Source organism: Dermochelys coriacea, chromosome 9 (assembly GCF_009764565.3).
Source record: "Dermochelys coriacea isolate rDerCor1 chromosome 9, rDerCor1.pri.v4, whole genome shotgun sequence".
NCBI lineage: Eukaryota > Metazoa > Chordata > Testudines > Dermochelyidae > Dermochelys > Dermochelys coriacea.
In genome coordinates, this window is record NC_050076.1 from 69,559,576 (window position 1) to 69,703,754 (window position 144,179).

At 40.8% G+C, this 144,179-nt stretch overlaps 2 long non-coding RNA genes across 4 annotated transcripts; one reads left to right on the plus strand and one right to left on the minus strand.

Annotated features, from left to right (window-relative positions):
• Nucleotides 1-3,001: 3,001 nt before the first annotated feature.
• LOC122455864 lies at nucleotides 3,002-91,631 on the plus strand. 3 transcript variants are annotated; one of them, XR_006274365.1, is made up of 5 exons: nucleotides 3,002-3,120; nucleotides 13,464-13,554; nucleotides 64,636-64,796; nucleotides 70,016-70,141; nucleotides 91,174-91,631. It is a non-coding gene; the product is annotated as an uncharacterized LOC122455864 (long non-coding RNA). The 3 variants fall into 3 exon arrangements; XR_006274366.1 differs by lacking the exon at nucleotides 91,174-91,631 and adding an exon at nucleotides 77,763-78,139 and having other exon boundaries at nucleotides 70,016-70,114; XR_006274364.1 differs by lacking the exon at nucleotides 91,174-91,631 and having other exon boundaries at nucleotides 70,016-71,866.
• LOC122455865 lies at nucleotides 7,504-12,143 on the minus strand. The gene is made up of 2 exons (XR_006274367.1): nucleotides 12,045-12,143; nucleotides 7,504-8,091 (listed from the first exon to the last, which is right to left on the minus strand). It is a non-coding gene; the product is annotated as an uncharacterized LOC122455865 (long non-coding RNA).
• Nucleotides 91,632-144,179: the final 52,548 nt, after the last annotated feature.

Sequence of the window (144,179 nt, forward strand, 5' to 3'; positions counted from 1 at the left end):
AATGGATGAGTCATTACACAAAGTAAAACTATTTCCCCATGGTATTTCTGCCCCCCCCCACCCAACCCCCCATTGTTCCTCTGATATTCTTGTTAACTGCTGGAATTAGCCTACCTGGTTGTCACCATGAAAGGTTTTCCTCCTTCCCCCCCCCCCCCCCCGTTGGTGATGGCTTATCTTAAGTGATCACTCTCCTTACAGTGTGTATGATAAACCCATTGTTTCATGTTCTCTGTGTGTGTGTATATACATCTCTCCTCTGTTTTTTCCACCAAATGCATCCGATGAAGTGAGCTGTAGCTCACGAAAGCTTATGCTCTAATAAATTTGTTACTCTCTAAGGTGCCACAAGTACTTCTTTTCTTTTTGCGAATACAGACTAACACAGCTGCTACTCTGAAACCTAAGATTTATAATAGTCAGTGTCACTTTCTGTGTAACCTATTTAAGAGAAGGTACTGTGAGGCAATTTGAGTTTGTGATTCCATTTCATCCCACATACATGATCCTAGTGATGTATCTTTACTACAAGATTCTGGGGCAACAGGGAAAGTGAGGCACACCCACTTTTGAGGAGTCCATGCAGTACAACCTCTAGTGTCCAATAGGTTCCCTCCCTCCCCAGCCCACTGGCTTGAGGTCCAGGTTAGTCAGAAGGATCCCATGTGTAATATGGGGAGTGGGCTAATCTTCCATACCTTTGCCTCCAGAGACTGTTGGTGTGCAATTTTGACAACAATTTCCCCAATTAACAGGTCTGGTTTTACAATGCTAGAAACATACTGCATCCATTTGTACTGATAAGTATCAAACAGTGATTTTTTTTGTTAGTTTTTTTATTAGGTTGGCCTGTAGTTGGGACAGAGAGCTTAATTTATTCTTAATTGCCTGCAGGTCTGCAGTATTTTTTTTAAACACACAACAGTGCTAGGAACAAGACAAAACACAAGATAAAACATAGAATACAAAACACAATTTCTATTGTGACAGTAGATTCTTGGTATTGGGTTGCTCTTCAGCTAGCATCAGCTTTTCCTGATTTTCTGAAAGACAAAAATAACATGTTTCTACCCCTTTTGGGGTGACAGATTATTGTTTAAAATATTTCTTTTACAAATACCCTTGCTGATTGCAGGCAAAACAGAGGAATTACCCTCATATTTTCCTGTGTGTGTTCTATTGGCAGGTCAGGTTTCAATGGCTTCTATCTTTTAAGGGTTATGAGCAAATTATCCCACTGTTTAGTCATTAAATCCATGAGGTGGGGGTACCTCAGTTTCCCTTCTTATAAGTTTATAATGTTTTTTCTGCTGTGTTAAGCTTTAAGTTTATTTACAGGTAATAGCTGAGAAGCATTATTACCATATGACCCTTGAAGGATTTTTCCAAAAATCATACACACTATACATTGTTACGGGGTGCTTATTATCATTAAATTTATTAAAGGTATCTTGTTATACCATGCCTTTTATTTAGACAATTTTTTGCTGACCAGGTATGTCCTTTATCTGCAGCTCCTTTGTGCTGCTTTCTTTATCAGTGAGGTAATTTGCATTTTCACAGATGCTTTCTGGCTTGTTTTTGGATTTAAAGCCATCAGCAGCTCAGAGACTCTTGTCTTAAACCGGACACAATCAACTTTTACCAGAGTTTTGATTACTTTTCACTTTTAACTCCTGCTCCCAAAACACACAGCGATCTGAAAAAGAAAACACAAACTATTGTGGCTCCCTTTGGAGCCCTAATAGGATTTTAATTAAGTAGCATGGTATATTTGCATTTCTTTTACTCCTTCTACAATATACATGGCACATGTTCTGGGGCAAATGCACATTCCTTCCATAGTTTAACTTCTATAACATTATATTCATATACATTTTTCATAAGGTGTAACTATTTCTTTTGTGCTTACAGAGATTTCATGTACCTTTATCCAAGTGGCAGTATGATTATACAGAGCCATTTTAAGGCTCAGTGTTTCTAACATTGCTCTTTTTTTTGTTTTGTGCACCTCACACCTGCTTTTGCTTCAGAGGGGCACTGTCTTTTTTTAATTTCTTATTTTTTTAGTACAGCTCTCATCTGCTATTTTGTTACCAAAAAAAACATAAAAAGAATCCAGAATCTTTTCCAATTCTCCTGATTTTGACTGCCCTGCTCAGCCACAACTTAACATTTTAAATTTTGTAAAGCATTGAGTTACCTCTTAAGGGTTAAATGCCAAATCCCAAAGCCAAACAACACTAATCACCTGTGTCTAGCAAAAAGGTCTGTCAGTTTTGCAACTTTGAATTAAAGAGTCAAATGGATTTTTAGTGGCATTATTTAAAACAAAAACAAAACCACTTGGTCTTTAGAACTTTACATATTTACACACAGAGATAGATACGTACACATTTTCTTTTCCTTAACATCCCTTCCATACTGCTCTGTTTTTACATTCCCTTTATACATTTGAGGCAGTTAAGTTCCAATAGAACCCCCTTATGTTCTTTTAGCAAATTTGACTAAATTGTCCAATATAATGATTTGAATCAGATCGTTTATTTTTGCCTGGCTAATTTACAGACATTCCTTTGGAAAAGGGCCCATTTTTCCTTCAGAATGGCTGCAAAGAAACCAAGAATTCTTTTCCTCTAACATTTTTTCTTTTTAACATTTTCACAAAGTTTAACTGCTTAATTCCCCCCAGCCTCTGCAGAATTAACTTTTCACTCTCTTTTCTCTTCGTATTTATGCCTGGGGATGCTGTACATATGACCTTCTCCCCCTTCACCCGCTGTAATGTCTACTACCTGTTTAGTGGCAAAGCCCAATTTTTCTCTCAGACTCTTAATTAGTGACTCACAACGATTACGATTTGCAGGTGCTCTGCTTCAAGGTTAATTTCTTTACCATACCTTGGAGCACATGATTTTCTCTCTTAATTTTCTCAGAGGCTCTAGCTTGGTCTGCCAGGAATCTTTCTCTCTTTCTGCGTTCCTGGAGTGCCTCTTTCACTATTTCCAGCTGACTCTGGGTATTTGTAGCCAGCACCTTCCAATTGTCTGCTCCCTTTTCCATTTGGTTTAGCTTTTCCTGTAAAGATGCCTTTTCCTCTTTACATGAAGACAAGCGGAGGTAAAAATCCTTACATGCCTCCCACAACAACCAAATTGCTGCAGCACCTCTTTTGGCAGCACTAGAAGGTTTGTATATGAGGATATACTGAGCCAATCTATCCTCTAGGTCTGATATAGTGCAGACATCAGCTAGGGCTTGTTTAGTTCAAGGACTGTGCCCAAATTTTTGAAGGATTTGTTAAAAAGGTGTAATTTCTTTAACAAAAGGTGAGGTTGGAGTTCCTTCTGACACCATTCCTCCCTCTGGTACTGGCTTACCCTGTTTTCTTTTAAACATCTTAACATGGGTCTTTCAATCTCTTTGTCACTCCTGTTATTACTCAGTGAGTAGATTCTCTGATCCTGCTACTCCTTGTTCCAGTGAGCAGCACTGCCTGGCCCTTAGGCTTCTTGTTGCCCCTGATACTTCAGTGAACAATAAGACTTGGATTCTGTAATCGTAGCTTAGAATTATATTATAAGTTTCTTATTTTCCTGCTACCTATCCGGAGGCCAGCAGATTTGGTTAACCAGATCATATTATGCCAAGTTTACTTGGTGGTGTGCACCCCAATATTTACAATAACTGAGTTTTTTACCAATATTCCCCTTTCTGCAATTCTCCACCAAAATGTTATACCAATAAAATAAAAACCAGCAGGATCTTATTAAAAGGGATAAGGCAAAATACCACATTTACTGTGAATACAGAAAGAATCATAGGTTTCAGAGTAGCAGCTGTGTTAGTCTGTTCTCAAAAATAAAAGGAGTACTTGTGGTACCTTAGAGACTAACAAATTTATTTGAGAATAAGCTTTCATGAGCTACAGCTCACTTAGTAAGTAGATAGTTATAGCTATGACATTCCATTCAATTTCATATTTATTCACACATTCATTCCTACACATACACACAGGTTCTGAAAGGTTGTTAACATAGTTACCAGCCATAAAGTTGCTCATGCCAAGCCACTGGCCAGGTGGCCTGGACACGAGGAGGGAGCTGGGCCTTGTCAGATGCACATCTGATGCTCCTGGAAGTTGGTTTGCAGAATCAGACCCCAAAGTAACTCAGTTTCTAGAGTTCATTTTTATAGGAATTTATTCCTGTGCCAGTCTATGGGAATTGCTTCATCATGCTGTTACTGAATCAGTTAGCAGATGCACATTCCTGATGGCTCCGTGCTGCCCGATGTTATCTTGTTCTTCGGTTCTCCCATCCTTGAGGCTGTTGGGTGGATTCCAGTCTGCCCTCCGGGGGTCCTCTGGTTGTTTCCACTTGACGCCTTCTTCTGCTGATGGACACTAGATTCTTAGGCTGGCACCTCCCTGATCATTCATTTATTATCCACACCAAACATCCATCCACATACATCCAGTGGTGAGCTGGAGCCAGTTCGCAGCGGTTCGCTGGAACTGGTTGTTAAATTTAGAAGCCCTTTTTGAACCGGTTGGCTTCTGAATTTAACAACCGGCCAAAAGTGGCGCCTTAGGTGCCAACTCCATGCGTGCTCCGGGGCTGGAGCACCAACGGGGAAAATTTGGTGGGTGCAGAGCACCCACCAGCAGCTCCCCGCCTGGCCCCAGCTCACCTCACCTCACCTCCACTCTGCCTCCGCCTCTTCCCCTGAACGCACCGCCCTGCTCTGCTTCTCTGCCCCTCCCCACCCCAGTTTCCCGCGAATCAGCTGTTCGCACGGGAAGCGTGGGAGGGCTGAGAAGTAAGCAGCAGCTTCGTGCTCAGGCCCAGGGAATCGGAGGCAAGTTGGGGCAGGGAGCGGTTCCCCTGCGCACCCCCCTCCCGGGTTACCTGCTGCCCTCCTCGCGCCCCCCCCAGCTCACTTCCATTCCACCTCTGCCTCCCTAGGCCTGAGTGTGAAGCCGCTGCTTCTCAGCCCCGCCCCCCCAGCTTTCTGCACAAACAGCTGATTCGCAGGAAGCTGGGAGTGGGGGAGGGCAGAGAAGCAGAGCAGGGCGGTGCATTCAGGGGAGGAGGTGGAGATGAGCTGCGGCCGCTCCCCCTGCTCCCCTCTAGCTACACTTCCCCACCCCTAGGAGCCAGAGGGACCTGCCGGATGCTTCCCTGGAGCCTCCCCATATAAGGATGCCTTCCCCACTGGGAAGGCCGGGACTCTGCATCTCACCCACTGGCAGGTCCCTCTGGCTCTTAGAGGCAGGGCGTTGTGGTCACCTACTACAGTGGCCCACGAGACCCTCCTTCCCGGTTCTGGGGGTAGTCAGGGGACACGGGAGGGGAGTGGATGGGGCGGGGTCCCAGGGGGGCATCAAGGAATGCGGGGGGTTGCTTGGGGCAGGAGTCCCGAGGGGTGGGGGCGGGCCACAACCCCTCATGGGGTGAGGAGGGAACTGGTTGTTAAGATTTTGGCAGCTCATCACTGCATACATCCTCTATCTCTATTTTAATCACAATTGTTAACAAAGCGAGATAAATACAATAAAAGGGCGGGGAGTCTCTGTGTGCTGTTTCTGTTACATAAAGAAAAGGAGTACTTGTGGCACCTTAGAGACTAACAAATTTATTAGAGCATAAGCTTTCGTGAGCTACAGCTCACTTCATCGGATGCATTTGGTGGAAAAAAAAAAAAAGGTTTTGTTTTTTTTTCCACCAAATGCATCCGATGAAGTGAGCTGTAGCTCACGAAAGCTTATGCTCTAATAAATTTGTTAGTCTCTAAGGTGCCACAAGTACTCCTTTTCTTTTTTGCGAATACAGACTAACACGGCTGCTACTCTGAAATCTGTTACATAGTATCGCTTTGAGTGTGTTTGAGAGTCTCTCTCTCTCTCTCTCTCTCTCTCTGTGAGTTGTTGTTACAAAGTATTGCTTTGAGAACAGACTCTGTGTGTTTTAGGATGTACTAACACAATTAGCAGCTTGCAAGTTTCACACAAAAAGGGAGAGAAACAGTAAAAACAAGAGACCAAAAACCAAGAGACCTGTTAATTAGTAATACCCTTGAATTTAAACTATGGGGAATCAAACTCATTTGTGATTTTGATACAGAACTTCTTTAATATGATCCAACAGAATCTCTATCCTTAAAGATTTTTAAGGCCCAGCTTGACAAAGCCCTGGCTGGGATGATTTAGTTGGGGTTCGTCCTGCTTTGAGCAGGGGGTTGGAGTAGATAACCTGTTGAGGTCTCTTCCAACCCTAATCTTCTATAATACTATGGTTTACTCAGAGAACCAATAAGGGACTTGCTATACCAAAAGAAATTCTCCTTTATAAAGGCCTCTGTTTTTGAGATGAAGGTTGAGATTTCTTGCCTCATTTTCCTGTATAGCATGGTGTGATTTGTCTGCTTTCAACACACTCATTATTCACTTTATATTTATTTCTCAATAAGCATTTTGCTGCTGTTACCTAGCAGCAGCCCCTCTACCGTGTTCATAATATTGGAAGACTGGGATAAGTGCTTAGCAAACGTGTTATAGAGATGATAATGCCTTAGCTTATTGTCCCCCATTCTTCTGCCTTGTGTCATCTGGGATTAACAGTTTACATAGTTTCAACCATTGATGCTGGTGCAAGAGTATGGATGCAATCCAACTCTCTCTCTTAGCTGTATTCTCTGCAGTTTTAACATTTTTCATTTGGCAGTAAAGTGAACATGATAAAGACTGAATAGACTCGGGGAGCAGACCTACTGAATAAGCAGGTGTTAGTTTTTAAGGTGCCACAAGTACTCCCATTCTCTCACTGTTTTTCCAAACCTAAACTATAAGGAATTATTTAGGAGCTTTTGTAAGCATCTTAGTCTGGCCCAGAAATGTATGAAGACATTCTGGAGCACTGGTTGGCAACCAGTGGCCCGCAGGCCGCACGTGGCCTGTCATGGTAATCCGCTGTTGGGCCGCAAAACAGTTTGTTTACATTGACTGTCCACAGCTCCCAGTGACCATGGTTCACTGTTCCCGGCTAATGGGAGCTGCGGGAAGCAGCAGCCAGCACGTCCCTGCGGCTTGTGCCACTTCCCACAGCTCCCATTGCCCGGGAATGGCAAACCATGGCCACTGGGAGCCTCAGATGGCCATGCCTACAGATAGTCAATGTAAACAAACTATCTTGTGCCCTCCAGTGGATTACCCTGGCAAGGCTGCAGGTTGCCCACCACTGTTTTAGAGAGTGCACAGTAACTTATTCTACGTACAATACATACGTCCAGGCATAGGTGTCGCCCTATTCATGCATCCAGACTGAAACATTCAGGTCTCAGCTTTCCTGAAATGTGTGCCCTGCATTCAAGGTTCTGCATGAATCCATCTCTGATTTTAATACAACAAAGTTGCCTATCTTTAGGGTGACCATATATCCTGGTTTTGGCTGGGACAGTCCCTTTTTTTTAAGCCCTGTCCTGGCCATCCTGACTTTTTTTTGGCAAAAATGAGTATTTGTCCCGTTTGCTCTTGCAAACTTGATCCGAGCAACAGGACAAATGCTCACTGTTTTTTGTCAAATATGGTCACCCTACCTATCTTGTTTGATCTGTGGTAGCTGTATGTAACCTTATCCTGAATATGCTGCCTTCTATGTCTTTGAAAATGCGATTATCTGGTTGGCTTTCAATTCTATTCTGCTGGCGGTAAACCTGGATTCAAAGAAAGAGGTGGGGATGTCTTGGCATTTGTTTCATACTTTGCAATACCATCTGGTGTCCAGAGTGGGAATAACAGCAGCCTTTTTTTTATTTTCTGTTGTGGCAAATAGATACTTGCAGTCTTTTTCCATCAAGGAGAACCAAAAAAACAAAACAAACCTCCATATGAGAAAACAGTCTACATTTTTTAAAGATTTTCTCTTCAAAGCAATGCATCCTAGCAGATAGGTGGACTACTTTAGTTCTAAACTTGAAGAGCACGTATGAGAATCATAGCTTCATACTGTACATGCACTCTTGTTCTTCAATGAATGCTGAAAGAGGGTTGCTGGTCCCATTTGGTTAGTCAGTGTGGAGTGGAACAATACTCTGGTGGGTTGGAAGAAATTGAGTTATAAATATCGCTCTGCCAATGACATACTATGCGGTGCTAAGCACCTTGCTGCTTTTTTCTTGCCAGCCTCAAAATAAGATAGCTTCTGACCATAATGGAACATTATGAAGATTATTGTTGGAAAAGGATTAATTAAAGTTTTTATTATGTTCATAAAATCTCAATATAAGCAGCATCTTCTTGGCTGATCAAACTGTACATGCTACCAGTTACTGTTTTGTTGGGCAAGGGTTTGAGTGCTGTAGCGTAAGTTAAAAGTTTCAGAGTAGCAGCTGTGTTAGTCTGTATTAGCAAAAAGAAAAGGAGTACTTGTGGCACCTTAGAGACTAACCAATTTATTTGAGCATAAGCTTTTGTGAGCTACAGCTCACTTCATCTGCTGCAAGTATCTAAATAGGCAGTTGGCTCATTATCAATTCAATTTGTAGTGCAGATTATTATTATTAACAAAAGTCTTTATAGATGCATATCTTCTGTTACTAAACTTTTCCCTTGGATATGTACACAGGTCTCCCTTAATATTGATGAGAGTCCGATGTGCACATTACAGGGTGATGCAGGCTGGTTGTCACAAATTGGTTGATTATCCTCTCCCCTTTGTGAGGAACTTAGTTTCATAGGTAAATATTTTTATTAAGAGCCAGATTGGATTACTATTGCTCCCTTGGGTAGTACTTTAAATCCTATTCCTGGAAACATAGATGCCTACATTTAAGCATGTGGCAAATGTAGTTAATTGGATAGTCATGTGCTTACACATTTTTGAATTGAGACCTTAATTTGCCAATACTTTTTCTCTCCCCCCATACACACTACTACCAGTGGGGTTATTTATGCAGAAAGTTACTATTCAATATGAGTAATGGTTGCAGAACCTGGCACTAATTCCTTTAGCCCCACGTGATAGTAAATTTATCGCAAGCATGAGCTTCCATGAGAGGGAATTACTTTGGTTTCTTAGAAATTTTTTCTTAGCTGCTGACTTGGGACTAAATTAAAAAGGAGGGTGAAGATATATTTGTCTGGTGAAATTATTTTCTAATATTGGGTGAAATTGGGTCCATAAAAGATTAAATTTTGATACAAACAAAGCAGACATAAATGTATTCCTTTCTAGCCACATCTCCTGTTTTGTGTGGTTGGAGTATGGGAAACAATTGACTGATTATTTTGTATTGAAATTCATGCCAACTTGGACCAGCTATGTATTTATGAACCTCAATACAAATCTCATCTGTGATTTCCACCTGGAGCTCCTTTTCCTGCTTTCTGGTTGTCTCAGAGGAATTTGTCCTCTTGAATTTAATAAAAACTAAACCAAAATATGCAGTGTCTTAACTTCCCCCCCCCCTTCAAGTCTAGTAGATTGTTTTCTAGGGGACAAAGGGGGATTACTACCCATGCAAAGGGTTGATCTCCGTATTAACAGTGTATTTTCAGCTTCTTGTCTTGATAGTTAGTCTAATTGACCTGCCTTGGTAAAATAAGCTCCTTTCCCCACTCCCATTCCTCTCTCCACTTACCCTTAACGTAGCCATCAAAGAACTGGACTGCAGGGGGAGAACCAATGCTTTCCCTGCCCCTTCCCTGCCATTTATTCCTTCATCCAAACTCACCTTCGCTAATTGTTCCGGATCTTTAGGAAGCTTTCATTTCCCTCTAAGTGAATCAGTGACCTCATTAAAATAAGTCAGCCTTCCTTACCCCTGGGAGCCAGTCAGCAAACCTGCTCCCAACACAGCACTTCCCCTCTGCACACACAGCAATCCCATGGTAATCCAGGCAGCAGTGTGATCTGGAAAAGCTCTAGTGGGTCCTGCAGCAGCTGCAGTGTGAGCCTCAGATGCCAGGCTTGTTCAGTGAAGGAATTACATGGTTCCTCACAATTTTAGGATATTGATGTTGATCACCGAAAATACTATCAAACTACAGAAAATGCCGCAAGAACTCAACAAAAAAAGCAGCCACGTTGGACTGAAAATTTACCGCTCCAAAATGAAATTTATGCAGTCTGATACCTTGCCAAAGGCCCAAATAACAATCAAGGGTGAACAAACAGAAGAAGTTGAGCAATATGTCTATTTGGACCAAGAAATTAACATGCATCATGATCAGGAAGGTGAACTCTCACAAAGAAAGAAAGCATCTTGGTGTGCATTCAGTTCTATCAAGGATGTCCTCCAAGGAAAAATCAATAAGGCAATATGTGCCAACCTCTTCATCTCAACAGTACTAGTTGTACATTGCTGTACAATGTTGTACGGCAGCGCAACATGAGGGCTGATGAAGACAGAGGAGCAATAATTGTCTGTCATGGAGAGGGCGATGGACAGAAGAATTCTGGGAATTTTAGTCTGTGACTGAGTCCCCAGTGAAGTGACCAGACAGCAGAGTGGAGTGAAGGACATCAGTGCTGAGAGCAGGCATAGTAAAATGTAATGGGCTGGGCATATAGCGAGGCTCACTGACAATCGATGGACTCCAGCTGTCACTCAGTGGTACCCACAGGGACTGAAACAACCACTCAGCTGACCTTTAAAGAGCGGGTTAAATTTTATTATGAAAAGACATGGAGAAGGAAGGCCAGGGTACGAGAAAAATGGAAGGCATTTTTGTTGTGATCAGTGCAACCTATACGAGTGCTGAAAGACCTATCGATCAAGGTGATCAAGGTTTATTTGAATGTTGTCACTCCCTTTGATGGAGAAGGAAGTGTCTTAATATTTGGTAGAATGAAAAATGGGAGTAAGGGGAAAGTCAGTTTTCCAGCTGAGAAGCACTGAGTTACTGCATTAGCTGTTTCAGCAAGCTCTTTGTTGCTGCTCTGGGTTTGTCTCCAGATTTCATGATTCCTGAATGACTAATGGGAGCACTGTCAACTTCAAGAAATCGGAAATCAAAAGAACAAACTGAAACAAAGCCATCAGCTTATTTCCAGCCTCACGTATCCACAAAACTTGTTCCCAGTTCATGCCTCTTATGTGTTTTACCCCATTGCTAGTTATTTCATGTGCTGGAAGAACTAGGAAATAATTGGCGCTAGGATGCCTTACATAATGAAACTGGCTTTCTGTTCAGTATGAGCTACTTTAGATTCACTTGCATTACTCCCTCTGTTAGCAACTGACCTCTTTAGAGGCATCTTAGAATTTTTTTTTCTTATAGGCAAGGTCTGCAACTGTGTAGTCCAATCTGGTTTAAGCTTTGGTTCTAGGGCCCGTACATCTAGGGCTGGCACGGAGCTCAGGAATCATGATTGTTAGTATATTCAGTCCCTTGCAAGTGAGGTATGGGATATTGAAATCACCTTTGTGTTCCCCTCAAGCCTAGCACACAAAAAAAGACCCTCCATTACCCTCTATTTACCAACAGATGGCAGCAAAAGATTATGAACTAAATTTGGCTTACTCTGAACAAATAATTATCCACAGAGCAGCAATTAAATATCACTGAAGGCATGTTCTTTTCATCTTGGCAGTATGAGATGAATTTTTAAAGACACTTTTTTAGTGATCAGACAAAAATAAGATATTGTTTTCCAAGGCTTTTAAGCTCATCTTTCTGTTAACGCTTACACTTAAGTTAGTGTTTATGATAGCATGATCAGACTGAGATTCTGCCATGCAGTACATTAAGGAACACTAAAATTGTATCACCAGTGTGTATGAGTGAATCATGTTCATGTATTTTCACTGAATTAAGTATGTCAAGTAACTGTACAGCAGTATGAGTTACTGTGGCATTTCCTAAAACTAAGACATAATAGCTACAAAGAAGAAGAATATACAAAGCAGAATATTAAAATATGCCAATACATCTGTAAGCCCATAGCTAGAAGCCACTATCCCACGGGTGAAGTTCAGACCTGGAATGCAGGAACTCCTGACCCAAATTACTGCAATAGAAAAACCAACAAACTATACAGTACCTGTATCTGAAGCCAATTCTGTAGCCCTTTTTCTGTTCAAGGCCTCCCATAACAATCTTAAAGAATTTTTTTCTTTTCAGCTGTGCTGCAGTGAGCAGAGTCTGTCTGGACCTGATCTGTCTCTAATCTAATTAACAGGTACTAACGTACCGTCCTCCCGTTAGTATCAGAGTGCCTGGTAAGTATTAAACAAGTAACATGGCCTATTCAAATAAATCTTGAACACAGTAGACTAAATAACCTTTTTGATGTGTGGTAGTGGTGTATATAAAGGGGTTTTTGTGGAAATGCAAAGTCCAATTTGCTTTTGCATTTAGATTTGAAGGTGCTGTTGTTAGTGGCCAGGCTTCTCATTCTTGTCTCCCTAACTTTGCTGGATTGGAAGAGGCATGTAAAGGCATGCTCTTTTGAAATTACACATCTGGCATCGGTCTGTAGGACATTAGGCTGTCTAGAGAGAGAGAGAGATATTTAAAATGAAAGCATTTATTCCATCACTCTGCTGCTTTACCACAATAGTTGCGATTTACTAGTTTGGAAACTAACAGTGCTATGATAATTTTCTAATGAGAGAGAACAATTATCGTAGGCAGTGACTTCCATATCCAAAGTGCTGTACGAAACACTAACTAATCACACAGCCATACTGTGAGGCAGGCAGGATTAAAGTAAATGGAAAGAGGAGGGTGAGCTCTTTCAGCAGAAGCGGGGTGCGTTATACTTCCCAACAATTTCCCTTCCCCTAACCTTTGACGCATGTAAGTATTATCCCCATTTTACAGGTAAGGAAACAGAGCCAAGATAGTTATGTGACTTGTCTGAGGCCATAATGCAAATCTAAGATGAAAACTAAAATGTTTAGCTGCTGATCCCATGCTCAGTCAATCAGACAAAGCTGTCTCTCAAATTATTTTCTTTTCAATTGCTATTTGTTTAGTTCTCTGAATGCAATAAGGAATGGAGATGCCTCTTTGGTTAAAATAATTAACTTGAAACATCAGCCAAACCCCAAAGTCATTAGGCCTTTTTTGATGTATAAGAACTTTGCTGAACACTCTCTCCTTTGTTCAGATCCCCTCCTGTTTACTTCATATAGAGCATGATTTAGAAGTATCGAAAAACTGCCTGAGGTCTGTTCTGGCTTTTGTGTAGCTGAGACCAAGATACACATTGTTACATGAAATGTCCACTATTTTTGTGAGTTTCAGATACAGAGGTTTGGCTAGAATGAGTTTCTTTGCCTATAACTCGTGAAAGCTCCTTTGTCATTTTCTTGAGAATTCATTTTGCTTTGTATTGTCCAATTGTTTGCTACAACAAACAGTAACCTAGTGGTGGCTTAACACTTGGGGAAAGGCAGGTCTGAGATGTTACTTGCCTGGATGTAGCAATGATGATGATATTATAATCCTTGAACAGATGGCAGATAAGCTGGAAGGAGCTTCACATTTTAAGGACAAACCAGAAGGATGCTACAGACAAAGATGAGGCATATGGATGCTATGAGAAGGTAAGTTGAAATGCCTTGGAGAACTGCTTGTTCCAAGGTCCCTCTCAAATGAACTTTGAAAAAATCTCAATTTATTTGAAATGCCACAAGTTTGGAAAAGCCTGTGCTTATTTGAACACCCATATAGGCAACAGACGAACCAAAGGTTTCAGAGTAGCAGCCGTGTTAGTCTGTATTCGCAAAAAGAAAAGGAGTACTTGTGGCACCTTAGAGACTAACAAATTTATTAGAGCATAAGCTTTCGTGAGCTACAGCTCACTTCATCGGATGCATTCCGATGAAGTGAGCTGTAGCTCACGAAAGCTTATGCTCTAATAAATTTGTTAGTCTCTAAGGTGCCACAAGTACTCCTTTTCTTTAAGCGAACCAAAGGCGGGAAATAATCAGCAATATTGGCACAAACTAGAGGACTAAGGCTTCTTGTTGTTGTTTCAAGGTAATCAAGATCTTCCATCCATGAGTGCAGATTAAATACAATATAAATGTTTTGCGATCAGTCTGCTGAAGTCTGATGTTCATTGTATATATACGTTGTGTAAGTGATATTACAGAATACGCACAAGCATTTTTTAACAAAAACTCTTTCTAAAATAAAATAACTTTAGATTGGGAATAACAAGCTGGCTGCTTACATTTGTCAGTCATCCTGGAAAAGTAGAATTGTGTTATCCTTAGCAAGAGAGTTTATATTATTGTCATTAAGGTCCCAATCAAGAGTCCACTGAAGTCAAAGAGTCTTTCCAATGACTTTAGTGGTTCTAATATTGTATCATAATATTAAAACCAACAATAAAATAACAATTCTGTGACTAATAAATCTCTCTATTAGAATACTACAACAAATAAAGTGCCTGAACAGCTTTGATCCTTACCTGTGGCCAGGCAGAGTGACCATACCTGAATTATGCCATTCCTGTGCACTTAAAATCCTGACACACAAAGCTTGAAAATTCACTACCATTTACTTGCTAGGATTCTAATGGAAAAACAAGCCTGAGAGCTGCAAATATTTCTATATTTCCCTATGCAGATTATGATTGTGTGTGTGTGTGTGTGTGTGTGTGTGTGTGTGTGTGTGTGTGTGCGTGTGTGAACGAACCAGTCAGTAAGACTTTTCTGAACCCAGACCAAAAATAGCACATTTAAAATCTCTTTTCTTCCTGGTAGATTACTTAAGGGTTAAATTAATCTCTCCCTTGCCCTTGGCTTAAGTCACAAGCTTGGAGAAATTTGTAAAGAAAGAGGTTGTTTGTCAGGGGATTTTTTTTTCTTCCAAGATTTCAAATATAATTTTACTTAGGACAAAATGTCAGATGATTTGTTACAAGTGCATTAGTAAAAATGAAGCAAGTAAAGATTTGTACGGGCAAGCTTTTGTTATACACAAAGTAGTTGCACTTCTATTTTCAAAGTACCTTCCTTTTGCGGACAGTCAAAATAAAAATGACAAAGAATGCATAAGATTAAAAATAGAGACTGAAGACAAGGTAGTGGCATCTGGGCAAATGCAATTGAAAGATCAGGGCCTAAATATAAGATAACAATTCTAACCACCTAGAAGACTTTTTACCGGGTTCTAGGCTTTGTTAATTTTTTCATTTAAATCACATTGTGTGTTAAGCTCACTGAGGCCAATGGCAGTCTATTTCAGTGGGATTTGGATCTGGCCTTCAGTGACTGAGAGATGTATTCTTTTTCAAACTGAAGAAGTAATAAGAAGATTCTCTAAACAAGTGCGCCCTAATAGACCCCACTAGCTTTAAATCCTAGTTCCATATGTTAGATGTTCTTTTTCAGCCTTCATGGCTTTATCAAAAGAGTACATGCTTTTAAAATTAAATAAAAGACTTTCTCTTTAATACTGCTTTTATTCATTGTTTCATTATTTTTGTTCATGAATCATACAACTTCCTTTTTCGAGTACAAAGGATCTTGGTTATGATTAAGGTATTATATAAATTTATTACCCCTTTTTGATCCAAGCGGTTGCCAAAGTTGGGGGCCTGTGGAGGAGTCAGGTGTCTTTGATGCATTCCTGCTTATTTACAGTGAATGTACAAAGTCCCATTTCCTTGAGTTCAGAAGGAATCAAACAGGAGACATTTTCTTTGCTCATACCTCCTAAGCTCCTTTCAGCCAGCATTGTGTCCCCAAAATGTTATCTCCTCACTTCTCTCACAGCCACATTCAAAGAGCTTGTTCGGGTTGTATCTGGTGCTTCATTGCTGCCTTCTTTCTCATCTCCGCTAATCTTTCTGCCTCTTCCATAGTCACAGAAACCTTTACAAAATAATAGCCAGTGTATCCCCTCCACCCACATGTGCCTTGCATGTGCGTTCAGGTATGTCTACACAGCAGCTAGGACGTGTGATTCCCAACACAGGCCGACATATATGCAGTATTTCTGCTTAAGCTAGCATGCTAAAAATATCAGTGTGGTTGTTGCAGTCTGGCTCCTCTCCAGGATGTTGGGAGGCACTGTACTCAGGCAGCTAGCCCAAGCTGCCACCTCTACCACCAGGGCCACACTGCCATTTTTAGGCACTAGGTCAAGCAGAGCTACCACATGCTGGTATACCCACACCGGGAATCACACCATCCCACTGCAGTGCAGACATACTCCTTGCCTTCGACGGTGACATATGCCAGTGTTTGGGGTGGAGGCCACTATTGTTTCAGCTACCTGGTTACATAAAGGAGCTTAATGGCTTCTTATGGCTCTCTTAAATGAGGGGCAGCCTCAGAGATGTGTAACCTAACACAGTGTTGTTCCAATATAGCCATCAGAAAGTTAGTTAAGAACTGTTCACTAAGCTCCTGAATTTGGTATTATCTGAGGACAGGTGTACAGTTTGGAATTACCTGATTCGCACACATGGTATTTTAGTTATGTTGCTTACTTTGGTTTTTTTGTTCCTGTTTTGGATCAGCTGTCTGACCTGAAAATGATCCGTGTTTAAAATGAAGGAAACTAGGAAAACTGTTTTCTGGTGCATCTTAAATTTGAGGTTGGAGTTAATTTTCCAGTAAGCCAGTTAGGAACTTCCCATTGAACATAGCACCAGAATGAAGTACGGATGGTTTATATAATCTGTTACAAGGCAATCATTAAAATATTCAGTCCAATATGCAGGGATTTTTATGGCTCTCTTGTTTTTGAAAGACAAATACGCAGTAATTTACTGTTATGGCAATGAACTGCCTGAGCTAAGGAAAATGCTCTGCTCCACCACTGAGATCCTGATGTTACTAGCCAATTGAAAATAAGTTAAACTGACTTAATTGTCATTGTAAATCATATGCAGAGCTGGTTAGTATGCTCACAAAAGCAGGACTACCATATTTTCTCCACTTAATGCATTTATCCTATCAATAAAACATAGTTTTCCACATGAGATTGTATAACATCTCTGCATTTTCATGGAGAGGGTGGCACACACCTATGGAAGAAGTAGGTTGTGACTGTGCTACACTAATGCTAATAAATGTTGCTGTACAGTTTAAAAGACACCAGTAAGTATTTTTCCAAAATGGATAATGTAGCTTCACTACACAGGTGACTCCACAAAGTCAGAGATTTCCTGTCTTCTCTACTTATATTATAACATATGAAAAAGCTTTCGGGGTGACATCTTGAAATGAATTGTCATTATCTTTTTGGATCTGTCAGACTTTTAAGTCACAGATTTTGGTTTTTTTAATTTGTGCCTGAAATTAAAAGCCTTCACTGAAGTTAAAATTAGATGAAGTGACTAGGCAGAAAATCTTTTATACAAGACTCCACAGGTTAATCGTGTGCTACCTTAAATGAACACTTGAGCCTCAATCATTTTCAGTTGAGAACAGTATTTCAAGCTAGAATGTGAGCAGAGATCAGCTCTGATGGAACATCAGTTTCTTGCAGCTATGGGCATGTAGGACTAGATAGTGCAGATAACAGTGAGGTATCTATTGTTTTGTGTGTGGTTTTTTGTTTTTGTTTGTCTTAAGATTGTAATATGTTGAAAAGCTAAACCAAATGTACAGGAAGACATAACCATGCAAGGTTGGGGGGGGTGGGAGGTGGCAAGAAGAACTTTAGTCGACTTACATAATTTTACATGGATGCATGATGCAGGGTGTCAAGGTTCCTTCCCCACTCTGAACTCTAGGGTACAGATGTGGGGACCTGCATGAAAAAACCCCTAAGCTTATTTTTTCCAGCTTAGGTTAAAACTTCTCCAAGGTACAAACTATTTTACCTTTTGTCCTTGGACTTTTTTGCTGCCACCACCAAGCATCTAACAGATATATAACAAGAAAAGAGCCTACTTTCCCCCCAGAATCCTCCCCAAACCCTACACCCCCTTTCCTGGGGAAGTCTTGATAAAAATCCTCACCAATTTGCACAGGTGAACACAGACGCAAACTCTTGGATCTTAAGAACAATGAAAAAAGCAATCAGGTTCTTAAACGAAGAATTTTAATAGAAGAAAAATTAAAAGAATCACCTCTGTAAAATCAGGATGGTAAATACCTTACAGGGTAATCAGATTCAAAACATAGAAAATCCCTCTAGGCAAAACCTTAAGTTACAAAAGGACACAAAAACAGGAATATACATTCCATTCAGCACAGCTTATTTCCTCAGCCATTTAAACAAAACAGAATCTAACGCATATCTAGCTATGTTACTTACTAAGTTCTAAGACTCCATTGCTTTCTGTTCCCGGCAAAAGCCTCTCACAGACAGAGAGAGCCTTTGTTTCTCCCCTCCTCCAGCTTTGAAAATATCTCTTCTCCTCATTGGTCATTTTGGTCAGGTGCCAGTGAGGTTATCCTAGCTTCTTAACCCTTTACAGGTGAAAGGGTTTTTCCTCTGGCCAGGAGGGATTTTAAAGATGTTCCCTTTATATTTATGATTCAGGGCATAGGGTAAGAAGCATTTCTCCAAGGCTCCACTCATCAGACATGGTCTCCATCCCTTCAGTATATGCAATGGCTTAACAGGACTTGGAACAAATCCCTTACCCACTGCTGACTTGGAGTATTTAGCAGAAAATAAGTTGCTACATTAGAGATTTGATTAGTTAGGCAGGCTCTTCTCTTGGGAGTCAAAACAAGTTCTGTACAGAAGTGACAGTTGTGCTGTCAAGTTTAGGTAAATTACCTTCCCACACACCTGCTTACAACCTTGCCAACATACACCTGGGGATCTCTCCTTATGCAGCTCTTAATCCAGTTTTGTGGAGGGCAGCAAAGAGCCCAGTGTGCTGCTTGTTAAGGAGTCAAAAACGAAGGCTAGGATAAAGCACACAATTTAAAAACATTTGTAACTGTCTTTCTTAAGTAATGAAGAGGTCGAGGGGACTTATGGTAAGAATTTATTCCCTCACACATCCTAAGGTCCCAGCAAACCTGACCTTGAACCTTGAAAATCAATAAGAGCTTTGCTATTGAATTAAGTGATGCAGAACTGAGCCCTCTAAGAAAAGAGAAGGCCCTCCAAACCCCAACAAGTCTCTGTTCTCCTCCTGCCTCCCTTTCCCCCATAACCTGTCACAACCTGAGCAGCCTTCACTCGGCCATGTAAGGGGGCAAGGCATGGGGCCGTGCTGCCCTGCGTGGCCAAGTATGGGCTGCGACAATCCCCTCTGCAATGGGCAGATGCGTATTTTTGAGGTGGCACTCAAGGTTCACCTCATAAAAATGGTTGCTAAATGTCTCTAGCAAATTACCTGGAGAAACAGAATTTCAGAGCAATCAGTAGCTCACTGCAAATAGACTGTAAAGCTTCATGACAAGTTAAGTGTGCTTCCATGGCAGCTCAGCAGCCTTATGCTGCTGAATTATTGCATAGAAAAAGCTGCTCTTCCATTCTTGCACGACTCAGGCATCACAAACACACACATCCACCCCTTTTAAAATATATTTTAATGGCCTTACCTTTATTATATAAAACTCTTATTTAACTCTAAGTGCTCAAAGTGTTCCCTACCCCATAGACCATTGTTAGTGCCTTGAATGAGGTGTGAAAGGAAAAGGTTCTGTTAATAATAATGTAAAGGAACTACTGTCTCTGACACTTATACACATATTGTAGTTGTAAGTTGTTAATATAAGTGCAATAACTATTAGCATCAATGGTGGGAGATCGAAAATGATAGAGCTTTTCACTCCTATATTACCAGGTCAGACCTGTTTATGTTGGTTTTTACCAGTGATGGTATCCAAAAGGTATTGTGGCTAGTTTAAAATGAGTTCCTGATGGGTATGTATCAGCATCATTCAAAAGGATCTAATTAATGTTTTTGTTGATGGCATGAAGTCAAGGTTTGTATAGGCATAGATAATTTATGATCTTCCTGACTCTTGTGATTATCCTTTCAGAACAGGAATGAGGTACACGGGCAAAGGATGTGTCATGAGGTCTATATGCTCCCCGTTGGTGCAGCAGCCAAAGGGTTAATGAAGCATCTGCCTTCTCAGCTGGAGCTGATTGGAAGGCTAACAGCTGATGTAAGGACAAAAGGGCTGCAAGGCAGGAGGGTGGGGTGGTTGCCAGAGAGGCAGAGTGATTGCAAAGGGAATCCCCCCAGCAGGCTGGTGAGGAGCTGCCAGACAAATCTGAAGAGGGAGAAGTAGGGAAAGAGGCCGGTGAAGCCTACGAAGGAGGGAAGGTAGAAAGCATCCCAAGGAGTAGTAAGGGACTGAGAAGGCTTGGCCTGACTGCAAAACAAGGGCCCTGAGCGGGAACCCAGGGGAGAGTGCAAGCCTGGGTTCCCTTGCCTACTCTAGCCACAGGTTTTTGAGGAAGAAGGTCCTAAACCCAGGAGACCTAGGCTGAGTGGCCCCCTGCTAGAACCATGGAACTTGGGACTCCCCATCACCCTGAAGGGAAGAGAGACTACTGAAAACCCAGGCAAGCAGGGTCAGATTATAACAAGGACTTAACAAATGTAGAATTGTGTGTGGCAGCATGAGGACTGAACCATATATGTATATGAAAAGGTTTAATGGCAATGAAATCTTTTTAGTTTTATTTCTCTTTATTTAGTCTACCTTTAAAAAGTGCACTGCTGTGTAACTTGACCCTAGTGTTCAACTAGGATTTAACATCGCCTACCCTTTGTCTGAAAGCCTTGTAATCAGAACTCCAGCAATACCTAAGTCATAGTGGAATCCACTGAGGACTATGTAGCCCCTTTAGGACTGACATTAATTATTCATAGTGTTTGTTACAAAACATGCATGCAATGATGAATTCGTGCATCCCCTCCCCCGAGCTGGGTGTACTTCAATAACAACCTTCTGTGGCTGTGAAAAGCCATGTTCGACTCACATTAGAAATAAGCTTTATATTCTTTAAGGGGGGTACAGAGAGAAGTTTAATGGTCTCCCTGTTTTCTAGCTGTGTATGGAAGGCCCTCAAGGAGGCAGGTAAGAAACAGTTCTGCACCATAAACACTTTTTTGTTCTGAAAAAGAACTGGGGATGAAATCTATTACCTGGGTTTCAGTGCAACATTTCTAATGAATACTAAAACACTGTATAATAAAGCCCTCTTGACAACTTGTGCCACCAACCTTTACAATACAGTTGACACAGATTTTTCCCTTGCCTCTAAAACAGTGTGCATATCAACATACTTTCAGGAGCATTGTCTCAATTTAATGCATTGTTTTTGCTGTGGTAGTGCCAGTACCAATAAGAGGAGTACTCTACCTGCTGACTGGAATGGCAAATATAAAAAACACCTTTCCTGCCACAACTATGTTCCACCCTAAATAAGACAGCTGAATGCAAGAGAGAATCTAGGTCAACACTCCAGGAGAAGGAAGATTGCTTGAAGAGTTGTTGTTTGCAGGAGGACAGACATTTGATGGATGAAGATGAGGAGATTCTTATGGGCACTGGGGCAGTATGATAAAGCATAAAGTTGAGAGTGAGACAGAATTGGGGAGATGACTAGGATAGTCTAAAAGCCTACCAGGGAGTATGACACTGGAAAAAAGGGTATTTTCTGTACAAAATCCTCATGTAACTTGCTCATACATGCTTTCTGAGATTAGATATCTTTTAGGCATCCATTAATCAATTGTAAAAATTGCCCATTTATATGATTAATCTTTATTTCTAAACATTAACTGATTAAATATTAAGATTCTCTTACACCATAATGCCATTTTGATATTTTGTTACAGGCTTTTTAATTGCTTGGGCTCCCATCCTAGCATCCTTGAAGTCTGGCATTTTTTGCTCTCACATTCCAACTTTTCAGTTGGTCCAAATTTCTGGACAACTTCAAAACTGAGCAACATGTTCTCTCTGTTTTCTTCCCACTTTAACCTACCCCAATCTCCCAATAGCTGGCATGCCTAGAAAAAAAGAATTTTGGAGCTGGATAAACCTCCATAGTGGAATCTCTCTAAGAAGTAATTACTCGACTGGAAATCATCTTTCATCTTGAAAAGATTGCCTGTTAAACTTGTAAAAAGAAAAGGAGTACTTGTGGCACCTTAGAGACTAACAAATTTAATTGAGCATAAGCTTGCGTGAGCTACAGCATCCGATGAAGTGAGCTCACGAAAGCTTATGCTCTAGTGAATTTGTTAGTCTCTAAGGTGCCACAAGTACTTCTTTTCTTTTTGCGAATACAGACTAACATGGCTGCTACTCTGAAACCTGTTAAACTTGTGTACTCCAGAGCAATTAGCTTTTTTTAATTGGCATTACAGGTACAGCTTTTTTTAACTGGCATTACAGGTTCAGGTACAGACAGTGGGAAGTATTTCAGAAACTACAGCAGAGTTTATACATGGATTTTAATTGATCAATATGTAGATTAGGATGCTTTCTAGAATCTGTTAATAGCCATGGGGACATAAAGCAGAGAGAGAGAGGACATGGTTGCCATAGACACATTTTCTTATACTCTTCTCTAGTCAGTACATTGACAGTGCATTTTCTAAAAAGTTCTTAGGAAACTGTGGACAGTCTGAAGACTGCCAGATATCATTGTTAACATAATTTAAACTACTCTCAGAACACTTACAGCTGCTAATTACTAAGAATAGATTGTCCCAGAAAGCTCCTGTCTAATATTTGTGTGAGCAGGAATAAGCTTAAAATCAGTTTAAATTATGTTACACACAGAGAAATTTCATAGCCAGGTTTGACAAAACAGGCTGATTTTGTCTCAACAGGGGATTGGGGTGGGGCGTGGGGGGCAAATTAAGATCTAAAAGGAGAAGGCAGCCACAGAAGTTCTATGAGAATGAAAGACTACTTTTAAACATCTGATGGCAAGGTTGTGAGCCAGAATTCTAATTATTTTAAAGCCTGTTCTCCCCTTTGAGATGCCAACATTGCTGCATAGGGGGTCAGAAAACAGAGAATTCTTAGTCAAACTATTGCACAGTAAACCTAGAAACCTCTCCACTGAAACTGGATACCAGTTGAGTCATTGAAAGAGAATCTCTTTCTTGATGCCATTTAACCTACTGAGGATCCAATGGGCCTTTCAAAATCCTCTTGATTGCAAAGTTACAAGAAGTAGGGAAATCTTGAGGGGAAGATTTCATTGTGGTTAATGTACAGAGGAGAAACAAGCAGGCTATACGTTATAGTAACTGTAATTTACCCAGTGTACTGTAACTTTAAAAACTTTGGTAACTAGAAGCTTAAAGGAATGTTATTGCTTAAAAGAACCCTGTCAACTCAATGTGTAGAGAGTTAGCACATAACTCAGTTAACTCTAATGGGAGCAGTTCAGCTAATCTCTGTGAAACTAGATTTTTGATATGCTCAGCTGGTCTTATGGGTAGAGTGGTCAGATAGCAAATGTGAAAAATTTAGAACACCTTTTTTCAGGGGGCATAGTTGCCTACAGAAGATAAAGCCCCTAATATCAGGCCAGTCCCAATAATATCGGCATGTCTGTCTGGTCACACTATTTATGGCTGAGGGGATTATAGTAACTAAAAAGGTTGCCTTATGGTGAAAGATGATTTCTCAAGAACAGTAGGCAGAGATTTAATACAATATTTTTGTCTTAAAGAGTATTATCATTAGAAATGTTGTTCTCAAGCCCATACTACCTTTTTCACCCTCACTACCTTTTCAGAAGAAATTAATCTGTCCTACAGAATTATTTCTTGGCTACTTCCTTGAAGATCTTCAGCACATAAGCAGAAAGACAGGGGATCATTAAATATATCTCTTTGTGCTCTGGTATTCTTTAAAGAATTTCATTTTTAACCTGAATTGAAAACACGGTTTTCCACAGACACTGCTTTTTATCATCATTTAGGAAGAATACCTGCTCTGAGCAGCAGTTGGTGATGGCATTGCCAGTGGGTCTCAGCAAGAACAGATTGTTTTTCTATTCCCAGATGAGATTTTATTGTGTCGGCAACACATGCTTGATGCTCATTTTTTATATTATGTTTTGCCTAGTCCTACACATTCCCATGTATTAAGGTGATGTGTTCATCTATAAAATACTTCCTTTTCCATTAAGAGCAGAGGTGTCACCCAGATATAGGTTTCTCTAGTCCATGGCCTGTCGAATTGTTTCATACAGTGAACCACACCTTGATAGAGCATGTTAGTGGGGTAGCCCATTGGGCTATTGCATCCTACCTTCTCTCATGATTGCATAGCATCATTATGCCATCTACAGCAGCTGCCTATGTAAAGCAGTAATATTATTGAGGAAACTAATATAATTTTAGCTTCCTTTTTATGACTTAGCAGCTGGAAACATGTGACTAGCCAGCTCTCCGCAGATCATCAATAGCTCACAGGCCACTGTTCGGGAATTGCTGTTGTATCATGTACAGAACCACCACATTAGTTAAAAGTCTATCATTTGTGGTGGACATGCGATTCTGACATCACCCACCATTTCATCTTGTCACCCATTCTGGTAATTATGTGCCAAAATAGAATTCCTGGTTAGTGGAAAGAAGAAATCCAAGGTTTGTGGCACTAAAAACTGACAGACTAGCTGTAATGCTTTTGAGAAACTTGGTAAATCCATCATGGCCTCGTGGGATGTCAAAATGTAAATTCCCTTACGTCAAGGTACTGCCCTTAAGCACTCTCTGGGTGACTGAAAGCTCACAGCAGATCAGTGTATGCACAAAGGAATCAAGGTGTTGGAAAGAATGTGTGATCTATGCAGTCACCCTGAGAATGCAAAAAGCAAAAGACATTGCTAACTAGCCTCACTATTGTGCAGCTTCTTCCCTCGTAGAATAAAAGCAAAAGTTACACTTCATATAAGCTCAGCAACAGATTCTGCTCTGTTACATGGGACTGAGTTATGCAGGGAAGAGAGTGAGAGCAGAAAACAGTTTCTTTTGATAGATAGTGGATGCAGCTAAATTGGCAATGTGTAGGGGTTGATACAAGTAGTGTAGTTGAAAGAAATGCAGGCGGTTCAGAGTTTTGAGTATTTATCTGGTGCTTTTTCTCCCTCAAGAGCAGGCTCTTATGAGACTTTCATTACATCCCTGTTCTCGGTATGTCTGAAGTACTGTGAGAATAGCTTTTTTTTTTGTAGTAATTCATTTACATTCTGTCCCATCTGACACCAGGACATTCAGAAATTCAGTTTAATTCCAGTGGTAAATGAATATTTCAGGCGATTTTTTTTTCTGAATTAGATTCTGCTTCTAGATGTGATTATCCTGCTCCAAATTCTATTCATACCTAGGAGAACCTTGAGAGTCATGAATTGAAAACATTTTCTTTCTGACCTGCATCTTGTTTTTTTGTGGTGGTACTAGCAAGTTTATGAGCACACTCCTGGGTGCAAGCAAGCATGGTCTCTTTAAATACTCCTTTCAGTCAACTTTTTAACTGGTAGGAGGTGACTTGTCTTGTTTTAGTTGTGCATGTGTATGCACTTTTGACAATCTGACCTGCTGAGCAACCTATTAGAGTTCCTCCTGCTATCTGCCTTTCAGGGATGAGTTCCTAAAGCATGATGGTATGAAACAAAGGTTGGTGTGATCTTGGCAAAGAGAAATGAAAACTGCAGATTTTGAAGTTGTTTGTAGAAATCCTCTCAAAACAGTTTTGTCATGCAAGTTGTGGTTAAAAGGAGATGGGATTTTGTTGTGGTTGTGGTGGTGATAGTGGGGAGTGTGTGCATGGTTTGTTTTTTGTGTGCTTGCTTTTAAAGTGGCTTATACAATTACAGTGCTACATGAATAGTTAATAGTGAAGCCCTGGGCCCTGTCAAATGCTCCACAAACTGAGAGATGAAATATCTAATGTCAAGTAGAGGAGTAGACCTGTAATCTATGAATTACAATGCATTTTAATCTATTTTGTTTCAGATATTATTTTAGAAGTGGTGTTTGAAGGTTTGTCTATTTTAACAGAAGGATACGGTGTCATGGGTGTTGAAAGAGTGCTCTCTATCTGTTAATACAGTAGTTACTTAATAGGCAAGGTGCCAGTATATGGCACTCAGGAATATGTAGTATGGTTCCTTAGATTTGTAGGACCAATTAAACTTGTTCTTCCATATGGTTCCTCTCTACAGCTCTTCACATCTGCTCTTTACACTGGAGGTAATAAACATAGGCTTTTCAAGTTCAAGCTATCTAGACATAAGGTTATAAATGATTGCAATATAAAATAAGTAAATCAGAACCATATGAATATATTTTAGAATCTCTAGAAAAATCATCTGTGGAGTAACTCCACTGACATTACCAGGGATAAACTGGCCTTCCTTGTTACCCATTTTTAATACCTTAATTTTAATTTGATCTTGTAGAGCCCTTACCTCTCTGTGGTTAAATGTGTGACTGTGCTGTGCTATCCTATATATTTGGTCAACTTGCTTTATTTGATATTGGATAGGAGATAATCAATGCTATTGGTTGCTATCGGTAGGTGCCTGCAAAAAGAGGATATTAAATGGATTTTCCTTTTTTATTTCAAACTTGTGCATGTATATTTGACAGAGTTTATTATTGACAACAGGGTTATTTACAGAAGTTCAGTCAAAATGTAACATCAGTCAGGACATTTAGTTAATAACACTTAATAATCTAGATGTATTAGAAAATAAATGGATGACCAGCTTGTGGCTGGCTATCAAGATGAAGGATTCAGAGGAGCAGGGAGAGTTGCAGAAATAACATGTAGCATCTGTATAAAATTTCTGAAGTGGGAGGAGGAACGTGAGTGCTTACATACCATGGTGATGAGTGAAATATAAAAATGAAGATAGATTTCCCCTCCATACAAGCCCACTGCCTCAAGTTGCCCTAAGACAAATTGCAGGTCAACAGTTCAGTGTTTCAGTGTTTCCAGGAGATCAAAGGAGAAGAGCAAGTAAGTACTGAAGATGAGAGCATTGTCCCACAGGCACTGTTGGAAGAAGATGGAAAAAAGCATATGAGAATAGATTGCATGGAGCTCATAGGAGGATTAGGACATTAGTGGCTATCAGTAAAGGTAGAGTGGGTACACCACAACACTGTATCTCAAGAGTCTGTCTGATCCCAGAAGATTCAGGTGCTCGAGTAGCCTCAATTGCTCTTTCTCCAGAGATTAATGTTTCACCCAGGCAGGTTGTTAATAGGATATTTGTGTCATATAAGAGTCATTTTTCAAGATTTGTAAAGACAGTCCTAGAAACATAGAAGTATTCAGCCATACTGCCTCTGGATGCCCTGCCCTGCACAATGGGTAAAGTTTTCAGTTTCAGTAACTGGCCTTTTTTCTCTGTATAGTAAAACTTAATAAAATCTAGCACCCAGCTGTGCATCTGCTGTTCCTATGGGTGAGTACTGAAAGTGGTTCCATTAAAGCCAGCTCAACTAGTTGTGAGAATAACTGCTTACCACGGGGAGCAATAGGGACATAATCCTGCCCTTGGTAGTGAAGTGCCATAATGATCCTATGTCTATCTTCAGAGCTTTTCCTGGGCATCAGAGCAGGCTCAGATTAACCCGCGTGCACTCGAACATGGACGTTGATCTTAGCAGGGCCCCTAACCAGGTTTGGGCCTAAGATTGTCACCTGACCAATCTTTAACTGGGCTGGCAGATTTTTTTCACTGTGTTCCTGGTTGCGATGTGCCAGTTATTTCTCCCCATTTGTAATTTACTTGAAAATTACAAGTGAAAAAAATCTGACACATTGCAACCAGCAACCATTGCTGTAGGCATGCCCAGGGGCAACAGTGGCTGCTTCAGCTATAACGTGCAGGTTACATGGCTGTTGGGAATACTGCCAACCATTCTGTGTGCCAGGCCCTCAACATGCTGATGTGGCATCTGATACTCCTAATCCCATTTGTGCCAGAAAGCAGGACCTACCTGAGGCTTGCCAGCAGGAGCAGAAACCAGGGAGGGGGAAGCAGGAGCTCCTGTGAGGGACTCGTAAGGAAGCTCCCTGGGCTCAGGCTCCTGGTAGGGAGTGGGTGTAGGTATAGGGGCTCTGGGGCAAAGGGGGCTAGGCTGGTGACAGGGATGCCTGGGAAGGGAAGAAGAGTCAGGCTGGTGTGGGTAACAGTGTGGTTTTCCTGCCTCTCTGAGGTGGCAACCCTATTTGGTCCTCAACTAGGTTTGGCCCAGATCCCCCACCTTTACCATCATGACTCATGACAATGGGGAGGACGGGCTAAATGTCAGTGGCATTGCGACCTGGCACATGAGGTAGCACTGCTGATGAAGTTTGGTGCCTTAGGCAGCTGGGACTTTTCTTGGTATCCTCGTGGATGGCTATGGCAATCAGAGCCGTGTAAAAGGAGGGGTTTCTGTGAGGGGTCCAGTTTCTCTGATCCCTTAAGGAAGGTGGGAGGGGCAATTTCTATACTGTTCAGGGCCCCAAACTTCTTTAATCTGGTCCTGCATCAGTGATATGCCATGCGCTAATCATCCACACAATTTATGTCCCCTAGGTATAAAGACCTTCCTACTTCCTCTGACCATAGTTTCCTAACTACATTCTCTCCTTACACCTAGGACAGTGGGAGAAAGAGTACATTGTCTTACAGCCAGATTTTGCCATTGAGTCACTGAGCTAGAGGCAGCATGGAGTTAAACAATCCAAGGAGAAACACTGCAGGCTCCACTGGTGGTACATATACTTGTGCTGTCCTTTCCTCCCTTTGGGATACTTAGCGGTCCAATGTTGGTAGCAGGAAGCAGTCCCTGCATGGGGGCCACAAGGTGGCTAAGGCTTCTTATGCCCTTTATCCTTGCAGGAACCCATGCTCATCCAAGAACCAGATACACTTAGAACTGTATATTGAATTACACATATACTAGTGATGGGTTGCACCTTGTGTCTTCCACAACTGCTGTATTTCCACCATTTAGCCCCATGATATAGCATCACTAAAGTAAATAGCTTTTAAATTCCATTCATCTAGAAAGAGATGAGTTTTGGAGAGCTTCTCTCCCTCTTCCCCAGCCACAAAGGACCTACAATTCTGGGCTTGCAACATACCTTCTGGTTGTGGTAAGAATTGGGTTGCATCAGTCTAATGCAGTACTCTTTGTGATAGAGATGTAATGCATTTCATTGGCATAAGTTTAATTTGAATAACACTGTTGGAATCATTAGTAGTTCTCTTATCCATACAAAGATAATTGATCTTTTTGAAGCTCTTTAAGTGCATTATGAAACTCTGATTGTTACATTCCATTGTGCTGTTTTCAGCGTTAAAATAGCAAAACATTAAGTGGTATTGTATGTGACATTGACATTTAATAGTTTCATTTTTACAATACTCTTTCCTAGGCTCTGGTAGCCTATTATTTCAAAATGCAAGTAAGAAAAGCTTTTCTGAAAAGACAACTATATTTATTGTTGTACACATTTCTGTGCAGTACCAGGAAAAACTGGCAGTAAGGTACCGAAACCGCTGCTGCTGTCCCTCTTCTCACTATCTTCTTGGGATGGCCCGCTGCCTGTTCTGGTACTAGTTCCTGTGCCTGGCAACACAAGAGCTAGGTGCCATGTTAGCCAGTACTCCTTCTGGTGGGCATTTCTGAGCTGACTCTTATACTCTGGGATTGAAGAAGCAGAGTGCCTTTCAATTTTACTGAGGATTATTTAGGGGAGAAAAAGTCTCAACCATCATCCGGCCCTGAAGAGGAAGATGGCCTTAGAGGAGTGAGAAAGCAAAGAACCTCCCCCCATGAAGGGATGGCAGAGGTGCAGAGAGGGCTGCCAAGTTCCATTGCCTGCTCATGCGATGCTGTGCGGCAGCTTCCTGGCTAGAGTTGGGCAAATCACTAATTTTTTTTATTATTATTTTGTATTTTTTTGGTTCAGTGGCAATTCCAAAACATCAAAAATACATTTTTTATATATCTTGACTTTAGTAAAGCTTTTGATACTGTCTCTCATGACCTTCTCAGAAACAAACTAGGGAAATGCAACCTAGATGGAGCTAGTATAAGGTGGGTGCAAAACTAGTTGGAAAACCGTTCCCAGAGAGTAATCAGTGGTTCAGTCATGCTCGAAGGGCATAATGAGTAGGGTCCCGCAGGGATCAGTCCTCGGTCTCATTATATTCAATATCTTCATCAATAATTTAGATAATGGTATAGAGAGTCCACGCTTATAAAGTTTGTGGACAACATCAAGCTGGGAGGAGATGCAAGTACTTCGGAGGATAGGATTAAAATTCAAAATGATCTGGACAAATTGGAGAAATAGTCTGAAGTAAAGAGGATGAAATTCAATAAGGACAAATGCAAAGTACTCCACTTAGTAAGGAATAATCAGCTGCACATGTACAAAATGGGAAATGACTGCCTAGGAAGGAGACCTGCGGAAAGGGATCTGGGGGTCATAGTGGACCATAAGCTAAATATGAGTCAACAGTGTAACATTTTTTCAAAAAAAGCAAACATCATTCTGGGATATATTAGGAGGAGTATTGTAAGCAAGACACGAGAAGTAATTCTTCCACTCTACTCCGTGCTGATTAGGCCTCAACTGGAGTAATGTGTCCAGTTCTGGGCACCACATTTCAGGAAAGATGTGGACAAATTGGAGAAAGTCCAGAGAAGAGCAACAAAAATGATTAAAGGTCTAGAACACATGACCTACGAGGGAAGACTGAAAAAATGGGGTTTGTTTAGTCTGGAAAAGAGAATACTGAGAGAGGTCCTAACAGTTTTCAAGTACATAAAAGGTTGTTACAAGGAGGAGGGAGAAAAATTATTGTTCTTACTTTTGAGGATAGGACAAGAAGAAATGGGCTTAAATTGCAGAAAGGGCAGTTTAGGTTGGACATTAGGAAAAACTTCCAGTCAGGGTTGTTAAGCTCTGGAATAAATTGCCTAGGAAGGTTGCAGAATTTCCATTATTGGAGATTTTTAAGAGCAGGTTAGACAAACACCTGTCAGGAATGGTCTAGATAATACTTACTCCTGCCATGAGTGCAGGGGACTGGACTATATGACTTCTCGAGGTCCCTTCCAGTCCTATGATTCTATGTTCAGCTCAAATTTTTTGGTGAATTGAAAAAAATCCATATCAGGGTGTCCCATGTCCTAATCACTGAGATAAAAGTTATAAGAGTAGGCAGCAGCAATATCGCCTTCCCCTCCTCTTCTGGCCACTTTTCTGAATAGCTGAAACCATTTGTGTCAAATTTCTGAATAGTTTTGCGTCGATTGAAACTGCTTTTTATGTCAAATAAACTATTTATCTGAAAATTTCATTCAGTTCTGTCTAAGATGGCAGTTGTCTTGTGGGCAGTAAAAGAGCAGAGAATTCTAGCTCCCTCCCTTAGCCCTGGTCTACACTGGGGGTGGGATGGGGGGATTGATCTAAGTTATGCAACTTCAGCGATGTGAATAACGTAGCTGAAGTCAACGTACTTAAATCGACTTACCTTGGTGAGTCAACTGCTGCCGCTCCCCATCGACTCTGCTTGCGCCTCTCGTGGTGCTGGAGTACAGGAATCGATGGAAGAGCGCTGGGGGGTCAATATATCGCGTCTAAACTAGATGCGATAAATCGATCCCCGCTGGATCGATCGCTGCCCACCGATCTGATGAGTAATGAAGACATACCCTTAGGAAAGAAGAGCCAAGTCGTGGGTGAGGCTCTGCTTCATTTTGGCACTGCTTGGTTGTGGTGCAGCCTCCCAGCCCTGAAGACTTTCTTTAAAAGTTTGATTTCTTAGAACACAGAATAAGAGGGTTCCATCCTTTGGTAACTCAAACCTGCAATACAAAATCCCACATCTTAAAAACCTCTTCTTAAATATGCCATTGTGCATTAGCCAGGACAAACGGTGGATAGCAAAGAGAAAAGTTCTCTGAAATTTTCACAAAGGGACATCTGTAATAGGCAAATGCCAATCTTAAACCATTATTAATATCCTCAAGTTTGCCATTGGTTTTGATTACCTACTTAATGGCTCAACTCTTTTAGGATACTAGTTTGCTGGTTGCTTGTGCTGGTCTTTGGCTAGTAACACATTACAAGTTAAAGAGCGGGCAGGTACAAGAATGCCCCGCCCCCAAGTATCCATTATTTTGTTTTAATTTGGGGAGGTAAAATAACTTATCCAGTCCATAAAATGAGCAGTTGAAAATGATGTTGGCATTGAAAATACATGCTCTGTAACCCAGAATGGATAGTGAAGGTGAGTGTCTTCCATGCCCCAATGGCTGGGATAATTGATTATTCCCAATTCCATGATTGTCATTGCCAGCCAGTATGAAGGACTGTAGCTAAACTCACTGGAATCGTCTTGAGAAAATGGAGTTAAATCCCATCCCAGCCTTCTTCTGTTGGGACAAAGTACTTCTTTCTTTATAGAGATGTGTGAAGATGGAGTTGTGAGACCCAATGATTGGCATAACAAGGTGAAGAGAGGAAACTGTTCTCCTCCACTAAAATGAATCCTTTTATTTTATTTTATTTTATTTTATTTTATTTTATTTTATTTTTAAAAAGAAAGTTAGACCTCTTGGAAAACATGTGACTTTTTAATGCATCTTCTCTGGTGCATTATTTTAGAAATACACAACAGTAGTCTTCCTGGCAAAGATATCCCTTACCTAGAAGGTTTTATACAAGTGTGATTAAATACTGGAAGAAAGACAGACATCATAATAAACATCAGTTAAGGAAGAAGAATCAAAGCATGAGGGAAGAAGCCAAGGCAAAGTTGGATCTATTGTTTCACAAAGCGACATCATTGGAGGTATTGTATATTTTGAAGCTCAGCTCTGTCTGACAAAGTGGCACATGGGAAATCCTGGCTCCACTGAAGTCAATGGGAGTTTTGCCATTGAATTTAATGAGGTCAGGATTCTACCCCCTGAATCTTAATCAATATCACTTTTAGGTGTGATTGTAACTGTCAAGATTATCTAATTAACCTGTGGTTGAAAATACTGGGCCATTTTCTGTCTCATCACACTGGTGTAAATTCTAACTTCTTTCGTTAATGAACCTACTATGGAGTTAGACCAGTGTAGCAGAGGGAACAATTTAATCCACTGGGTTTTGCGTCTGTCAATGTCTACAGATGCCAGAAGTGGACATCTGTTTTAGCATGACAGAATAGTAGCCAAGACTTTGGCCTTTTTAGAAACTATTTTATATTTAATGACAGTTTTAAGCAAATACTATATACAGAAATGTGCATATTATACTTTCATTGTAAATCTAATTCTCTATCGGAAATGTTTGTTTATATACCAATACAGCATAAATATGCAAATTAAAGAGAGAATAGTTCCCAGGATTATAAAATATTCTTTTTATTTCAGGAATACATATAATATTAATTCTGCCCTCAGATGTCACCATGCAGTTTTTCAGTGGCTATTGTGCATATTTATATGCAACAGAATTTGGCTCTGTAATTTGACAACAGATTGTACTAAAAGCGTATGCCATGGATTGTATTATAAACTGCTCAGTAAGGTATCATATTTACAATAGCTTGCTTTAGTAGTGTGGACTCTGTGGCCATCAAAAGTAATTGAAATAAGCCAGTTTTGTTCAAGCTTATTTTGGGTTAGATTGTATACCCAGCTTTACCTATACGGCCAGTGTGCAGTATCATGCTGCTGGGCTTTGTTATAAACAGAGAAGGTGGTAGTTATGGAGTGAGGTTTTGTTAAATGTTTATCAGTAGGAAAACGGAAGTGCCAATTGCTTTTAATTGCACAGTAATTTTATTATTCAAAAGATGGAATTTACAGGGAGCAGCTGCAGTTATAACATAACCAGCTCTTTTAATGTGCTTCTGATTTTTCCTGTATTACGACAGGTTTCAGAGTAGCAGCCGTGTTAGTCTGTATCCACAAAAAGAAAAGGAGTACTTGTGGCACCTTAGAGACTAACAAATTTATTTGAGCATAAGCTTTCGTGAGCTACAGCTCACTTCGTCTGCTGCTTTCCGTGAGCTACAGCTCACTTCATCGGATGCTTTCCGTGAGCTACAGCTCATTTCATCGGATGCATTCTACTGAAATAAAATTTGTTAGTCTCTACGGTGCCACAAGTACTCCTTTACTTTTTTTCCTGTATTACGTTTTTTAACAGTGAAAAACTGCCTGTTTCATTCAGTTTCTCATATACAGTAAGAGTATAATGTGGGGAGATCTGAGATTAAAAATGCAGTATGTTTGTTGAAAGAGACATTTGTGTATTTAGTGGCCCTGATCTGCATTTAGAATTCCTTACATTAAATCAAGTTTAATTCTTTGTGCGCTCTCAGTAAAGAATTTTAAGGCTTATCATGTGTTTTTAGTTGGATTTTCACCTGTTTGTAAAGTCTCGCCTTTCTCCCCAGCTCCCCACCCCCCAGCACACAATTTTGCTATTTTGTATGCATGGGAATGCAGCCCTGCAATGAAGACACATTCTGAATTAATTAGCTGTTTTCTATAAACTATGCAAATAAGTGATAGTAAGGACAAAATGGTAAGCAATAAGAACTCATAGATTCATAGACTCCAAGGACAGAAAGGACCATTGTGATCATTTAGTCTGACCTCCTGTATAACACAGGCCAAAGAACACAAAAGGCACTGAAATTTACAAAAGCCCTAATCCCATGAGGTGCTTATAGAGATTACAGATGCACTACACCATGGTAGGGATGGATGCCAGACTGTCTTTATTTCCTGTTTATGCACTCTTACCTCCATGCTCTCTTCCCCTAAGTGGCCACAGCTAGCACTACGTGCCTCTTTCTGAAAAGGTAAGAGTAATGAAATCTTTATCCAAACTTTATATTAAACAGCAACATATAATAGTGAAATATCAACTCAAAGCTAGAATAAACAGCTCTATGAAGGACAGGGTATACTGGGGTTCTCAAACTTTATTGTTCCCCCCCTTTGGAAATATTTCAGGCTGTGATCAACCCCCTCCCTGAAAAATGATAGCAAATTACTGTACATACTCGTAGGAGCATATTCATAGGAGGATACTTCTGCACTACTGCTGGCAGCAGCACTGGGCAGCCACAGTGCTGGCTGCTGCACCACCATTCCCCCCTGAGAGTCTCCCTCCTCCCCCAGCAATATTTTTTGTGACTTCATGACCCCTGCAAATTTTGAGAAATGCTGGGGTAGACTGCCTGAACACTCAGCCTTGTGTCAGGGATTTATTCTTCTCTTTTGTCATTTGGCTACTAGTCTTCTGACTTTGTTGAACTCTCAAGATCTCATGCAATCCTCTGGGAATACAGGGGGACCAAATTGCAACAGAAGTGAAGTGAGGTGCAGGGAGTTATTTACGGGGAAATGCCATGTAGACAGGAACACTCTCTGCATGGAGCTTCCAGTCTGCTCAAGCTTTCTTCACAGCAGGTTATAGGTCCCAGGATGAGAAGGGGCTAAGCCTCAGTGGCTGAGCTTCACTGATGTCACTTCAAGCAAGTTACTTTTATGCACCAGACCCCCAAGGCTTTAGTATGCATTTATTCTGAAGTAAAGTGTTCAGGGCAAAATGAGAAATGTTGCAAATTCCTTCTTTTCAGTGGGGCATTGATGCATGCTATTTGCTAGCTTGGAAATGATAGTGTTTAGATTTTACTGAGCTTAAGAACACTACCAATGGTGATTTATTTGAATGGTTTCCCTTGTATATTTGAGAAAGGTAAAGGTTATGTGCTGGATTCCTGAGCCAGCCTGTCTACATGATAGTTTAGCATAAAGTATGGTTCCAAAGAGAAATGTCTGCTTTTGATAATTCATGCCAGATAGATATAATATGTTGTTGTAATTAAGTTTCTCTTTTAATTTGAATCATCTAATTAAACAAATATTTTTCCTTTGGAGAAAAGGTAAACAATTTGATGTTAATTGCTTCTATTTATTTCTCAGCACTGGCATATACCTAGTGTAAAAGCAGCTTAATACTTCCAGTACAGTACAGTACATACATAATTAACTTTATTTGCTAGTTATGTTATTTGATGGGTAAATGGTAATTGGTATAAAGGAGAAAAGAAGCACTTGTGGGCAAGAGACTACTTAGGGGATTGAGAATCTAAAAGAGAATAATGATGTCAAATTTCTTCTTGAACTGGGCTTTTTCTTTTCATAGGTGAAGTGCTTGTGAGTGACAGAGTTAATAGGAAGGGAAGTAGAGTGGGATTCAGATCAAACTCCTGATGCTTAATAGGCAAACTGCAAATCTATGAACTGTCTAATTCCTTTATAGTTTGTTCTCAGCACTCTCAAATGGTGCAGAGTTTAGTTTACAAAGATATTAATTATCAGACAGGAAACTGACCCATTTGAAAAAAATAGGCTGAAAATTTGTGTTTGGGTGAACACCACGGACTGGATTCCAGTCATGGTGTCGGGGACAATCAGAAGAACTATGCAGAAAAGGAAGGAAGGTGCTTTTGCAGCAGGACTGTATGTGGTGAAAGGTTTGCTTGGAGTGTTACTTGATTATCTTGGTTTTTGCTGCTGCAGGTCATCTTAGGGGACGTCCTCCCACAAACACCTATTTCAAATAGCCAAGTTATTGGCCTCTGAATAATAGCTAAATATGGATGGCTAGCTATCTTCCCAATAGGTTAATATCAGCAGTGCATCTTTGGGGAATTACTTTATTGCCAGTGATGGCAGATAAGGTGCATAGTGCTATTTTGCAAGATGCAATGGCCCATGTATGTATGCTGTGGCTTATTCACTAATTTGTGGGGAGGGCGGGGGCGCTGATTTTGCAGGCTTCCCAAATAACTTCTGAGGTCAGGCACAATATTGTGTCACTTTAGCTGCATAATATTAGCAATAATTTTGCTGATTTAAGAGGAGCAACTAATCTATAAAGTGAAGGTCACTTCAGATATAATGCTACTGTTATAGAACAGGTACTTAGCTATCGATGGTGTCCTGCAGGATATAATACTAATTTTTATATAAATATACATGGATGTTGCATTTGAAACTGATTTTTTCTGTTTTAGCTAAGCAGTTTTTTAGATCAAACTCTTGTGACTGACATGCATGTACAAAAACAGCAAACATCATCTGCTCTTGCAAAACCCAGTATTTGTGAACAAAAGCACCTCATCCCCTCAAAATTACTCAATTTTTTTTTGCAAATATTGTCATCCTCCAACTTTTCAAAGTTTCATGTAGCAAAACTAGTATTTCTCCTTATCCAAATTGTGTACTACATGCTCAAGCAAAACTTCCATTGACTTAATCTGATGCAGAAAAGAGGACTGATTTATCATTTTGGTGCCCACCCATATGCAAGTATTTCAATATACATATCTTTGTTTTGGATAAGTAAAATCTTTGACTAAGGAGTAAGCAAACATAGTAAGAAATCAATCTCAATTCAAAGTGTCTGTCTTCTGAAATTCTTTAAGAAAAACTGCAGTGCTCAGAACTTCCCTGGTCTAATAACACCCACAACTATTAAGCTAATGTGCACACATTCACACACACCCTCCTCCCAAGTTGGCTTCTGAGGGCAAGTCTACACTACAAAATTAAGTTCAACTAAGTTATGTTGATGTACAGGCCAGTACAGTAATTGATTTGTTTTTACATGCTCAAGCTAAGCTCCTAGCATCAGCGGTGCACATCCTCATCAGAAGCACTTGCACCAATTTGACTGCCATTGCAGGGCATTGTGGGACAGTTTCTGAAAGGTAGCAACAGTTGATGTAAGCAATGCAGCATCTACACCGACACTGTGTTGACCTAACTACATTTATTTAACTCCACCTCTGTGAGAGGAATAGTGCTTAAGTCCAGTGTAGTGGGTGAGTTGCATCGGTCGGAGCACCATTTTAGTGTAGACGCTTACAGAATTAGATCAACATAAGCTACCTTAAGTTGACCTAACTCTGTAGTGTAGACCAGACCTGAGTAGAGAGTCATTCAAAGTCAATGGTCATGCCAATAGAAAACTCATTGTTCCAGTAGGGAAGAGACATTCGATGTTGATGGCCCTTGATGGCTCTGTCACAACTTCTCAGATGTTTTTTCACTAAGTGTTAAACCTCTGCTACAGAATGGATGCTGTAATCAACAAAGAAAGTTACAGTATATCATAAGGGTTACACTCCGAAATAGTTCCAAAACAAATCACAGCCTCTGAACTAAAATGGGATTCACCAAATAACATGGAGGCTACAAGTTAACAGACATATCCCCAATATATCACACATGGCTCATTTTTTTAAAAAACTCTTTACTATAAAATTGCATTTATCTTAAATAGTGACACTTACCTAACCCCCCAAAAAACAGGACCTGAGAATTCATGTCCCCTAAACTGAGGCATTATTTCCATAACATAGCATGTTCAGGTCCTTCAGTCATTCATACTTCACAATTTTTGTGAACACTGAGTAGACTTATAAAGTATTAGAAAGCTTTTCCTAATTAATTTATTTTTAAATATTGTTCAAATACCTTCAAAGGTTTGACTAAAAGGACATTCAGAGTTTAAACTAAAACTGTACTCTTCCTCACAAGGTAATTGTGTAATATAATACTAGCTTTTTTTTTCTTAACCAGACCACAGTTCAATAATACTATAGTTGAAAGTATTTTATCATCACCAACCCACTTCATTTCACAGCCCCTTGTTAAGTGAGTCCATTTGGTCTTTTAAACACTCATCTGCTTGACAATTTTCTAGTTTCCTAATCACATAAATAAATACCTAGCAGATGTGCAAGTGTACCTTGAGGTAAATAGATTATGGATACAGAGCCAGCAACATAACCCTCCCCATCCAATTTTTCATTTGCTTATGTAGCTTGTTATTGCATGCTCACAATTTCAAAGCCTTATAGCTCTGTTCTTTCAGCTAAGTGGTTTTTTTTCTTCAAATCTTTACATGGCTTCTGTGTGCTTTTTAACGATCACCTTATCTTTTGGCTGATGAATCCCTTATGAATATAAATACTGAACTTTAAAAAATATATGCTAATAATTAAAGAATCACAGGTGTACCTTGCAGGCAGTTCTCTTTAAGTCCTGCTACCAGTATGCCTGAAAGCTTTTTTGTACTTCAGCCAAATTTGGAACAGCTAAATCACTCCACTACAGATAAGAAATGAAACATTATGAAAATGCAAGAACTCAAAATATTTGCAGTAAATCAGCACAGTTTTATTTAGAGTGAGTGTCTAGGTAACTGCATAGCTACAACTTCCACAGCCTCAACTTCCTACCATGGAAGTGGTGTGATAAGAGGACAGAGACAAAATTGTATTATTAAACACAGTGTTATGTTATACTAGCAGACACACACAGTAGAATCCAGTGTCCCAAAGGTACTTAGATATAAATTGCTATTGTCTTTCCTAATGGCTTCTCCTTAAGAATTAGTAGGGTGGTGTGTTTATTTGTGTATTTTTTTGTTATAAAACACTGACTTGCGTGTCTCCATCAGATGATGACATCTTGTGTCCTTGATGCAGCATTTCCTTCCTGGTTGCTGTTTTGTCTATCAATGACTAAAAGCAGAAAAGCCAGTATTAACTAAGGCTTCAGACTGCTCCTGCATTCAGCATGCCCTGCTAAAGGAAATTAGTAGCCGAGCCTTGCTTTCTTTAGCCTCTTTTGTGATAGGATCGTATTCAGCACCACTCCTGAGTGTTTTCCTTAAACTAAAGAGGAAGCCAAGCTAATTGCTGGTGCTTGCTTGTGGTGAATTTCCAGTGCAGATATACGATAGGGAATGGACATGGAGATCAGATAAAATGGATTGATAAAGGATTTAAAGGAGGCATTCTTTAAAGGAGCAGAGAATGGTGTTTTGGGGCTCCCATGACATGTACAGCAGGGAATTAACCCATCCTTCTTTATAGCCTCCCCCACACCCCTTAACCATCATGCGGGGGCAAGATCCCAGGAATGGGTTGGCTGGGCCCTGAATGAGAAGGTAGGAGGGTTGATGGCAGCCGCTTGGTATATATTGAAATGATTATAGAATTACCTGCACTGTAGAATGTTATCTAGTGGGTACTCCTAGAAATTTAAGAATAAAGTTGCAGCCTAATTAAACCCCATCCAGTGCTTACTGTCCTTCTTCCAGCATAGCCAGATAACATCTCAGTGTTTAGTGTCCCTCCAGTGTATGTTTCAATATGGGTAATTTTCTGGTAGGCTATAGGAACAGAGGCTGGCTTGGGAATTGTTATTTCTTTTTCACTTTGATATTTTATTTGCAGTTGTATTGTGTTATTGTTTTTGAGGTTTTATGAATGATTAATTTATAAACAGACAACACAGAACTGTGAAGTTGGAAGATTCATGCACAAGAAACAAGCATACTGCCCTGAAGCCATTAATAAACTCAATATAAATAGTTTTGAATGTGATGGAGAAGCAAACGTAGAAATACATTCATCCCAGTGCGTACATGCACTTGTATTACATAAACTAAAAACTGTACTACCTAGATTAAGACATTGTTTCTATAATAAGTGTTTTTATATATAAAATATGAATATATACTCTTCTCACTGTTTTAGATTCTTCTGTTAGTATGGAAAATTCCACTGCAATCTGCATGAGATTAGGTTATAGAAACTAGACATTGAAAAGACTTAATAGCCTTTTTACAGTTGTTTCTTCCTCTTTTATTACTTCCTGTAGTCGTTTCATGCTGTACATTATTAAAGCTAATAACATGTAACTTGAGTTGTTAGGGATAAGTGTATTATATGATCATTGTAGTGGGAAACCTGTACATTGTAATGAGGACTTTATTCTGTAAAAGAAATGCATTAGCAGTTGTGTGCACTTGAATCAATAGGAAAATAGCAAATACTGACAGTGATGGTTGTGTTTTAAAGGATGTAAGATTAGTCCAGAGATTATTGCATAGTGGTCAGAACAGAAGGAATGTGAGTCAGGACTCCTGGGAGCTATTTAAGACTCTGCCACTCACTTGCTGTAAAACCTTGGAACAGATTCTGCCTTTGGCTTTGAGGGTGTGATTCCCATTGTAAATTAAAGGAAGCAGCACATGTCTTGATGTGTGCAGAATTAGTATCTTCTTTTTAATATTAATAAAAACTCAAATTGTAAGACTCTTCTTGGGTAGGCTAGCCCAGTCTGGTGCGGAAAACAGGTTGAGTATATCCGTGTTCTTTCTCTACCTCCCCTATCTATTAGTGGCTAGTCAGTAGCAGCCTTTGTTTTTTGGGGAGCATAAGGACTGCAGTTGTGCCCTTCCCCTGCATGCCTAGATGGGGAAGGAGGCTCTTTATGCCTTCCACCATCTTTTGAACCCACACAGGAGCCTGGTGCCGCCTGGCCTTGCAGTAGGTACTGAGACACCCTGATTCAGCTAGCTACTTAAGAATGAGTGAATGAAAGAATGAATTTAAAGCACATAAGTAGTTCCATGAAGTCTCTGGCCATCCATGTGCTTAGACACGTCAGCTGCACTAAGGTCTTAACAAGTTGAGATTTGTTTTGTGCTTCGTTTTAAAAAAAGCCCTCTGTAATCTGGGGTTTAAATTAAAGGTTTCAAATGATCATTTCAAAGTCTCATAAATGTTCCATATGTCATTTCCCCTGAAATTATAATCTATTATCTTGCTCAAGTGGAATAATAAAGCTTTGAAAAACTAAATTTATCCCAGGTGCCTCAGCAGGTTGTTTCTTCATTATCAGTTAATCATTAATGGCAACTTTCCATGGAGTGGCTGCCAGTTCTGGTGAGCACAGCTTTCAGAAATGATTTTTTAATCTTAAACATAGACACTGATTAACAACAAGAACAAGAGAGTTGGGGTGTGGGAGTGGGTATTTGTTCAACACTAACTTAAATTATGTATGTGTAAACTAGCTGGGTATATGGTGTATTTCTCATGCTAGAGATGATTGCCAAATATTGATACATTTCAGCCTATAAATCTTATACTACAAAATAATTTTCTTCACACATAAGCATGTCTTGTTGGCCTAATGGAGTGGTTTTTGCTTTGGATTTAAAATGTTTTAGCTTCAAATCCCACACACACTGTTGAAACAGCAAAAAATATTGCCTCAATTACTATGATAGTCATATAAATTCCTTGATAGTTGTTAGTTGTATCATTTATGATGTAAAATGCTGAATAAGCTTCTAAATCCATGTTTCAGCAAATCATTTCAAGTTAATAGGACTTAAACATGTGCTTAAGAACTTTGCAGAATAGGGATAGAATTGAACGTGTGCTTAAGTTCTTTTTGCATTGGGTTTAAATTAAACAATTGATTTTTAAAGGCTATTGAATGCTTATTTTAAACTGACAGGAATCTCTAAAATTGTGTAATAATGTTTAATTGATGATTTGAGGGTTCTCTGAATTATGTTCCTCTGACTTTTTTTTTTTTATGACCAACTTATATCAGCTTCCTTAAGGTAAGTGACTATCCCTAGCTCTTGACTTTATTTTTCTCGTTAAGATCGACCACAAGCAGGATAAATTTCACAAAATGCATGGGTGGATCTGCCAGTACTAATGCACAATAATTCTTGCTGAGTACAATAATAGTGATGATGACCTCAACTTTGGGACCCTACATATCTCAACTCACCTTTACTGAAAATTTAAGCTTTGCAGATGAAAAAAGTCAATAATTATGATTGTAAATGGTCATCACTATATTTTCAGAGTAAAAATGCAACATGTAGCCTACATCCTGAAGTGTGTTAACAAAAAAAGCCTTATTTCAATGTTATTTTGTTAGAATATTTGTACAAAATAATGAAATTGTTGCTACAAAGAATTCTAAATTCCACTATACACATCAAAAATATCTTTGAGATGAGCTCAAGTCAATCCTGAATGTAGGGAATGTTGGAATTTGGATCAAGATCCAAACACTGTGGTAGGCACACTGTGTAAACACATAATAGGAGGTAATCCCTTCCTCTCAGTGTTTTATAATCTAAATAGGCAAGATAAAGGATGGAAGGAGACAAGTGTGTTATCAGTTTACATATGACACCTTACATGATACCTTTTAGATAGGATGAGATGCTTTCTCACAGTTTTCAGAGTAGCAGCCCTGTTAGTCTGTATTCGCAAAAAGAAAAGAAGTACTTGTGGCACCTTAGAGACTAACAAATTTATTAGAGCATAAGCTTTCGTGAGCTACAGCTCACTTCATCGGATGCAGTGAGCTGTAGCTCACGAAAGCTTATGCTCTAATAAATTTGTTAGTCTCTAAGGTGCCACAAGTACTCCTTTACTTTTTTCTCACAGTTGGCATTGAGGGGCTCCTGGGATCACAATATGTTATATTTAGGAGATACTTCTCTATATCTTGATCTTATTGGTCAAGCTCCTAGCCAGGAGGCAGGCTGGATCATGACCCTCAGAGTGTGAATATAGAAATCACACATCCAAATAGAAAACAGAAATTTGGTATCTGATAGGAAATGACCAATTTGCATTTGTATTCTATGTATTTAGGAGTCAGGATGTTAATCAATTGAAGATTGATTCTAATTTGGATATCCAGAAATGGCTGAAAGAATTTCTAGTATGAGAGCTAGGTGAATGCTCATGTGTGCTTCTGAGGTTCCTGTACCAATAAGCCCATATGGGTAAAATATCAGTGTCTTGTAGATTATTTGTAGTGGAAGCTTGAATGTAAGTTTGCGATAAGCGGAGATGCAGAATGGTAAGGATTGTATTGTTTTTTTTTCTTTTAAATAATCTAATTCATGCCTTTTTCAGATTCTCATAGTAAGTGCCATTTTTCCTCTTGGTATGTAATTAAACTGCTCACTGAAAAATCTCAATCAAACAATAGTAAAACTTCATTGTGAAATCTTGATCATCTACCTTATGGGAGACAATAACTGAATGGAGAGACTTGCATGTGATACAAACAATGAGTTTTGATGCTTTGTTTTATATAACAGTGGGTTTTTATTTTATTTGTTTATTTTTGGGAAAATCACATATCCTCTGTTAAGGAAAGGGTTTCTTATTAGGAGAAAAGGTAATATCAGTCAACGTCTGTGTTTGAGTTAGCTCCTGAGCTGGCTCATGTGTAAAGCCGTTAGAGTTTGTGACATTTCTACAGATTTTGTAATAGTGGAAAGGCCATGGGCAGATGCAAACAGGAGCCGTGGTGTTGCTGAATTATTTGATAGGCATTTGGAGTACTCTGAATGTTCAGTAAAAGACACTAGCACAGAATGATGTTCTAGGTGTATCACAGTAATGGGCACAATCTGTTGCTGTAACATTTTGCTAAACTGCCAGTTAAAAGTGTTGTGTTTGCCCTATAAACTGGAAACTGAGTTTAGCCTCAGAAATAGAATTTGAAAAACAATAGCTTGTTTGCATGGCACATTTAATACCTTCACACAAAGTTGTCACTCGGCAGGTGGTGCAATGGGAAACTAGAGTGATTTGTTCCCCTCAGGACTATATTGCTGCCACACTTGTAGAGCACTGCAAGCATCTCTCTTCTTTCTTGCCACTTCTCTATTCAGTGTCAGTCACATTGATAAAAAAGAAAAGGAGTACTTGTGGCACCTTAGAGACTAACAAATTTATTAGAGCATAAGCTTTCATGAGCTACAGATCACTTCATCGGATGCATTCTCACGAAAGCTTATGCTCTAATAAATTTGTTAGTCTCTAAGGTGCCACAAGTACTCCTTTTCTTTTTGCGAATACAGACTAACACGGCTGCTACTCTGAAACCAGTCACATTGATAGCATTCTTCCAAACCTCATGATCGTATGCGAGGCTGTCATACAGATTGCTGTCTCTGAGCTCTGCTGATATCACATCTGTATACCAAATCTTTGGTATACACTTTGGTCATCTTCCATTCACCATCATTGCAAGAACCATCCTTGCAATATAACTCTCGGGTCAATGTAGCCTAGCCACCCTCAACTTGTCTTCAATTGGAGCAACCCATGTTAGACCCAATAAAACATCATTTCATTTCCTGTCATGGAGTGTCCAACTGTTTGACCATCTCAACATCTTCATTTCTGTGGTGTGAAGCATATTGTTTTTCTTTCTTGTGGCTGGCCAAATCTCTATACGTGCATTAAATTCAGTCGAATTACAGTTTTATACACTCTACCGCTTAACTTTATCTTTTCGTCACAGAGAACTGGAGTCATCTCCTGCCATTTGAACCAAGCAGCTTTAGTATGATGCCCGGCATCACTCAGGAGGGAGCCATTGTCAGCAATCATTGATCTTAGATATTTAAATTCTTTCACTCTTCTAAGCTCTCTACCTGTGATGTCCTTTATGCTAAGTCCTCCTCCCTCAGTTATCATAGTCTTGGTCTTACCAATGTTCACTGTAAGTGCAGCCCACTCAAAAACACGTTGCCACTGTTCAAAATTTCCAGGAGTACTAAAATAGTTATAGCACTGTAATAGTATTAGAAAGAAAAATGTGGCACTGACCAAGTTGCTTTACTTGGTTCTGCTGAGCCTAGATTTGTAACTTTTTTTTCTTTTTGGTTGTAGAATAGAAAGGTGAAGTTGTTATCATATGAATTAGTGACTCTAGACTCTGTCTAGAGAACTTGATTAGTTTTACTACAGTCCCCAATTGTCTGTGATGTGATCTGGGCACTTTTACTTCAATTTGAATTTGGAATGTACCTATTTCTGATTTGTCCTGTCAATCCATGGCAATGTATATCAGTTTCATAATGCTTCTTTTGCAGTCACAGTTCATGTACATAATGTGCATCTTTATCGAATACTACAAAAACTTTACTAAAATGTTGTGTTTGGTTTAGAACTCGAGCAAGTGGTGTCACGTTTCATGCACTAGAATAACATATTTTTAAATGTGTACATTGTGTGTAAGCAGCGGTGGCATCTGTGTCCCTGAGATGACAAATTGTATAGATTTAAGGCAGGCAGAGCATCTGAACAGTGGGAAAGGCTTTTTGGTAACAGTGCCCTGGTTAGTAACAGGAGCCCTGCCCTGCCCTGCTCTGCCTATGAAGTTTTTAGCGCTCTTAGTCTGAGTTGTACTGATATATAAGTATTGATTACTTCAGGATTTTCTCTGTGTGCTTATGAAGTTAGTTTTGTTTGAGGTGATGTGAATTGTGTGGTGGTTCCTGTTGTTGTGGATGAGCACTGTCTGACTTCTGACATCAAGGGAGGCAGAACTGGACCAGAATTAATAGGTTGATCTATTGGTCTAAAACCAATAGAACTGCAGGATCCTTTCTCTAATTGTTCTGCAAGAAAGCTGATGTAGGCTAATGCTGACTGTGGTACATGTCCAGAAAGGGTTAAGCATCCTGCTGGACAAATGACCCAAATTCAACCTTTACAGAGTGATGGGTAGATAATGTTTGTGTTTTTGTGGAAACCTATATATTGTTAGAGATGAACAGTTCCTGTGTATGCTGTACTCTGTTAATTCAGAAATCAAAAGGAGATCTTAACATTTAAATGAACTCTAAATATAGTGATAGCACTGTATTGATTTCTTTTTTGAAGTATTGTCAGGGTTCCTTCCCCACTCTGAACTCTGGGGTACAGATTTGGGGACCTGCATGAAAGGCCCCCAGGTTTATTCTTACCAGCTTAGGTTAAAACTTCCCCAAGGCCAGATTCCTTTCTTGCCCTGGGATCATTGCCACTACCAAGTGATTTAACAATCAGGGAAAGGACCACTTGGAGTCCTATTCCTCCAAAATATTCCCCCAAGCCTACACCCCCTTTCCTGGGGAAGGTTTTGAGCATATATTGTTAGGAGGCTTATTCCTTCACCCACTTACTTTCCTGGTCCTTCTCGCGTGAACAGAGAGCAACAATACCCGAAGTCCAAAGGTGCGAACAATTCGATGTTTATTGGGGTGAACTTCCAGCAAGCATGATTCCAGTTTCCTTCCTTAGTGTCCCCCTTCCCAGCTCTGATACCCCAGAGCCTTACCTGTGCCCTTAGCAAAACATGATTCCAATTTCCCCACCCCCCATTCCCTGTTCCCATTTCCCCCACCCACCCACTTCCTGATTGACTGCAGACTATATAGTAAAACTTGAGTTCTGCTTAGCTATACCTTCACCAATCATTTTACTGAAATTTAACTAACCAATCCTAACATATTGTAACATGATTATGTAACCAATTATATCCCACCACCTTAATTAGTTTACACCCAGCAAAATTAATTATACAGCTACCAGAAAGAATCAGCGAACCAGAGAGACCATGCAAATAAACAATAGCAAAGTGGGAACTATAATGATAAAACAATACAGAAGTGAGGATTTCACATCCCAGCTATTGATAAGTGAGTTCTTGCCAGACAGGATGCTATCAAACTAAGTTTCCTTTTACATCTTCTAGGCACTTCCCTTTCTCTGGAGGTGATAGGCATTATCAGGACAGGATTGTATTCGTAACAGCCCAATAGCACCTTATTTCAATGTGACTAGGTTGGAATGTGAGGATGTGACCGTTCGCTTCCCAGCTTATGGCTGCCTCTGCTGCTTAGCCAAAAATCTTGGCTTAAGCACAGGGCCTCAGACTGTCACAGTAAGAGAAGGCCCTTACGCTGGCAGACAGTGATTTTGATTCTCTCTTTTATACCTCTATAACTAGCCAAGTGATAAGAATACACCTAAATTCTTAGAGTATAGGCCTTTTCAGACAGGCCTGAATATCTATATCCTAACATATATCCTCACCAGTTGGTTAAAAAGAGACTACAGACCCAAACTCCTAGGTCTTAGAACAATGGAAAGATCAGTCAGGTTCTTAAAAAGAAGGATTTTCTTTAAAGAGAAAAGGTAAAAGAATCACCTCTGTAAACTTAGGCTGGTAGTTAACCTTACAGTGTAGCAGAGGAACCCTTCAAAGAGCACAGAGGAACCCCTTCTAGCCTTAGTTTCAAAGTTACAACAAAACAGGGATAAACCTCCCTCTAGGAAAGGGAAAATTCACAAGTTGAGAAAACAAAGATAAACTAATACGCCTTGCCTGGCTGTTACTTGCTAGTTTGAAATAAGAGAGACTTGTTCAGAAAGATTTGGAGAACATGAATTGATGTCCGGTCCCTCTTAGTCCCAAGAGCGAATGGCCACAGAAACAAAGAACCCAAAACAAAACCTCCTCCCACCCCCCACCAGATTTGAAAGTATCTTTTGTCCCCATTGGTTCCTTTGGTCAGGTGTGAACCAGGTTACTTGAGCTTCTTAACCCCTTACAGGAAGGAGGAATTTAGGCTACCCCTATGGTTATGACAAGTATATAGAATATCACCTGCAAATGGTGGAAAACAGGCAATTGCCTTATGTTAATCCATGTAGCTAATTACCAGTGATGCTTAGGAAATAGAATCATAGAACTGGAAGGAACCTTGAAAGATCATCTAGTCCATTTCCCTGCACTCAAGGCAGGACTAAGCATTATCTAGCCTGGGGTGGGCAAACTTTTTGGCTCGAAGGCCACATAGGGGAATAGAAATTGTATGGCTGGCCATGAATGTTCACAAAATTGGGGTTGAGGTGCGGGAGGGGTTGCGGGCTCTGGGGTGGCGCTGGGGATGAGGATGAGGAGTTTGGGGTGTAGGAGGGTGCTCTGGGCTGGGACCGAGGGGTTCAGAGGGTGGGAGGGGAATAAAGGCTTGTGCAGTGATGCAGGAAGGGGTGTAGGTTATGGCTGGGGGTGTGGGCTCTGGGGTGGGGCTGGACACGAGGGGTTTGGGGTTCAGGAGGGTGCTCCAGGCTGTGATCAAGGAGGGGGATCAGGGCTGAGGCAGAGAGTTGGGGCATGGGCTGCAGGCTTCGAGTGACACTTACCTCAAGCGGCTCCCAGAAGCAGTGATTTGTCCCTTCTCCGACTCCTATGCAGAGGCACAGCCAGGCGACTCTGCACGCTGCCCCATCCACAGGCACCCCCCTGCAGCTCCCAGTGGAGCACATAGAAGCTGGAGTGGGGCCATACCGCAGCTTCTGGGAGCCACATGGTGCGGCCCTTGACCCTGCACCCCAACTGGAGTGCTGTAATGGGACTGAGCCACGTGGTGTGGCCCCAACTCTGCGCCCCGTCTGGAGTGGGGCTGAGCCGTGTGCTGTGGCCCCTGACTCTGCGCCCCGGCTGGAGCGCTGTAGTGGGACTGAGCCAAGCGATGTGGCCCTGACCCTGTGCCTCGGCCGGAGCGGGGCCGAACCGTGTGGTGTGGCCCCCGACCCAGCGTCCTGGCCGGAGTGCAGGAGCAGAGCCGAGCCGCTTGGGGCGGCCCCAACCCCGCGCCCCAGCCAGTGCGGGGCCGAGCCGCGTGGTGTGGCTCGCGGGCCAGCTTAAAACGGCTCGCGGGCCGTGCTTTGCCCATCCCTGATCTAGACCATCCCTAACAGGTGTTTGTCCAATCTACTCTTAAAAATCCCCAATGATGGAGATTCCACAACCGTCCTATGTGGTGTGCTTAATCACTCTGACAGTTAGGAAGTTTTTCCTAATGTCCAACCTAAACTGTCCTTGCTGCAATTTAAGCCCATTGCTTCTTGTCCTGTCCTCAGAGTTTAAGAAGAACAATTTTTCTCCCTACTCCTTGTAACAACCTTTTACATACTTGAAAACTGTTATCATGTCCCCTCTTAGTCTTCTCTTTTCCAGACTAAACAAACCCCATTTTTTCAGTCTTCCCTCATAGGTCATGTTTTTGTTAGACCTTTAATCATTTTGTTGCTCTTCTGTGGACTTTTTCCAATTTGTCCACCTCTGTCCTGAAATGTGGCATCCAGAACTGGACACACTACTTCAGTTGAGGCCTAATCAGCACAGAATAGAGTGGAAGAATTACTTCTCGTGTCTTGCTTACAATACTCCTGCTAATATACTCCGGAATGATGTTTGCTTTTTTTTTTTTTTTTTTTTTTTTTGCAACAGTGTTACACTGTTGACTCATACTTAGCTTGTGATCTACTATGACCCCCAGATCCCTTTCCTCAGTACTCCTTCCTAGGCAGTCATTTCCCATTTTGTGTATGTGCAATTGATTGTTCCTTCCAAAGTGGAGTACTTTGCATTTGTCCTTATTGAATTTCATCCTATTTACTTCAGACTATTTCTCCAGTTTGTCCAGATAATTTTGAATTTTACTCCTATCCTCCAAAGCACTTGCAAGCCTCCAAAGCACCTCCAGCTTGGTATTGTCCAGAAACTTTATAAGTGTACTCTGTATGCCATTATCTAAATCACTGATGAAGATATTGAATAGAACTGATCCAGAACCAATCCCTGTGGGACCCTACGTATTATGCCCTTCCAGAATGACTGTGAACCACTGATAACTACTCTCTGGGAATGATTTTCCAACCAGTTTTTGTTTGCTTAGATCTACTTCAAAGTCGGGATGATTTCCTGTTCTTCAGCTAAGGACTCTGAACTGTCAAGAGAAGGCCTAGAACTGTATAAAAAACTCTTGGGTCTTGATCCTTTTTTATCTCAGATCTGCTTAATGCTTTATGCAGGGGAAGCTTGCATCATAAGACTGAGATTTCCAGTCCAACCTGGATCACCCTGGATATGAACATTGGACTATAACCTATGGACTAATTCTGAAAGGACTCTTTGCAACTACAAAGCTCACCATCTCTGCGATGTAAATGGTCTCAAAATTGTACTCATGTCTGTATGTATACTGATCTTTTAACCAATACTCTCTCTCTTTTCTTTTTTAAATAAATTTTAGGTTAGTTAATAAGAATTGGCTATAAGTGTGTAGTTGGGTAAGATCTGGAATATTCATTAACTTGGGAGGTAACGGGTCCGATCCTTTAGGATTGGTAGAACTTTCATATTTGACTTGGCTGTCTGGGAGGCCGACCAAGGCTGCGTTGCTGTAAGGGAACTGTTTCTGGCTTCAGTGTAACCAGGTATTGTAGAAGCTGTTTTGTGCTGGCTTGGTAATCTAAATAATGGAATATCCACCAGCCTTGGGGATTGCCTGCCCCATTCTTTTGCAGTTTGCCCTAACTGAGTAACTTCAGTGTGCCCGCTGGGACCCTGGTCACACTGACGTATGGAGAAGGTAAGACTTCAAGGAGTTACAGGGTGTTAATATGAAAGACTGAGGTAGTTAGCTCTGTACATTTATTTCTGATTCATTTTGCAGTATCTTAATGTTCCCCTGTCTTGTATCTTTTAAGATACAAGATGACCCCTATTGGCTTATTTTTGAATACACTGTATTGTTACTACGTAGCAATTAGTCTCTTCAGTTTTTTACTATTCTATCGGTATGGCTTACTGGTTCCTATTTGTTATTCTGGACCGTTATTTACCCTTCATAAATGTCCTTTAATATGATGGCAGTAGTACATTCTGAAAAGAACTAAGTGGTTACAATCCATTTTGGAAGATTTCTGCACCATAGGGGATGATCTGCACTGATCATGGAGGGCTATATTTCAAATAATCTTGTTCTCTGTGGGTGACTATTTATTTTCAGCCTCGTAATAGGTGGGGTATTTATCATTTTTAAAATGTTTCATCATAGCAGTGTTCTCCTGCTGTTACTCTGACAGCCCAAGTTGAAGCTTGTCCTGCATCTAAAGGAAACTATGCATAGTAAGGAGGCAGATAAGATTCGATAGTCCACTAAGAGGAACTAGGCATAGTATAGCAATCTCCCTGATATTTTAATTAAAAAAAAAAAGAAGAAGAAATTTCAAAACTTGGAAGACTCAATTGAAGTTGTCAAGCTTGTAACCCTGTCAAAAATAGATTGGGTAACTCACAGAACCAATTTTTAATATACTTGAAATCTCTGTATGGAGTCTTTTAACTTACACTATCTATCCATTTGAATGGAGGTTGTTATATAGTGGAAATCAATGCATTTTATACATTGTTAGTTCTCTCGGCAATCAATGCATAGAGATTTATGAGGGTAACTATTATCAATACTAATGGGAATTGACTTAAATCCCACATAGGGAAACTAGTTCCTAATGTGCATGTGTTTTTTCCATGAAACAAATATAATTATCCTTCCTGCATCATGGAAGAAATTCATCAGAGTTCCTTATGTAGTCAGGTTTCAGAGTAGCAGCCGTGTTAGTCTGTATTCGCAAAAAGAAAAGGAGTACTTGTGGCACCTTAGAGACTAACAAATTTATTAGAGCATAAGCTTTCGTGAGCTACAGCTCACTTCATCGGATGCATTATGTATTATGTAGTCAGCAAGACATAATCCTTTTCAAACCAATTTAGTCAAGTGCATTTGTCACTATGTACCTAGCCCAGGGGTATTTATTCAGTCCTTACTTTCTGGAGGAAAACTTCTATTGCCTTTGAATAAAAGTAGAAAAAAAAAACACTTTTTGAAAATCTGTATACATTCAAATTACCCTATGCTGGATTTTATTAACAGCACAATTTCATAAAACTAAAAGACTAGTCAAGATGTGGGTAGTAAATAAATAGCATACTGTGAAAGGGAAATGCAACACTTAATTAAAACAGTTGATGCTTACAAAAAAGAGATCTTTTTAATACCTCTCCTTAAATGTAATAAGACATCAATGTTAATGACAACAGTGCTGTCCTGCACTAAACAATACACTGAACATCAGTTTTCAATGAATCATGCATTTCTCTACATCTTCTGAAATGCTTTCTAAAGTTGGCTTTATATATATATTTATTTCCTCACCACCCCACCTTATAATTCCATTTTGTGTTTGATATATTGTATGTACCTTCATTGGGGCAAACAGATAAATTGTTCCTCTCTCTAACATTTTTATCTTCTTCTTCTCCATAGTTCTTTTCATTTTACTTATTCCCACTCTTATGATGAGTATCATTGCTCTTTCTTCCAATACCATTGTCCTTTTTCTAACACAAGCATTGCTTCTCTGCTGAGCTGTAGCAGAATTCAAGGACCTGGCAAGTCGTCTTCTCTGTGGAGTTAAAATCAGTGATGTAGAGTCTGGGTATATTTCCACTGTAACTTGTTTTATTTACACACGTACACCAGTCCTGGAACAGAGGCAGTCATAAACAGCAATCTCAGCCCAACACCAGTGTCTGATTCCTATCAAGCTACTCTGCCCCAAGAATTGACTCTAATTAAAGAAATTAAGGGAGAGGGCAAATTGGCTTTCACTGGCTGATCACCACAGCTCTCCCAAAGGACCCTTCCATAACCAGATTAACTACCATACAAGTATTTTTTTTCAAAGTCTAAAAACCTATGTATTGGCCCTCTTAAATGAATATTCTAATTTTCACCTTCACCCACCCTGCAGAAATAGGTAGCTCTCTTGGTATACGGTTCCCATTGGATTGTTTGTGTTTTAATTAATTTACATTGTACATTTTAAAATCATATTTTGTATTTCTCTAGGTCCATATCATCAAATCCTAGATCCACAGGATATTTTGCTGAGGTAGGAAGCAGAAGCAGACAGCAGTCTGTTAGTCAACAGTTTAGCATTTCACTACAGCTTTCCCATCTGTCTGTTCAACCAAAGAACAACCAGTACACTATACTTCACTGAACAAAACCTACAATAGCCCCAGCCTGTGAAGTAAAACCACAAAGGACTGTTCTAAACAAAGAAGCCCTAAATCTGAACTAGTGGAATAAACATTTAGAGACATTCTGTCTTTAAATCTGAATTCATGACTCCCTCTGAGAATAGGAGTTTAGTAGTGAATAAATTGTGGAGATGTGATAAAGGATCAAAACATCCAACAGACACAAGAATTTTACAGCATCAAAGCCAAGAGAAATTCACAGGCTCTACATGATGTATACAGCACAACACTCCTTTCTGTACACAGGGAGAAAAATAGTAAGCTGTAGAATTAGAATCTTAAATCTTCCTTTCAACCAAAATTATTAGCTGAACAAATATAAGTTGTCTTTGTCCAATAGATATAAACAGTAACCTCACAACATAACAAAAGAGTGATAATCAACTGTCAAATTAGCTGAAGTGGTAAGTGATGATCAAATAGGAGTGAACACTTTGTCATTGTAGGCTAGAGGCAGACCCAAAAGCTTTCTTTCTTTACCAGATTAATTTTTATATACTAATGAACTAGAACATGATATCAGAGGTAGGAACGTCTAAAACACAGTTCCCATGCATTAGATCCCTTGTCTCTGACCTCCTTAACTAAAAAGAAAGGCACTGTTAACCCTCAGGGTCCCTGCAAATTACAGAAAGCTTTTATATTGTATCTGGAAAGAGCAGAATTTGCAAAGTCGGTCAACTAGGAAATTTAATGCAGACATTTTGAGAGTGGCTTCTCACTCCCAACCCCTGCCACTTCTATAGTTGGTTAATGTGTATTATGGAACAAGGGAGTCAAGCTCATTTTGTGAAGAGGGCTAAATTCCATTTTTAATTATGGTCTGTGGGCCAGGTATACACTTAGACTCCATATTCCCCTTGATCCACAGTGCATTTGCCCCACAGACATCAGAGGGAAGTTAGCACAAAGATCAAAGGTGAAGTATGACTCTCTTGTAATAGCTATCTAGTTACTATCACTATTTGTTGTTTGTTCGGTGGCTAAGGATTTGTCTATACAATAAAGTTGCACTGGTTTAGCTAAAGTTTATTTCTTTTGACTGACATTAGTTAAACCAGTGCAAATCCTGTAGGAACAGTCTTATTTGAATTTGAGCAGCTTATTTGGGTTTTGCTCAAATAGATTCCCAATCAGTATAAAATAAACTGAAATAAGTCTCTGCTTTTTCACTGGTTTAACTAAATGGGTTTAAAATAACAGCTTGTATAAAACAGGTGTAACTTTCTTAGGTGGACAAGGCCTTATTGTAACATTGAGCATCATTGACTGGGATAATATGCTGTCTTCTACAGTCATTGCTGTTTCTGTCCACTGTTTCTTTTTTATGCTGAATTCCCTTTTTTCCCCATTCTTCATCTTTTTCTTTGCATGTCTTCTCCTTTCTTTCCTCTGCATTTTTTTCTGTGTAGCAACTCTCATTTCCCTGACTCCATAAGTTTCATTTGCACACACTTCACTATTTAATCTGCGAAATGATCTGCATAACAATGCAAATTGGCCCTTTAAGACAGAAGATGGAAGTCTCCAGGGTCATGCCACTCCATTCCTGGGGCTTTTCTGAAAACCGAAGAGGCAGCTACTAGGAGAGAAGTGGCCCCAGGGAGAGCAAGTTTATGATCTCAGGAGAGCCCAGGATGCTAATTCTCAAAGAGTAGATGAGGAAAAAGCTCCTGCCTCTATCTCAGCCAGCCATAAGGATGTGCTCTCCAAGGGTAGCTGGAATTTGTAGGCTTTCCGACATGATCAGGTTATGAACAGCCTTTCTCCAACAAGGGAGGGAATTGCAGCTACTGCCAGAGACAGGGAGAACTTTACCTTGTTCGGACTTTGCCACATGACTTCTGTGCAGAGGGTTCTCTAAAAGGAAAAAATAACCTAACAAATGGTTGTATTTTTGTTTTTAAATAACTTAATGGATGTGGCCTTTGGCTACATTCATCAATGAAGCAGTAAATTCTGTCACTGTTGAAGTCTTTCAAGTTATTTCAATTCTAGAATTCTAATAACTATCAAATGGCTCTTGATCTAGGTTTTTTTGTTTGCTTGCTTTTTGCCCAACTCTCAACCATTTAAAATATTGGAATGTCTTTATGTTGAACATTCCAGTAACATCAGAAGCATCTGCAACTGAAAACCTTATAGCTGCATTTTTTGATTCAACCATGCTGAAAAGGTTAGTATGTGAGATGGACTTGGATAAGAGTATCATCCTCCTCAAGGTGCTCTGGCAGTGTAACTATATGCAAGCAGTGATGGTCCTTATGAGATGCTCCCTTCTGCTGAGACTTGTTATTGAGCTGACTGTGGGGGGAAAGGAATGGATTCCCTACCCCATATGGAATTGGGCTGTTTTCTGGATATCCTCCAGTAGGCTTTTTATTTTGATTGAGGAAGGTAGTAGTCCCATCTGATTGCTTCCTCAATCACAGATACTGAAGCAGCCAGCTGACACCTTCTTGAGAGTCAGGAGGCATTGAATAGGGTGGTGGTAACTCTTTCCCCTCCAAAAATGACTGATATTGGGCATCATGAGAGCAAGTGGCATGTTTCCTTCAGGATCTGAGTTCTTGATATTCAAATAATTGAGTGAAGGGGAAGAGTTCAGTTTCACAATCACTCATGAACTGAACTTTTCCATCACAAGCTGAATTCTGTTGTTTGCATGGCTCTGACTTTTAGGGGCAACTTTTGAGCAGGCCTCTTGCAAATGCACTCATTTGTACCTGCAAACCTCCCGCCCCCACCGCCCATTTGTGACTTCACCAAGTCTGCATTTACACACCCACTCACCGATTTTGTGTATGCAAGTCTACATGGATACTCTTAAACTTTGCAGCCAAAGATGGAGGCCCACTTAAAATGTTTAGAAGTAACCATGACAGGGAATAAGACACGTCTCAGCTTGTGAAAAAAATGTTTGTCCATCAGGTGATTGTCCATAGCTATTCCATTCTTCATGTGCATGTGTCCCAGGCACTCAGATTGGAATCTTTTGGCCAGAAGTGGTCACCCATTTGCCCTGAATGTCCTTGTGCCCTACACTAATGGCATTAAGGATGGAGCAGGCCCAACCACCTCTCAGTTCCTCCTTAACACCTGTCTAAAATTCCTAAAAAAAATTATACATAGTGTGTATATAAATAGTATTAGGATTAGTGTTAATATAGTTAGAGTAGGTTTTCCTGCCAACTGGTAGTTTAAAATAATTTTATAGTCTTTGCTTTATTTTGGAAAATTTAGGCTCTTATGAAAAACCTTCAGTATACAATTTTCCATAAGAATAATGTCACACTTAGACCCCATCCATAAAGTAGACTCTGATTTTCATTTGAATCAAGTGCTACACTAAGCAGTTTTCCTTCTCAAAGCACATACAAGTCAGGGAGAAGCTAGACTGCATGCCTTATGTGTCCTTAGCACACTCCTGTTCTATTTACAGGGTGAGAGAGTCTTGAGAAGACTTTAAACAGTCAATATCATTTGCAGAAAGGTTAAAGGGGCAAACTATTTCAACCCAAAGGCTTTCAAATGGGTGTCCAGTTGCATTACAGTGTTATGAGCTAACCAATTTAGATCCTCGGCCATCATCTTCTGCTTCCTTGAGAAGCATACCTATTTCAGAAATATGCAGAGCAACAACGTGTGGTTCAGTCTAGACCTCTATGAAGCACTGTTCTCTAATTGAAACAAACATGATCTGATGCTTCTTTTGGCAGATTTATACTGCGATGTTTGTTTAGGTAGACTCGAACATCCACCTCTATGTTACCAGGATACTGCTTGTGAGTCACCAAGAGTGGAATATATGGACAGTCATTCAAAGAATAAGAAACAGTTACTTGCCTTACAGTATCTGGTTCTTGGAGATGTGTTGTCCACATGGATTCCACAACCCACGAAGGGTAGTTGGGCCTGTTCCAAACTTTAAGCCATTGGTACATGGCACAAGAACACTGAGAACTCAAGCATGACCCCAACAAATATTCCAGCCAAAAGATTCTGATTTTAGGCATACAAGGCATATGTGCACCAAGAGTGGAATCCACATGGACAACACACCTCGAAAGAATCACACTTACTGTAAGTTAGGTCACCATTTCATTTCGTGTCTGTCAAATCATGCTGTTATGCAACATGATTGTGTATGTGAGGTATCACTACTGGTATGCTATTGTTAGCCATGCAAATGGATATTTGAAACTTAGCAGAATTTGTTTATGGTGTTTCAAGCATGGAAGTAATTGTCTGAAGCATGAAAAGCAGTGACAGGTTGCAGCATGCATATTGCTAGGAGTTGCCTAGCAATAATTCATTGCCATCAATGGCTTTGTAGAGATGGTTCGTCGGGCTTCGTCCCTCTCCAGGGTGGTGGGGAACCACACAGCCTCCTTTAATCCTTGCACGGCCCCTTGGGGAATTGGTTGAGTCGCAGGAGTCCTGACTCAAGCCTTCCGGCAGGGGGCTGACACACACAGGTAACAATTAGCAGATAACAAGCCCAGGCCCTAGGTCAGGGCGGGGCAGCAAAGAATCATAGCTCAGGCCCTTGGTCAGGGGCTGAGCAAACACAAATAGCAGTTAGCAGTTAACAAGCCCAGGTCCTGGGTCGGTGGGGGGGCAGCGATGAGTTCAGGGCTCAGGCCCTCAGGCAGAGGCTGAGCAAACACAGGTAAGTAGCACACCCGAGGGCTGGGGAGAGGGGGAGACTGCCACCCACACGTTGGGTGGCGGGAGGGACGCAGGCCCTCCCACTCCACTGCTTCACAGTCCAGGGCCCTAGCAGTGGCCAAAGGATCGCTGTTGTGTCAGTGGGGATCCTGGCCGCAACACATTGACATGCGTTCTGGCTGTGGTGCATCCAGACTTGGGTTGGCTGCCCCCGGGCTACTTCCCAACTCCCACTCTGGAGGTACCTGAGTCAAGGTGGAGTCCTCAAGGGGGTCAATCACCATTGGATCTTCAGGGTAGCTGGCGAGGGGTAGACGTTGCAACTCTTCTGGGTAGCTGGCGAGGGTAGGCTCAGCAACTCTCCCACACGCTGATCCGTGTTGAGTACTGGCCCGTCAGGCCAGTTTCCAGATCCGCCGCTGCTTGTTGGAGTCTCCCCAGCTGGAGCTGGGCTGGAGGCATCTGGCTTCTCCAGCAGCTGTCTCCTGAGTGAGCTCTGAGGCTGGGCTCTTATACTTCCTGTCTGGCCTCTACCCTCTGGGGCCTGGGCTTGGACTGCTCTGGCTCCGCCCACTCTGGTGTCCGGCAGAGCTCATCCCTCTCCAGGGCAACGGGGAACCACACTTCCTTCTTACAGGCTTTTAAGAAAGTGAAGTGGGCATATAATAAAAAAGCTCTCTTATATAGTGCTTTGTGGCAGCTGATCTCAAAGAGCTTTACAAAAGAGATGAGCATAATTATCCCCATCTGTCACATGGGGATAAACGGAGGGGCAAATCACTTCAGCTCTGTTTGCATGGTACAAAGGTAGAATAAAACTTGGTATCATTAGAGAAATCCAATAAGTGTATCAAAGGAGAGGAAGAGTAAGCGGGGAAGGTCCCTGTATTTTATGGTAGTCACTAAAAGGACAGAATATTCCTAAGATTTGGATGCCCTTATGGCAACTACCAGTCAATAGAGTTGGATGAGCATAAGTGAGGGCAAAATTTAACCCAAAGCCTATATTGCAAAGTACAAATGTTTTCATATTCATGTTGGTTTTAGTAAACTGTACAGAATAGTAGAATAATGTTCATCTGTATTGTGAAAGTTAGTGCCTCATTTACAGGCATGAGAGAAGTTCATAATGTGTGAACATCTGTCTGTTTGTGTACCTCACATATTGTTTGGGTAGAATTAAGGTTGTATGTGCCCTTTTGTAATATAGATTGAAAAATTAAGCGTATGCATATATCACTTTGTCACCACTTTTTGCCTACCTAAATTCCCCCCATAGATTCAACTGTATACAATATAATGTTCACTTGTGGTGCTAAACTGTTGCTCTCTGATAAACAGCTGCTGCATTCCACCCCAGAGAGAGTTGCTTTTCCATGGTGAGGGAAGTGATACTTGTAAACGTAGCCGGTAAAGTGCATTGGGATCCTTCCAAATAAAATGTGACATATACATATAAGACAATAATTAATGATTACTTCTAACTTAAGTAATAATCACCTTGTATTCACACACAGCCCCATGAGACTATCTTCCTTTGTTATATATTGCAGCATGAGAGTTTGAAAACAAGGCTTTATTATGGAAACTGTTTAGCAACTAGAAAAGGAGTACTAAGGGCACCTTAGAGACTAACAAATTTATTTGAGCATAAGCTTTCGTGAGCTACAGCTCACTTCAGTCTCTAAGGTGCCACAAGTACTCCTTTTCTTTTTGTGAATACAGACTAACACGGCTGCTACTCTGAAACCTGTTTAGCAACTGTAACTGTAGAAGTAGCTGCCAGTCCCATTGTAACATATAAAGGATAGTATTTTCAAATTTTGAGAAATCCTACATGTAAAACTCAGTGACACAATGTGAATTTTCCTCCACAAAGCTCATTGTAGGACTTCAGCTTTAATGTGTAACCCTGGGGATATTTTAGCCAGGCAAATGATGTGACAAAATAAAACTCCGTAAGTGTCATGATTAAATAAAATCAATGGAGAGAAGCAGTCAAATAAACCTCTGTCTCACTATCCATTCTGGCACTATTTCTGACTCTTTCCATAGCTCTTTGTTCTTCCCAAAGCCTTGTTTCACTCTATAGTTGCCCTGCTTCAAACATGTATAGGTCCCATAACCTTTTAGGGGTATTGAGTGCAAGTCACTTGACCCACATATGCTGCCTGAGAGTGGCATTTGATTGTTCCTCTGCTACAAATCCATTTGCTGAGCTGCTGCAATCCATTGGAGTCAATGAAATTTGAGGATGTTTGTGGTACTTGGCACTTAGTACTTGGCCAGATCTTGTCATTACTTCCAGGTTGGCACAACAACCAAGTTGTTCTCTCACTTGTCACTGTACCTTCCTTGTATAGACTATCTGTGAAGAATAGTATTGCCTGTATTTTGGAATCATCCCCATAGATCCATGTCCTAGCACTGGTCCATTCATGCATAGATGCCCATATACACTAATTCCAAAGATTAATTTAAGATGATGCTAAAACTCTCAATCAAAATGTGTTAAATTTCTGCCTATCTGTTGCAGATCACAGAAGGGGAGGGGTTGATATTCTCTGCTTTTAAGATAGATGGTTGACTTGTCCTTCACAGGAGGAGAAAAAATTTCCAATCATTCTGCACCACTGGAGTCTGGCTTAAGCTTCTGGAAGATGAATGCCATTGGAAGAAAGCAGATATGAAGATACTTTTCAGTGTAGACAGACATCCCTGCTAAAACTGGGGACTAAAATGTGCAAAATACAAATCTAAAAATGGCAATCTGGAGAGTTTATCTACCTTTAAATTACTGTTACTGTTATATTAGCAGGTGCACTGCTTTGCACATCTGTTGAATATTTCCCCCATTCTCTTTACACAGTGAAATCACTGTGTCACAAGAGCTTTGAAGTATATAATTACTTACTTATTTTCTTCCCACTGAGTTTTAGCATACCTCTTTCTTATCCAGAAATGTTCCCACTCATGATTTTATTTTAATAGCTCCATAAAGTTTTTGGGGTCAGAGCAGAACAATTGTCACCAGGAAAGTAAAACAGAGAACCCAGCTATAGAGGTATATAGTTTCTCTAGTCCTTCTACTGTAGAGAGAACCCTGTACATATTGGGAGGCTGAGCATAGAGCACTGGTCTGGGGCTCAGGAAACAGTTCTGTCTGGGCCTTCTGCGTGACCTTGCACAAGTCACTTCACCTGCCTTTCTGAGCCTGTATCCCCTCTGTCAAATGGGGAGCCTCACCTCTGTAAAGTGCTTTTGAGAGTTGCTGATGAAAAGTGCAATGTAAGAGTTTGGTAATATTATTATAGCAGTTACTAAGGACAAGCATTGCATTATTGTGACCGAATGCAGCCCCATATTCACGCCATACAAACTATTGTAATAACCTTAGTACAAAATATGTCTTGTGAGGTATCATTTGAAAACTGATAACTCACTAGTCAATAATAGTATGATGAAGTGTGTAGCAGCATTATATGTAAAGTTATACATTCCCTTTAAATGATGATGGTAGCACATGTTCAAACCCATGTAGCCCAATTAGGCATGAGTGGTCAAGCAGGTCTTAAAGGAGTGTATGTTTACCTCAGTTTACATGTAAGTTGTTAACAGGGTCCTCAGACAAGGAGAAAGGGAAGATGGGTGACAAGGAAAATCTTCATTTTTCAGCAAACAGAGGTGCGAAGAAACAGCATGTAACTTCTTTCACCATCAGACACCATGCCATTTTCTTTTACTGTTTTGAAAAAACTTGGGTTTGAGTGGTAACTTTCAGGAAAATTCATCTCCAAGAGGGACCGGACTATAAAAGTGAGAGGCAAAAACACCCCGAGATCTCTCTCCCTATCCAGCTCTCTCTTTTCATCTAAAAAGACAAAAACAGTTGTTGGACTTTGGGAGCTGACCCTGGCTTGAGAGTTTGGTCAGCAATGTTACTGGAAACACGTGGTAAAGGACTTCCCCTTGAACCAAGTCTAGTTGGTTAAGCACAGAAACTGTTTTATCTTTATTTCTCTTGTAACTATTTCTGACTTTGTCTTATACTTGTACTTACATTCTATCTCTTTTATAGTTAAATACACTTGTTTTAGTCTTTAATTAAAACTATTGCAGCATTGTAAATTGTTTGGGTAACTTTATTTCAGGTAACGGACTGTTGTACACCGATCCGATTAGCAAGGCAATGGACCTCACATATCTGGACTCTCCAGGAGAGGGCTGGACAGGGCAAAATGGGGAAAATCTGGGACTGGGAGTGTGTTGAGGTCACCCTCAAGTAGTGCCAAGGCTGCTGGGGCCAGAGCTGCTGGAGCAGGGCTGTGGCTATACACATACACTCAAGGTATGACCTTCATGCTGTTTGTCTGTGTGTGAGCAGCTCAGGTGGGAGATACAGTAGCAAAGCATTGTGAGGCACCCCAGGTTGCAGGGCAAGCATGATACGGCCCCTCACTGATCTGGATTGTACCCCAAAATGTCATATTTACAGACAGGAGAAAATTGTGGACTATTGGGACAGTTGCCTAGAAACTTCATTCTCTCGATTCATTCTTGTGGGTCAACAGTTTCTTTGTGCTCCTCTGCATCATCCTTCCCTCCAGCCACTTATAGTTACACTTTGGCAAGGTGCAATGACACTGCATACACAGTATTCTCCAGCTCCTAAATGGGAGGATATGTTTAGCTCTAAGATCAAGGCCTCTCTACGTAATGCTTTCTGGCATGCTACAGAAAGACATGAACTAGATCTACTTTTGTGTGACCCTTTTTCAGTCTTCACAGTTCTAATGAATCTAGGTCTTATGGCTTCTTTTAAATCCAAGTCTTCCACCGTGCACTGTTGCTTAGATACAGAGAACAGTTAGAAATATTCTGAATAAAAGAAAATGGTGTGTCTTTTTCCAACTAGGTTCTCTGACAATTTTATACTGATTTTTTCTCTTTTTTTTAAGCTTGTTGTTTCTTTAGAAACATGCACATTCAGTCTACCTAACTTTGCAGCCTGACTTTCAATTTAAGAAGTTTCCTTCTTTGACAGCAGATGAAGTCCTTAATATGAGTACATGGACAAAGATACCAATGATTACAAAATTGAGAGATTTTCTCACCTGAAAATCATGGAATACTCTTTAGAGAGCATATAACTGAATGTAAGGAAGATTTTTAAGAAGTGCATGCTCTTTAATTTACTGAAGAGAGGGTTATCTATAAGGACCCAATTCTGAGGGGTCTTTAGAATCCTTGAGCACAAGCCATGCAGGGTATGGCCTTATCATGGCAAATGAATCTGACCACTATTACAGCCGTATTCCTGTGAACCACTTTTTAAACAGAGAATTAATTCTGTTTCCAAAAGTGCCTATGCAGCAGGTCTGTGTAACAATTTGTAATGTAGAGTATATAAATTTCAGTTAATTAATTGAAATTAATTTAACATATTGATGTGCAAGGTATTTGAAAGCTTCTGTGATTTTGATTATTTTGGTTTCTTTGCTTTGGAAGGAGCTTGACCTTTCTACAGAGAAATGTACCAGAGCAAACACAGAAGGTACTATGGCACTGATTAAAGATTAAGTGTCCACCTTAATTTGAATCACTGGATTTTTTTCTAGTTTATGTCAGCTTTAATGATAAAAATACATATATGGCTGGTTCTCACTTACCCTATGTTACTTGCAGATGTCTTTTCCTGTTTGTTAATTAGGTGTCAGGATTTCAGTTGCCTAGAAATGACTGTCAGGATTTCAGTCATTAATGTAAATCATTAATATGTTATGAATAAATGCTGTACATGTGTACAGGGGTATTTAATTGAATAATTCAAGCACTAACTAAAGCACCAAGCGCCTTAGAGTGGATAGGCAGGACCTTCATTTGTTTAAAAAAATATTGACATTGAGGACTATAATATGAATGACAATTTTACAACACTAATAGTGATTTGTGACAATAGAATGAAAGATGGTCACTTATTTCATCATTATTCAACAGAATTCAATGGATTTGATCTGTGTTTCAGTTGTGTACCAGTCTCTCTGTTAGCTCATCACTCAACTGGATGAGATTGATGTAACAGAGGGGATTTGATGGCCTTGGGAAACTCTGTGGCTAAATGATGACCAAGGCACATCCCTGCAACCTAACTCCTATTCTCTTCAGTGGGAGTGAAATTGCACCTAAACATGGTAAAGGATGAAGGTATGGAGTGGAAGGAAAAACATTACAAGTGTACATGCAACACTGAGAAAGAGTAAATGTTTAGTGTTTACTTGGTCCTGCCACAGCACAGGGCACTGGACTTGATGACTTCTCAAGATCCCTTCTAAGCCTACGTTTCTATGATCCAATCATTCTATAAGGAGCTGTCTCCAATATGTGAACAAACTATGTTTCTCTGCTTTCTCAGCAGGTTACTGTGTTTTGGATCTCAATGGAAGAAATGTGTCTGAGGCTGAAACCTGGACAAAATGGAGATAACTGTGGATGAAGGGGTCCATGCAGAGGGACAGAGGAAGATTATGCCTGCATATTTCACTGGGCATGTAATTCTGCCTTTTTTCCCAAAAGGTAAGCAATACCAATGTCTTGTTGTTTACTTCCATCTTCTAGAACCCTGGGCTGCAGTGGTGGTTTGAATTTTTTTTTCTCACTTGACATGGCTGATGAAAGTTTGATTATTTCTTGTGGCTCATGAACTTCACCATAGTCGTCATGCTTTTTCACCTCTGGTTTATATTACTTTAATGAGAACTCCCTGGGGATGCCATGGATGAGCTCCCAGAAGCTCCAGCTAGCAGAATGTGCCTTCCACTCCTTGAATGGGGTGGATGACCATGAGTCCATAAGGAACATTGCACTAGTGACATCCAGTTCCAGTTGCATATCAAGGTCTTAGCTTCAAAACCCTATATGTTGAAGGACCCATTCAGTTAAGAAATTGCTGTCCTCTTTATGCCTCATTTTGAAATAATCTGCTGGGGAGTCTCGGCTCTCCATGTGTGATAAAATACTTGATTTTGTGAACTCTCAATGGGGCATAGTTGTTCCAAGAGATCTGGGATTTTTCAAGCCTCAGATCATTTGGCAAAGTTATAGAAGGCAATAAAAAAAGTTTTCATTACAAACCTGTCTCGAAGTTCCAAAGTCAGAGATGAATAGAATTTAATTAGTTTGTGACACTTTTCTGTTTTCCTGTAACTCAAACTTGACAACATGCAGGCCCTTCACCCACAGTTTGAATTGGGTCCTCTTTATTTTACAATATTTAAGCCAGACATGTATCCTGATCTTTGTTACTCTGTGAAACCTGACAGCTTGTCATTGCAAGTCTACTGCTTTCTTTTCACACTTGTAAATCAGACATGGAATTATTTCATTATAATTCTATGAGTCTATTTATTTTACAGTCAGTCATGAAAAAGCTCAGAGAACCACTTTTAGAACAAGCTGTAAAACAATACATTATAATGTGTGACAGGGTCAGGCCAGATGGCTACAAGAGAGTGCTAGAAGGCAGATATATTAGCCCCAGGTTAAGTAGGTCCCTTTTCCCTGGGTAAGGTAACAGGGAAGGTTCCAGAACAATCAGGAACTTTCTGGAAACAATTAAGGCAGGCTGATTTGAACACCTGCAGCCAATCAAGAAACTGCCAGAAACAATTAAGGCAGGCTAATCAGGGCACCTGGGTTTAAAAAGGAGCTCACTTCAGTTTGTGGTGCATGTAAGGAGCTGGGAGCAAGAGGCGCTAGGAGCTGAGAGTGAGAACGCATACTGTTGGAGGACTGAGGCGTACAAGCATTATCAGACACCAGGAGGAAGGTCCTATGGTGAGAATAAAGAAGGTGTTGGGAGAAGGCCATGGGGAAGTAGTACAGGGAGGTGTAGCTGTCACGCAGCTGTTACAGGAGCCACTGTAGACAGCTACAATCCACAGGGCCCTGGGCTGGAACCCGGAGTGGAGGGCGGGCCCGGGTTCCCTTCATCCCCCAACTCCCTACTTGATACTGGAAGAGTTGACCTGGACTGTGGGTTCCACCAGAGGGGAAGGTCTCTGGCCTGTTCCCCGATCCACTAGGTGGATCAGCAGAGACTGCGGGGATTGTTCTTCTTCCTTTTCCCCAGGCTGGCCGGTGATGAGGCTAACTGAGTGAATGGCAGATTTGAGCCACGAAAGTGGCCAAACTGAGAGCTGCCGTGAACCTCTGAGGCGAGCAAATCCGCCAATAAGTGCAGGACCCACCAAGGCAGAGGAGGAACTTTGTCATAAATGTTTTAGATTAAGATAGTCCACAAACTTAGTCTCCATTATATTAAAGGCCATATCCTATTAACATAAGAACGGCCATACTGGGTCAGACCAAAGATCCATCAAGCCCAGTATCCTGTCCTCTGACAGTGACCAATGGCAGGTGCCCCAAAGGGAATGAGCAGATAGGTTATCATCAAGTGATCCATGCCCTGTCACCCAATCCCAGTTTCTGGCGAACAGAGGCTAGGGACACCATTCCTTCCCATCCTGGCTAATAGCCATTGATGGACCTATCTTCCATGAATCTATCTAGCTCCCTTTTGACCCCTGTTATAGTATTGGCCTTCACAACACGCTCTGGCAAGGAGTTCCAGAGATTGACAGTGTGTTGCATGAAAAAATACTTTCTTGTGTTTGTTTTAAACCCGCTACCTATTAATTTAATTTGGTGCCTCCTTGTTCTTGTATTATGAGAAGGAGTAAATAACACTTCCTTATTTACTTTCTCTATACCACTCATGATTGTATAGACCTCAATCAGATCCCCACTTAGTTGCCTCTTTTCCAAGCTGAAAAGTCACAGTGTTATTAATCTCTCCTATATGGAAGCCATTCTATACCCCTAATCATTTTTGTTGCCCTTTTCTGAACCTTTTCCAATTCCAATACATCTTTTTTGAGATGGGGCGACCACATCTACATACAATATTCAAGGTGTGGGCGTACCAGGGATTTATATAGAGGCCATATGATATTTTCTGTCGTCTTATCTATCCCTTTCTTGATGATTCCCAACATTCTGTTCACTTTTTTGACTGCTGCTGCATATTGAGTGGATGTTTTGAGAGAACTATCCACAATGACTCCAAGATCTCTTTCTTGAGTGGTAACAGCTAATTTAGACCCCATCATTGTATATGTGTAGTTGGGATTATGTTTTCCAATGTGCATTACTTTGCATTTATCAACATTGAATTTCATCTGCCATTTTGTTGCCCAATCACCCAGTTTTGTGAGATCCTTTTGTAGCTCTTCACAGTCTGCCTGAGTCTTAACTATCTTGAGTAGTTTTGTATCATCTGCAAATGTTGCCACCTCACTGTTAACCCCTTTTCCCAGATCATTTATTAATATGTTAAATAGGACTGGGCCCAGTACAGATCCCTGGGGGACACCACTATTTACATCTCTCCATTCTGAAAACTGACCATTTATTCCTATCCTTTGTTTCCTATCTTTTAATCAGTTACCAGTCCATGAGAGCACCTTCCCTCTTATCCCATGACTGCTTATTTTGCTGAAGAGCCTTTGGTGAGGGACCTTGTCAAAGGCTTTCTGAAAATCTAAATACACTATATCCACTGGATCTCCTTTGTCCGCATGCTTGTTGACCCCCTCAAAGCATTCTAGTAGATCGGTGACACATGATTTCCCCATATGAAAAACATGTTGACTATTTCCCAACAAACTATGTTCATCTATGACAGGTTTCAGAGTAGCAGCCATGTTAGTCTGTATTCGCAAAAAGAAAAGGAGTACTTGTGGCACCTTGGAGACTAACAAATTTATTAGAGCATAAGCTTTCGTGAGCTACAGCTCACTTCATCCGATGAAGTGAGCTGTAGCTCACAAAAGCTTATGCTCTAATAAATTTGTTAGTCTCTAAGGTTCCACAAGTACTCCTTATGTTCATCTATGTGTCTGACAATTTTGTTCTTTATGATAGTTTCAAACAACTTGCCCGGTACTGAAGTGAGGCTTACTGGCCTGTAGTTGCCAAGGTCATCTCTGGAGCCCTTTTTAAAAATTGGCATCACATTAGCTATCCTTCAGTCATTTGGTACAGAAGCTGATTTAAAAGATAGGTTACAGATGACAGTTAGTAGTTCATCTTGGGTGAATAGCATCAGGTCCTGGAGACTTATTACTGTTTGGTTTATCAATTTGTTCCAAAACCTTCTCTAATGACACTTCAATTTGGGACAGTTCCTCAGATCTGTCACCCAAAAAGAATGCTCAGGTTTGGGAATCTCCCTCACATCCTCAACAGTGAAGACGGATGCAAAGAATTCGTTTAGTTTCTCTGCAATGGCCTTATCGTCTTTGAGTGCTCCTTTAGCATCTCAATTGTCCAGTGGCCCCACTGGTTGTTTAGCAGGCTTTCTGCTTCTGATGTATTTAAAAAAAGTGCTTTTACTTTTGGAGTCTTTGGCTAGGTGTTCAAATCCTTTTTTAGTCTTTCTAATTATATTTTTACACTTCATTTGCTAGAGTTTATGCTCTTTTTTAATTTTCCTCATTAGGATTTATCTTCCACTTTTTAAAGGATACCTTTTTACCTCTCACTGCTTTTTTTACTTTGTTGTTTAATCATGGTGGTTCTTTTTTGGTTCTGTTACTATGTTTTTTAAATTGGGGTGTACATTTAAATTGAGCCTCTATTATGGTGTTTTAAAAAAGTTTCCACACAGCTTGCAGGGATTTTATTTTTGGTACTGTACCTTTTAATTTCTGTTTCACTAACCTCATTTTTGTGTAGTTCCCCTTTCTGAAATTAAATGCTACAGTGTTGGGGGCGCTGTGTCGTTTTCCCCAACACAGATGTGTTAAATTTAATTATATTATGGTTACTATTACAACCAAGTGGTCCAGCTATATTCACCTCTTGGATCTGATCCTCTGCTCCACTTAGACCTAAATCAAGAATTGCTTCTCCTCTTGTGGGTTCCAGGACTAGCTACTCCAAGAAGCAGTCATTTAAGGTGTCAAGAAACTTTATCTCAGCATCCCTTCCTGAGTGATATGTACCCAGTCAATATGGGGATAGTTGAAATCCCCCATTATTATTATTGAGTTTTTTATTTTAATAGCCTCTCTAATCTCCCTGAGGATTTCAGAGTCACTAACACCATCCTGGTCTTGTGGTCTGTAATGTAGCCCTACTGCTATATTCTTATTTTTCAAGCATGGAATTACTATCCATAGAGATTCTGTACTACATTTAGTTAATTTAAGATTTTTACTTCATTTGATTCTACACTTTCTTTCTCATATAGTGCCACTCCCCCACCAGCACTACCTGTTCTGTCCTTCCAATATGTTTTGTACCCTAGTATTACTGTGTATCATTTACTATCCTCATTCCACCAGGTTTCTGTGATACCTATTGTATCAATATCGTAATTTGATACTAGGCACTCTAGTTCACCCATCGTATTATTTAGACTTCTAGCATTGGTATATAAACATTTTAAAAATTTGTCATTTTTTGGCTGTCCTCTATTGCATGAAGTAATTGAATGGGAATTTTTTTCATTTGACTGTTTTTCTCATCAGATCCTCCCTGAATTTTATCATTTTCCATCCTCTCCTCCTTATTAGGACATAGGGAATCTCCATTTATAGATCCTCCCCTAAGGGATGTCCGATCCACATGCTCCTCTGCACCTGTTGACTTTTCCCCAGCCCTTAGTTTAAAACCTGTCCTACGACCTTTTTAATTTTAAGCGCCAGCAATCTCGTTCCATTTTGGTTTAGTTGGAGCCCATCCTTCCTATATAGGCTCCATTATTGGTGGAAGCACAGCATGGATGAGCATGCATGCAGGAATCTTACTGACTCTGGGTAGGATTCATGGTGAGCAGTGGAGAACTAATTCCTAAGGTCTATTGACTGTGTTAAGGGCCTGTTTGATATATTTAAATTATTTCTGCAGTTTGTTCTGTTTTAATTTCTACAACCGCTCTTGAATGGAACAATTTTTGGTGCCAAATGACATATTATCATCATGAAAGATGCTGTGATTTCTCAGGATGTTTGGTTTATAAAAGGTTGTAAAGAACAAGAAACAAAACCAGTTAATGTTGTTCAAACAAATTGATGGGTCAGAGCCTCAGATGTTGAAAATTGGCATTGTTCTATTGACTTCAGTGCTAAATATTTTTGAGGCCTTATTTACAGTGAGGATTTGCCCCAATTTCAGCTATTGGTGAACAGCTGTGACAGAGTAGCTGCTCTGATGTAAACCCTTAGCATAGATAGGGTGTATTATGGTAAACTCCAATCTGTATTCAATCAATTTATCCTTGTTTCAAGCCGGGGTAAGGTGCACTGGCAGAAGTAGCAGATTTCCCTTCTCGATACTAAGGCTACACAAATAGTTGGACTCTGATGGTTGAAATCAGGGCAAACTCCCAGTGTGGACAAAGCCTAAGGCTATTCTGCATACTTAGCTCCTCTAAAGGCAGAGTTTGGTGACTACTGCTACTAGCTTCATCTAATTCACAAGGAGTCTTGTGATGGACAGTCATAAGCAACTAATCTTTAAATGCAAGAATAGTACTGTAGATATATTGTTGTCTTATTGCAGAACAGCATTCCAAGCCTCTAGATGTGCTATGGCTGCCTCTTCATTACAAATAATCCCAAATTACAATGTTTCAGTAACTGCAAAGATCCTTTTTTGAGTTTGTTTCCATCTGGCAAAACTCTATCCCCATCTGACATTAACGTTTGAACAATAGTTTGAAATACCGGAACCAATGAACAGATTTGGAGATGTAAAATACTTTAATAGTCCTAGTTCAAGTATATAGAGCAAGCTTCTGTAAAGAGGTTTTTTCATGTTAATTCATTTATTTATAAGATAACTGAAGCCATAGGTGTTCTGCTTTAATGAGGCATTAGTTAACAATTATATAAAACACTAAAAATAAGATGTTGCTGAGGCAAAACATGGAGAAGATGCACACAGAGTGAAAGAATATTTAACTACAAAACTATACACATTTAAAACAAAAAAGGGGAGTTTTAAAATAAAAATGCAATTGACAAATAATAGGCATTACACATTTAAAAAGATCATGTTAAGAGAGACAAAACTATGTATTCTAGTATATGAAATGAGTAACAAACCAGGAGTACTCATATGAAAGGTGGCACTAGGGCTCATGCTGCTGGCTGTACTGATAAACAAGAACATTTTTGGTTTTGATTAAAATGTGTTTTAAAGTAGTGTGGAATGAGCCTTCCCCCTACTTGTAATTTTGCATTCCCTGTGATTTATGAAATCTCATTTTAATTGCAAACCAGTGGTTCTTCTCATGTATGTACTTGAGCACTGTATAATTCTACAGACAGCTAAACTAGCACAGTTGCTAAAAGGAACAGAAGTGTTCAGAAAACAAGATGTATTAAACCTGAAGAATTGGTGACATGCAAAAAAGCATTCCAGCTCTCATGTTACGATCGGTCACTCACTTGTTGGAATGAAGTTTCCAATAAAAAAAAATACTAACACACCCTAACTAACCTTGGAAGCAATATTCTGTTTTATGAACTTTAGATCTAAAGGGTAGATGTTCTCACACTTCCTCATAAGATGTTGTCTTGTGGACACCTCTAAGCATTTGGAACAACTGACGAGCATATGGAGCAACTTTTCTCCACTTCATCATTTGATAGTGTAACACTGCCAGCCCCGGGTCGTTGGTGGGCAGGATCGAACTGGGAACTTACTGTATGAGCCTCTACAGCATGAATTAAAAGCCAACTGGCTATTAGCTAAGACTGAAGAGCAGACTCATGTTAGCTCGCTCTCTCTCTCTCTCTTTACATAGTCTCAGTGCCACTAGATGGGACAGAACACCACACCCAGACGGTGTGTGGGTTACAATAACATCCTTTGACAATTTCAGTGATTATTTTAACAAGTAATAGGAAAAGAAAGGATGATCTTGTCATTAAGGTGCAGAACTTGGATTCTGAAGTCCTAGGTTCAGTTCCCATTGACTTTCAGTGGGACTTGTGCTTCGAAATCACTGAAGTGCTTTTGAAAATCCCACCTTATGTCCTTGTCTACACTAGGCGTTGAGGTCGAATTTAGCAGCATTAAATCGATGTAACCCTGCACCTCTTAAAATCGATTTCCTTACTCCACCCCCGACAAGGGGATTAGCGCTGATATCGGTTTTGCTGGGTCGAATTTGGGGTACTGTGGATGCAATTAGATGGTATTGGCCTCCGGGAGCTATCCCAGAGTGCTCCATTGTGACCGCTCTGGACAGCACTCTCAACTCAGATGCACTGACCAGGTAGACAGGAAAAGGCCCGCGAACTTTTGAATTTCAATTTCCTGTTTGGCCAGTGTGGCAAGCTGCAGGTGACCATGCAGAGCTCATCAGCAGAGGTGACCATGCAGAGCTCATCAGCAGAGGTGACCATGATGAAGTCCCAGAATCGCAAAAGAGCTCCAGCATGGGCCGAACAGGAGGTATGGGATTTGTTCGCTGTATGGGGAGAGGAATCCGTGCTATCAGAACTATGTTCCAGTTTTCAAAATGCCAAAACATTTGTGAAAATCTTCCAGGGCATGAAGGACAGAGGCCATAACAGGGACCTGAAGCAGTGCCGCGTGAAACTTAAGGAGCTGAGGCAAGCCTACCAGAAAACCAGAGAGGCGAACGGCCGCTCTGGGTCAGAGCCCCAATCATGCTGCATCTATGATGAGTTGCATGCCATTTTAGGGGGTCCGGCCACCACTACCCCAGCCGTGTTGTTTGACTCCTTCAATGGAGATGGAGGCAACACGGAAGCATGTTTTGGGGACGAGGAAGATGATGATGAGGAGGCTGTAGATAGCTCACAGCAAACAAGTGGAGAAACCGGTTTTCTGACAGCCAGGAACCGTTTCTCACCCTGGACCTGGAGCCAGTACCCCCCGAACCACCCAAGGCTGCCTTCCGGTCCCACCAGGCAGAGAAGGGACCTCTGGTGAGTGTACCTTTTTAAAATACTATACAAGGTTTAAAAGCCAGCATGTTTAATGATTGATTTGCCCTGGCATTCGTGGCTCTCCTGGATATACTCCCAAAGCCTTTGCTAAAGGTTTCTGGGGAGGGCAGCCTTATTCCATCCACCATGGTAGGACACTTTACCACTCCAGGCCAGTAGCACGTACTCGGGAATCATTGTAGAACAAAGAATTGCAGTGTATGTTTGCTGGCATTCAAACAACATCCGTTCTTTATCTCTTTGTATTATCCTCAGGAGAGTGATATCATTCATGGTCACCTGGTTGAAATAGGGTGCTTTTCTTAAGGGGACATTCAGAGGTGCCCGTTCCTGTTGGGCTGTTTGCCTATGGCTGAAAAGAAATGTTCCCCGCAGTTAGCCACGCGGTGGGGGGAGGCAAAATGCGACCTTGTAACGAAAGCACATGTGCTATGTATGTAATGTTAACAGCAAGATTTACTGTGAAAGAGTGTACCCATTGTTCTATAAAATGTGTCTTTTCAAATACCACTGTCCCTTTTTTTTCTCCACCAGCTGCATGTGTTTCAAGGATCACAGGATCTTCTCCTTCCCAGAGGCTAGCGAAGATTAGAAGGCAAAAAAACCGCACTCGCGATGAAATGTTCTCTGAGCTCATGCTGTCCTTCCACACTGACAGAGCACAGATGAATGCATGGAGGCAGACAATGTCAGAGTGCAGGAAATCACAAAATGACCGGGAGGAGAGGTGGCGGGCTGAAGAGAGGGTTGAAGCTGAAAGGTGGCAGCAGCGTGATGAGAGGAGGCAGGATGCAATGCTGAGGCTGCTGGAGGATCAAACTAATATGCTCCAGCGTATGGTTAAGCTACAGGAAAGGCAGCAGGAGCACAGACCACCGCTACAGTCCCTGTGTAACCAACCACCCTCCTCCCCAAGTTCCATAGCCTCCTCACCCAGATGCCCAAGAACGCGGTGGGGGGGCCTCTGGCCCACCCAGCCACTCCACCCCAGAGGATTGCCCAAGTAACAGAAGGCTGGCATGCAATAAGTTTTAAACTTTTAAAGTGCTGTGTGGCCTTGTCCTTCCCTCCTCCACCACTCCTCCTGGGCTACCTTGGTAATTATCCCCCTATTTGTGTGATGAATTAATAAAGAATGCATGAATGTGAAGCAACAATGACTTTATTGACTCTGCAAGCGGTGATCGAAGGGAGGTGGGGAGGGTGGTTAGCTTACAGGGAAGTAGAGTGAAACAAGGGGCGGGGGATTTCATCAAGGAGAAACAAACAGAACTTTCACATCGTAGTCTGGCCAGTCATGAAACCGGTTTTCAAAGCTTCTCTGATGCGCACCGCCCCCTACTGTGCTCTTCTAACCGCCCTGGTGTCTGGCTGTGCGTAACCAGCAGCCAGGCGATTTGCCTCAACCTCCTACCCCGCCATAAACATCTCCCCCTTACTCTCACAGATATTGTGGAGTGCACAGCAAGCAGTAATAACAGTGGGAATATTGGTTTCGCTGAGGTCTAACTGAGTCAGTAAACTGCGCCAGCATGCTTTTAAACGTCCAAATGCACATTCTACCACCATTCTGCACTTGCTCAGCCTGTAGTTGAACAGCTCCTGACTACTCTCCAGGCTCTCCTACGTATGGCTTCATGTGCCATGGCATTAAGGGGTAGGCTGGGTCCCCAAGGATAACTATAGGCATTTCAACATCCACAACAGTTATTTTCTGGTCTGGGAAGAAAGTCCCTTCCTGCAGCTTTTGAAATAGACCAGAGTTCCTGAAGATGCGAGCATCCTGTACCTTTCCTGGCCATCCCACATTGATGTTGGTGAAACGTCCCTTGTGATCCACCAGTGCTTGCAGCACTATTGAAAAGTACCCTTTGCAGTTTATATACTCGCTGGCTTGGTGCTCCGGTGCCAAGATAGGGATATGGGTTCCGTCTATGGCCCCACCACAGTTAGGGAATCCCACTGCAGCAAAGCCATCCACTATGACCTGCACATTTCCCAGGGTCACTACCCTTGATATCAGCAGATCTTTGATTGCATTGGCTACTTGCATCACAGCAGCCCCCACAGTAGATTTGCCCACTCCAAATTGATTCCCGACTGACCAGTAGCTGTCTGGCGTTGCAAGCTTCCACAGGGCTATTACCACTCGATTCTCAACTGTGAGGGCTGCTCTCATCTTGGTATTCTTGCAGGGCAGGGGAAAGCAAGTCACAAAGTTTCATGAAAGTGCCCTTACGCATGCGAAAGTTTTGCAGCCACTGGGAATCGTCCCAGACCTGCAACACTATGCGGTCCCACCAGTCTGTGCTTGTTTCCCGAGCCCAGAATCGACTTTCCACCGCATGAACCTGCCCCATTAGCACCATGATGCCCACATTGGCAGGGCTCGTGCTTTGAGAGAAGTCTGTGTCCATGTACTCATCACTATTGTCACGGCGCTGATGTCACCTACTCGCCCGGTTTCGCTTTGCCAGGTTCTGGTGCTGCATATACTGCTGGATAATGCGTGTGGTGTTTAATCTGCTCCTAATTGCCAAAGTGATCTGAGCAGGCTCCATGCTTGCCGTGGTATGGCGTCTGCACAGAAAAAAGGCGCGGAACAATTGTCTGCTGTTGCCGTGACAGAGGGAGGGGCAACTGACGACATGGCTTACAGGGTTGGCTTACAGGGAATTAAAATCAACAAAGGGGGTGGCTTTGTGAGAAACTGAATGGCTGCCTCAAGAATAGAACTCAAAACTGGGTTTAGCAGGCCATCGATTTCACAGAGGGAGGGAGGAGAAAATGAATACAAAACAAATCTGGTCTATTTCTTGTTTTGAGCCACTTCATCTATCTTTATACATCATGCTGACAGCAGACTGTGCAGTATGACCGCTAGCCATCATCACCTCCTGGTGCTCGGCAGCAGACTGTGCAGTATGACTACTGGCCATCGTCTTCTGCTACCTGCAGATTAAAAGACAGTGCACTGCCGGTAGGACTCAATCGCCATGAGACGAAACAAGGAAAATGACCTGGCTGAGTCACACCCATGTTTGCTCAGGCACCCGGTTAAAAGAGCACCCAGGACTATGTTGATGAAGGCTACCAGTCATACTTCACTGTCTGCTGCCAAAAGGCAATAAACTGCTGCTGTGTAGCAATGCAGTACCATGTCCTCCAGCACCCAGGAGACGTACGGTGACGGTTAGCTGAGCAGGCTCCATGCTTGCCGTGGTATGGCGTCTACATAGGTAACTCAAGAAAAAAGGCACTAAACGATTGTCTGCCCTTGCTTTTACGGAGGGACGGAGGGAACGGGGGCCTGACGATATGTACCCAGAACCACCCGCGACAATGTTTTAGCCCCATCAGGCACTGGGATTTCTACCCAGAATTCAAATGGGTGGTGGAGACTGTGGGAACTGTGGGATAGCTACCCACAGTGCAAAGTTCCGGAAGTCGACTGTTGCCTCGGTACTGTGGACACAGTCCGCCGACTACGTGCACTTAGAGCATTTGTGTGGGGACACACACACTCGACTGTATAAAAACGCTTTCTACAAAACCGACTTCTATAAATTTGACCTAATTCCGTAGTGTAGACATACCCTATGTGACTAGCCCAAGGCCACACAATACATCTATGGCAGAGCTGGGAACTAAATCCAAAATTATTGAATCCTAGACCAATGCCCTATCTACAAAACCATTAATCAATTAAGAGAATATGTTTTAAGCTAGCTAGCAAGGAACTGTTCAGTTCTCTTAGACTATATGTACACTGAAAGACTATCTCATGTCTTTTTCCTATAAAGACATCACATATAAATAAATTAACTTGTGAAATTAATCAGTCAATCCATGTTGGATACTTACCATGTTGTGAAATGGATGTGGCCAGTATTTCAATTTTACTTGTTACTTCAAATAAGCACAACTTCAAATGTCATAATCAATAGATTTTTTCCTCTGTAAACTATTAACTTCTATATTTCTGGTCAAGCATATTCTGTTTCCATTATAAACAGGTTTTTTCCCATGCCCATTCTTGCAAAAAAAATCACTTTTGGGGCTATTTTGTGTGTGTGTGTGTGCCTTTGCCTAAAACGTGTCTTTTGGTTTGTCTATTTATGTATTTAAGAACATTCAGTGCCATCAGCCGTTTCTTTGCAATTGGAGAATGGACCAAAGCACACATTTCCCATTGTAAAAGAAAGTTTTAACCACATTAGGCTGATTTAATCATGAACATAGACCTCATTAAGGATTAATACTCTGACCCATGTATTACTTTTCTGTTCCTGTTTTTCTTTAACTATGTATGTAACTGGATTACTTGTATTGCAAAGTGTACACTAGTAAATATACCCAATTTTCAGTGTGGCTGGGTTACTATTGCTATTGGAACCTTAAATTTTGCAACTTCAGACTTTCCGTAACCCTACATGTTGCAATTAGAGTTTTCTGTAGCTAATAATACATATGATTTTTTATTATGCCTCAGGACTTGGATACCTTGCCTCTGGCAAGCAATTAATTTGCTGGTGAACATTGCAGAAACATACAAAACCCACAAGCACAGCAAATGGAATCAGAAATTTGCACACAGTGGAGTGTGGTGTGAAGTATGACTGAAGAGTACTTAGGGATCTGGGACACTTGAGGAAACTAGTTGTTCAAGGAGTTAGCTGATTCCTAACCTATTCAATGCAGATGGAAATATTTTTGTATTAGTGCTTCAAATGTTGCTACCAGTGGTTGTGTAATGGTGGGTAACTTGAAGAAAAAAGTTTGTGCAGACCACAATTTAGTGACTGATGCAGCTGATCACGTTGAGCAACATTGTAAGGAATAATCTTAACAATTAGATAACAAGGCTCTGGTGAGATACCTCTGTTTCTTTGTTGTACCTTGTGCTTCATTTACAAATTAAAAAAAAACCACCAAAACCCCTGCCTCTGTGTACTGCTTTCTGAAATAGAAAACTAACAAGTGCATTTTACACATAAGCACATTAGTATTTGTCACAGACATGTGGGAAGAATGGCTAGATGTGAGGAATGTGATTTAATTTTTCCACAACTTTATTATTTAATTAATCTGGTAATTACTCATATAGTGCAGATTATGATTCCTTCCGTAACTGTTTTCACCTTGTGGAGTGCTGACATCAACTCCCCACCCCTCCATAGGTAGTCCCTGCCCTATTGCCCTCCCCTCATTGAAAGGTTAAGGGGCTGTGGAAAGGAGGCTGTCTGACACTAGGAGCTCTTTCCCCATTTCCCAACTCATTTAGAGGATGCCTTTCTCTAAATCCAATTCCAGTTTATTAGGGAACCAGATCCTTTCTGAAATAATTGCATTAGACACCTGCCATGCAGAGGTGCCAGCAATTAGCTTGGCTGCTTCCCCACACCCCAGCCAGCTTCTCAGATAGTTAACAGTTCCCTCCAGGACATTAGCCAAAAATCCATCTGCTCCCCAGCTGGAGATGTGTACCTCACCATCCCTGAAAACTCAGGTACTAAATATGATCTCTTTGGTGGATAGTTACCAATCCTCCATAATCCAGATGCATCACATGTCTCCTGGCCTTATGAATCTATGGAGGCCCTCAGGCTTCCTACTATATCCTCCACTCGGCATTCAAGCCCAGTTTATTGTCACCACCCAGGAAAAGGTCCTGGATCTGCCCTAAATCTCTCTGTGTCCTGATGATTAAGTCAACCTACAAACAATCTCAATTTGTTTTCAGCCTGATGCAGAATAATAATTTCAGGTGGATGCTTCCTGGCTGCCAAAAAATTCTAAAAGGGGCTCGAGAGTTCCCCCCCTTGCCATGTCAGTTCAGATTTGTCTCACTATTGAGGCCCAGATGTGAACTTCCATGAAAACTGGCTGTATGCCTGTGGGCCCAACATCTGCAGACCCAAACGTGACCCATTCCCTTGTTCTCCATATAGTGCCCTTCCATATTTTTCATTAACAGCGTGAAGATGAATGCAGGTTAGTTCAACAAGTTGAACTTAATTGAACCTTATGGACTGCTCTGTCAATGTGGCAGAGTTTCCTCCTGTCTAACTCTACCTGTTCCCTTTTCCACTGGTGTCCCATCAATAACAGACCCTCCAGGAAACACGGGTCTTCCGACTCCAGTCCACTGTTCTCATACATCTTCCCTATTTTACAAACATTTTATTACGAATATTAGCAAATGGACAACTAGATTGCCACCCCATGTCCTGTCAGTCAAAAGTTACCAGCAAGTAGCTGAGCTGGAATGTGGTTTCTACCACATACTCAGCGATAGTTGTATAGTCTTTGAGATAGTTTAGTCTCTTCAACAGGTAACATCTCTGGGAGTGACCTATCTCTGTCGCCTCTCTCTAAGTCTAGTAAACTTTCTGTTTCTGTGGGTCTCCTCCCTTCCTTGGGTTTGGCTTCTGGATCATCCCCTTTGGCTCTGTGAGTGTTGTGTCTGCTGACTCGTAAGTGTCCCCTGTTCCGTCGGCTCACTTGTCCCTCTTGTGTAGTTGTCTCATATGACCTGGTGCTATTACACCATTGACAACTCCTTTAGGATGGAGCCTCACAGGAGTGCCTGTCAAAGTAGTGTTTGACTAACCTGTTGTACTCTAGTGCCTGCTTTCTCTGATTGTTTTCCATCTCCTCATAGCAGAGTCCCCATCTTTCCAATAGCAGCTCTCCTCCTATTGATAACAGGTTTTGGTCCCTCATCCCATAGTGCCTGAATTAACTGTTTTGGAACCCAGTATTCATGTGTGCCAAAAATGCTAACAAGGGATTTGAACCAGAAGAAACAGCCTTGTGTAACAATCTCTTTGTGTTTTCACTGCTGATTCCACCTTACCACTACTCTGTGAGTAAACTGGGGAGGATGTATGGTGGTCAAACTCCTATTCGCATACAAATTCCTTGAATTCTTCCATGGCTAATTGGAGACCATTTTTGGTAAATACAGTGTCCAGAATGCCCTATCACACAAAGTGGGTCCTCAGTTTGCCAATCACTGACTTATTTCTTGTATCAGGCACAGCTTCAACCTCCCAAAAGATAGAATATTAGTCTATTGTAATCAAGTACTACTTTTTCTTGAATGAAATTAAGTCCTCCACTCACCTTTTTCCAATGGTCAGGTGGGCTGCTTATGTGGTAACAGAGTCTTTCTATGAGTTATCACCTGACTGGCAGGGATCACACCCTTATATCAATGAGCAAAGCTGTGTATTTGGCCAATAAACACATTCTCAAACCCATCTAGACAGCAGTCTATGCCCAGAAGGGAGAAATGTTTTTTTGTGCGACATCCTTATGTACTGGGGGAGGAGGACAACAGCTCTCTGTCCTCAAAAGATGATTCAAACATCTTTCAATCTTGTACACTCAGATTATCTTTGATTTGAAAATATGGTTCTAGGCCTACTAATACTTGGCTTTTGTCACTCTCTTGTCTTCCTGTAGTTTGATGTCCTTTTCTGTAGCCTCTTTGATTTCCATCAGCATCACTGTTGAAACTGGAAGATTGAATTCACTAGCATGCTGCACTATGTCCCAACCTCCTGTCCCCTAGCTCACTGACATTGGGCATATATGCGCTAATCAGGGTTTCAGCTAGGATCAGTAATCATCCTGGACAAATCTGATGTCTACCTGGAAGCACATCAAACTGCTCTGCAATCTCTTTGGAGCACTGAAAAAGGAGCTTTGCTATGATTGTCTCTAGGGGTCTGTGGTCTTATTGCACTATTCCTGGATGCCCGTAGATGTACTAATGGAATCAATCCACTCCAAATAGAGGAGTTAGAAGCTCTTTTTCCATTTGGGCGTACCCCAGTTCAGTCTCTGACAGAGCTCTGCTGGCATAAGTGACTGTCTGCCTCTACCCAAGAGGTGCACCCATCCTTTCTCCAATCCATCACCCGGGAATGTCCATGACACTCTTGGCTGGTAGTACTTTGGGACAGGGGCATCCATTATCATTTCTTTCTGCATATCAAATATTTTATGTTGGGGACCTACACAGCCCCACTCAACATCCTGCCTTGTTAGATGGTTTATAGGTTCCATTACTGCAGCCAGGTGTGGGCAGAACTTTTTGTCAGGAAATTTATAGTTCCTGTGCAGTGCTGTACCCCTTTCACATCCACTGGAGCTGGCAGGTTTCTGATTGTATTTGGGTCTGCTTTCAGTCCTTCTGCTGTGAGCAGATGTCCAGTGTATGTCACCTCATACTCTTTGTCAGATTTTGAGGGGAGGGGGTTCAGTTTTATGTTCTTGTCCCTGCATCACTATAGAAAAGCTTGTAGTTTTCTGACACGGTCTCATTCAGCTTCTGTATCATTGCTCCCTTCACCTACAATGAAGATATCATCTGCAATTATTTTCACCCCAGGCAGACTTTCCAGTGCTTGGGTGAGACTTCTCTGGAACACCTCTGGTTGATGGGCTTATGTCTATGAATGTGTACAGCCAACTGTAGTGACCAAATGATATTGCAAAGGTTGTCAGCATGCTGGACTCCTCACCCAGGGTGTGTGCCAAAACCTGGTCCTCCCATCACAGACCATAAAGATTCTGCCTTTGGAAAGTTCTGGCAAGATGTCATCAATTGCGGGCTCTTTTCAGTGATTGGTTCAGTGGCATTGGGGCTATGCAGATGAGAATGTAAACATCAGATAATTTAATCTCCACCATGCTGCTAGGCTGTACTAACCTCTACAAGTGATCCCATACCCCTGCTCTGCAGACATATTAGCTCCTTGCGTACTGGATTATGTAGTACCACTGGAATTTTCCATCATGGTAAACATACAGGTTCCACTGTGGGGTCTATTTTCAGGCACAGTTTTCGTTCAAGGCAACAGTCACCTTTGAAAACACCACCCATATGATTTTAAAATGGAGAGACCTTTGCACTACAGCTATACAATTTTGATTCTGCCCCCAATCAGATCTGTGGCTTGCATGTCTGTATTCCCAAAGAGGAGTCTCTGGTCCTTACTCACCACAACTAAAAACTTCAGTTGATGCCATTTATTATTTTTTTAGGTTAGTTACTATGAGGTCACATTTTCCTAGCGGCTACATTATGCTCTCATTGTACATTATTAGAGTGTGCCTGCTTTTTGTAATTGGTCTGTTAGAGTCCAATTCACCCTGAGGAATCACACTGGAGGCCTTGCTCTCCAGCTGAAATCACACAGGGCATTGCCTGTTAACATTGTTGCATACACAGAGATTGGTATTGTTCCTTGTTGCTTCCCTGTCCCAGTAGCCTGAACCTGATGTGCTTCAGAGTCAAGGAAAGAGTCATGATCTGCCATCCCCTTACTGTTACAAATTCGACTGAATCTTGCTGGGACTTTCCTTTCCTCTTGCGCATATTGGTAAAATGATTCAACTTGCTATATTCCTTGCAATGTTGTTCTTGTTCAGGGCACTTTTTTACCTGCTCATGCTGTCTCTCACAATAAATGCATGCTATAGGTATGGGACTTGGCCACGTCTGCCCCTTTGCTGTTATCTCATGGACTGTACTTTTGGGGGTGTTGAAAACCCTTCTGAGGCACATCCTTTCTCTTGAGACTTCTGGTACAAGCCTCTCCCCCCACCTAATGAATCTGTTTATTGTCAGATCACTTTCCCAGACCAGCCATTCTTGTAGGTGGTGATCCCAAATCCACAGACTATCATGTTCCAAATCAAGGAGTCTTGCAAATCCCCAAAATTGCATGTAGCAGTGTGTGTAAGGCAGGAACATTTCCTGCTGTGTCGTACTCCTGTATGGCCAGATCTGTGTACAGTCCAAACTCCTCCTTCCACCACGTTCATTGATGGGATTAGGTTTGTGTCTGCAAAATCCAGAGCTCTGGTGGCTTTAGACCAAGTCGCATGGCTCATGCTGCCAACTGCTGCACTTCACCAGTCACCAACTCCTGTGTCCCTGAAGAAAAGGATAAGCAAGATGCATTTAGCACATAAACTACTGAATTGTGTCATCCCGAGCAGGGGTCTCCATACCGGCAATGCAGTCGGATGACACTGTTGATTGGCCTAACCTGTTGGACTCCCATTGCAAGACATGCTATGGATGTAACCAATCCAACCCTAAACAAATAGGATCCCATGTCATCAGAGGAATCTCAAAAATACAGGCTTTTTGACATTGTCATGAACTGAAATTTCCTTTTTTTCAGGTAACTCCCTTCCCCAGGAAGAAAGAGTAGAGTCTACCCTAGGTAAATTGGTACTGCTTTGACTGGGCAAATCCTAGCCTCTTCACATTTTGGTGGTAGTATGATTCACCTTACTACCATCTATCCTCCCTTTTTTTATTGCACGGAGTCTGGGTTTCAGATCCCTCTCCACTTTCTGCCATTTCAGAGCCCCCAAACTGGAAACACTTTTTTTGCTGAGCCTCTGATTAGTCCTGATAGAGAGAGCCCATTCAATAGGCAAGGCATCACAGATTGAAGTGTCAAATTCTGAGCAAGCTCATCTCTGCCCTTGAGTGCAGTAATTTCCCAACTCCCAACATGCATCTGACTGTACAAGATGCTAGTTACTTTACACTATGAAAAAACTGATCAGTCCGGAACCAACCTTTCAGAGGTCCAACTGCACCGAATGACCATCTCATGGGCTGCCAGAATCAACTCTCAAATTCCACCCCTCTCATATGCTGAGTGTCTTGAAGAACTGCAGTTACCAGTGTGGATTCCTGCTTACCAGTGTGGATCCCTGACTTCATTCTTGTACGTAGACACTACCATGATGATGGGAAAGAGCTTTTATAGGGTTGTGTTTCCATCCCCTCCCAGAGCCAAGCAGCACCACTTGCCCTGGTGGAAACCCCAGACTCAATGCTCCCAGTCCCTCTTCACTGGATTCAGATCAACTTTCAGGTCCAACTCTGGCAATCTTCCCTTCAAGGAAGCCCTGCTGCACTGATTGAGGGATTGTCCAGTGCTCAATAAATCCTCCATCTCTTAATTTTGTCTTAATAAATTAGCTCTGGCCACGAGTGAGGTAGTAGCTTACTGCCCAAGTGCAAAATACCCAGCCCAAAGGCACCACCTGACGTGAAATTGAAGATGTCCAAGCTTGTAGTTTATGAGAAATAATTTTCTTGGATGATGCAGCCCTCTTAGCCCACTCCTGCAATCCTATTAACAGCATGTAGAGCTACTCACCTGTTTCTTATTCAGTCTCCAGTCAAGCCAGCCTAGGGGGGACAGGGCAGGGCAAGGAGGACTCTGTTTTTTCATTTGCTGGCAGTACTCTAACCTACCAGACAACATGTAATGAAGTCCAGAGACTTGTATTGTCCGTTGAATCCACTCTTGCTGCAAATAAGGGTATCCAGTTGTCCCACCAACTATGCACTGGGTTTTAATCAAGATGTAACACTAGGTCTGCAGCTACCTAGTGTCAGGTAGGGAAGGGATTCATGACATATATTCTCTGGGGTCTGTTTCTACCTCTGGGCTGTGTTCGTATATTAGGAACTATCTCCCTTTTATGGATTAACCAGGTGCTCCATTCCCTAACATCAGTTCCTCTCTCTGTCCAATCTCCATGCAGGCTGCTAATCAAGGTATCTATAGCCAACCTGTGCAAAGGGTCTTCTGTTGTAGGCAGTGACCTTAAGACATCTGCACATGTATCTTGGACTCTTCCCACTGTCTGATAGGAATTGAATATCATGCAGTATTCCTTAACTGTCTCAGCTGTCTCTTTCCACTGAGGTCCTAGTCATAGCATCACTGAACCATTCCCCAATATCAGCTCTGATGTTGGTGCAGCAAAGACTGAGCTGTGCTTCAGTTCCATCTGGGATCTTAGCTGCAACAGCATGGAGCTGTTCGCTGGCGTCTTAGCACAGCAATATTAAACTGTTTCTCAGTGCCCCCCAAAGCAAAAGCATTTGATGCACATCTATGGGAATGTGGGTAGGGCTCCAAATTCCCTCTGCAGAGTCATCTGCATGAAGCAGGCTCTCCTGTTCAAACTCACTGAAGATGGACTGTTAGCTACAATGGAGCTCATCACACTGTATGCCCTCTCCTTGCAGGGGTAGCACTTCCAGGGCTAGTCTACACTACCATGCTACATTGGCACAGCTGCACCAATGCTGCTGTGCCGATGTAGCACATGTGGTGAAGACGTGCTATACTGATGGGAGAGTGTGTCCTGCCAATGTAGTGCTAGTGTGGACAGTGCTTAGGTCGATGTAACTTGCAACACTCAGAGGGGTGGCTTTTTCACACCCCTGGGCAATGCAAATTACGTAGACTTAAGTGGTATTATCGACAAGCACTCAGTGGCCCCTAGCCCCTGTTCCTACATTCCCTCTGCAAGTTGGATCAAAGGAGTTGGATCTGTAACATTCTGCTTGCTGGGGAGAATTACACTTGATTGGTTGCTGCTACCACTCTCATCCTGCACCCCTGCATGGCCTGCAGGGAGCCAGTGGGGTTGCTTGTCTATCACTTAACATCTGGACACTAGGAGCTGGGAGATTCTGGGTCAGAAATTCCAAGACACAAGATGGAGCTTAGGCTGGTGGCATTATGTTGCTATACCTTCCCCGAGGCACACAGGGGCCAATGGCTTACCTGAGCCCCACTGGCCTGGCCCGCAGCTCAGCTGATGCCTTCCTCCTCCTACTGAGAAAGTATCACTATTTTTTCCCACCAGTCCAGACAAAGGCCCTCCCCCCCATCTTGAGTTTGTGGGGATTGTATTCTGGCTCACCCAGAAGCAGATGACTACCAGAAATCTTTTGTTAAAGTGTGTTTTCATGAGATTTCCAAGATCGCTTTGGTACCCAAGAGTTTAGCACAACTAGCTGCAGAATCCAGACTTAGAATTGTTTCGCTAAACCTTTTTTTATTTCCCCCATCATAACCAATCCCCCATGAAGACTAATTTCCCTTTTAAAAGTCTCCAGCCTATGAGGATAAACTGAAAAAAGGACACAATATGAGGCCAAGTTAGTTTTACAGTATCAATAGGACACCAAACTGCCATTGGCTACATTCAATGAGCCAAATTTTTCACAGAAGTAACTTCAGTGGAGTTACACCCAAGATGAATTTGATCTAGTTCATTTTGTGTTAATTCACTTAGTATATTTTGTGAGAGTTCTCTTGTTGTGGATTGGGTTTTTCCCCAAGATGAGCTAAAGCCTTATCACTAGTTTAAATCAGTTGGGAAACAAGACCAGTGTTACTCTCTCTAGTGATTACATTATTCAGCTAATCAATTAGTAGGCACTCAGATTAATTAAAAGTCCTCCTGTCTTTTTTTGGGCACAGAGAAGTACTAGTGCAATAATGCCTTTAACTGAGCTCTTTGGCATAACATTTGTTCACATTAATTCAGAATGACGCTCTCTTGGAACATTATTTATGTCTTCTCACTGTGCTGTATGGCACTTTTTTATATTTACATGTTAAAATCGATGCTTTTGATTTGACAAATGCCAGCCTTTCCCTGTGTTATAAATCCTGAAAAGAGCTTTAATTGACACATGGTATTCTTGCCAAAATCAACCTAATGAAAACATTGATGAAGTTTATTAGTCAAAGGTTATTAATATCAATTTCAATACTAACTGACCTGGCAGGAGGCTTGATAAAATAGAGAACAGTATTTCTCAAAGGAAAAAAAAACATTTAAAAAAAACTCCATAGTAGGCACAGTACAGATATAGCTGACAGGATTGATGTGGCAACCATATTAATTTTTTTCCTTGAAGGAAAGGTCACTGACTTTGGCATGCCAGTTTTCCTAGAGCAATAAAAGTTCCAGTTCTCTCAGTACAAATATTTTGTCTTCTAATTTGACACATCATTTCTTCTTAACAGGGAAGGGCACATTCTTATATCTTCTTCACATCATATTTGTAATACACTCTTATATTTAGATACTGAAAATGACAGTGCTGTATTGCTATACATGTTTTCTCAATGGATTATTCATAAATTTATCTTATTAGTCATACAGGGGATATTATATGTGTTAGAGGGAGGAAGTGCATGTAGTACTACATGAAATTAAAAATAATGATTCCAGTCTACGTACATTTTATCTAGTATTAGCCATGGCATATTACTTTGTATTTATATAACATATAATCACTTATTGTTGTCTTCTAACACAAGTGAACTGCAAAGTAGATAGCAAAAGATCAATAAGAAGTAATGAAGAAATAAAAAAAATCTTAAACGATTTTAGGAAGTATTTGTGAGTGTGTGTGTGTGATGAGGGGGGTGGGTGTTTTTGTGTTTGTGTGATAGAGGCTGTAATGGGCTACTGCTCCTTTAAGGCTGCAGGAAGTACTTTGAGAGACTAGTTACCCTATGTTATGTGTCCAAAGAGAGTGGATAAAGCCAAAAGAAATAAATGAAGCAGTCATTGGGACAAAGGCAAATGGTCCTGGGGAACAGTAGCCCCTGATCCACAAAACTTAGGTTTTAGAGTCCACTGCAGTCCATAAAATTCCTGCTAAATCCTGTAGGCAACTCAGCTGGCACATAAGTTTTCAGGGTAAAAGTTCCCGTGAAGCCTATGTTCCTGTCTCTGGGCACACATACTGCTGCCTCCCTTTAGTCATCCAGATAACCAGGGCCGGCTCCAGACACCAGCGTTCCAAGCAGGTGCTTGGGGCGGCAATCTGCAACGGGTGGCAGTCCGTGTGCCATTAGGGTGCTGTTAGGTAGCAATTCTGTGGCAGCCTCTCTCTTCTGCCACCCTTGGCTGCAAATCAGTGGCAGCTTCTATCTCTTCAGCCGCTCACGGCGGTGGCAATTCAGTGCGCTGCTTTGGGAGACAAAAAGGGTAGAGCCGGCCATGCATATGACTATCGCCTTCCTAAGCCCCAGAGTCAATCAGTCAGTCCATTAACTGGAGGGAGCTAGGCGTGTGCCTGCCTACCTCATGTGTGGGGATCAAGCTGGTAGGTGTGCTCAGTGGCTGCCTATCAGATTGGGTCCGATTCAAAATCTGGGTGGAGGAAGATTTGCCTAATAGCTAGCAAGCACACTTACCTGTGATGTGGGAGACCCAGGTTCAATATCCCCGTCTGATGGAAACAAAAGATTTACACAGGGGTCTTCTACCTCTTTGGAGAAGTGTGCTAAGCACTGAGCTGTGGGGTATTCTGATGTGGACTCTCTACTTCATGTGTTGGAGCTGTTCCACTGTGGATGGACAATTAAAGAACAATTGGACCCGGGGGACTGGACTCTGGGTCTCCCACTTCCCAGGTGGGTGCCCTAACTACCTGGCTACAAAGTCGTATTCTCTCTCTCTAGCCTCAACAGTCATTGGGCCAAAGAGACAGTGAGAGCACATGAGAAGGAGCAGAGTTTTGATAGGAGGAGAAAAAGCTATCCTGCCAGAAACCCTCCTGAGGAGTTGTTTTGGATATCCCATTTAAAGTGATATACTGAGGTCTCAACAGTTGATCTTTCTCTGTTTTAATCTCTTGTGAGTGATGACAGAGATCATATGGAAGCTGCAAATAAACCCATCCACACTCATGCCTTTTCTATTTAAAGTTTTAGTCATTTGTTTTTACTAAGGGAATGAAGAATGGGTTTGTCAGATTGAAACGTTATGGAATTCAAAATATCCTAACAATAATTTCCTTTACAAGACTAGGAGTCTTCACTAAGTAAAATGAAACCATGCCACCCAAAATCTCTGACTTTTCATGACAAAATCTTAGGACCTAAACTCAGTGTGCACCTTTCTTGACGTTTCTTTTGCTTTCAGTACTCTCATGTTTGATTCTCTGATATTTTGTCTTCCCTTATCTTTATTTCACTCTGGTTTGTTGTGGTTCTCCCTGAGACTGTCCTTTCAGTGCCTCATCTGGTAATTCCTTCTCTTCCCCAATCACCCTCCTCATTGGAGAGCTTGGTCCTTGGCCCAGTATTACCAACTTTTGTGATTTTGATCACAAATCTCATGGTACTGGGCGTGTTTCTTAAAGTCCCGGTTCCTGGAATCTTGTGCCTACATGAGAATCACTGCTTTAATTTTAAAAATGAAAGTAACTTTGTAGCCCTCATGGCTGTGGAGAAGATCACCTTATTTATTTAGGAGTGTAGTTTCTGTTTTCTGAAGAGACGTAAGTGCCTAATTCCATCTCTTCCCAGGAGACTTAGCTCCTAAGTCATGTTAGAAAATGATACTTAGGCTTTTGGTGATTTAGATGATTTTGAAAATGTTACCCTTGAGTATGAAAATATGACCTAAAGGCTCAAAAGCCAGCTGAAAAATAAAAATGAGTATTTTAAAAATCTTTTGGTTTATACATCAGTTATTGGAAAGCCAACTCCTTCTCTTATGGGTTCAATCCTGATGCATTGAATGCTGATACAATGAGGGCTCCTTCTCCTAACTGGACCTGGTTCTTGCTGTTCAGTCTCTCATGGTCCCACAGTTTGGGACATTGCACTGCTTCACCGTATTTTCAAAAGGGGCTGTGAAGAACAACATGAGTGACCCGTCAGTATCTCATTCCCTTGTTTAGCAGGACCTCAGCGCTTCTGCTGTTAGGGACTTCTTCCTATTAAACTTTTTCTGATATCCTTGTGCTTTTATTCACCCCACTCAGCAGAGAGATGTTGTACAATATTCTCCAGTACTAAGTAAAGTGGAGGACATTTATATTACTGGTCATAATTGGTTTACTTCTACACAAATCGTGTCCGCTAGCTAATCACCTCTTCATCTTCTGCCATCTGCTCACCTTTTCAAGAAGGCAGAGGACATCTTTTGTTAGTAACACCTTGCAAAGAATACACTTACAAATGAAGTGGAAGTAATACTACCATGCTGCAGAGAGCAATGTTTTTCAAGGAGGTGACCTTAGTCTTTTAAAACAACATGATAGCTCATCTGAAAAGTTGATATATGGCATGCTGGGTGCCAACAAGCTAGGGCTGTCTCTTTAATTAGCATCATGTTTTTTTATTTCTCTCCATGACTAACAGTCTGTCAGTTGGTAAATAAATATTTTACATAAATGTAATCAGTAACTTCAGCATTTACATGTTGTAGGGCAGTAATAATATTGGGAAATTAGATTGTTCTAAGGCCCATGAAAGCCTTGATTTTCAATCCTTCACAAAGCTAAGGTAGGGCCTGACACATTTTTAAAGATTTATACTACAACAGTGCATTTAGTAATAGTAATAAACTGAGTAAATATTAATATTTCACTGTAATGTGCATTTGGAAGCAGGCATGAGTTAATCAGTCACTGAGTAAAGTAAACCCACATGGATATCAAGACACAGGAGCTCTGAATTGATCTTACTTTTAAACATAGTATTAAAATTAATAAACCAAATTATGTTTTATATTACCAAATAGTATATCAATTAATCCAGAGTAGGAGAAGTCTTTAAGAGCACAACACTTAAATTATTTTCCTTAGTATCATTAATATTCTGTATGGGACTGGTCTGGAGCAAAGGCGAGACGTGTCATTGACTTCAATGGGTTCTGTATCCAGCCCTGTTTCCCTCATGCTTAGAATCTGAATGTTTCATTTGGATACTTTGTTTACATATAAAGTTTTCTGCTATTCAGCCAATTCTATGAATGATTCAAAACTATTTCGCAAATAATTTAGCGTAAGATTTTAGTTTCAATTTTCAAATCATTTATTTGTAATTTTTTTCATTACTCAGCCCATTTGATTCCCTACTATGATGCCAAGAACTACATAATACTTATTGCTCTAGCTTGAAATGCATGTATTTTTTCTGTCTGCCAGCTGAAGGTAAAATTAATAACTGCTTAACACTTGCAGTTTACATAGGAATACCTTTAATATAGATATTTCTGTTTCCAATATTTCCCTTTATTTTCAGGCTCCATCCTTCCTTTGAGAAATCTACAGCTAAATTGAAAATGGTATGTTTTATTTAGAGGACCCAGGATTACTGATGTGCACATTAAAGAGCGTCCCTTTGGATCCTGCTATGCCAGGTGACTTTTGCCATTACTGTGTTACTGCTTTTCAGGACTTTCCCCCAGGTTTTAGTTATACAAATGCCTCCAAACGGTATTTTCCTTTAGTGAAATAGATACATTAAAGCTTGCTACCCTCCTTGCTACCTGGAGAAGTGAAGCTGTAGAGAGTGGCCAGTGACTCCAAGTTCTTTGAGGCAGGAACTGTATCTTCCTGCATGTGTGGAAAGTTCCTAGCACAAGATGGGCACTGCTGAGATAAAATAATACATGCAGTGCCAGCTAGAATTGTTGTGGGAAAATAAAATATGCACAATATTTGCTCAAGGACTAGTGAGTTGTCAGTCCAACAAAACTCAAGGGCACTACAATATATTTTACAAATAAAATTCTGTAGATGTTTAACTCTCTCTCCTTTTGGAATGAATACCTCTTATGTAATCAGAGCCCAGCTTTGGAAACCTGAATGAAAAGTAGTTCACCAAACTGTTTTCTTTAAAGAGATAAAGATGATTGATTTTAAGAAAATTAGCTTTTTTATGTGGCAGTGCTGCAAATGGATACATTTCTTAGACTTTTGTTATCACAGATGGGTGAGGAGAATGATTAGAGTCTTGGGAAAATTCTCATGAGAAGTGATATAAAAGATTGGGATTGTTTATCTTAGAGAGGAAACAAATAAGAAGGGACATTGTAAAAGTATCCAAAATAGCAAATAATAGGAGGAAAAAGATTAGGGATATTTGAATAAATTTGAAAGGTGGAAAATTTGAACAAATTTGAAAAGTGATAAAAGGAAATTATTTTTTTCCACAAAACTCCCATTTAAACTATAAAACTCATTGCCACAAAATACCAGCCAATATTTTAGGATTTAAAAAAAGGATTAGGCATTATATGGTAACAAGAACATACAGAGTATATTATAAAATGAACAATAATTTTGGAAGGAATATAAACCCACAGATTTCAGACATAAACCAACATCTAATTATTAGGGGTTTGGTAGACAGTATCCCTGAGGCAGGTTATCCCATAACTTCCTTCTCCAGGACTTGTTGCACCTTCTTTGGAAAAGATGGAGCAGAAAAGAGGCAGAACAAGAATAGAGAGATAATAGCACAGACAAGAACAACATTGGCATTTCATATATCCTATTCGATGAATGCTTGGTAAAATATTAAATAGTTCAACTGATATAAAAAATAGGGTCAAGCATGTTCTGATTCCCATCAAATCCTGCAGTAGTGGGATCTTTCTTATAAAAAGCAAATTAAAAGAAACAGAAAAGGAACATGCTGCTAGAGTCAATGTAGGTAGATTGCTATGGTGTTTCTCTTGCTGAAAGGTTCATCACAGACATCCTCTTTCTATTCATTTTTCCTCCTTTTGTGTGTGTGTTTAATGGTTAGCAAGCAAGTTTTATTCCCATCCTGTGACTTATCTGGTATTTTAGAGACAAGCTATAATCCTTCTTGTGTGGTGATTTATGTTGTTGATTCCACACAATATATCTCAGCATGGCAATATTTTTGTCTTCTGAATGGCTATTGTGAACAATTATGCACCTAATCATTAATTGTGTTCATTAAGCTACTTTTTCATTAGTTTTTTTTATTGATGGTTTATAGTGGCTAAATGTGTGCAGTGATACCACCAGTGACTGAATCCTAATAGTATCTTTGACTAGTAAACCTTAAACATGTCTCACTCCATCTTCACCTCCCAAACTGAAGGCTTTGTGTTTCACAGAACATTTTTGTTGTTGGTGAATTACCTCACTTGTTAAACAAATGGTGAAATCTACAGCAGAGTCATAATATTTTTCAGGATGGTTCTTCAGCTCAGCAAAAACAAATACAATAATTCATCAGGAAACCAGAATGTCCAGCCTTCATAAATCAGAATCCTTCTGAATGAGTTCACCTATGCATTGGGAGTCTGCTATACAAGACAGTAGAGGTAAATGCTAGTGATGGGCAAATACCACCACAAATTTTCCAAGCACGGACCCATATTTGAAAATGAATTCCATAAAGCTGTGATTACTTTACTTTTATGTTCAATTTCCATGAACATTAAAGTGAACAGGTTTTACTTGCTTATATGGTTATGGAAAGGGAGTTTTCAGCCTTATGTTCCAGTACAGAGATGTGAGATAATACCTTTTATGTTCCAGTAGTCATACCAGAAGCACACCATATCACACACTGCTTGACACTTCAGTGGTTCCCATCTTACTGTGGCCCTTTGAAAAATTAGGGGAGCAATTTTTAATTGTGCCCTGAAATGAATGGGATGATGAGATTGTGCTTCTTTTAACATATTGGAAGGAAGGCAGCAGTATTCTGCACATTCCAAATGTTTGAAAACATGAGCATGGATTACGGTAATGAAAATGTTAAGCCAGTGGTGCTGAGGTAAACTACGTCAGGGTCAAGGGCAAGTTTTGGGTTTTTTGCTTCTGTAATTAGTAACCTATGATGAACAGGTTTTTCACTTTGTATATGGACATTTCCCTATACAAGGTACATTGAAAATTCCAGAAGACTTTCTTGTGCAATAACCTTGGATTGGAATACATCATTATGAATTATACATGTGTCTATGGGACTCTTTCAATATAGGCGCTAGACATGCCTGTTAAAAATTGTTGTGGTATACTAGGGTAAATATATTGGTGCTTAGCTAACATGGGCATAGATGTCTTATAAATAGCTGAGTAAGAGCTCCAAATGTGTGACATGATAGCAAGAACCTGTGTGTTGGAGCATTAATATAGAATAAAGTAGCTTTTTAATATAAGGATAAGAAGTGGAATGTAAACACAAAAGAATAAAAGAAAAGGAGTACTTGTGGCACCTTAGAGACTAACAAATTTATTAGAGCATAAGCTTTCGTGAGCTACAGCTGAATCGGCAAATGCCAATTAAAACCCAGGCTGGATATGACTAGGCAAATTAATGATAAATTTGAACACTTGGCTGATGATAAAATTTCTCTCTCGCCTTTTGGCAGCATGTGAGGGATAACCCTTTATGGACTGTTCTTTGAACAGCTTCTTCAAACCAACTTTCCAGTAGTCTCAGACCTACATTCACAACCCATTTTGTTTGTTTTTTGTTTTGTTTTTGTACGAAGAAAAATAATTGCTGTCTCTTATAAAAAAAACACTATTTGAGTTCCATGTTTTCTTACAGTTTTAAGAGGTGAGTGGGGTACAGAATCATTATCCACACCTCAGTCATTTCTGCCTGCTTAGTCTTTTGTCATTGAGCCACTGGTAGCATATAACAACATTCTGCGTACATTATTTAATCCTTTGGGGAATTTAATAGATTTCCCATTTACAAAGATCACCTTTCTTTCCATACCATCATACATAGTAATCCCATCTTAAAAATAAACCAGGCATTTACCAACAAATACCCCCACATTGATATCTAACATACCAGCAATATGGCCATTTTTGGCAAACGTTGACTTCAGTGGCCACTGCTACCTAGGATGCCAGGGGAAGATTCAAAGACCATGTGTTATGCAGTGCTAATCCTAGTGAATCTTGAAAGCAAGCAGGACTAGCAGGAAGAGAGAACCTGCCAGAATAAATGCAGTAGAATGGTATGAGTAGGTTTACTTACATGGATCCATAAACCAGCCATTACCTTTGCATTATGAACCCAGGCACCAATACCGCAAGATGCTGAGAGCATCCTGCAAGGGGCTGAATGACTTCCACTCCCTTGACCTCAATAAGAGTTGAGGTTAGCTCAGCATCCATCTAGATTAGGACTCAAGTCAGTGAATACAGACCATTTAAAGTACATTTGGATACATGCAATTTCCTTGAATAGTCAAAAATGAGGAACTGCTTATCCCCAAATCTTTAGTCACATTGTTAATATATGATGAACTTCCCAGAAATACTGAACAGCAATGGTTTTTATAAAATGTGTATATCTAATCCACTAGTATGCTATGTGATTCTTTATGTCCAAATAGTCTCATGATCAAACGAACTACAATATACCAATAAGTGTTCAGCAGCATAACTGCTGGTGGGGTTGAGTTGGGCAGGGGAATAGCCTGATCCAAAGTGACTTAAGATCCTATTGCAAATAATGTGCTATGGGTTCTTGGCCCATCCTTTTCCTACATTAATTACATTCATTGGCTGCATATTACTTATCTCCTGTACCTGCAGCACAGTCAGCAGCTCTGTCTTTTGCAAGTGGTCACACAGGGTCAAATTTAATTGTTGTACACATGATAATTATGTGCCCAATACCCATCATTATCAATGAGGTAATTTCCGTAACATGCTATGCACCTTGCTGAAAAATTGCACCTTAATATCATTTTAACAAAGATCTGTGATGGGTGAGTCTTTTAGACTCTGTGTGTGATGTTTTGTTAAATTAAATTTTGTATTTCAGCATGAAGTTAATTGGCACATACTGACACTAAACACCAATTATTACTGAAGTTCCTGTTGTGTGTTAGTTCCTTATCAGCTTTCCAGAGAGTAAAAAAATTTGCAATTAGTTTTGTAAATAGCACAGTCCACTTCTTAGCTTGAACAGTAAGAAACAAAAAAACAAAAACAAATTAAGCAGAAAGTAGTGTCTTCTGTTCAATTTTAGTAGCTCTAAAAAAAGCATAGAAGATTAGGGTTGGAAGAGACCTCAGGAGGTCATCTAGTCCAACCCCCTTTTGAAAGCACCAACACCAACTAAATCTTCCCAGCCAGGGCTTTGTCACCCGGGCCTTAAAAACCTCTAAGGATGGCGATTCCACCACCTCCCTAAGTAACCCATTCCAGTGCTTCACCACCCTCCTAGTGAAATATTTTTCCTAATATCCAGTCTAGACCTCCCCCACTGCAACTTGAGACCATTGTTCCTTGTCATCTGCCATCACTGAGAAGAGCCCAGCTCCATCCTCTTTGGAACCCCCCTTTTGGTAGTTGAAGGCTGCTATCAAATCCCCACCCCACTCTTCTCTTCTGCAGACTAAGCAAACCCAGTTCCCTCAGCCTCTCCTCGTAAGTCATGTGCCCCAGCCCCCTCTTCATTTTCGTTGCCCTCCACTGGACTGTCACCAATTTATCCACATCCTTTCTATAGTGGGGGCCCCAAAACTGGACACAATACTCCGGATGTGGCATCACCAGGGCTGAATAGAGGGGAATAATCACTTCCCTCGATCTGTTGGCAACGTTCCTACTAATGCAGCCCTATATGCGGTTAGTCTTCATGGCAACAAGGGTACTGCTGACTCATATCCAGTTTCTCATCCACTGTAATCCCCAAGTCCTTTTCTGCAGAACTGCTGCTTAACCAGTTGGTCCCCAGCCTGTAGTGGTGCATGGGATTCCTCCTTCCTAAGTGCAGAACTCTGCACTTGTCCTTGTTGAACCTCATCAGATTTCTTTTGGCCCAATCCAATTTGTTTAGGTCTCTCTGGACCTTATCCCTACCCTCTAGCGTACCTACCTCTCCCCCCAGCTTAGTGTCATCTGCGAATTTGTGAATGTGCAATCCATCACATCATCTAGATAATTAATAAAGGTGTTGAACAAAACTGGCACCAGGACTGACACCTGGGGCACTCCTCTTGATATTGGCTGCCAGCTAGACATCGAGCCATTGATCACTACCTGTTGAGTCCAACAATCTAGCCAGCTTTCTATTCACCTTATAGTCCATTCATCCAATCCATACTTTTTTAATTTGCTGGCAAGAATACTGTGGGAGACCATATCAAAAGCTTTGCTAAAGTCAAGATATATCACATCCACCACTTTCCCCATAGCCACAGAGCCAGTTATCTCATCATAGAAGGCAATCAGGTTGGTCAGGCATGACTTGCCCTTGGTGAATACATGTTGATTCTTCCTGATCACCTTCCTCTCCTCCAAGTGCTTCAAAATGGTTTCCTTGAGGACCTGCTCCATGATTTTTCCAGGGACTGAGGTGAGGCTGACTGGTCTTTAGTTCCCCAGGTTCTCCTCCTTCCCTTTTTTAAAGATGGGCATTCTATTTGCCTTTTTCCAATCATCTGGGACCTCCCCCCGATCACCATGAATTTTCAAATATAATGCCCAATGGCTCTGCCATCACATCAACAAATTTCCTCAGCACCCTCGGATGCATTAGATCTGGACCCATGGACTTGTGCATGTCCAGCTTTTCTAAATAGTCCTTAACCTGTTTTTTCACCACTGATGGCTGCTCACCTCCTCCCCATACTGTGTTGCCTAGGACAGCAGTGTGGGAGCTGACCTTATCTGTAAAGACCGAGGCAAAAAAAGGCATTGAGTACATTAGCTCTTTCCACATCATCTATCACTTCCTTCCCCATTTATTAAGGGTCCCACACTTTCCCTGACCTTTTTCTTGTTGCTAACATACCTGTAGAAACTCTTCTTGTTACCCTTCACATCCCTTGCCAGCTGCAACTCCAGTTGTGTTTTGACCTTCCTGATTACACCCCTGCATGCTCGAGCAATATTTTTATACTCCTCCCTAGTCATCTGTCCACATTTCCACTTCTTGTAAGCTTCCTTTTTGTGTTTAAGCTCACCAAAGAGTTCACTGTTAAGCCAAGCTGGTCATCTGCCATATTTGCTATTCTTTCTGCACTTTGGGATGATTTGTTCCTGTGCCGTCAATAAGGCTTCTTCAGCCAGCTCTCCTGGACTCCTTACCCCCTCATATAAGTCTCCCACAGGTTCCTGCCCATCAATTCCCTTAAGGTAGCCAGAGTCTGCTTTTTTGAAGTCCAGGGTCCGTATTTTGCTACTCTCCTTTCTTCCTTTTGTGAGGATTCTGAACTCAACCATCTCATGGTCACTGCTGCATAGGTTGCCACCCACTTCTACTTCCCCTACCAATTCTTCCCTGATTGTGGGCAGAAGGTCAAGAGGAGAACGGGTCCTAGCTGGTTCCTCTAGTAGTTGCACCAGGAAGTTGTCCCCAAAACTCTCCAAAAACTTCCTGGATTGTCTGTACACTGCTATATTGCTCTCCCAGCAGATGTCAGGGTGATTGAAGTCCCCGTTAGAACCAGGGCATGTATTCTGGAAACTTCAGTTAATTATCCGAAAAAAGCCTCATCTATCTCATCCTCCTGGTCCGGCGGTCTATAGCACACGCCCACCATGACATCACCCTTGTTGCTATTGCTTCTAAACTTAACCCAAAGACTCTCAACAGGCTTTTTTACAGTTTCATACTGGAGCTCGGAGCAATCATACCGTTCTCTTACATACAGTGCAACTCCTCCATCTTTCCTACCGTGCCTGTTCTTCCTGAACAGTTTATATCGATCCATGACAGTGCTCCAGTCCTGTGAGCTACCCCACCAAGTCTCTGTTATTCCAATCACAGTCAATTCCTTTGACTGTTCCAGGATTTCCAGTTCTTCCTGCTTGTTTCTCAGGCTTCTGGCATTTGTGTACATGCACCTAAGATAACTAGCCGATTGCCCTGCTTTCTCAGTATGAATCAGGAGGTCCCTCCTGTTGTACCCTCCTCCTTGTGTTTCCTCCCAATATGCCACTTCTCCACTTACCTCAGGGCTTAGGTCACCATCCTCTGGTGAACCTAGTTTAAAGCCCTCCTCATTCGGTTAGCAAGTCTGCCTGCGAGGATGCTCTTCCCTCTCTTTGTTAGGTGGATCTCATCTCTTCCTAGCTATCCTAGGAAAAGTATGTGGGAGTACTGAATATTGCTTGTAATATTTTCTTTTGCTTGGCAGTAAGTGGCACAACAGGGTAAACTACAGTACAGTGGCAGGCTTGGTATCAATTTTAGCTTTCAATCATATGGTGGTAAAATTAGACAAATATATTGCTACCATAAAAGTGATAAATAATTAAGTTAGTGACCTATAGTAAATTTACTCTTGTCAAAATATGAATACATAGATATTTTTAGGTACTTGTAATTTGCTGACCAAGCAAACACACAGTATATCAAATGAGTTAATTTGTTCTGTCCTGTTTAGGAATCCTATGTAAAATGTCTTCCTGTTTCTGAGGTATGTATTTTTGTAGAAAAGAGAGACATACTTGTATGAATAAAAAATTATTGCTATCTTCTTGCTGTAGTTCTGGCTCTAGTTTACTAGATTTGACAATTGCTGCAGTGGCCTCATGTGTATTATATCCAACTCTGAAATTTTTTTTTGTCTTGCCATACACAGGAGAGAAGAGGCATAATTTCTTAACACAGAAATCATCGTATGGAACTTACTTATTACATTGCATGCATTCCTGCAGGTGGGAAAGGGATGTTTGCCCTGAAATAATATATTTAAAAATAAGCAGCATTTTAGTAGAGATGTGGAAATTACATCTTATGAGTGTAAAGTACATACAGACGAGGAAAATGTATGGGTTTCTCTTCCTAATGCCTGGTAGCACTCTTGCCTAATTTTGTCACAATTCATAGCCATTGTTTGAGAAATTTTCACTCACTGTTACCAGAAGCTTCCTTAAAAATCCAAAATAATTGGTGTTTTTCACTCTTTACTGCTGTGATCAAGAGTGGGGGTTGGGTCTCTACATCTTATTCTTCAATATTACATAGATGGGGAAATAAGCAGTAGTGTCTTCTCTTCTACATCTAAAACAAAACAACTACCAGAGCTTCTAAGTGGTCAGGAAAGGTTTGGACTATGGAGGTGGATTACCGTTTCCTTTTGTGGAAAATGAGTTGATGGTCTAGGAATTCAATAACTTGTTTCTTTTATTGACAAGTATGTACAGTTTTGAGCAGGTCTATCAAAGACTTTAGTGGGCTGGCCACCCTCCCTTTGCCCCTTCATGGCCAAGGGTTACATTGCAGGTAGCCTGCTCAATTTCCCTCTTCAACTGCTCACAAAACTCAAAAAACTCTTTTGTCCATTTGCATCCCTTCCCAGGTTCTGCTTTATTAAATTAACAAACCTTCAAAATAAAGTTTTCAAGTCCATCCAAAAGTCTGCACAAACAAAAGTTTCTCCTCCTCCTCCTCCACCTTTCTGCCTGGGCCTTTTCTCCTTTGGCAGGCCATTCCCAGGCCCTACCTGGCTGGAGTCTCAGTCCCAATTGGGCTCTCTGCTAAAGCCTGGTTGTTTTTAGTGGTCTCTGATCCCAGCACATTTCCCCCACTTCATTACAGCCTCCTGCTGCTCATTATAGGGCAGTTGCCCTGATCCTCTTCAGGAGGGTGAGCCACCCTGTTATGGATTCCAAAAGCAAAGTGCAGCTAATACACTGAATCACAAGGGTATCAGCACAGCACTTCCACAAGCAGCTGCGTGCAAACATTCAGCCCCTTCTGCTGCTTTTATCTATTTACCAGTCTTTCCTCACATGTTTTAGGAGAGCAAAGTCTATTCCACTTGGTGAAAAAATGAATTTCACTTAAAACCATGGAGCAAAGTGATTTTATTTTAGTTTTTTTAATGGAACATATAGAAAAAGCTAATGTTACTTTTTCATTTTTCCTTGCCGGGATCACATCTGAACACTTGTAGTTCTGGGATAATCAGCATCAAAACATTTCAAAGCTCCTCTATGTTCAGCTCTTCCTTTTTCCTGTGCTTCATGTCCACTGCAGCCCTCATGTTGACTGCCCTTCAAACTGAGCAATGGCTTAATGACCAATCTTGTATTCACTCACTGTACATCTTAAGTGCCGGTGGTCAACTCAGTCCATCAGCTGCTTTTGCCCTTTGTATCTTGTCAGCATTAAAGTCAATCAGAAGTTCACCTCCCAGTCTCTCAGGAATCAGGTGCCCTCTATCAGCACTGCTGGTCTGTCAGTTTTAGTCATTGAATTTTTTGCAGTAAGTAGGAGTGAGTTTGTCAAGTCCCCTGTTTTGTCTTGGCCGAGTTAAAATTAATATTTGCTCAGGTGCACTCATCTTCCCCAATACAACAGCCATTATATTCCTCCAAATGCATTCAGTATTATATCTAGCTCTCCCTCCTAGGTATTTATTTGTCCTCCTAACAGTATCTGAGAGTCTCACACTATTTAGCATGTCTATCCTCACCACACACTGCTCAGGCAGGTAAGTAGTGTTGTTCCCATTTTACTCTGGGGTACTGAGGCAAAAAGAAACTAAGTGATTTGGCCAAGGTCACTGTGGTGGGGCTGTGCCCCACCCCAGGCCAGATTGGGCTACAGCAGGTCAGAGCGGCTGCGCAGACAGGCAGCCAATCAGAAAGGGCCTGTGGGGAGCCAATCAGGGCTGAGCAAGAGGCAGCCAATCAGGGCCAGGCTAGGCCCTATATAAAGACTGCCCAGGCGAGAGGCAGGGAGTCTCTCTCCCGGGCCTTCAAAGGATGAAGGTCTGTCACCTGCATGAGGAGACTAGCACCAGGGACAGTGCAGTACTGGGCAGGCATGGGGAGGAGAAGGGAACTCCAGCATGGTACTAGCCATGAGGAAAGGGCCTAGCCGGTGCAAAGGGGCTGAAGGGGAAATGGCCCAGGAAGAAAGAAGGAGAAAGGGAGAGAAGGAGGGCAGGCAGGAAGGCTGCCGTCAAAGGTTCCCTGGGTCGGGACCCAGAGTAGAGGGTGGGCCTGGGTCCCTCCTTCCCCCTTGCACTTACACCTGGCCATTAGGAGTGGCCATCATGGACTGCACCAGACCTGCCAAAAGGGGTTAGACTTTGGGGTGTGGTTGGCCATTGTGGCTGGGGCAAAGAGAAGAACTGCTGATAAAACTGCCTCTGGAAGGGGGTGAGCGTGTACTAGGGGGCCACTGCCGGAGGGCACTGTCCTGAAGAGGATGCTGCGAGAAGGGAGAAACGCGGGTCCAGATGCCAACAGAGGGCGAGAGATGGATGAGACACCACCAGCGGAGGGTGCTCCACATGGACTGAGCTAATTCCAAGAGGTGCCAACAGAAGGCGCTGCAGTGATGAGTCCCAACCCCGTCACAGTCACACAAGTATCCTTTGCAAAGTAAGGGATTGATCCCAGGTTTCCTGAGTCAAAGGCTAGCTGCTCAACCACTGGACTATCCTTCCTCTCTGGAGAGGTGTTTTTTGATTAAACCAGGTGCCATCAATCCTTGTCTCTTCCTAGGTTAATATCAAAAGCTTTTTTGAATGTACAGAGGTATCTGCTAACCATGCATGTGCTTTCCTGGCAGATGGTAAAGGTCATTTGTATACTGGTTCTGTCCTAGTCAAAACTAACCTCTTTTGCCCCACTATCACCTCTCTCAGGCATCTGTCTTTTCTGGCTGCAATCCTTTTGGATCCTAATAGGCTTCCAATTGCTTGGCTCAGAGTCTTACCTTAAGCAAGTTATCATTCTCTCTCTCTCTCCCCCCTCCCCCGCCCCCGGACATTCATTTAAAGGGCCAGTACCTGAATATTTCCACATTAGCTACAATTTCCAATCTCTGTCAAATATGAAACCTTAACAGATGGAGTCCAATCTGTCACAGTAAGTTAGCATATTTCTCTTGTGTTTGAGTGTATCTATTCTTTATTGCATAGAGAAATGCAGAGGAGTTGTAAAGAGGTATATTTTAGTTAATGTATTATAAGTAGCTGATACAATTGTTTACATCTGAAGAGAAAGTGGTTTATGTATTACTAGGAAGCTGATTATTGTTTCCCGACAGATAAGAGGAGTGACAGCATTCAGCACAATTGAAACAGATGTAATGAGCAGAACTGCAACATGGTCCAATACCTGTCTCCTGAATACTCTGACACTGACCAGCAATGAATTCAAGGGAACGTTCTGCCCTCTGCCAATATGCCCCTGTTCCAAAGAATCAGTGGGCATGATGGCTCTTGAAGCACATTCTGGAGTGAAAATGCATTTTAAAAAAATTACTCTGCCACTGTGCTGGGCCAATCAATCATGTGTTAATGATGGATCATGAAACCCATTTGTTGACAGATAAAACCTTTTGTGCTCTGCCAGTGAAATGAATTGAGCCACCACTCTTCCAATTGCCAACTCTGAAATATTATTTGCAAACATATAATTTATGGATGGAAAGAGCTAGTAGTGCATCCAGCCCATTCTACTGCTTTATAGCAGGTGCATCTTGCTATTCATTAGACATGCCCTAGCTGTGTGGATTCCAAATGTACAATCCATTTTCGCTTTAAATTCATTAATGCTGGCTGGCCCAATTACATCGTATAGTAGTGACCAATAACTCTGCAGGAGGGTATGGACCAAAGACCAAATAAACATGGTAATCCAGTTAGATCTCACACAGTTACTTATAATACTGTGGACCATGAGGACCTGCTGACATGGCTCCGGAATCTACAAGGAATAATAGACTATTTTTCCTCTGTGAGGAGATAGAGTTGGGTAAGGATGTCTGTGCCCAAAAGGTTCTCCAATGTGAAAAAGTACCAGACTCCATTCTGTCACTCATCCTGTTCAGTGTGTACATAAGGCTTATGGGTGGATAATCAGTTTTTCCTGCGGTGCCATCAATATGCAGATAATACTTTGTTTTACACTGACTTCACATTCTCTGCTTTCCCAGTGCCAAGCCAATACTGTGGCCTGGATGAGGCATAACCTCAGTCCAGACAGGACCAGCTTGATGCTGGCCATTGTGGCTGGGGAAACAGCTCTCCTGAAACTCTGCTTTTGTGTGTGAGGGAGAAATTCTAGCATCTGTGCTTTCCCATAGAGGACTGATAGGGGAGTTAGGAGCAGAAAGGAAGGAAGGTGAGGCTTCTACCACTTTCTGTCTCCCCTTAGGAAGGGCTGAAGATGCTCCCTCCGGCAAAATGAATTTCTCTTTGCTGGTACCTAAGTGATTCTATTGGGAAAAAATCCCTGGAAAGGAGAAGGCGGATGCCTGGTACGTAGGGGTCTGGAAACGGATGCTCTTCTCTGGAATGGACCCAGAAATTCCCTTTCCCTTGCACCTTTCACAGGCTGAGTAGTGTTATATTTTTCATCCAAAAAATGTTTGGCAAAAAAATTCAGATTTGACAACACTGAAACACTTCATAATTTTATGCTGGTTTCACCAATGTGTTCATGTCAGGGAGGAAAAAAATTGGCAAATTTTTACCATCACCTCTCTGTGATGAACCTTTCCAGGTACCTTATTTGATGAGATGAGCAGCCTTGAATGACTCTTTGTGGGGTCACAATCCATTTGCTCTTATTCAGTTGCCGACTGGCCTTTTTCCTAAAATCCACACCCGTTTCCTTGCACTCCTACGGTCTCTTGGGTTTTGGTCACACTCAGACCATAGTATGCTGCTGCAGTGTATATTTTACACAGTGCTTCATGGCTCATTTCTCTCTCACGCACATAATTTTTTATGCAGCCCCATTCGGAGCCCTGGTACATCATGTTCCCTGGGGTCCCATCCCCTCCCATTTCATTTTATTGACACAAATATTGCAGACATTTCAGGGGCCCCGCCCTTCCCCCAAGCTTAGGATCCCGGGCCCATCCTGAGCTTGGGGTTCCAGTAAAATTTTTCCCCCTTCCACCTCCCTCTCATCAGCCCTGCTCTTACATTAGAGAACAGCTACCCAATCATTTACAAGCTCATAAAAACAGTTCAGCAGCATCCGCTTGCCCAGCAGACCAGGGAAATGGTTCAGAAATGAAAGCCAAGGAAAACAGTAACTCGCAGCAAACAAACAAAGAGACAACTACAGCAATCGTATTAGATTGTGTAGAAGAACCTTTTCCAACAACACAGACACTCCATTAAGCATAGAATAACAAAGCAGCATAGATGACTGTTATCTTCTTTAACTCTTTCAGGCACTTAATTCTGGAAGCAGTGAGTGTGGGGGAGAGAAGTGATGTGTAGCTGCAAGTCTGGAGGCCAGGAATTCCTAAATGAAATGCTGGCTCTTCCACACTACTTCCTCTGTGGTCTTTATGTCCTTAGGACCATAAGAAGTGTACTCACTCTGGGTTGTTGCTAAGGCAGAAGGAAAAATTCCTAAAGTACGGTCCATTCCCCATTTCAGTTTAGTTCTTCAGGGTTATTTAATGAAATGTACCTCCACTTATGGGCAGGTAACCAGCTTCTATTCCTTGCTTTTCACCATGAAATGATTTTAGATTCCATTCCAGCAGGCCATACCCTCAGCCTCTCTTGTAGACATACAATACCTGTGTCTTCCTTTCTCTAGGGCTGCAATACAGGATGGGTTCTATCAGCTTGTGGAAGAGCATCTCATTGAGGGGGACAGCTGGGATAAGAGAGGAGGCAGGAAGGGTGGGATTTGCTGTGGAAATGAGTCCTACACAAGCCCTTTCCTTCTCAAGCTGCAGATCCTCCCCTTCCTGGCATACTGCTCTCTTGTGGCCTTGTCAGAACCAGAAATAAGTCCAGCTAGAGCTATGGGTTTAGCTCCTTGCAGCTGTTTTAATTCACAAGGGAGATGCAAGGTCTTTGTTATCAGATCATCTTCCCCCCTCTACTTCCCTCACTCCCTTCATTTTTCAAAATTGGAATCTCATTTTTTCTTCAGTCCACATTTGATGCTGTTTTGTGACAACCCACTGTGCACAACATCAAAACTGCACCAGAACTGTTCCAACATCATGTTCTTTCTCTAACTGCCATAGAGCAGCACCACACCCACACAGTGGACTAGTTGGACAAGCAAAGAAACTGGTAGCCTCCACTAGAAGTAGGAGACAGGCAGGGCAACAGGTCTCTATTCTCTACTGGCTGACACTCTAGTCACTCTGCCAGTAACTATGGCAAATGAAGAGTTATAAAACATGGTCTTAACCTTCCCAGTCACATTCTGATTGTCCTGAAGAGCATGGGAGAGTCTCTTTGAGTCTTTAGTCCACATACACAGCTGGGGTTGGCAACAGTCTAGCCCCATATGTTTGGACTCTTGTTATTGAAATGTGATATGGTATTAGCCACACTGCTATCTGGTGTATTTATATTTGACTCCTAGGGAGAAATAACTGATCAAATTAAGACTTGGTCAAGACTGGTATGATGGACTTCACTGCTGATAATTGTGCCTGTAACAATATAGATCATGCATGAGAAATCCTTTTGAGAATACATTGGTCCTCACTGCACAAAGAAATGATGAGCAGCAGAAAATCTAATCATAATGGAAAGATCACAAAGCCCTGGTCTACACTACGAGGTTAGGTCGAATTTAGCCACTTTAGGTCTATTTTATAAGCAATGCATCTACACGACCAACCCCGTTCCGTTGACCTAAAGGGCTCTTAAAATTGACTTCTGTACTCTTCCCCGGTGAGGGGTGTAGCGCTAAAATCGACCTTGCTGGGTCAAATTTGGGGTAGTGCAGACTCAATTCGATGGCACTGGCCTCTGGGAGCTATCCCAGAGTGCTCCAATGTGACTGCTCTGGACAGCACTTTCAATTCTGATGCACTAGCCAGGTACACAGGAAAAACCCTAGGAAATTTTGAATTTCACTTCGTGTTTGGTCAGCGTGGTGAGCTCAGCAGCACAGGTGACCATGCAATCCCAGAATTGCAAATGAGCTTCAGCATGGATCGAATGGGAGACACTGGATCTGATTGCTGTATGGGAAGAAGAATCTGTGCAGGCCAAACTCTGATAAAAAAGAAGAAATGCTAATATACATGCCAAAATTGCACAGGGCGTGTTGGAGAGAGGCTACAACAGGGACACACAGCAATGCTGCGTGAAAGTTAAGGAGCTCAGGCAAGCCTACCAAAAGACAAAGGTGGCAAACAGTCATGCTGGGTCAGAGCCCCATACATGTCACTTCTATGATCAACTGCATGGCATTCTGGGGGGGGGACCCTACCACTACCCCACCACTGTCTGTGGATACCTGCAAGGGGGGGGTCTCCTGCAACAGGGAGGAGGATTTTGTGGATAAGGAAGAGGAGGAGGAGGATGCGCAGAAGGCAAGCAGAGAATCCATTCTCCTCGGCAGCCAGGACCTTTTCATCACCCTGGAGCCAATACCTTCCCAAGGCAGATTCCCGGACCCTGAAGTGGGAGAAAGTACCTCTGGTGAATGCACATTTGTAATTACACTACAGGGTTTTAAAGCAATTGTGTTTATTTGATTTGCCCTGAAGAATTGGGATGCATTTGCAGCTGGTACAGCTACTGGAAAAGTCTATTAACGTGTCTGCGGAATCCTCCAGGGACATCTCCATGAAGCTCTCCTGGAGGTACTCTGAAAGCCTTTGCAGAAGGTTTCTGGGGAGGACTGCCTTATTTCGTCCTCCACGGTAGGACACTTTACCACACCAAACCAGTAGCAAGTAGTCTGGAATCACTGCAGCACAAAGCATGGCAGCGAATAGTCCTGGGTTTTGGTCACATTCAAGCAACATTCAGTCTTTATCTTTCTGTGTTAGCCTCAGGAGAGTGATATCTTTCATGGTCACCTGGTTGAAATAGGGGAATTTTTGTAAGGGAACAGTAAAAGGACCCCGTTCATGTTGGGCTGTTTGCGCTTGGCTAAAAGGGATCATCCCAGAGAATAGCCATGCAGTGGGGTGGGGGTAGGGGTGTGCTGCACATTCACCCGAGAACCGCAGCGCCTCCTTTTAAATGGCAAAGCCAATTTGCATTGCTTGCTATGGGAAAGGAGGGTGCTGCAGTTTGAACCCATTCCCACACATTATGAAGGCGGAAGAAGCCAACCCCACGTACCAAAAGGTTTACCATGGCTGCCTGGAAAACGAATTCTGTTGCCCAGCCGTGTGTGATGTGTTACCGTACTGGCAGCCACTCAATAAAAAAGGCAAAATGCGACCTTGTACCTAAAGCACCTGTGCTGTCTGCTGTGAATTGCTTGATCCACTGTGAAAGAGTCTCCCTTTTGGTCTCAGAAATGTGTCTTCCTAAATTCTACTCTCCCTTTTTATTCCCCTGCAGGTGCAAATGTTTCTATGTTCGCCCTATCTTCTCCATCCCTGAGGTTATCACAGACTAGAAGGTGAAAATTAAGTACTCGCAATGACATGTTTTCCAAGCTCAGGCAATCCTCCCGCTCTGATAGGGCACAGCTGAATGCATGGAGGCATACAGTGACAGAGGCCAGGAAAGCATTAAGTGAGCGCAATGAAAAAAGGCAGGAGGCAATGCTGAGGCTAATGGGGGAGCAAACGGACATGCTCACGCACCTTGTGGAGCTTCAGGAAAGACAACAAGAGCACAGACCACCACTGCATCCACTGTATAACTGCTTGCCCTGCTCCCCAAGTTCCATATCCTCTTCACCCAGATGCCGAAAAATGCGGGGAGGATGACCCTCAGGGCATCCAGCCATTCCACTCCAGAGGATGGCCCAAGCAACAGAAGGCTGTCTTCAAACAGTTTTGATTTGTACTGTAGCTACAAATCAAAAATGTGGCCTTGTCCTTTCCTTCTCCCGCACCCGACCAGGGCTACTTTGTCAGTTATCTCACTTTTTTTTTCAATGAATAAAGAAAGAATTCATGGTTTCAAAACAATAATGACTTTATTTCCTTTGCCAGAAGTGATCGAACCTGGGACGGTGGTTGGCTTAGAGGGATTAAAATCAACAAAGGGGGCGGGTTTGCATCTAGGAGAAACAAACACCACTGTCACACCGTAGCCTGGCCAGTCATGAAACTGCTTTTCAAAGCCTCTCTGATGCGCAGCATGCCTAGCTGTACTCTTCTAATTGCCCTGGTGTTTGGCTGCTTAAAATCGGCTGCCAGGTGATTTGCCTCAACCTCCCACCCCTCCATAAGTCTCCCCTTTTCTCTCACAGATATTATGGAGCACACAGCAAGCAGGAATAACAATGGGAATGTTGGTTGCACTGACGTCTAACCTAGTCAGCAAACAGCACCAGTGAGCTTTTAAATGTCCAAAGGTACATTCTACCACCATTCTGCACTTGCGTGGCCTATAGTTGAACTGCTCCTTACTACTGTCCAGGCTGCCTATGTACGGCTTCATGAGCCATGGGAGCAAGGGATAGACTGGATCCACAAGGATAACTATTGGCATTGCAACATCCCCAACAGTAATTTTCTGGTCTGGGAAGTAAGTCCCTTCTTGCAACTGCTTGAACAGCCCTGAGTTCATAAAGATGCGAGAATCATGCACCTTTCCCAGCAATCCCACATTGATGTCAGTGAAACATTCCTTGTGATCCACCAGTGCTTGCAGCACCATTGAGAAGTACCCCTTGCGGTTTATGTACTGGTTGGCAAGGTGGTCTGGTGTTAAGATAGGGATATGCATTTCGTCTATCACCCAACCATAGTTAGGGAACCCCATTGCAGCAAAGCCATCCAGTATGACCTGCACATTTCCCAGAATCACTACCCTTGTTAGCAAAAGGTCAGTGATTGCACTGGCTACTTGGATCACAGCAGCCTCCACAGTAGATTTGCCCACTCCAGATTGATTCCTGACTGACCGGTAGCAGTCAGGCATTGCAAGCTTCCACAGGGCTATCACCACTCTTTTCTCAACTGTCAGGACAGCTCTCATCTCAGTATTTCTGCGCTTCAGGGCAGGGGAAAGCGACTCACAAAGTTCGAGGAAAGTGGCCTTACTCATGCAAAAGTTTTTTAGCCACTAGGAATCATCCCATACCTGAACACTATGCAGTCCCACCAGTCTGTGCTTGTTTACCGGGCCCAGAATTAGCATTCCACTGTATCAACCTGCCCCACTGCCACCATGATGTCCCAATTGCCACATCCCTTGCTTTCAGGAACATCTGTGTCCATGTCCTCCTCACAATCGTCCTTGTGCTGGTGGCTCCTAGCCAGGTTCTGCACATACTGTAGGATAATGCGTTAGGTGTTTACAATGCTCACAACAGCAGCAGTGAGCTAAGCGGGCTCCATGCTTGCTGTGCTATGGTGTCTGCATGGGTAACCCAGGAAAAAAGGTGCAAAAAGTTTGTCTGCCATTGCTTTCATGGAGGGAAGAATGAAGGGAGGGGAGACTGACGACATGTACCTCAAACCACCCACGTCAATGTTTTTGCCCCGTCAGGCATTGGGAGCTTAAACCGGAATTACAATGGGCAGCAAAGATTGTGGTGACTTTGGGATAGCTACCCACAGTGCACTACTCCGTGAGTCGATGCTAGCCACAGTATTGAGGACGCACTCCGTCGACTTAATGCGCTTAGTGGGGACATACACAATCGACTGTATAAAATCGACTTAATTTCATAGTGTAGATACAACCCAAAGCGGTGTATGTCACTGGATGTTGGTCAAGTATTACCCGAAAGGCGTAGACTGCAAGTCGTTGAAACACACATGATGAGCCAGCAGATCTATGAAACTGTTCAAATAAAAATTTGTTTCCTTATCACAAAGTGTTCTTATAATCTCTGAAAGGCAATTTGGACGTTGGGGTTTTGGAACATCCACTGCTGCTCAGATAGATACACTGCATCATTATTAAAAACTCTTTGAATGAGCATATTCACAGGCCATGATCAGTATCTTTCCTTTTTGTTGGCAGATCTGTGGATGTTTCTATCATTCAGTCAAAGCAAATGAGCATTTCAAACATTTTCAGTCAAAGAACAGTTTCCCTGGTGTTGCATATGATGTTTCCATGTAATATTTTACATTGATTGTTTGTGAAGGAAATTGTTTTTCATGCCATGGTTTTTGAGCTGCCCATTTGCTTTCAGCACTGTAAACAGCAGACCATAATGATGGCATTAGTAGGGTTTGTTAAGTCAGTTTTGGCTGGCAGTTCAAGTTTCACTACTAAACAGGTTTCAAGGAGCCAGATCACCCTCTTGCTATGCATGCAATTAACTAATTAGATATTAAACAAACAGCTCACTAGCGGAAGGAAAGTTCAATATTATTGCAGCACTTGTTGAATTGTATTAAAGGCAAAACAAGAACTCCATGTATGGCAAAATGCAAGATTCACACCTGAATTATTTTGTCATACACTGAGGAAATATTAAGAGTATGCACAGTTCAGTTGATCACATGGCAGCATGTGCTGAAAAGCAGTATAGTCTGGATTGGTTTTGTTGCACATATCACAGAATAGGTTTTATGGTTGGCTGCACATTGTCTGATTGGCATAGTACATTGGCTTAGTCACAGATATTCTGCCTTTATGTATGATTGACTGTTTATGAAAAATGGGGTTACCATGGCATCAGTGATTCCTGCAACAGTTTAGGCTTTGGTGGCCAGAGAAGGATTTTTGGTTTTTGTATTTTGCAGCTCTTGGTCTGGACATTACACTCAGTTCAAAATAGACAGTTTGAAAGTAAATATATTAACAACCAAAACCTTTGAGCTTCAGGAACCAATTAGGACTGATCTGCTGAAGATGCTATATGCTTCTGTGTAACACTACAGCTATCAAAAGTGTTTTAGTTCACTCACTGAACTGTTCCATCTATTATATATACAAACAGTGTGGGTTTTTTTTGCCATATATACATGTATATGGCAAGAAAACTGTTTGTATAGAAAGGTACTTATATCTCTTAAGGATCTCAAAGGACATTAAATATTTGTAATAAGATATGGGACTGACTCTTAAAATTCAGATCTGGATCCTTTCCACTGAAGATCTCAAAATGCTGTGTAAACATGCATGAACTAGGCTTCACAACACAACTGTGAGGACAGGAACTATTCTTCCCTTTTGTACATGAAAAGAGTGAGACATAGAAAGGTCAAGTTCCCTACCCAAGGTCACAGAACCCATCGATGGCAGAGATGGGGAACAGAACCCCAACTAGGTGGTGGAATAAGAGAACTAACTCATAGCGATTCATGCAGCCTCCCTTCCCGTTTTATATACAAATATTAAAGCTATAGTCAACTTCTGAGTTTGCTAAGAACATAATGTCTATCTTGTGTTTAAAAATATGATTTTATTTTAAATTATCTGCAGGATATATGTAGTGAGACGGAAGGTAAAGTATGGTGCACAGCATAAAAACTTTTAAAAAAAAAAAAAAAACAAAAAAAAAACAAAAACCCCCCAGAACCCTGTGGCATGCATGTTTTCTTGTATATTCTGCAAATAAACTTCTTGAGTACAGATATATTCTGTAACAAGTCTTTTTTACTTCTCTTGTTTCCTAGCCCAATTATTTTTAGGCCCACATTACTTTTGATAAAAAGTTTTCCAGGGTAGACAACTTCTTTTTTGAGTACTTGATAAATAGCATCATAGGATGTGACCATTTGCAAACTGAACATCTCCATCCTAAGCGCTTACAAATGTTACTGTCCATCAATCCAGTGCAGGTGCCTGTGGATTTTGACACTCTACAGCAATTACGCTATGGCCCACTAGGTAGAGGAATTAAAGTAATATATTTTGGGGGAAATTTTGCTATCTTAGATTTATTTGTTTTGTAGGAGCAAATAGGCTGAATTTCTGTACTGGAAGAAAGAATAGAGGAAAGACTGTGACTAATGAGAAGTATGAGTTTGTGTAATACTGAGCTGATGATTTTAGACTTCGAATTTATGTCACTCCATTTTCCCCAACCTCAGATTTATTCTGAGAGTGCCTGTCCTATGCAGCTCCTTTTCAGTTTTTGTGATTGTTTGTTGTGATGTGGACTTTTGTTTTCAGATGACTTCAATTTTTTCCCATAGGTCATTCAGTCCCTTAACACTTTGGGTTTTTGTTAAATTTTGTGTCAATTATTTAAGCTGTGTCCTGCTAGTTTCTCTTTAGCAACTAGATGTCTCTCTTCCCTCTGTTATTGAAAAGTATTAGAGTAGCTTTGGTTGTCTTTGGAAAAGACTCTTTGCCCTGCATCATCTCTGCACTTTAGTGGCAAATTTAAGATCTGAATTTTGCTATAAATCTGTATCCCAGGGAGCAAGTGACTTTATTTTGCAGTTCCTTTTTTGAAATCATTGATTGTTTCCCTCTGTTAATCCGCCTTTGTCTGAGGCTGACCTACTTATAGGTAGAATCTGCTTGCCCTTTCATATTCCTCTGTGTTTTCCAAGCAGGATTGTAGATTGAGACAGTTTTTTCCCATTGTGACTCTCCTTTTCCCCTTTCTTAATCCCTGTCCCTTTCCACCTGAGGCAATGGACTGATTTTACTCACTTTTTTTCAAGCTAGAAATGTTGTCCGATTGAAAGGATCTTCTGACCTTGTGTGCTATGCAAGCTATGGAAAGTGAGGAATTCCTTCCAGAACGCTGACTGTGTAATGAGGTGGTTTAAGGCACCCAGTGTGGGGAAAAGGAGCTCCACCCCACCCCACCCCACTCTCCTGCTGGTAATAGCTCACCTTAAGTGATGACTTTGGTTACAGTGTGTATGATAACACCCATTGTTTCATGTTCTCTATGTATATAAATCTCCCCACTGTATTTTCCACTGAATGTATCCGATGAAGTGAGCTGTAGCTCATGAAAGCTTATGCTCAAATAAATTTGTTAGTCTCTAAGGTGCCACAAGTCCTCCTTATATTAAGTAGATACATTTCAAAGTTGGAAGATGATCTAGGACAAACACAAGAGGTGTGCAAATGCTGCTGCTTGTGTAAGATTATACGGTTTTAGTCTAAAAATGGTATTACTGACATGACTTACTGTGAAATGACAGTAGAGCAATCAATAGTTTCACTATGGACAGTGATACTGGCATGCATGTTGTGTCCATGAAGAAAATGTTGTATGTATTCCTGTTCAGAATACAGGAGACTTATTGTTAATACATTATATTACCATTTCCAGGGTACCATCCCCCTTTCTTTGTAATATGGCTGTATATATTAAACTGTTAGGCTCCAATACTGAAAATACGCACAGTCCCATTAATTTAAACAAATATGTAAATTTGACTTCAGTTGGACTAAGCGTAAGGGTTTGGATCAGGGTCTAAGAGTTTAACATAACCTGTTGTGTTTCAGAACATGGGACGCATGTAACTTGGCCACTCTGAAATACAATTTATTAGCAATGAGTCTCATCAATTTCTATCCATACAATTTTATAATGTATTCAATGATGTATACCAATACTATCCATTTGGTACTTCTCACAGGTGTGTTGCAAGATCAGGGGTTTACTGTGTAATTCCATATTGAGGGGAAAACACATATCTTATCAACACCCAGTCACTGGTTTAGTATGAATTATATCTAGGAACTGAAAACTCTTCACTTTCAAATTGTTGTCTAGATGTCAATAAGCGTGTTCAGTAGCAAGGGACTATGGAGTTTAGCTCCTGATCTTATTTTTTTTAATGAGCAAGTTCTAATCCTTAATATCTGAACCAAAGTTAAAATGTTGAGTAGAATATTAGTTATCTTCAAATATCAGATTTGCTACTGAGAGTGTAAGCTCAGAAAGCAAGTTATTAAATCTCAAAGTCCACTAATAAATAAAGGCCCCAATCTGGTGAAGAGACCTGTGCAGGCAAACCCTCACTGTAGCTAAATTTAAAAAGTGCAGTGCAGAAAAAAAATCTGTTAAAAATTCCTCAAAGTACAAATTAGAACTTCAAGAATTTAAAGGTAATTCTCCTGGATTAACTCCATGTTATAAAATTCTTCATGTTTAGTTTTGCTGAGGGAAGAAGACATGATGGGGTTTTTGTTTTGTTTTTTTTTAGAAAAGTTGGTTAAGTGACAAGTACAAAACCATTCCACTGACAGGGCTCTTTTTAGAACAGAAACCCGTACCTCCCACCTGCTTATTTACAGACCTCCCATTAATAGCTGGAGACTGAATTCTCTCCTGCTGGCTTTCTTTCCAGAACAATGTTCCACTGATTGTAGTCTGAGTAGAACTTCTTTCACTCACACTTCACTAATCTTTGTGCAAAGTAATTTATATACACAAAATAGTGGCTTTGCTTCCTTTTCCAGGAAATATTATGACAAAGTGCTGCTTTGAGATTACTAAAGCACCTATTCTTCAAGGAAAACTGTAAGACCTCTGCACTTCCTAGAGTCTCACCCAATGGGGCTGTCCATGGGCACTGGGATTCCCTCTAAGACACTTTTACTTCTACAAAATACAGTAGAAACCATTCATGAGTATGTGCAATGCAGTATAAGCAATTATTAAAAGTAAAGTGCACTTGTCACATACAGTAAAATTTTTGAAGCATTATCCTAGCATTTTAATTGGTTAGCTATCATGTTAAAAAAACAATCATTTACGGAAATAAGTACATTTCTGCGTTATTTATTTTGGGGGAGGAGACATCTAGGCACTTTGTTAATAAATTACCAGGATTTATCTAAACTTTATTAGGGAAAATGTATCAACCTTAGGGGTAGTTTAACAGTTTAAACTCAAACACTTGAGTTTAGTGCTGAGCTTTGGGTCAGTTCTTACCTCCTCTGAACAAGTTTGTTTATTCCTGCAAAATGCACAATTTCCCATTTTTTAGGGAACTATTATTTTTCTTCTTTCGTATGGCTTGGGTAGGTAGCATTGACTACAAATTTATATCTAGGTTTGATAGCCAGCACATTGCCTCAGCAGTGAGCTAGGGAGCTATTAAGCACTCAGGACAAAGGGTTTTGTGTGTGTGTCTGTGTGTTTTGTTTTTTTTCTAAAAAGTCTAAAGTTAGGCTCCTAAGTCCATATCATATTTAGGACACTAAAGAAGTGTCTAGAATTTCAAAAGTGCTGGGCATCAATAGTTTATTGAAATAAATCACTGGTTGTGAACATGGTGGACAGATTTTCAATAACACAAATGAGAGTTAAGTTCTCAGCTTCCATTGACTGTTGCTTCATGTTAGACAAATAACTCACCTCTGTTCCTATGAAAATTTTTCTAGAGTCTCCCACCCGCTTTCAGAGCAAGCTACAAAGGTGCCTCATTCATTAAGTTCTGCCCCTCCTAAGACAGAGGAGACCCTTTGTTATTGCTTTCATTTGTAATCATTTATTTTACACTTTACAATGTTATTGATTTATGAAATGGCTTGTTAAAGTATCCCATATCTAAATCATTCCATTAGATGCTTTAAATTAAGTTTACGTATTTCTGACTTGGTATACTGTAGAATTTAATGGTTTCCAATTCTGCATCAAATAATGAAAATCAATCCCTATTTTATTAAAAAATTTAAAAAAAACTGCTAGCAAGTTATTTTTTACTTTATCAAGAGACGTGCTAAAAAGGAGAATAAATCATTTAATCTAACAAATTTTTAAAAAGACTGTCACAGAGCACCTCTTGTACACTAGTGAGGTCATCATGCAGTGGCCCAAGCTGCATAAGACAGTATTAATTGCATCAGCATTAGCTTTAAACAGAATGACCAGTGTGTCTGGGGGTGACTGGAGGAGAATGAGTACCATGGAGAATACCCCCACGCCTCTCTTCATATGAGGAATCTGAGACATGTGATGCAACCATGGGAGATGGGGCAGAGTCTTAGAGTTTAAGGCAGAAGAGACCACCAGATCATCTAGCCCAACCTCCTGTCTATCACAGGCCACCAATACCGTCCAGCACATGCACACGAAACCCAAAGGCCAAACTCAGACCACAGTATTACAGCCCACAGGTGATAGACGGTTATGTCCTACAGGCAGAGAATGGGAGGGACTGAGATGCACCAGTGCCTGAGGCCCTGGCAATAGCAGGAAAACAATTAAGTGAGAAATACCCAGGTAATTCTGGGACCCAAATGCTGTGGAGGAAGAAAAAAACAAAAACAAAAAAAAACCCTCTAAGGTCACTGCAAATCTAGGATTATCTTGCAGAGCTGCAGTTTCTTCCAACCTTCCATGCTTTCTGAGTATCTGGATCCTCTCCGCTCATAGAAGGAAAGGAATCAAATCAGCCCAATAGTTTTTTAAAAAAATCCTACAAGTCCAAAAGTCCATTCACAACATGTTTTTGGGTTTGTACACATCCTACATTTCTGTTCATCAGAGTAACTTTTTCTTATCACGTGTAATCATATCATATCATATATATACTAGTATATAACTGTTTTTATAACACAGCTGTTTCAGAGAGTGAAAAATCTTCTTTCCTTCACCCCCAATTTTTTACCGAAATTAGGAGGAAAAAATTTTTGGAGCAACATAGTCACCAGAAGTTAGTGGGCAGGGGTGAGATTTTCAAAAGCACCTCAGTGAGTTAGGAACAAGAATCCTACTAACTTTCAGAGAGGTCTGTCCTCTAAAGTCACTTAGCTGCTTTTGAAAATCCAAATAATGATTCTTTGGTTTTAGACGGAGAGAGAAAAACAAAGAGTAGTCAAAAACTCAGAGTAAATTTGGAATGACCTGTAACTCTTTTGAGTGGTTGGAAATTTCTTCAAAGTTTGCAGAAACATTTTCCTTTGTCTTCAGAGTAAATTGTACTGGAAAGTTTATTTGGCCTGAAAATTTCCAGTGTCATGAGGATCGACTATAGAGCTGGTTAGATCCTAAAGAGATATTACTTCCTCTCCATAATTTCTTCTCTGTTTTCTATTGCACTTGTTAGTTTAAAATATATGTTGGCAGAGGGTTTTTGTTGTTCCTTTTGGATTTCATTTGTTTGTTTGTTTGTTCTTTCCAGAAGTCTTCTCAAAACAACGTGTGTGTCTGAATCATCCCTTTTTTTTCCACCTTGGGCTTCATTCCTGAAACTATCATCTGCTGTTTTGCTCTTTCTATTTCAAAATCATCACTCACCAATCCTCAGAAATTCTGTACAGATTTTCTCTTCTCATTCAAAACATTTGGGTTGGTTTTAAAGGGCCAGCTATTTAAATAAACTGGGGCCAACTTTGGAGCTCTGCACAATAGCAGCCAGTGATACTGTTCAGAGATGTAAGATCTTTCATGGCCCATTCCATAGTGCTGCAGTTCAAAAACGTAGGGAACTGCAACTTTCTATTTCAGCTTGAAGAGGAAAGCTGTACAGGAGAGTCCACTGCCACTCTCACATTCCAGATGTTCATTTCAATACTCTTTTAAACTGATGGACAGTTTTTAATTCTCAGTCTATCCATTATACCAGAAAAATAGGAATGTAAGTCAGTTACATAATGCTACATAATGCTACATAATGACTGTATTGTAAGTCTATATATTGAAGAGTTGAAGAAGGAAGGAAACTGTCAAAGATGTGAACTTTCTTAAAGGGAACACAGCGATGATGCTGTTGTCTCTTTTTGCTTTTAGTGCAAATATTAAAAGTCTGCCTGCTGGGATCAGAGGATTCAGGATGGAGGCTTTTTTGAAGGGAGATGCCCTCTACTTTTTCTCTTACAAAGGTTTTATATTTCTCCTATATTGGTTTTGTTGTTTTCCTTAATCTAAAAATGTTATCCCAGCTGAAGGAATCTGTTTTGTACTGTCTATGAAAAACATAACACTCATTTTCCTTCTGTAACTGATCTTTGATTAAAAAGGGACAGAATTATTCAGCAAATACAGCATGCAGGAAGGATTTTATTACTCTGCAGATTGATATTATTGCAGTGAACCTAATACATATAAAGGGTTTGGAAATCTGGATTGCTCACTTAAACTTTTACTTTATGATGGAACAAAACAAAATGGTGCATTAGTGTAGAGGAAAGTGAATAGTGGACAATTTAGACCATCTAGAAGAGTTTTCTCCATTCTTGCTCACAGCTGTATCTATAAGAGTTGGTCTCAAACGACTTTCAGATTGTACGTTGTATGTTTGCATTAAAGATGCAACATAACCCTCACAGCAATGATGGTTGCATTTTCTTCACCTCCGTACGTGGTGCACTTTTGTTTACTGTATTGACAATGCATGTGGTTATTTTGGAGTAAAATCCAAGTTCTAAACCTGAGATGAAATCCAGCCCCCATTGATTTCAGTGGATCCAGGATTTCACCTGGGCTTCCTATATTTGTTGCAGAGTATATAAAAATCAAAGGGGTTTTTGCTTTGTTTATAAATAAAATATCAGATTTTTTAAAAAAAATTGTAAAAAGAAAAATGTATTTAAACATCTTAAAAATTAAAATTGAATTATGAAACCTATATAAGTACCTAAACTTACTATTACTTTTAATATCTTTTTTTTTAAATCAAGTAGTACATGTTTGCAGCTGAAGTTTTAAAGAAAGTAAAACCAGTGAACTGATGGAAGTCATCTAGGCACCTTGAGCCAGTGTTTGTTGAGGTGCAAACCAGGTTTTGCCACCAGTAGCCTGTTCTGTGGGTGCAGAGAGAATATTTTCTTCATTTCAGTTTATTCAACTAGTTCAATTTAATGACTAATTAATTTAAAGTTGAGAAACTACTGGGAGTTCAAAATACAGAAAAGTTTGTTTCCTCTTTCTGTCTAAGAAAAAAAGCAAAATATGAAAGGGTGAGATCTACTAGTTCTGAAATATTGAAGGGCATGGTGCCCAAATACAATCATATCAATTCACTGATTACAGATAATTGACTTCAATGAGTGTCATGATTTCATCAAGCGCCTCCAACCACCTCTGACTCCTTTCCACTTCCTAGTGTATCTCAGCACCAAAAGAGGCATAATAAGCCCTAAATTGATATTGCTGTCATCCTGATGAGTTCTACCTTAATGCCATGCTTCTCACCTGGGATGTGTGATCCCCAGTTCAAGTCCGCACTCCAGCTGAGCAGGAGAAGTGATCCGCCACCTCTTTGGCCAGTGCTCCAACCACTGGGCTATGGGCCATTCTGTTGTTGGGCACTCTGTATCTCCTGTTTAAGCTGTTGTACTCTGGATAAATAATTGAGTGATTAGAGAGGGGGACTGGACCCTCGGTGTCCCACATCCTGGGTGAATGCTGTAACCACCAAGCTAGAGTCATTCTCATGTTGTGTGTATGTGTACTTGCACTCTCTCGTACTCTCTGTCTGGCCCAAATGACTCTCTAATTCAAATTGCTTTTTCCCCCTCAGGTGGAGAGGGGGACTTGCAGTGGGGGTCTCCCACATCCCATGTGAGTACTCGAGTACACTGGGCTAAAAGTTATGAGGGCGGTCAACCTCCTCTTCCTCACAAAGATGGTGTAGGCACCTATCACTGTGATGGGGGTGGGGCTTAGCTCACCCTCCCCACCACCTCTGTCCTGTTAGCATCTACCATTGTTTATCTTAGGCAGCTCTCTGCCTAGTCTGCTGGCTTTTGTGAATATCATTCTAAGGTTCCTATCTCTCCCTGTTCAGTGTATAGGGAACCTATGCACTTAACTGAGGCTTTGTGAATTGCTGTGATTCTATAGGCACCTAAAAATTAGGAGCTGTAATGGTAAGCATTACCATGCCTAATTCTTTTTGTGCATCCAGGCCTAGGTGTCTATTTCCCTATCTTTAACTAGTCTCTTCAGCATGTCACCCCCAGAGCAATAGTTCAACTTGTAGTCAAATTTCAGGAAGAAAAAAAATCTTCCTACATTTTATGATGTAAAAGATTCTGTCCTTCAGTGCTTTTCCTCCACAGGGTGATATCCCATCACCAGTGCTGACCTGTTCCTGATGCTTGCAATGCTGTGCTCTTCAGCCAGTCAAGCTTTATAGAAGTCTTGCATCCATGTCCTACTTTGTCATCATATTGATTTTGGGGCAGTCACCTCATTGTCATTGATAGGCCTCAGTCCTAGCAATGACTGGAAGAACAGCATAAAGAGGCACCAAGAGCATTCTCATCTTTGGTTCACTATTTAGCTGAATACTTCAGTTTCATTAGCTTTTCATGGTTCTGCCCTGCCTGCAGTGATGTTGTGGGGTTCTTTGTTATTTACTGGGAGCTGATGCTATTTTGTCTAAATCTGAGATCCACCTTTACTGACAGCATTAGAAAGTGATAGGTAAAAAAGTCATCTGTTTTTAGAAACGCCTTCTAGATTTATAATTGTCAGTGTTCATCCACTGGTGAAGGGGAGTTGGGATGAAAGAATTAATCAGAGAAAAAAGGGATCCAAATTGCTTGTTTATTTTTTCCATTTATTAACTCAGTCTGTTTATACTGCCTGTCCCAATTGCATCTTCTTTCTTGCTACACTGTAGGGAGAAGAATGAATAATGTGGATGTCACAAAAACCAAATCAACTTTTTGCCTGGCACAAAGAAGCAGTTTTGTGAGTATTGCACCCTCATTTGCCTATAGGACATTAGTGCCAGTTCTTCTAGTGGGTGGAGTAGCAGTAATTCAACCAAGTTAAATTAAACCAAAATGTGTTTAGTCTTACAGACTCATCAGCAGCTGTCATTGCTAAGTGCTAATTCCTTTCCTGCTGGCAGAAGGAGGGAGGGTGAAACAATGCTGTCAATTGCAGAAATTAAGTCACAGCAGCAGAAACACGACAGAAAGAAACAGAGGAAAACAATGCAAAGAAAACCAGACAGATTGTCACTGTTACACAAACCTTCCTGCTAAGCCTGAGGGCTGGAGAAAGAGAAAATAATGACTTGGCGGGTGTCAGCTTTTACCTTGAGGGCTCTTTCAAAACAGAAAAAAAGCGTAAGGTCTCAGGAGAAAGTTGGGACAAGATGGGCAAATAACTCTTGCTGTACACTCTGAAAGAGGAACAGGGTTTGGCGATAATAGAACGGGAGTCCTACAGCAGCAGAGACAGAAACATCAGCGCTCAATATAACTGCATCTATTGACAGCCACAGAGAGCTGATGATTTCTCCAAAAGAGAGTACAAATATGAAACAGGAATGTAAGTGTAATAGAGTGTTCTTACTATCACTGACTGCCATAATGCTTTGTAGCATCAGGATTTATGTAGACCAATGTCCAAAATTCCTTCATGCATAAAAATAAATCCCCTCTAACAAAAAGTTCTAAATGTTCCCTCTTATCTCTCACAACATGGAAGGAAAAGTATTTTTTCTCTCACTTTATCAGATTATTACCTTGTGGGGGGGAAAGAGGTTTGTGGATATTTTCAATCACTCTTATCTCTAATCATCATGGTCCTATACATTAAAGTTATCCAACAAATTTAAGATTTGTTTTAGATATTAATATTATTGTTTTTTCCCTACATACTCTCATTTCTTTATTATTTCTCTAGCCCAACTGTTTTCAGTTAGCTCTGTTATAGTGCAGTAAATAGACACTGAAAATAGAAAACGTATCAAAGTAAAGGAATTAAACACATGTCCCACTAATAAAAATCTATATTAAGAACAGATGCTTCTAGCAACAGGGGATTGAAAAATTGTTATGGATCAACTGTAATTCTTATAATATTTTAAAAGCCCACAGTTTCTAAAATACAATATTCATTATCTGTTTCCCTCCTACGCTAATTTAATCTACCTACCCAGAGTTTAAAATAATACATCTAAAATCCATTATCCAGAGCAATCTTATTACTTGCTAACTAGATACACACTTCACTAGGCACAACAAATGTTTGGCCTATAACCAGCACTCAAAACTGACAGGAACACAAAGGAATGGAATCTTAGCACTTCATACAAAGGGAAAAGGCACTTCCAAGAGAGAGGCCTTGTGCCAAATCCACTAGGTTCATGTCAGATCTTACCCATAAACACTGCTATTAAAATCAGTATTTGAAATGGGAGACCCCCCAAGGTACATCTGTTACGGGAAGGCTGGCTAGTAAGCAGAGGGCAAATTTTTATGAATCTTTATTGAACTGTATGCTACAGCATGGTAGTATCAGATGCTGGTGTTACAGGTGCCCGCATCTTCTGGATGTGACCAATTTTTGTACTGTTTTGTTTTTGTCTCCTTGTGGTTTCTGAAGATCCTATGCCTGAACATGGCTGAGAAGGACATTGGTTCTTCACTGGTTGGAAGGGGTCACTCCCTCATAGCACCAGCTGCTAGCTGACAGACTTATAGAGCTGGAGCTGGAGCTGGAAGGCTTGATTTTTCAGAACCTCTATGTACCCACAAGGTCCTGAAGCACCTCCAACTCCTTTAGATTCATAGATACTACTAAGGTCAGAAGGGACCATTCTGATCATCTAGTCTGACTTCCTGCACAACGCAGGCCACAAAATCTCACCACCCACTCCTACGAAAAACCTTACCTATGTCTGAGCTATTGAAGTCCTCAAATCGTGGTTTAAAGACTTCAAGGAGCAGAGAATCCTCCCTCAAGTGACCTGTGCCCCATGCTACAGAGGAAGGCGAAAAACCTCCAGGGCCTCTCCAATCTGCCCTGGAGGAAAATTCCTTCCCAACCCCAAATATGGTGATCAGCTAAACCCTGAGCATATGGGCAAGATTGACCAGCCAGATACTACAGATAATTCTTTCCTGGGTAACTCAGATCCCATCCATCTAATATCCCATCTCAGGAGATTAGGCCTATTTACCCTGAATATTTACAGATCAATTAATTACCAAAATCACATTATCCCATCATACCATGTCCTCCATAAACTTTAGCTGCCTTTATTGAAAGAAATATTGAAAGAAATGATTTGCTCTAGCTTGTAACATTTTTTTTTCCAAATACAGAAACTGGGAGAATCATCTGATTCAGGTGGTATGGTGGGTATTCAGTTCCTGGGTACACTAAACTACTCTCTTTTGAATCATTTTCTACCCATTCCTAGAGACTCTGATTCTTTTGTGCCTCACGAGTTCTCAAATATGCACCAGGAATTACAGAGCTGACTAGCCCTTGCCATTCAAAGATCCATGGAAGAGCACTGAAATTAGCAGGTGGGAAGAAGGCCACTGAGAGCTTTGAAAAAAGGAGGAGAAGCTTAGGGATGGTTATGGGGTATCTTTTGGGGTGCGGAAGGGGGAACAGCCAAATAGCTGGTTGAAGGTGAGATTTTTCCATCAAATATTTTACCATGGTACAAATTTCCACCCTTTGAAGTGTATCAGATCTGGAATATGGGCTCTGCCTGCGCAAGTTGAAGGTTAAATGCAATTACTTTGCTCAGCTTGACTCAGAATAAGATTCTGCAGTCAGGATGGGGCACACATGGGGAGGAAAATGAGTTCAATGAGTGAGATATGGAGGAGACAAGAGTATGGTATTTCAGACTTACAAAATACTGCTCATAGGACAGTAGCTTACCCAGCAGGAACAAGAAAATATCTCAGAAATTTGCCTCCCTGCTTCCCACCAGGTATTTGAGCGTGTGTTTCAGAGCTATCATAAACTAACTTCAGGGGTTTTTTTTAATTCATACTATGTGGTTTTTTGGTTTTGTTTTTTGTTTAGTGCTATAAATGCTTTGTTACTGGGACATCATATCTTTTGTGATTTATTTCTGTAGTGACGTGTTTACTTGACTCATTATTTTGGCATCAGGAAGGCATAAGTCGATTTAATTAACCACAATTTGATTAAATTAAATAAGAAAAATGCCTGCCATTATAAGTTCATACAAGAAACTGATAAATAAGCATGAAATTTGTTACCTGCTGTCATAAATATAAAGGGAAGGGTAGCCACCTTTCTGTATGCAGTGCTATAAAATCCCTCCTGGCCAGAGGCAAAATCCTTTCATCTGTAAAGGGTTAAGAAGCTCAGGTAACCTGGCTAGCACCTGACCCAAAATGACCAATGAGGGGACAAGAAACTTTCAAATCTGGAGAGGGAGGGGTGCAAAGGCTTCTGTCTGTCTGTGTGATACCTTTTCTGGGAACAGGTCAAGGATGCAAGCCCTCCAACTCCTGTAAAGTTAGTAAGTAATCTAGCTAGAAAATGCATTAGATTTTCTTTGTTTTGGATTGTGAAATTCGCTGTGCTGGAGGAAATGTGTATTCCTGTTTTTGTGTCTTTTTGTACCTTAAGGTTTTGCCTAAAGGGATTCTCTATGTTTTGAATCTGATTACCTTGTAAAGTATTTACCATCCTGATTTTACAGAGCTGATTCTTTTATCTTTTCTTTAAATAAAATTCTTCTTTTAAGAACCTGATTGATTTTTCATTCTTCGTAAGATCCAAGGGTTTGGGTCTGTGTTCACCTGTACCAATTGGTGAGGATATTATTATCAAGCCTTCCCCAGGAAAGGGGGTGTAGGGCTTGGGGGAATATTTTGGGGGAATAGGACTCCAAGTGGTCCTTTCTCTGTCCTTTGTCTAAATCACTTGGTGGTGGCAGCATACTGTTCAAGGACAAGGCGGAATTTGTGCCTTGGGAAAGTTTTTAACCTAAGCTGGTAAAAATAAGCTTAGAGGGTCTTTCATGCAGGTCCCCACATCTGTACCCTAGAGTTCAGAGTGGGGAGGGAACCCTGACACCTGCTCATACCTGATTCAAGAGAGATTGAAAAGCTAGTGCTCTTGTCAGAAGATGAAAGCTTATTAATTGTTGTAGAATGGAGCTCATCAAATAAAATATAATTATTCACTGGTGGGGAAAAATGGGTTAGATTTGATCATGCTCATGGCTGTTTCATGTTTGCTTTCTGCAAACATTTAAACAGATGATCTTTACTAGCATAAATATATATGAAAAGTGAAATTTAACCTTGACTATTTTAAATCAGTTTTTGTATTAGATTACAATATTCTAAGTTGATGTTGATGTTCATGATGTTGTTCATGAAATCAGTAAATAGAAATCCATGACTCAAGTAAGTAAACAATTTAGAACAAATTTTGTCATTTAAATATTTTAATGACCTTTTCACTTTGAATGGGACTAGAATTGAGAAGCAATTAAAATCATTTTGATTAAATATGTGTATTTTATACATATCCTGTAAATAGATTGAAGTAAAATTCAGTGAAATAAATAAATTATTCCAAATTATTCACTTATCTCTGCTGTAGAACACAAGAGATTTCCTCAAAGATATTGAAAATCAGGCAACAGAACCAAATGGCGTTACTATGAATTAAGTTAGATTGACCTGGAAAATGTGTGTGTGTGTATATGCATGAAATCGGTAATAACAGTATATTAGTGAATACTTCTCTACTCACTGATAATCAGAAATTGATAAAAAAATGTCAAAATTAAGCTAATCCCTGGGAATTAATATAATCATTCCATTAAATTCATTTGAGTACTTTTCATATTTTTATCTTTAATACATGCCTTTAAATTTGGGACTGTCAATTAAGAAATTAATTAAGAAGCATTGTCTGAGATTAAATGGTCATGATCCAGCATGTAGCGAGGTACAGAGAATTTAATTCTCAATGCAACATCTTGTATATTAAGACAGAAAATGATATCTGCTGTAGAGACTGTAAAATGCTCTTGAATCAGAGATAAAAACTTATACCCAGAAACTGAAGCACAAATAGCAGCAGCTCTTGCCCGCATATGACAGCACTATATACATATTTGTGAAGAATACATATAGGCCCATAGGGATTCCCTTCCCCACACTTTTGTTTGGAAGAAACTCTGCCAAGAATCCTGTGTGTCAAATATAAATTAGAAGGCCAGGCTTCTGATCAACATTTTTGTTGATAATTAGTAAATTTAAAACCTGTGAGAAGTGGGTGATTTTTCATATCAGAACATGATTTACTTTGGCAGATGTTTTACTACCCCCGCGTCTCTAGTTTTATCATTAAAGTGTGGCACATAAATCTCAAGAGAGAATGAGCAATAACTTATTTCTAAATAGAAAGAAAGCAGTGTGAACATTTCTTAGCATCAAAAATTCCCCAGTCAGCAACAACCATCCTATGTGCCCAAGACTATCAGTGTATCCTAGCATGAGAAAGACAAATTAAAATGTTTGTGGAGATGGCTGAGAAATATGGTCACCCCCAAGCGTCGTAGTCTCCCAGTCAGCTAGCCAATCAATTTTCAACAAGCTATAGCTTTACACCATATTGTTCAGGTCAATAAATATGATTCTAAGGGTTGGCTCAAACAAATCTGGGGCTTCATTTAAAGTTGTTTGATTGGTGCCCTGTTGTGGGGAGAGGGAAAAGGAGTATCTTACAGGGCAGTGTTTCCCAAACTTGGGACACCGCTTGTCCAGGGAAAGCCCCTGGCGGGCCAGGCCGGTTTGTTTATCTGCCATGTCTGCAGGTTAGGCCGATCACGGCTCTCACTGGCCGCAGTTCACTGTGCCCGGCCAATGGGGGCTGTGGGAAGTGGCGGCCAGTATGTCCGGCAGCCCACGCCTCTTCCCCCATTGTCTGGGCACAGCAAACCGTGGCCAGTGGGAGCCACGATTGGCTGAACCTGCGGACGCGGCAGGTAAACGGCCTGCCAGGGGCTTTTCCTGAACAAGTGGCGTCCCAAGTTTGGGAAACACCGCTATAGGGTTACAGTAGGGGAGAGACTTAGTAATAAAATGTCTACAGAATTTGATGCATGTGTTTGAGGACAGCATTATAAGAGTAGTCAGTGGATTTTCCCATTAAAGAGGAGGAAGATTGAGAACTCATGCAGCTGGGGCCTTCTTTCATTCTCTAGGTCAATCATGGTGTTTCCAAAAATTCTCAGTCAACATGAAGCAGTTTATAATGAACATCATATGGTTGTTAGAGCACAAGCAATACATCTCATTGAATGAGATCTCTGTGACAGGAGGAGGACTTTGGAGGGCCAGTGGCTGCAGGTTTTAGTAGCACAACCCTATCAAAATGTAAAGCAGAGAATTCTGAAGAGGACTGAGAAGGGTGGTAATTTGTGCTCAGCTATTGAAGCTGATAGGCAATGGAGAGATGTACAAATGAATTGGCTCCCATGTTCATTTTGTAGGTGATGGGCAGAGAAGTTTTAGACTGCAAGGTAAGAGCTTCCATGTCTGGTGGAGTTCATCTTCTGCTGGATCATTGCAGTCAGGAAACACTCCTTACTACCTCATAAAAAGATTTTGAAGAGCTAATTTGTTCTTTTGGAATGCATCAGCTTGCACCAAAAGATGTGTGTGTTTTACATAAAGGCTTCTAGGAAGGCAATACCTTCAAATCCCCTTAAAGCATGTTTTCTGTTTTACATTCTTCTGCAATTATTTAATTGGATGAATGGTCTGTGGGGCCTGCAAGTTGGATGGAGAGAACAGCCTGGCAAAATAAAAAATGCATAAAAAAGCCTTGTGCAGTTTCACATGACATTAGAATAAATTGAACATAAAAGAAAAGCCTATTTAAAGAAAGCCCATGAATGTTTTAGTAGAGTTCACTTCAAACCTGGTATGTCCTACATGAGTCTGTTTCCCTTATGGGAAAGCAATATACTTGAAGTTGACTAAGTACAGATCTTTTTCATAAGTATTTGAAGGAATAGGCATTGGTAATGCAACAACACTGTTGTTCTGAACACAGAATAGCAATATAGAACCATAAGGCTAATTAACAGCCTGTAATCCCATTGCATTCCCTGAAGGGAATCATGGTTTTAAATGATAAGCACATAGATTGAGACATTATTAATCTAGGCAAGTACCTGTAGTGCAGTAAAGCTTACTTCTAGTTATGGAGTAACTGGAAGAATACAAATTTCATACAGGGAAGTACATTTTAGTTAAAATATGTGGTTCACTGCACTTTGTTAAACTGATGTATACACTCAACTTTAGAAGCGGACAGCATGGTGTGTAATATTTGTAACTTTGTGTATGTAGTTTCCTGTATTTTAAGAATTTTTGATTTATGATTGACCTACCTTTTGGAAGTGTTATTGGGGCACTGCTTGGTGATTCATCCATTATGGGGAAAGTCCTGTAGAAATTACGAAGATTAAAACCCATAGGTGTCTATAGAAAAGACAATAGATGTAAATAGAATACTCTATCCTTTCTGTAGTTTCTGCCTCCAAACTTCCTAACATTCTGTAGGGATATCTGGACATGGAGAGTGAACTTCTCTATATATGGTCCCCCGTCCAAAGTCAGAATAGTGTGACAGGGTCAGGCCAGATGGCTACAAAAGAGTGGTCGAAGGTAGATACATTAGTTCCAGGTTAATCAGGTCCCTTTTCCCTGGGTAAAATAACAGGGACTATTTCAGAACACTCAGGAACTTTCTAGAACTAATTAAGGCAGGCAGGCTAATTAGGACACTTGTAGCCAATTGGGAAGCTGCTAGAATTAATTAAGGCTAATCAGGACACCTGGTTTAAAAAGTCTCTCACTCTAGTTAGTGAGGGATGCGCAAGGAGCAGAGAGTGAGAGGGCGTGCGGCTGGAGGACTGAGGAGTACAAATGCTATCCGGCATCAGGAGGAAGCTCCTGTGGTGAGGATACAGAGGGTGTTGGGAGGAGGCCATGGGGAAGTAGCCCAGGGAGTTGTAGCTGTCACACAGGTGTTACACAAAACACTATAGACAGCTGTGATCCACAGGGCCCTGGGCTGGAACCCAGAATAGAGGGTGGGTCCGGGTTCCCCCCATCTTCCCAACTCCCTATTGGATACAGGAGGAGTTGACTTTGACTGTGGGTCCCACCAGAGGGGAAGGTCCCTGGCCTGTCCCCCGACCCACTAGGTAGACCAGCGAGACTATGGGGATTGTTTTCCTTTCTTTTCCCCATGTTGGCCAGTAATGAGGTTATCTGAGTGAACGGCAGATTTGATCCACAAAAGTGGCCAAACTGAGGGCTACTGTGAATCTCTGAGGCGAGTAAAATCCGCCAATAAACAAAGGACCCACCAAGGTAGAGGAGGAACTTTGTCATCATAGATAGAGACACACTATTGGGTTGTTGTGAGCACTTGTCCCCTGGAGTGGGACAATGCCTTTCTTTTTGTAAGTCATTGTACAGTTGTTAGGTACCTATGGATTTTGATTATTGCAAACCAGGGTCAGAACTGAACCATTGACCTAGAGTTTCAAGTGTCTCCAAATCCCATCTAACCTCCTGAGCCATTTATGATTTTACCCAAAACTAGCTAAGAGGATTTTTGCTCAAAATATGTAAGGAAACAAGTGACTACCCTAGTGTGCATGCTGTGCATGTGTGTGTATCCCACATTGCAATGTAAAGATCTGTTATAACAACATATTCCCCTATCCCAGCTTTGTGTATTAGAATTGCAGAGGCTAGTGTTACAAGTTTCTGGATAACTCCTGTGGACTGGCCACACAGCATTTGCAGCTTTTGCAGTTAACCTTCAGAAGCTTCTCTTTACACTTTCATTGCTTAGGGATTATATTTCTCTATCATTTGAACTGTTTATCAGTATGATCACTTTTTTCATAGAGGAGTACCCTGCATTTATGTTGGGATATAAAATAATCACTTTTAGTTCATAGGGGTTCTACCAGAAAAAGCAATGCAGAAAAGCAGAAATCCACGTGTCTGAGTGATTTGTTCTTGATTATGGAGAGGAATTTGTGTGAACTCAGGGAAGAACAACATTGGATGAAGAAGATATTATTTAGGAATTTGACCCAATTATTTTAAATGGGGAAAAACACAGAATAATTTAGTGTATGTCAGAAATTTACTCAAGTTTGTCAGACCATCACAAATGTCAACGGAACGCACAATGGTATGGAGGGGATCCTGGGAGAAGAAATGCATTGACAAACCGCTATAAAACATTGATAGACTTGTGGAGTCATGGTTCAAACCTCTGAAGTTGGGCAGATCACAACTTAAAAGTCTGAGAGGGTCTGTAGCAATGGAGACAACATATTTATGTGGTGCATTGTTTTTTGCTTTGCAAATATTTCACAATGCCAAAGAGAATGAGAAGTCTCACTGAGCTACGAGGGACAGATTACATTAAAACATCTCTAGTTAAGCAAACAAACAAATTATTACCACCCAGTATAAGAAACTATCTGCTAAATTACAGCTCATGGAAGACTTAACACATGCTGGAAGATCCTCAGTGGGTGTATATTGTCATATCTTCACTGAAGTCAATGCAACTATGATGATTTATGCCAGCTATAGATCTGCCCTCTAGGCAAGAACGTCGTAATATGTCTGAGCTAAAACTCACTGAATTCGGTGCCAAAAATTCCATTGACTTTAATGGAGCAGGATCAAGCCCAGTGAGATGCATATTACTTCTACAAGGCACAAAAATCCATTCAAATACCCTGAGAGTTTAGCTTTATCTTCTTTATAATTATCACCCGTAGAAGATTTGAAATTTCTTCCTCCACTAAAAAATAACTCGGCAAACAAAAAAGTTCCCAAAAAGCTGCAAACGTCTTTGTAGTATATGAAACTTCTTCTGTTTCTTTAACCAAATTAGTCATTAGTTTTTAAATGTTACTTTTGCTTTTCCCATTGAGCTAACAGATAATGTATTTTTTTTCTATTGCTCTGAAGGCTAAAGCATTTTTATAACAAAACATGAAAGAGTGAAAAAGTAATATTTTATTAGACATAAAAAATTCACGCATTTTGAATTACATGTATAATGTTTCCTATGCCTTCTTTGCTACACTTAAGAGATTCTTCAGAAGGCTAAAAGTGGAGAACAGCCATTATTGCAGGGATCACTGGCAATAGATGGTCATAAGAACAAGTATTACCACCTCTTTCACTTCCTGTTTTCTGTACAGCAGATCTTGGTATTTTGAACTTTAAGTGAAAAATAGGCTTAGGTTTTATAGCTGGTTGTCCATAGTTTTCAGTACTATATCTTGCCTTTCCCACACAGCCAAATTGTACTGGTCTGGATGCACTGGTAGGTGTGAAAACAACATGTGTTATTTACCAACCTGGATCCAGGTTTTTCACTGCTCTGTTGTTGTTATTCTTATTTATTACATCCTTCTCATGCCAATGTTGGTGCACAGGGTAGAAATTAGTCTTTTCCATTCCTCTCTGTCATTAGCTGCTGCTTCCATCTGCTCTGTGGTGTTGATATTGACTGTTCTTCCCTGACTGCTAAGGCTTCTTCTTAAGGTTTCTCTTTGACACCCTCATTTCCTCATACCAGTTGGTTTCTACCTGCAGCTTCGTGTGGGAGTCTGTGTATCGGCACCAAGAGTATTGGCCCCAAAGATATCCAAAGCTTCCTTCTATTTTTCATGGAGGGAAGCTGCTGGTTCATAATATCTCAGATCTCTTCAATGAAATGTCTTCATCCAATGCCCAGAATCCTTCACAGGGACTTAGTTTCAAAGGCATCTAGATCTCCAGATCTTGCAGTCTTATGTTAGCACTGAGATTACATTTGAGTTGAAAATTCTCAGGTTTTTTTGGTATTAATATCTTTGATTTGATGTTGCAGAGTTTAGTGAAAGCTGTGGATGCCTTTCCTATCCCTGATGTCACTTCTTGCTTGAAAACTCTGTTGGTTAGTACGGTGCTGCCCAGGTAAATGAACTGTCCCACTTTTTGTCTTTGATGTTTTTGTCTTCTAATATGATGATACAGCTTGATGGCTGGATATTTGTTGTGGAGTAACTGATTTGTTAGCCCTACTTGGCCTGCTGTTTATGCCATGGTGTCTGTCTTTGTAGCCTTTTCAGGAGTGCTACTCAATAGCATGGTGTCATCATCAAAGTCTAGTTCTTTGAGGTATTTGCAGCCTACTCATGTTATGACAATGTTTGGCATTGCCACAGAATGTATAACGAAGAAGTCTGTTAGCAACACAAACAACAGAGGAGATGGAATGCAGCCCAATTTTATGCCAGTGTCCATATTTAATCATCCTGCAAAGCTGTATTGTAAATGGAGCTGGGTGAACTTTTTTGGATAAATAGTTTATTCACTGAAAAATTTAGTTTTGGTCAGCCCAAAGCTATTAACGAATCTAACACAAAATGTTTTGGTTGACTTCAAAGCTACTTTTAGATGACTTTTTTGATTCACTGAAAATTCAAAGAAGTTCAGATTCGGTTTGACCGGAACTGTTTTTTTTCCCAGAACCATCAGCAGTCTGGAACATTTTGTTATTTGTTGAGCTCTAATTGTAAACATTGCTTAGGGATCTAATTGTAAACACAGAAAATAGAGCTGAACTAAATTAGGACTGATCTACATGTTGGTGGGAAATGTGATGTGGATTTTTTAGCTGATTTACAGCTAAAGCAGAAGATTGAATCCCTGTTTTCAGACTGTCTACTCAAACAGTGCCTCTGATGCTTGCTTTATTGTAGCTGTTTCTTTGAAAATTCAACTTTTTTCCTTAATGTGTAACATTTGTTCTGTGATTCATTCTGGAACATATTTTGGGAATTCACAGGATTATCACCAGGGCTACTGCTATCAGTCCAAACACATGCATGTCTTATTATCTCATCCAACAGGTTTTCATTTCCTGTGCACATTCGGTTAATAGAGGGGATGAAAAATGATGCCATCACTACTGGCAGTGCTCAATAAATATTATGACTGTCTTTTCAGTGCTGCAGCAGCCAGTTCTAAGACTATAATTCAAAATTTATAGTCTTTTTTCCCCTATTGGACAGTATCCTGGCCCTGAACAACCCTAAAACCCCAAAGAGGGAGCATGTTACTCAAACATAAACTGAGCAGATGAACCAAATGAATTTTCAGGACCTGTAAAATGTGTACATGTGGTGGTAGCCAATGTTCTCTTTTTGTGACCTTAAATATTAATTTTTGAGACATTTATCTGGGAAGATAAGACAGATGCATAAAAAAGAATGAAAAATTTAAATTACATCTGTCAAGGAAACTGGTGAAATTAATTTTCTAGTATTTCTAAAAACACCAGACTGAATTTTTTAGTATTTTTAAATTTAATTTATACCAAATAAAAAATAAGATGATGTAAACCTGATGTTTTCTGTTCCCATCATAGTGAGGTCCTGTGGACAGCTGTGGAAAAAACATAGGAGACGTCATAATCAAATATACATTTGCAGGAGCAACAAACCTATTCAGGAAAGAAGAGGTAGCTTTCTGATACAGTGAAATTTAACCCATGCCCCATAAGATGAGATAGTCCTGGTTTGACTAGAGTGTTAGTTCATCATAAAAATTCACCTCTGTGAAGTCCACACTCATTCTCCCACACAGGCCTCCTCTTCCAATGTAAGTAGTTATTAGGGATGGGGCAGGTTGAGAACTACTTCTGGTATCAGAGTAGCAGCCGTGTTAGTCTGTATTCGCAAAAAGAAAAGGAGTACTTGTGGCACCTTAGAGACTAACAAATTTATTAGAGCATAAGCTTTCGTGAGCTACAGCTCACTTCATCGGATGCATTTGGTGGAAAAAACAGAGGAGAGATTTATATACACACACACAGAGAACATGAAACAATGGGTTTATCATACACACTGTAAGGAGAGTGATCACTTAAGATAAGCCATCACCAACAGCAGGGGGGGGAAGGAGGAAAACCTTTCATGGTGACAAGCAGGTAGGCTAATTCCAGCAGTTAACAAGAATATCAGAGGAACAGTGGGGGGTGGGGTGGGAGGGAGAAATACCATGGGGAAATAGTTTTACTTTGTGTAATGACTCATCCATTCCCAGTCTCTATTCAAGCCTAAGTTAATTGTATCCAGTTTGCAAATTAATTCCAATTCAGCAGTCTCTCGTTGGAGTCTGTTTTTGAAGCTTTTTTGTTGAAGTATAGCCACTCTAAGATCTGTGATCGAGTGACCAGAGAGATTGAAGTGTTCTCCAACTGGTTTTTGAATGTTATAATTCTTGACGTCTGATTTGTGTCCATTCATTCTTTTACGTAGAGACTGTCCAGTTTGGCCAATGTACATGGCAGAGGGGCATTGCTGGCACATGATGGCATATATCACATTGGTAGATGCGCAGGTGAATGAGCCTCTGATAGTGTGGCTGATGTGATTAGGCCCTATGATGGTATCCCCTGAATAGATATGTGGACAGAGTTGGCAACGGGCTTTGTTGCAAGGATAGGTTCCTGGGTTAGTGGTTCTGTTGTGTGGTGTGTGGTTGCTGGTGAGTATTTGCTTCAGATTGGGGGGCTGTCTGTAAGCAAGGACTGGTCTGTCTCCCAAGATCTGAGAGAGCGATGGCTCGTCCTTCAGGATAGGTTGTAGATCCTTGATGATGCGTGGGAGGGGTTTTAGTTATCTATTCAGGGGATACCATCATAGGGCCTAATCACATCAGCCACACTATCAGAGGCTCGTTCACCTGCGCATCTACCAATGTGATATATGCCAACATGTGCCAGCAATGCCCCTCTGCCATGTACATTGGCCAAACTGGACAGTCTCTACGTAAAAGAATGAATGGACACAAATCAGACGTCAAGAATTGTAACATTCAAAAACCAGTTGGAGAACACTTCAATCTCTCTGGTCACTCGATCACAGATCTTAGAGTGGCTATACTTCAACAAAAAAGCTTCAAAAACAGACTCCAACGAGAGACTGCTGAATTGGAATTAATTTGCAAACTGGATACAATTAACTTAGGCTTGAATAGAGACTGGGAATGGATGAGTCATTACACAAAGTAAAACTATTTCCCCATGGTATTTCTCCCTCCCACCCCACCCCCCACTGTTCCTCTGATATTCTTGTTAACTGCTGGAATTAGCCTACCTGCTTGTCACCATGAAAGGTTTTCCTCCTTCCCCCCCCTGCTGTTGGTGATGGCTTATCTTAAGTGATCACTCTCCTTACAGTGTGTATGATAAACCCATTGTTTCATGTTCTCTGTGTGTGTGTATATATATCTCTCCTCTGTTTTTTCCACCAAATGCATCCGATGAAGTGAGCTGTAGCTCACGAAAGCTTATGCTCTAATAAATTTGTTAGTCTCTAAGGTGCCACAAGTACTCCTTTTCTTTTTACTTCTGGTATGTCTGCAATGTAATTGGGAGGTGTGATTTGCAGCACAGGTAAGCATACCCATGCTAGCTTTGATCTAGATAGCTCACTAAGAATAGCAATGAAGTTGCAACAGCCTGGGTGGCAGCACAGGCTAGCCACCCAAGTCTGTACCCAGGCTCTGATTGCAGCACAGAGATATCCTTAGCCTGTGGAGAAAGCCTACTGGCCAGTATGACTAAGACTCCTTGTATTGGGGTGTACTGGGCCCTTTGATGACCCTTGCTGAAAGACTTGCGGTCCTACTATACGCCACCCCAGAAAAGGAGCAGTGAAGGAGCAGGCCTGCCTAAGAAGCTGCAGGGAAACAGCCAATCTGAGCACAGCAGGCCCAGCTGAAAAGGAGCTGCAGGGCCTGAGCAGATCAGTTGCTGGCTGGGACCAGAAGGGTGAGGAAGGACTGGAAAACTGTGAGACTCTCCAGATGAGGAGGCCTGAGAGAGGTCTTCCTCAAGGAGGAAACAGACAGGGAACCCTGAGGTTAGGGTGAAGAGGGAGGGGTGACGTGGGAAGTGGCCCAGGGAATAGCAGCAGAAACTATTATAGGAAGCAGCACATGGCTGATATTTTTAGGGTCCCTGGGTCAGGACCCGGGGTAGTGGGTGGGCCTGGGTCCCCTAACCAGTCACTGCCAGGGTTGTCTAAGCCCCAAGAGGGGATAAGGCTTGATTAGAGGCCAACGTGAAGGGCAGGACTTAGAGTCTGCCGGGAGGAAGCCCTGGGGTCACTGCTCTATACCTGGACAGACACAGCCTTAAAGCTAGCCCAGAAGGGGCTGAGGACTGAGCCCAGAGACTGGGCTAAAGATGGTAACGGGCACAGGCCCCGTTGGACGTTTTATCACAGAAGTGTTTCCTTCAGGTGTTTAGGAAATGGGTAACTTAGCCAGAGGGCTGAGCCAATGAAGACCCGCCTGATGCAGGCAACTGCCAACAAGAGGTGACAGAAAAGGAAAGAGTGCAGGTTTGCACCCAGCCAACAGGAAGCACTCATGAGAAGTGTGTCCCTCCAGTCACACCTGTCCAGAATTAAAAGGAGTAAAACAGTAGTGTAGTTTCAGTTGTGTACTGTAGGACCATTAAAGATTAGTGCTAGGTCTATATCCTAACCAGCATCTGCATAAGTGTGCTAGTTGGAAAAGAGGTTCCCAGAACACACACACTCCTCTCTCTTTCCACCCATAGCCATGCTTTTGTACAAGATAGACCTTAAAATGAGCTGGAAGATTTTAAGAGTTGAGTTTTTATATCTTTGCTATCCTTCCCACCTTGTGGAAGTTTTTATCTCTCAGTCACAGAGAAACTGGAATTATTGCTGAAAATTAAAAAATAAATCTGAGAATAGGGTTGGGTCTATACAACAGTCCTCTTCAGCCAGCTGGGACAAGTCTAAACTACCTTTCCAGTGAATTCATGGGTGGTATGCTGCAAATGCATTATTCACCATAACCCTCTATGCTATGAAGTACCTGAACTCTTTAGATCCAGCTGTGCCCATCTCTGTTTATGCTTTTTTCTCTTGTTATGAACCTCCTTATTGGTCTTTAAATTTGGATGTTGTTTGCTGAGAAACAACCCCATTATTCGAGGAACTATGACTATTACAAGTCAGGAAATTTGAATAGTCTCCATCTGACACAAATCAATGTAGAATCATCATAAATGAGAATTGTTAATACTGAGAACTATGTCGAATTGTAGATGTAGCCATTGTTTAAAGTAATTTGTAAAGAACTTTGAAGTTTCAGGATTAGTGCATCCATAAAGGTTTTGCTTGGTCTGTTCTTTTTATTTTCAATAATGTATAGAAAATTATAAATTGGCATACCAAAGCAGATCGTGTTCTGCCACTTACAGTAACCATATGCTTCTAAGAATGGTGCAAGAAATCCTCAATGGACAATTATGGAATAATCTGCCTGTGAGGGAAAGTTACTTCAAAATTGCTGGGTGTGTTTTAATCCACTGAAAGTTACCTTAAAGTAAAAATAACAAACACAAAATTAGAATATACTTCAGTGGAAACAGGCAATACTCATACACCAAATTAGCATTATTTGTAAACATTCATTTAAACAACTAGTGCACAATAAAATTATGTTGTCCTCTGAGTGCAAATTGTTTATTCAAGAGAGTTACACCTTTTTTTTCTAAATTAAAATAAAAATACAGTCACTTTGCTACACTGAGATTTTTTTCATACAGTATCTCAGCGAACCATTGGTATCTCCCATAGCTGTCAACTAATAGAAATTCTGAAAAAAGATAAACTCTTTCTGTGATATTTTAGCCAGTGTTCTTTGGGATCACTACTAGTCATTCCATAAGATGGTAGAAAATGTAAGGGATGCAAACTCTCCTGCTTGATCTGACTCTGTTTGAGCATATTAAAGCTTTGCTGTGAAAGTGTTTCTAAGCCTCCAAGAGTTTCCTTGGGTGTATTTCTAGTTTATTTTGAGATGCATGCAATATTTCGAATACATGGGAGGGGGAATGCAAAAATGAAGATAATTACAGAAGCTGGTCAGTTTTTATCATGAGATGTAGTTGTACTGGTACATTCTTTCCAAACACGGGGTTGGTATTGCTGTTTTCTGGTTAACTCTCCTTTCCCCATTTTATTTAATTTATAGTAGAATTTCATCTGACATTTGGATTGCAGGGATTTCACTTTTTGAATTACCCTTTCCACTCAGTCTCAAGGGGGATCATTTTTAACAAGAGAAAGATGCCATCTTTGGTGAAGGGTGTGTGTGGGGAGGGTGCAGATGGCAAAAGGTCAAAATTACAGAGTAAAATCTTATAATGTTCACTATGAAAATTGCATAGATGAGTTCTGGGTGGCTGACCAGATTGGTGATGTAATACAGAGCCTTTCATTTCTAAGTTACAGCTTTCAATAGTTTATTTCAGCAGCCATCCAAGTCATTGGGTGTTTGGTCTGTGTGAGTTCAGTGGTGTAAGTTCTTGGGGGGACACGTGCTGTTCAAGTGACCCACCATCACAACTGGCACTAATTACAAATCTTGGAACAGAGACCAAAGATTTAATGGGCATGGAGACTTAGCTACTCTTTTACCCCTTGAGGTCCATCTAAGACTGGGTAGATAGCCACTGGTGGGCTATTCTGGGAAAGATTACACTACTGCTGTTCATGCTGTAACTGTGGATACAAGCAAGACTTCAGTCTCTGGCCCTCTCAGACCCTGACCTTTCACGAGCACTATGCTGAGGAAGTTTAAAAGAAGGGAACAAAAATGAATCTTGCATGTAATTTGACAATTTGTCTTTGTGTGATCTCTTGCTCTACTTTCTTAGTTCTGCCACAAATAGTTTTCTTATTTCTAGAATCCTAAAGGTATCTCAGTTTGACTTGTCACCTCGTTAATTTCTTTCATCTACTTTAGATAGAGAATGTTCTCTGACTTGGGCTTGCTATGTGTCTCTCAATTTTAAATTGCTACTTTTTGGATTGTTTTGATTTAGTTCCTGTATACTGCAAGGCATTCAGGGAAAATAAAGCAGAAAGGCTTCAATTTACTAAGGCATATGAGCCAAAATGCCTTTTCAAACCCTATATGAATATCCTATTAGGCATGTGTGTAGGTACGCTGTTCGTTGAACAGTTCTTGCTGAAACTCCACAGAGAATCACTGCTGGCTTGCAGTACAGAAACACATGAATGTGAAGTGTGGAAAATTTCATAACTCTCTGATATGCAACATGCTTGAGTTGCTTCATAATGAGCATTAACAACCAATACAGAGTATTACATATAGATAAAATAAGCGGAGAATGACTTCCAGCTGAAGCAAATTTGGCATAATTGTTTTGGCTTCATAAGGCAGGGACTCCCTAGTCACTCAATGGGTGGAGTTGCACTCATTGAACATGAGATGTCAATTTTAAAGTCTTGGGTGATATAATGTCCTGCAGTGGTTCCATCTTGGGCTGAGGTCTTCTCAGATGGTACAGTTTAACCTGGACAGCAGCTGGAGTGAGAGACTTACAGAATCTAGGATGTTTCAAGAAGCAATATTAGTGATTCAGAGGGAGTTGCTCTTCCAACTGAGTCAGCAGTAAACTCATTGTCCAAGCATGAGATTACAGGTTGCTTTTTGTTGGTGAGGTGTTTGTTGTAGGATCAGATATAAAACAAACCTCTGCCTTATTTGTAATCATTACACAATCCAGAGGCAGATGGCTTTCAAGAAAGGAGTATTAAAAGGAAAGATACACTGGATAAAATTTTCAGAAGTGTCAAAGTGACTTAGGATCCTACACTAGATTGCTTTTCAATGGGTCTTAGACATCTAAGTCACGTTGTCACTCTTGAAAATTTTACCTGTTACATTTTTCATATTAATTTTTAGTCCATAGGAAACAATGCCTGTTTTAAGACAAAATAGTGCTTTTGTATTTTTCCTCTGACCCTGCTTAGCTTATGACATCTGACAAGGTCATAGCCTAAAGACATATGGCTGTAGACTATTGACCCAAACCATCAGTGACTTGGAGGACAGTATTAACACAGCACAATATTTTTAGGCTGCCAAATCTGAGATATCCTTACATAAGGGGATGTGAATCACTCCACTGTGTTGCAGTATGTCCTCATGATACACAACAATACCATCCCACCGTTATCAAATGAGGAGAACCATATTCCTAATGCAACATGTTTCCATCTCCACTAGTCTAAATATTAGGGCTGTCGATTAATCACAGTTAACTCATGCAATTAACTCAAAAAATTAATTGTGATTAAAAAATCATGATTAATTGCAATATTAATCACACTTTTAAACAATAGAATACCAAATGAAATTTATTAAATATTTTGGATGTTTTTCTACATTTTCAAATATATTGATTTCAAATACAACACAGAATACAAAGTGTACAGTGCTCACTTTATAGTTATTTTTATTACAAATATTTGCACTGTAAAAATGATAAACAAAAGAAATAGTATTTTTCAGTTCACTTCATACAAGTACTATAGTGCAATCTCTTTATTGTGAAAGTGCAATTTACAAATGTAGATTTTTTTTGTTATATAACTGAATTCAAAAATAAAACAGTGTAAAACTTTAGAGCCTACAAGTCCACTCAGTCCTACTTCTTATTCAGCCACTTGCTAAGACAAACAAGTTTGTTTATATTGTTTATGGGAGATAATGCTGACCACTTCTTATTTACATCTCCTGAAAGTGAGAACAGTTTGCATGTGTAGCTGGCATTGAAAGGTATTTATGTGTCAGATATGCTAAACATTTGTATGCCCCTTCATGCTTGGGTCATCATTGCAGAGGACATGCTTCCAAGCTGTTAAAACAATAATGTATTAATTACATTTATGAATGAACTCCTTGGCAGAGAATTGTATGTCTCCTGCTCTGTTTTATCCACATTCTGCGTATATTTCATGTTATAGCAATCTCAGAGAATGACCCAGCACATGTTCATTTTAAGAACACTTTCACTGCAGATTTGACAAAACGCAAAGAAGGTACCCGATGCGAGATTTTTAGAGGATAGCTATAGCACTTGACCCAAGGTTTAAGAATCTGAAGTGCCTTCCAAAATCTGAGAGGGATGAGGTGTGAAGCATGCTTTCAGAAGTCTTAAAAGAACAACACTCCAATATGGAAATTACAGAACCCAAACCACCAAAAAAGAAAATCAACCATCTGCTGGTGGCATCTGACTCAGATGATGAAAATGAACATGCATTGATCCGCACTGCTTTGGATCGTTATTGAGCGGAACTTATCATCAGCATGGACTCTCGTTCTCTAGAATGGTGATTGAAGTATGAAGGGACATATGAATCTTTAGAGCATCTGGCATGTAAATATCTTGTGATGCTGGCTACAACAGTCCCATGTGAATGCCTGTTCTTGCTTTCCAGTGACACTGTAAGCAAGAAGAGAGCAGCATTATCCCCAGAAAATGTAAACAAACTTGTTTGTCTGAGCGATTGGCTGACCAAAAAATAGGACTGAGTGGACAGGTAGGCTCTAAGGTTTTACAATGTTTTAGTTTACAATGCAGTTATTTTTTGTACATAATTCTACATTTGTAAGTTTAACTTTCATGATAAAGAGATTGCACTACCGTACTTGAGTTAGGCAAACTGAAAAATACTATTTCATTTGTTTCTTTTTTACAGCACAAATATTGTAATAAAAATAAATATAAAGTGAGCACTGTACACTACACTATTATACACTATACTATTATACTATTCTGTATTATAATTCAAGTCAATATACAGTATTTTAAAATGTTTAAATAAATGGTATTCATCCAAAAATATTTAAATAAATGGTATTCTGTTATTGTTTAACAGTGCCATTAATCATGCAATTAATTGTGATTATTTTTATCACATAATTAATCATGATTATTTTTAATTGCTTGACAGCCTTACTAAATATATACAAATACTGTAACACTTTAAAATTCTAAAATAATATTGACTATCAATTTGGGGCAAAAGTAGGATTTTCATTCATCTCATGACAGGTATTTATTTTATTTAACACAGAAATACTTTTATGTAATTTTAAAGTTATTTGTAATATCTATAATTAGCAAGCAGATGACAAAGTCAAGGTAGTTCAAATTGAGTAACATATATTGTTTTTTATTTATAAAAAGATGTTCTAATTTTAAAATTTGAAAAACAAGTTTTCTTCCATGTCGAAGTTTATTTGTGTGTGGGTTTTGTGTGGCAATGCTTCTTGGGAACTCTGGGAGCATGTCTGAGTCTGGAACACCTTGTTGTGTACAGACAGCCTTGATTATACAGCATGTGAACAAAATTAAATTTAGGATCTGTTTGAAGGCAAGAGGCAGCCTCAGGGGAAGATAGCAGCCAAAAAGTCTTGGAACTCCTTGCTGGCTGAGTCTCCAAACTACAGTTCTGTCAGACTTTATTGCAGGGCTTTCCCTACCGTACTTCATGATATTGTACATGTATGGGTATGGCAGCCTCATTAGAGGAAGTCCCTCTGGAGAGCTTCACATTTAACTAAATTATTCTTCAGAATGACTTTCACTTTAAAGAGGGCAGACATCTCATTTCATTTAGAGAGTATGTGTGGATGGGGAGCTGAAGGAGTATGAGGTAAAGGGATGGAGTAATTGATCTGGGATCCAGATTCTAAGGAATATCCAATACTCCCTGCAAAGTTGGAGGAATTCTCCCCAAAACTCTATGATAGAGGGACTACCTCCACCGGGTCTTGCAGAAGATGATGTCTGTGTGGCAGGCAGTGGTATGAGAGTGGCATAGTCCTGGACTAATTGCATAATTCAAGTCCTGTTTTTAATAAATGGCTGAGGATTTGGCTGCCTGAAACAAGTGGATAAGTGGTGGGATACCAAGCTCAGCTGGCTGTTGACCACACATAGTATGCAGCTTCCATGTACAGTATGTCTGTCTGTCTAATTTTTTAGTGACACACTAAGAAGCATTTCTAAGAGTGATGTCAAATAATTGGTCAAGCAGCATTGTCTGGCATGCTGAAATGAGTCCCAAAAGCCCTGCTTTTGAGGAAGGTACTTGCCTGTTTGCATAGTGTCACCATAGAGCATGATAACCACTGGTTTGAAGGGTAGCTCATGTAGTCAAATAAATACATGGTTGGTGCTTTGACTGTTTCCAGAACTGGCAGGACCATTTCTGCTGAAGAAGAGTGAACCTGAAGTGTGCCAAAAATCATTCTAATTCACTAGAGAAATTCAAATGGCTTTAACTACAACCAGGGGAGTGGGGCTAGCATGTGCCACTCAAACTATCATGGAATATACACAATGAGGTCATCCTATCCCTGTGCCTGAGTGTGGTCTTATCATCAGAGACCAGACAGGAGAAAAGAGGGGAGCTAACCCATAAATAGATTAGGTTACATACCACAAATAATTTTGTTTTGTAAAGTGAAGATTGTTTGTGTGTGCATGTTTCTTGTCTAGTTCAACTAGAGGTTTATTTTCCTATTCAAGAGTGGAAAGGCAGTAGATTTTTTGTTAAATAAAGATGATTCTCATTTTTTAGACCAATACACATCAAGAAGGCTGCACTTCAAAAAAAAAAAATAAAAAAAATTAAAAAAAAAAACGACTCCCTCTCCACTTCATTTTTACCAGGGTGTTTTGGGCTGTGTAGCTATTTCTAGCCAAATAACCATCACCAAAGAACAGGACTGGGATTTTTCTTTAATGATTGAGAAACATATGTCTGATTTTCAATGGGAGTTTTGTCTTGAGTTACTTAAGCACTTTAGAAAATCCCACCCTTAATTATTAAACAAAGCTGGAGAGTCAGTT